At 46.1% G+C, this 144179-nt stretch overlaps 1 protein-coding gene across 1 annotated transcript; it reads right to left on the reverse strand.

Annotated features, from left to right (window-relative positions):
• Positions 1 to 3932: 3932 nt before the first annotated feature.
• Positions 3933 to 91267, reverse strand: LOC136612845 (zinc finger protein 585A-like). The gene is made up of 10 exons (XM_066593599.1): positions 91182 to 91267; positions 87839 to 87991; positions 62079 to 62258; positions 61872 to 61977; positions 45859 to 47281; positions 29938 to 30074; positions 27852 to 28003; positions 15014 to 15193; positions 14807 to 14930; positions 3933 to 5708 (listed from the first exon to the last, which is right to left on the reverse strand). The coding sequence occupies exons 2-10, from the start codon at positions 87914 to 87916 to the stop codon at positions 4600 to 4602; spliced, it is 3489 nt and encodes a 1162-aa protein (XP_066449696.1). The 5' UTR covers positions 87917 to 87991; positions 91182 to 91267; the 3' UTR covers positions 3933 to 4599.
• Between the last annotated feature and the right edge of the window lie 52912 nt (positions 91268 to 144179).

The following is a 144179-nucleotide window of genomic DNA, read 5'->3' on the forward strand; positions in this document are numbered from 1 at the left end:
CCCGGGTGGTAAAGCGACAGAGTGGTACAGGTCTCCAAGGATCTCTCCCCAGTTTTTCCCCGAGGATTATAAAAATATTGTTTTATGTTAATGTTATTTGTTAATAAATATGGCTGCTGTGGCCAAAATTATCCAAAAATTAAAATGGTGTCAGTGGTTACTTTAGGTAAGTGGGGCGAGAGAGGTTTTGAAGGAGGCATGGCTACAGCGGAAGCGGAGACTACTCCATTATACCCGGTTCAAAAGAGACAATACCCCTCCTGACCCACCATACTACAGGTTATATCACTGATTACTTCAGAAGGGTCGGTGATCCGGGGTTTATTCTGATTGCCATATCAGAGACAGTAGAGAATTTTTTCCTTTCAATGCAGTGTTTTGAATTCCTCTGGATCAACAACTGGGGTGGGGTAATAGGCTGAACTGGATGGACATGTTTTTTTGGCCTAACCTACTATGTTACTAGCACTTCATTTGCTTTCAGTGCAGAGATACCAGAGTGGCTCTCTGTTAGGTATTTCTGTCAGCCCCCCACTGAAATGAATGGAGGACTGACGGTACATGCTTGGCCAGTGCTTCCTTCATGCTTTATTTAAACGAACGTTTTAACGTGGCCACAATAAAACGCTGGTTGAAAATCGCAACCATCTGATGCATTGGATTCCATTGCATCAATTCAGATGGGCGGTTTTCCAGTGTGTAAAAACAACCGAACGGAAAAGAAAAGTGCATACAGTGCGCATTCCAGCTGCCCATTTTTACGCTGGCCAGAAAAGATAAGTCAGGACTAGAGATGAGCAAACATACTCGCTAAGGGCAATTACTTGAGCAAGCATTGCCCTTAGCGACTACCTGCCTGCTTGGAAAAAAAGATTAGGCTGCCGGCGGCGGGCTGGGAGCGGCGGGGGAGAGCGGGAAGGAACAGAGGGGAGATCTCTCTCTCCCTCTCCCCCCCCCCCCCCGCTAACCCCTGCTCACCGCCGCAACTCACCTGTCACCCGTGCCGGCAGCCGAACCTTTTATTCTGATCGGGGAGATACTCGCTAAGGACAATGCTTGCTTGAGCAATTGTCCTTAGCGAGAATGCTCGCTCATCTCTAGTCAGGAGCCATCTTCTGGCCAATCCCATATACTCCTATGAGAGGTGCCAGAAAAGGGAAGTGGAAGGGAATTTAGCAGCGGCTCTGCTAAACTCCCTCCCCCTTTCTGGCCTTTGCTAGCTGTTGGCAAAGAGACAACAGTATCTCTTAGCCCCGTCTCCTCCCGTTACAGGTAGACAGCGGGAGTTTAGCACACTAGCTTTCCCCATATCCTTTGCCAATAGCTACCCAAGGGTATCCCAAGCTGCTGTGTATATACGCTGCAGGCCGGCCATCTGAACAGGTAATAAAACGGGAGATGCAGACGTGACTTGGTCACGGCTGCCTCTCATGCATGAGATTTTCGGCAGCGCTGCCATGGCGCAATCGGCTGAAAACCACAGCACCCATGTGAAGGAGACCTCAGTGCGCTGAATAACAAATGGTTGTTATAATTAGGAGGATGTAGTGGAGAGAAAAAACAGTTGTGACAACACGGGGGTTAAATAGCACGCCAAACAGTCACTGTTACTTCTTTCCTTTTCTCATTTATTCACACATAAGCTTTATCAGAAACATAAACGACTGGGTCTCCAGAATAATAACCTTTACAGCACAAAGTCCTTCTTAAAGTCCCCTCACAGTCCTTTCAAAGTCCCTTCAATATAATCCTCCACAGGGTTGAGGGAAACAGCAATAAGTCCAGTGGTATTCACAGACCTGTGGTTGTCCAGAGCACAGCTGGTCCTTAGGTCCTTAGTATCTCCGGACCCCATTCCGAGGGCAGGCGTTCCCCAAGGGTCCTGCTGGAACCACGTAGCTCCTTGAGTCCACAGCGTATCTCTCTCTCTGCATACAACCGGAGTTCCTTTTCAGCTTCAATCTGGCTCTCCCAGATACACACACGCCTCTCCCGGGTGTTGAGGTTAGGGGGGGGGGGGGGGGTGTCACCCTATCAACCTCTGGCCTTCTTGGTCTGCACCAGACCCTGGGCTAGCAGCCCTCCCAGCTCCACTGAGCTGTCTCTCTCTGGCTCTCTCTCATCCACACACTCTCCCTGCAGCAGGAACACGCCCTTTTTATCTTGCTGACCTTATTGGTTAGAAATAGTGATTTACAGTCGGGGGTGATAATAAGACTTTCTTTATTGATACCAGCAAATAGTACATCTACTGTTTACATTACAATGTATAAGTCTACAAGAAGAAGAGACACATGATGGGAAAATGAAAAGCATACAAAGAATATTTGAAGCAAACCTCTGGACCAAAAGGGTGTACAATACCTGCTGTTCTTCTCTGCCACTGTCTCTACTATCCACTGGTCCAGGGTCTTCTTTTCAGTCATCCAAGATTTTTGCCCTGATTTTCTAGCCACCTAATGCACACTGTACATTTGTCCCTGATTGGCAAGCACTGATCACGTGAGCATTGCTGGCCAGTCAGACAGCAGGTATAGTACATTGGTAGTCTAACTCTACAACTCCCCTGTGGCATATTAGGTAGGGTGAAGATTGGTAGACATTTATAAAGGTTTTATCAGTTTTCTGGAGTAGAAAAGTCGCATAAGCATGTGCAAGGACACATAAATTTAGAAACTATTCAGCCCTTTCTGTCAGCCCGCCACTTTTTTGAAAATAGGGTGGGGCTTGTTGGGAGGTGCTGAGGCTCCAAACCAACAAGTTTGTGTAATTTATGCCAAAAACTGGCATACATTTTGCCAGAAATGTGCACCTGGTTGGGACCAGGCATACATCAATGTGAATGAGTACAGAGCTGCACTTAATGCATTAAGGTTTGCGCTTCTTTATTGGATGGTGTATTAGGTACACCGTCCACTGGGGGAAAGCCTGGTATCACTGTCCCCCCATGCGGGTGTGGTCAGGGGGGGCCATCACATATGACAGTCGGTCCTCCTAGTAGTGGTAGAAGGGACAATGACAGCTCAGCGATATGTTCAGGACATCCTGCAGACACATGTGTTCCTCTCATGGCGGTTCCCAGAAGGTATTTTCTATCAGGATGATCCTTGGCCGCTCACACAAGTGGGGCACAGGAATCTCTGCACAACATTGTCACACTTCCGTGTTAATGACAAACCAGAATCGTTCATTTCTCATTTAGTTTCAGCCGGCAAAAAAATCAACGCCGACTCGTTAACTCTTCATGCAGTTTAAACACGGATCACTCAGTGTGTCACATAGGAATTACGTGTCACATAGGAAGGTGAAACACTGAACTATAAGAGCACAAGAACTGAGAATGAGAATCCTGCAGTCTAAACAGGCTGCATGAGAGAGAACAATCGGGTGATGACATCACCAGCTCATTCTCTCGGGACAAACGAGAATTGTGCATTTTTCACTTTGTCTAAAAGGATCTTTATACCCACAATAATTCTATACAAAGAAAACAACCTCCTACCGGCTGTGCAATGTCTGTGAATAACCGGATGTATTCAAATTTTTTTAAACCATTTCAAATAGGAATACTGACTTTTTTTCTGTGAAATCTCTCATATGAGTTTTCAAAATTTGATTCTTTTAACTCCTTAAGTGGCATTCCCGAAAAATTTCTGTGACTAGCTCCACTGCCCATAGTGACATAGCCCGGAAGATTTCCAGGCTATGATTCACTATGGGACGGTGCAGAGGACAATGCCATAAGCTGTGGCATTGTATTCTGCACACACACCGCCTGCACAGTCCCACAAAAAAACAGTGCAGGACTTTAAAAAAAGAAGCAGGAAGATATAACAGATTTGCCGGCAACTTTCCACTTCTTTTTTTAGAGCTCTGGCAATGTAAAAATAAAATTAATACAGCTCTTGGAATGTGGCGATACAAGTTTTAAGTTTTAAATGTACAAAAATAGCAAAACATAAAAAAACTGTATAAACTTGATATCGCCGGAATCGTGTGGACATGCTGTAAAAATGAAATAAGAAAAACAAATGGCAATGGCAGAATTTCTATTTTTCCCAAAGCTCCCAACTAATTTTTTTACAAAAGTTATACAATACATTATATATACCCAAAAATGATGCCATTAAACAAATACAACTTGTCCCACAAAAAAACAAGCCCTCATATGGCTGTGTCAATGGAAAAAGAAAAGTCTTGGAACGCGACTGGAAAATTAGTTGAAATTAAATGATTGCCCATTTAGGAAACCTGCCCTGGTAGGTCTGACAGGGTGGTAAGAAACCCGCCATTGAAGGGCTTAAAACGGTTTTTACATAAAGATCAAATGGCTCCTCCAATTTGTGACATTTATGATGAGCCCAATTATTAGTAAAATATTTCCTGTGGTTTGAGCATTAACCCTTTGCAATCCAATTTTGAATTCAGGGATTCCTAGAGGGTTTTCTCTTTCTGCCTTATACAATGGTGCCATCTACTGGCCAGAGCTAGTACTATGGTATGGGACATGCTGGAGAGGCCCCCCGATAACAGAGCGGCCAGTAATATACAATAAGAATACCCTGCTGGACATCTTCCAACATTGGAGTTGTACAGCCTTCAATCACAATGTCTGAAGATGTCAGACAGTTGATTGGAAAGGGCTAAAGGGAAGAGGGTCTTCTCTCTAATGTGAGTTCTCTGATGTGAAGCAAGATGTGGTTTTATTGTAAAACATTTCCCACATTCTGAACATGAAAAGGGCCTCTCTCCTCTGTGAGTTCTCTCATGTCCAAGAAGATTTACTTTATTTGTAAAACGCTTCCCACATTCTGAACATGAAAATGGCTTCTCTCCTGTGTGAATTCTTTCATGTCTAACAAGTTTTGATTTTTTTGCAAAACATTTTCCACATTCTGAACACGAATATGGTTTATCTCCTGTGTGAATTCTCTGATGTCTAACAAAATATGATTTATGGGTAAAACCTTTCCCACATTCAGAACATACAAGTGACTCCCCTGTGTGAATTCTCTGATGTCTAACAAGAGCAGTTTTCAGCTTAAAACCTTTCCCACATTCTGAACATGAATAGGGCTTCTCTCCTGTGTGAATTCTCTCGTGTCCAAGAAGATTTACTTTATTTGTAAAACCCTTCCCGCATTTTGAACATGAAAATGGCTTCTCCCCTGTGTGAGTTCTTTGATGTCTAACAAGATCTGATTTATCGGTAAAACATTTCCCACATTCAGAACATGAAAATGACTCCCCTGTGTGAATTCTCTGATGTCTTCCAAGAGCGGTTTTCAGCTTAAAACATTTTCCACATTCTGAACATGAAAACGGCTTCTCTGCTGTGTGAGTTATTTCATGTCTAACAAGTTTAGATTTTTTGGGAAAAGATTTCCCACATTCTGAACATGAATATGGCTTCTCATCTGTGCAAGTTTTTTTGTGTGTAAAAAGACCCGAGCTTTTCGCAAACCGTTTACCATATTGAAGACCGTTACCCCCGGTCGGACCTGTACTTGTAGCTAAATTCTGAGATTGATCAGGAGAAGGTTCCTCGTGATCAGGGGGATTATATGATGGATCCGTATTGTTATATACTGGCTGAACATTAAGGGTAATGAGGTTTTCTCCTGGAGAGTGCTGCACAATATCTTCATCTTCTGCTTTACACTTTAGCGATGACATGAAGTTTCCATCAAAGTCCTCAATGGGATTTTCTGTTAGGATTAAATTTGAATTTAGTGATTTTTTTTTCCAACTGAAAAAAGTAGCCAAATATATAAAATTCTTATTAGGCTGGAAAAACACCTGCGGTTTTTGATACAGTAATTCAAGTGAAAGCCAGAATTAGACCCAGGAAGAACAAGATACAAAAGGAGTACTTTATATATTTCTCATTTTCCTTCTTTTTTATTTTAGTAAAAAATTACATTAAAAATTGCCCCCAAAACTGCATGTGTGTTTCCAGCCCTATAATGCTTTGCTCAACCCCATTAAATACATCAATAACAAACATAATTCAGGTCATGGGATCGCAGGTTCAAGTCCCATACAGGGAAATTAAAAGAAAAAAATTAAACTTTTGCATTCTGTCTCTTTGTTTAAATTGTTTTCATGTTATGTCACAGAATTACAAGTTCAAATCCCCTACACGGACATAAAAAAAAATATGTAATTAAAATGGTAAAAAAAAAAAAAAAGACTTGTGCACGCTCTCCTCTTGGTATTATTATTTTTTTTATGAAAAAAGACACATTTGCTATTGTTGCATCTATAACAGCATGTGGAGTAAATTAAAACACACCTTATCCTGCACAGCAAATGCTATATAAAAAAAAACACTGTTAAAAAGAGCCAAGATGAATTTTTTGTTCATTTCACTTCCCCACTCCCCAAAAACAAACATGCAGAAAAGTGATTAAAAAAAACCTTATGTAACCCAAAATGGTACTAGTCTAGCAAAAAACATCTGCTAACTGTTCTCCCTCCATTTCCCATAGTCCTGTGACCGCCCATGAAGAGTTTGGGCTGTACAACGGGAAAGTTGGTCCTATCAAAGACTACAATTGTGTACCCAATGTAGTGGCCCCTGAGTGCAGCTACAAGATATCTGTAAGTACAATAATGAAGTGGAAATGTGCACAAAACCATGGTAACACACATATGGGGCTTAAAATGCATGTTGACAGCAATTAAAAAGCTGCAACACAACATGAGAAAAACCTCATGAAAATCCAGCCGGCGATGATCCTCCTGAGTGTGTGATTGCACCAATCTTTGCTCAGTGTAAACGAGAAACTGAACAACAAAGATTCAAAGGTTCATTTTCATTAACACCTTAAGGTCGCGGGCTTTTTTTATTCTTAATTCTCCTCTTCACTTTCAAAATATAACTTTTAAATTTTTCTGTTTAGATAGCTACATGGAGGCGTGTTTTTGAAATTGAAAAAAAAACTTCCGTCATCTTTGTGTGTGCGGGGGGGGGGGGCTTTCACATTATGCCAACAATGACATAACATTTGTGGGACAGTAGGATTATGATGATACAAAATTTATATAGGCTTTACTTTTCCCCTTACTACTTTAAAAAAATTTCTGCCGCCATCCTCTGGCAGCCATAACCTTTTTATTTTTCTGTTGATATAGTTGTGCAAGGGCTAATTTTCTTATGTTTTTTTTTTTTTTGGACCATTTTGAAGTCTGTGTGACTTTTTGATCGCTTTTTACTACACTTTTTCATGATTAATTGTGGAGTTAAAAGGGGTTGTCCCGCGCAAGCAAGTGGGGTTAAGCACTTCTGTATGGCCATATAAATGCACTTTGTAATATACATCGTGCATTAAATATTGGCCATACAGAAGTTATACACTTACCTGCTCCGTTGCTGGCGTCCCCGTCTCCATGGCTCCGTCTAATTTCGGTGTCTTCTTGCTTTTTTAGACGTGCTTGCACAGATGGGTCTTCTCCCTTCGGCTCGGCACCATCGGCGTTTTGGCTCCGCCCCCTTGTACGCGTCATCGCGTAGCTCCGCCCCCGTCACACGTGCCGATTCCAGCCTCCTGATTGGCTGGAATCGGCACGTGACGAAATTAGACGGAGCCATGGAGACGGGGAAGCCAGCAACGGAGCAGGTAAGTGAATAACTTCTGTATGGCTCATAATTAATGCACGATGTATATTACCAAGTGCATTAATATGGCCATATAGAAGTACTTAACCCCACTTGCTTTCGCGAGACAACCCCTTTAATATGGGAAAAGGTATTTTTATACTTTATTTTCTTTTTCCAATAATTAAAGGAACTTTGGACTTATTTTTATTTAGTCCCCATAGGGGGCTTAAACTTGTGATAATTTCAGCACTCATACAGTATAATGTAATACCACAGTATTACATTGTACTGCATTTTTACAAGCAGACAATTCTGACAGCAGCATTTAACCGCTCTGTGACCAAGCCTGTTTGCGCCTTAATGACCAGAACAAATGTTGGAAATCTGACAAGTGTCACTTTAAACATAGAATAACTCCGTAAAGGTTTTGCATATCCAAGAGATTCAGACATTGTTCTTTCACCACAAGTTGTACGTCATTTAGGTGGCAAAATAGACCGAAATAATTTCTGTATATTTATTAAAAGCGCCGAAATTAGGAAAATTTTGAAAAAAAAAATGTCATTTTTTCACATTTTCAATTGCAATATCTCAAATATGTGCATACTGTACACATTTTTAACTTCATTGATTCTTACTGAGGCAAAGGCATTTCACAAAATATATTATCACTTATACATCTTTTTCATGTATGATGCAAATGAAAACTTTATATTTACATAGATGTAAATTAGCCCCGTTTGGCCCCTTATCTCTAAAACTTTTAAAGTAAGCATAAACTAGGAAATAACAGGGCGAGGATGAAAAGAAAGAGGGGGTGGTAAATATTATAAAGGGAAAGAAGGAAATACGAACTGGATGGGGGAGGGGGGTGGGAGAGTAAGGTCATAGAATGGTAGAGTTGGAAGGGACCTCTAGGATCATCTGGTACAACCCCCTGCTCACTGCAGGATTCACTAAATCATCCCAGACAGATAGTTGTCCAGCCTTTGTTTGAACAGAGAAAGCGGCACCCTACATTGGCTGGGAATTACCAGCCAATGTACTTATGAACCTCTCCAACAAAGAGAACATAGCATGCCAAAGAAGTTGTATTTTTAGGCATCCCCAAAAAATGTGAAGGAGGGAAGCTCTCAAGTTGCAGCCTCTCCAACATAGGTCAGAGGTATCAGGAAAGAAATCTGCGAGCCTAGCCGGTGAGAGATACCAACAGGTTACCACTTTGCGATGAACTTCAACAAGATTTGCACACATTGAGTGTAAGTCAGTGAAAGGTTTTCCCAGTTCTTTTTGCCAGTTCAAAATATGCGTTTTTTGGGTGAAATATCTAATCCTTCACTTTCCCTACAGAAAGTTTCATGTATGAATTTTAGACTGAGGTTGAAGGGGGAGGAGAAAAAGAGGACGACCATATATTTCTGATTTTGAGAATATCTACAGAATTCACTACTAGGAAGGCCAAATTCAGACTGTCAGGTCTGAAATTATTTCATCTTAGAGTTGCATGATAGGTCTTCTAAAAGCTGCACCCCTCTGTTCTTCCAGTTTCTCATATACAAGTGGTCTGTCCAGAATTCTAGTATCTCTACAGGGAGGGACACCATCTTTCTGGAGGTGTGGTCTTTCTAGATCTGCAATATCTGGAGCCATGCGTAGATGGAGGCCTTAACAGTGTGGCATTCTGAGACTGCCAACCCAGGGTCTACTGCTACATCCAATAAGAGGTTGTGTAGCGATTTCCCCCCAATAAAATGTTGTTCCATTGTAGGTGACCCTATTCCCTACTTTTTCACACACCATTACCTTAGTTGCTTTAATAAATTTGCTTTGTAGTAGGCTGCTATTTTTGAGACTCCCATTCCCTCTTTTCTACTGGGGCTATACATAATAGAAGAGGCAACTCTAGGTTTCTTGTTGCCCCCAATAAAGGAAAACAATAGATCCTCTAAACCTTTTAATCAATCTTGTGGGGCACTAGATAGGGATTAAACGTAGTTTGTATAGAACCTGAGGAAGGATCAGCATGTTATATAGAACAATTTTGCCTAACCAGGAGAATTCAACCTTGGCATACTTTTGCATACTGATTTGTATTTTATTAATTAGAGAGGAGATGTTAGTGCTTGCTATATTGGCAACCAAGGAGGACAGCTTTATACCCAAGTATTCAACTCCTGAAGTATCCCACGTGAATAGGAACTGTCGTTTGATCTGGTTCTGCAGTCTGGGGAGGAAATTGAAAGTATTTTGGACTTGGTCAGGTTAATTTTATAGTATGAAATTTCAGCAAAATGTGGCAATAAGGCGAGATGCTGCCCTCAGATATTGGAGGGGAGAGGACATTATCAGTACTACATCATCAGCAAAAAGCCCAAACGTATGTTGCCTGAAGGTTAGTGGAATACCCCTGATGGTCCCATCCATCCTGACAGCCTCTACCAGGGGTTCCATCGTCAAGATGAACAGGGTCGAGGACAGAGGGCACCCCTGTTGGGTACCATTCAATATGTTGAAGGATTTAGATGTGACTCCATTAATTAATACTCTTGCCAATGGGGTTCTCTATAATGCCTGGATGACTGCCATAATCAAACCCTAGCTTCTCAAGGGCGTACCCCATATGTATTCTGTTAAACGCCTTCTGCGCATCTAATGTGAGGAGCAGAGAAGGCGCTCGAGAGCCCTCCACTCCCCTCATCCAGTCAAGCACCGTTCTTGTTGCATCCGATGTCTGTCTCTCCCTCACAAATCCCTCTTGGTCACTATGAATTTTTGTTTGACCTTTTTTGTTTCATCCGGTTAGCGATAAGACGGGTATATCTCTTATTAGCCACATAATATTTGGCTCCCAGTGACCTTAGATTTTTCTCATGCTTGTCTAAGAGAATATTTCTGGCCTTTAGTTTAGTATCTAGGAGTTCTTTATGTAGGTAGTCTGAGGGGTTTCTATGCATTCTTTTTTCAATATTTCCTAGTTCCAACATGGTATCTTGTAGTTTCTTACTTTTTCCCCTTTTATATCTAGAGCTTTGTTGAATCATGATTCCTCTGATTACTCTGGTTTGTGGGCATTCCATAGTAGAAAGTAACACATCTCAGAGGAATCATTTAATCGGAAATATTCCTCTAGCGCCTCTTGAAATTTCTCCTGATAATTTGGAAGCTTCATCAAGAAAGTGTTATTCCTCTAGCTTCTAAGGGTAGATGATTGGGGCACTATTTATAAAGTGATCTGACCAAGAGGCCAAACCAATTGTTGCACCTTAGTGAGTAAGTGAAAATCTATCAAAAACATATCTATTCTCGAGAATGATTTGTGGCATGTCGAATAGAAAAAGAGTACTCCCTCAAACTCACATGTACACACCTAAAGGACTCAAATAACCCCTCTTTGAGCAACCATGGGGTCAGGGATGGCAAATTTCTTCTACTTTTACTACTGGAATCTAGTCCCCCGTCGACTACCATATTGAAATCCCCACATACAATTAAGTACCCCTGTTGAATCTTTTTCACTTTTCTCATGACCTTGCCCAAGAACCGGAGCTGTAATGAGTAGGGTGCATATATATTGACCAAGGTCATGAGAAATCCGTTCACCCTACAAATCAAAATCAGATATCTTTCCCCTTCAACTGTTTCCATATTCAATAGATGAAAGTCCACATTGTCTCTTATTGCCACCAACACGCCGGCTTTCTCTTTTCTGCATTGGTCATGAACACTCTAGGAAATTTGGAGTAGGATATAACTGGGCATCCATTCCTTGCAGGGTGCATTTCCTGCACACAAAGGATATCTGCTTCTGCTGTAAGGGGCTCCTTCTATATTGCTGTTCTTTTAAAAAAATGAGTTATGTCCTCTAGTCTAGAGATTAGCTTTATATCGATTGTGGACTGTGGGGTAACAATAAACTTGCTGCGATCATCTTTATAACATTTGGTTGGTTAGTTATCTTCTGGTTGGTCATTCCTTTTTGGTAACCAATGCCTTGGTTATGGATATTTCCTTATGAATTAAAACTGCAGAGTGGAAAACAATTTGGGATGAACATCCCTTTAACTTTAAAGCTTGAGAACTTTAACTGGGGTATAGGAAACAAATAATGACCTTCCAAATCTGGTGGGTAATTGTATGCCCGACTTATGAAGGTCAAGAATTGGGGTAGGTACAGTTCAGCCGTCATAGGAAAACGTGTCACTTCCTTTGTTTTGAGGACCTCTGAATCTCGTATAAATGTCTCACTTGTGCAGCATATTAGCGTTTGGCCACTCCTTTTCTATGTGGCCTGGGAACAGGTTTCTACGACCATTCTCTGGTCACACGGGTCAGAGTGGTATGTTTTGGTTGTTGGATACCCCATTTATTCAGGAGTGTGAAGCCCTCTGCAAGGTTTGTGGGGATGTATGCTGTTGATCCTTCTTTATTAATGTATAATTTGGTCGGAAATCCCCACCTATACAGAATTTTGTTTTCTCTGAGTAAGGAAGTGATTAGGGAGAGCCTTTTCCACACTAGCAGTGCGGTTTGTGAGAATAGCTAGATCTTTTCAAAGGGAGTGGGAAACACGTGTAGATATTTTATAAGGCGTTGTGCATGATTGCGAAGATCTTCTGTTCGTATTGTTTCAGTAATGCCCCTTACCTTGGCATTATTGCACCTATTGCGGTCTTCCAGATCGGCCATTTTGTTTTTGACTGCCTCCAATTTATAATGCGCATCAATAAGCTCATTATGCGAACTTGTTGTTTCGCTTGTGTTTGACTATAAATGATCAACTCTTTCACCTAACTGTGATATAGCAGACTTAACTGTGCTATTCATCACTGAAAGGTCTCTTTTTAGGGATCCCCTTAGAGCCATTATCATGTCTCTGATGAAGAATTCCGAGGCAGTTTGGCTGGAACATTGGGTCTCTCTCCACCCCTTCCTCCATCTGCTCTTGCCATGTTGTAGTGTGCTGCGCTGCTTCCTCCCTCTTTGGTCTCCTCTTCTCGGGACTTTTATCATGAGAGGACATTTCCTCTCCCTCCTCTTCACTCTCCCTGCTTCATCCTGCATTTTGGAGAGGTAATTTATGTCAGCTCTCCCCCTCTGGGCTGTCTCCCACCTCCTCTCCGTCTGAACGGTGTCAGTGCAGGGCTCGGCTGCTGCTGCTGTTTCTGTGCCTGGGATTTACTAGAGATGGGAGCAGGGGGTAGTCCTCTTACCGGTGACATGTGGCTGAGAGTCCCTCTGGCCTGTCATTCCCCCTCCTGACTATCTTCTCCCTCTTGTCCGACTCTGAGGCTTGCTCCTCTCGCTCCCCCTTGGCATCTCATGCAGGGAAAAAGTCTGTGAGGCGCTTGGGTCCTGGCCTTGCTGGTCTCTTCCTTGTCATCCTCTCACTCTCCTCTTCAAACAACTGCTGCTGCTTGCTTCAAAGGGTCCTCTGGTGTTGCAAAAAGCAACCTTCTGCGGAAGGCTAAGAATGGAGCTCACAAACTAGCATCGGACATCTTAGCCATCTTGGCCAGGCCCCCCTACTGTACACATTTTTATAAGATATTTCCATCTGCCCAGGGGAAGAAAGCTATACAGCCAGTGAACAGTGCTAACAACAGGGGCAACTTCACTGCACCCAAGGAAAGGGTATTGTGCACAGCTCTGCCCAGGGGCAGAAAGCTATACAGCCAGTGGATAGTGCTGATAACTGCAGATACTTCACCCAACACATAGTATGGTATCTGTGAAATGCTGTTCTGGAGTGGAAATATTTACATACTATTTAGCGATGAGAGTGAGCCCTCTGCCTAAGGCACTGCACACATAGGACGGTATAGCTACAATGATCTGGAGTGGCTCAGGAAATATTTGCATACTACTTAGCGATGAGACTGAGAATGCTATAGCTGTAATGCTCTGCAGAGGGATATGTTTTTAAAAAAACTAAATTGGTGCACTACTGCTCCCAGCCAGCCACAACAGTAATGCACACGATGAGGAGTAGCCCTAAGAAGGACCGTTGGCATTTCTTGAAGACAGGATCTTACTCAAACACTTTCCCTGTATAAGCCTCAGCACTTTCCATTACCACTGCCAGCATGCGTCTGAGGCGAGCCGCGGGTGGGACCAGTTTAAGTACTCAGCGGTCACCTGATCGGCCCAGCCACTCACTACTGTGGGGGGGGGCTGGCACGTCACAGGAGGAAGTGGTAATGCCTTCCCCGCATGTTTATTGGCTAGAAAATGGAGCTAGACATGCGGGGAAGGAAATGCAATTGACTCAAGTACCGCCTGGTGTTCGTCTCGAGTAACGAACATCTCGAGTACCCTAATACTCGATCGAGCACCAAGCTCGGACAAGTGTGCTCGCTCATCTCTAGTTTTGATTCCCGGCGGCTGCGGGTTCGCACACAGAATCTGTTCGCCTGCACTAGAAGCTGCATTGTAATAAGGAAGCGCCATAGGAACTTCATGTTGGAAAAGGCAAACGCCACATTATGTGCCAACACAGAGGAGAACAGAAACAAGATCCGAAGTACAAAACTAATTCCACCAGCTGCCGGCAGTGATGTATATCCTATAACAAACAATACATTGGCACAAAACACAAGTACCGCTGCAGCATCAGCACACAGGAAATGTTACTGGAGTACCAGAAAACACAAGGGCCACTCCTAGTCCAGAATTTACTGAGTACCCACACAACTATTTCTTTCTAATGTTACAAGAATTTAGTGTCACAGTCTGCAAAAATATAAATATAGAAAAGGTTACATCCTTTTTTCCATTTTTATTACAGATGAATTATTGCAGCATATGGTCGCCAGTTCTTTTCCCCAAATCCAATGTTCTGCTATTCTATACAATGGACCCCACAAATTGTGGGGAACTTAAAAAAAAAGAAAAATGGGACTCAACACGGGGTTAGTGAAGGTCCTCAATTAAGTGATATTGGACAGCGTGTCCTACACCTACCGCACGTGTATTCCCTGCTGTGTCTATCACTTATTTGACATCCATCAGCTGATGGAGCCATATGGATATGCTTGACATCTATAGCAAAGATAGGGCTCTAAAGTGACACGAAAAAGCCTAAATTGGTAAGATCCTAAATTAAATGTCATACTGCTCACATGGAAATGTACTGCACAAGATGGTATCAAAGTGCCCATAGTATTGGTGAACAAGACTTTGAAAATTTTGTATGTCTCTTCATACCTTGTGATATCGGGGTCTGGTGGTCCTCCATCTTGATGTTATTGCATTGATCTTTGTGTCCTTCTAAATACTCCCACTCCTCCATGGAGAAATAGACAGCGACATCCTCACACCTTATAGGAACCTGACAACACAATGATACCGTCATTACCCAGACTCCTCTAGTGTTGTTACTGTATAATTACCCAGCATTCCCAGCAGTGTCACCTCTCCAGTCAGCAGCTCAGTGATCTTGTTATTGAGTTCTAAGATCTTCTGTTCATGTATCGGTAAGTGAGGAGGAGCCTCTGTGATGGGGCTCTGGCTCCTGCTCCATCCTCCTGACTCCTGGAGATGGCTGGTGGGAGTCGTACCGTCACTCGATGTCTTCTTTACCATTGTGTAATCCTATATATAGAGACAGACACTATCAGAGCCAGTACCATAACCCCTTATGTTCACCCAAGCTACAGACTACATGTAAACAGTCAGAAAGATAAGCTGCCATCTTCTTTATTATAACTATGAAGTAGGAGCCTCAAATTCATCAGCAGTAGGAGGAGTTCCTATTCCCCGTGAAGAGCCTGTGTGGTACAGTCCAAGTAATTCCATAATTCAGGAATACGGAAAGACCCAAGTCTGTTCTTTGGAGGAGTCACAGGGAGACAAGTAATTCCCAGGTGGTTACAATGACCCAATTGAAGAGAGCAATGTTCAGAAAGGAATAATTAAAGCAGGTTTTACTAGTTACATAATGAATGAAAGAAAAAAAAAAATCACCGGAGTTGCCCTTTGGGCCTTTTTCACACAGGCGACAGCCATATCGCTGCAAGAAAATCGCAGTGATATCTGTATTCTGTGCGATATCACTGTGTTTTTTCGTGGCAATATCACAATTTTGTGTTACTACAAAGTCATGCTACGTTGTAGTGCTCTTTTGCCGGGATGTTTGTGTGTGGGGGCTGGGGGACTTGAAATATAAGTCCTACCCTGAAAATAAGCCCTGCATGAAAAACAAAACAAAAACACAATACATCACCTAAGAGTCGCTGTCCACTTTACCGTACGGCTCCTCTGTAGGTCTGGCACTTGTTTGTAATCTTTAGGGCGTGCTTTCTGGTCAGGGGTTTCAAAAACCTGCCTCCAAGAAGCGCTGCCTCGGCTCAGCCAATCAGAGCTAGCGCTCTATGAACCAGTCACAGCCATTCAGTGCAAAAGGCTGTGATTGGCTGAACCGCAGTGCTTGAGAGCTTTTAAAACCCCTGACCAGGAAACGCTCCCTGAAGACTACAAACAAGTGTTGGAGCTGCAGAGGAGAAGTGCGGGAAAGCTGGAGAGCGCCACTTAGGGGATGTATTGTGTGTTATTCATGCAGCTAGGGAAGATTTTAGGGGAAATAGTAGGATTTCCTACTGTAAAAGTTGCATCGCACCACACAAAAACCATGTTTTCATGCCATGCAACACAAAAGGTAGGCTCCATAGAAAACATACGCTACAAAACATAGCAAATCATGGCAATTTTCAGCAACCTGCAATTTATTTTTCTTGCATTGTAGCAGCCTACAAAACATCACTAATGTGAAGCATGGGCATCACCATACATGCGATTGTAGCATCGTGAGAAAATCGCACAATTTTATCGTCTGTGTGAAACCGACCTTAAGCATACCTACTGTAGCAATGTCTGCGTGATGGAGGGGGTTTGGGAGGGGGGCGTCAGCAAACTCAAAGGTTCACCCAAGTCTAACGTGCAGCAAATCCACAGTAGTTGCAGTCACTTCCAGGCTCTGATCAGGACTGCAAGTCCTTTATGTCCCAGTAATCAGCTCAGTATTTTTAGCTGAGCTCACTGGGACCCACAAAAAAGTCCTGGACTGGATCCCTACCTCACCCAGGCCAAGTGTTTGGGTGAGGTATACATCTCATTCAGCAGCCTCCCATTTACTTGTCCATATATCCCTCCCCCCCCCCCCGTCTTCTACAGACCGGAGGGCTGGGCACCTATAACCATCAGTGTACCCATGACAAGGCATCAGCTTTAGGCCTCGTTCACACAGGCGATAAAGTCGCACAACTTTTTCACTTTGTGACAAATCGCACGTATGTGGGTTCTGTCACATTTGCGATGTTTTGTAGCATGGGACATCCCAACTCAAAAACCACGACTCGTGAGGTTTTGTAGCCCATGTTTCCCTATGAAGCCTTCCTCTTTGATGCATTGCACGAAAACACGATTTATGTGTGGTGTGATGGAACTTTTACACTAGGGAATCCTACTGTCAAAGCCGTAACCCATGCCCTAGCTGCAGGGAAAAATAAAAAAGACAGTATACATCAACTTAGAAGCGCTTTCCGGCTCCGCTGCATCTTCTTCCCGGTCCCCAGCACTGTTCTCCTTCATCTCTTCTGGTCGAGGATTGAAAAATTCAAGCCTCCTTGAAGTGCTGCCTCTGATTGGCTGACATTTAGCCAATCACAGCCAGCGCTTGATGAACCAACTACAGCCATTCATCGAGCGCTGGCTCTGATTGGCTAAGCGTGAGCCAATCACAGCCAGCTCTTCCAGGAGATGGGGATTTTTCAATCCCCGGTAATAAGAGATTAAAAAGAATATTGCTGGGGAACAAGGAGAAGCTGCAGCAGCACCGGACAGCATTTCTAAGGTGATGTACACTGTCTTTTTTCTACAGCTGTAGCTTATTTTCGGGCACTCATATTACACAGCCCTTCACCACCCTCCCCGACGTGCACCCAGACCTGCATCCAAAGCATCTGTTAGCACAACAAATTCTTTTGTAAAGTATGGGGTGATTAATACTCGTTGCTGACATAAAGCAGACTTCAGGCTCTGAAAAGCCTTCTTTGCTTCAGGAGTTCATGTCACCATTAGAGATGAGCGAGCATACTCGCTAAGGACAATTACTCGAGAGAGCATTGTCCTTAGCGAGTACCTGCCCGCTCGGAAAAAAAGATTCGGGTGCCAGCGGGGGGCGGGGGAGAACGGAGGGGAGATCTCTCTCTCCCTCTCTCCCCCCTGCTCACTCCCACAACTCACTGCTCACCCGCGCCGGCACCCGAATCTTTTCTTCCGCGCGGGCAGGTACTCGCTAAGGACAATGCTCGCTCATCTCTAGTCACCATTACTGAACTCCGACGTTTAGTTAAGTCAGTCAACTGTGCTGCTATGGAGGCAAAATTTGGCAAAAATCTGCGGTAAGACCCTGTGATGCCCAGGAATGCCCTGATTTGTCACTTGGTTAAAGGTCTAAGCCAACTCTGTATAGCCTCCACCTTATTAACTTGAGGCTTGATTACACCTCTGCCAATAACGTAGGCAAGGTATTTGGCTTTGTGCATTTAAGATATGCCATGGAATAGCCATGACGTGGCCTCAGAATTTAGTCCATCATCCTTTGAAAGGTAGACGGTGCCCCATGTAAACCAAACGGCATGTTTTTATATTGAAACAATCCCTCTGGTAGTTTTCTCTTTTGCTCTGTCAGTTAAAGCTATTTGTCAATATCCATTTAAAAGATCAAGAGTGGTACTGTATCTGGCTTTACCCAGTCTCTCAATCAGCTTATCGACTTTTGGAATGGGATATGCATCGAACTTGGCTGCGTATGTGCTTGATTGTAAAGAGATGGCACAGCTCTTTCCTAATCTTGAACATGGCGCCATTGGCGGACTACTCATGTTCCTTCTATGTATGAATGGCAGCAAGAGAGGTCACACCTGTGTCATATGGAGGAGTTGTGTGCGGAGAATGCGAGGAAAACTGATAAATTCCTGTCAGTATGGCGGCCATGGATAGAATTTGAGTCCTTCACAGAGTTCTAAGACTTGCTCTCTTAGGTATGATGAATGCAGGACCCATCTGTGGGCCATCAGAATGGCAGGGTTAACAATATTAAGCCTACCTGCTTTCCCCTCTCCCTTCTCTCTCTTATTTTACGTCTTCATTCCCGCCCCCCAACACACCTCTCTTCTCTTTCTTCTTTTATTATAAGGATAGGAGTTACTTTTATGGTCGGGCCAAGTACTACCTGAGGTAGTAAATCTATATCCTCATCCGAGGATATTAGATATCATAAAAGTTAAGGGTGAGACGTAGTAGTTGTTGGCCCGAATTATTCCATTTTGTATTATTACATAATATGTTAATTTTCACAAGATCCTGCGTGACCTTCTTGATATGTTTATTTCATCTGAAAAATCTCAATAAAACTGATTGAACAATAATCTTGAACATGAACGGTGCCCCCTGGTCACTAAGGATTTCCTTAGGAATCTCGGTCCTGGAAGACATAAGGGACAACTCCCATGCAATACTTTTGGTGGTGGTATTTTTTAAAGGAACAGCTTTCAGATAACACATAGCATAATCCAGTACAACTAGGATATACTGATGTTCTTCTGCTGACTTGACTATGGGCCCCACTAGAACCATCCCAATCTTTTCAAAAGGTACCTCGATAATAGGGAGAGCCACTAACGGGCTACGAAAGTGTGATACAAGAGTGGACAGCTGACACACATGGGGCAAGATTCACAATATTTTTTTATTTCTCCATAAATTCCAAGCCAGAAAAACCTCTGCAGGACTGTCTTCCATCTCCTCAGTCCCCAAGTGCATGATTACATGCCATGTCCAGAGCCTTAAGTCTATATAGTCTAGGGACAATGAACTGCTCAACAGTTTCTCCATTATTTTTAGTTTTTTTATATAACAGATGGAAAAATCTCATGGAAAAATTGGGATATTGTTGGTCAGCAGCAGGGCCTGCAGTACGCCATTTATGAGCACAACATTCTTTCGTGCATTTAAGAAAGTGGGATCTCTCAACTGTGCGGTACCAAAGTTTTCATGTGAGCGCTCCAAATCAGTCACCCCCCGCAGAGAATAAGGATTTTCACCCTCTTTTCTCAACAAAACCTGCAAAGGAAAATTAGGACATCCTGCATTTTGTCCCAGAATAGAGTGAAATCACGTCCTAATATCATACAGTGCATCAAATTCTTAACTACGCCTACTTCATAGGACACAGTTCCCGACAATGTCTCTATGGAATCAAAATGTACAGGATACACCTTTGTATCACCGTGGATACACATCACACTCGGGTGTTTCCCTGGTGAATAGCCTTCAATTACCAGGCTGGCATGGACCAAAGTAACTAAACGTAACACACCTGTGGCTCAGACTCTAGGCCTGGTGAGGCAGTACAAACTGGCTCTGCAAACAAGGAGCGGTGCCAAGGTCTGTCACATTCCATTGGCTTGGTTGTTAAGGGGTAATGGGCCAAGACATGACTCTACTCCTGGCACCTTCAGCACCTCAACAGTTTGGGTCTCCTTGGCACAGAGTTCTTTCTAGGACTGTCAAACCTCAGTCCAGCTGGTGCCACCACAGGGGTCGTAGCCTTTTTTTCGACATGACTCAACCCTTTTTTCTTTGAATGGAAGTTTCTTACTCGTAGTAGGCCAGGTACTCTTAGGGGAGGTAGGGGCACCCAAGGTGTCACGGAGATAGTCCTTGGTGGCAATGTATCTTTTAACGAGGTCAACCAGCTGCTTGGCGTCTTTGGGGTCTCCATAGTAGTATAGTATGTTAGGCTGAAGGGAGACAATGTCCATCTACTTCAGCCTGTTACCACCTCAACTTGTTGATCCAGAGGAAGGCAAAATAAAAACCCAATGAGGCAGAAGCCAATTAGCCCATTTGGGAGAAAAAAATCCTCCCCGGGTCGATAATGGCAGTCAGAATAATCCCTGGATCAACGTTTTGATAGTTCGTACCTGACTCCAAGACCCGGATCAATAACCCCACTGGTTATTTAATATCTATATCCTGTATTCATAGCACTCTAGAAATGCATCTAGTCCCCTCTTAAACTGTTCTATCGATTTTGCTATTACCATGTCCTCAACCCAGAGTTCCAAAATCTCACTGGTCTTACAGTAAAGAACCCGCTTCTATGTTGGTAATGAAAAATTCGTTCCTCTAGACATAGAATATGCCCTCTTGTTACCATCGCAGTCCTGGGAATAGACAGATCATGGGAAAGATCCTTGTATTGTCAAATAATATATTTATGCAAAGTTATTTGGTCGCCTCTTCGCAGTCTTTTCCCCAGGGTGAATAATCCCAATTTTGATAGCATCTCTGGGTATTCCAGTCCTCCCATACCATTAATAATTTAATTGCCCTTCTTTGAACCCCTCAAGGACCTCAATGTCTTTCCTGTGCACCGGTGTCCAGAACTGTACACAGTATTCCATGGGAGGCCTGACGAGTGCCTTATAAAGTGGAAGAATAATGTTCTCGTCCCTCGCCCCTATACCTCTTTTACTGCACTCCAAGACTTCATTTGCTTTTGCAGCAGCTGATTGGCATTAATTTCTCTAGTTAAGTCTTCTAATACCCCCTGGTCTTTTTCCATCTCTCTTTTCCCTAGCAGTACCCCATTTAGTGTATATTGGTGACATCCGTTTCTCCTGCCCATGTGCATAACCTTACAGTTATCAATATTGAACTTCATTTGCATTTTTCTGCCCAAGCCCCCAGCTTATCTCGGTCCAGTTGCAGCTGTACAATGACCTCCAGCTGTACAATGACCTCCGTTGTATTAATTATCTTGTATAATTTTGTTTCGTCTGCAAATATCGATATTTTACTGTCCAGTCCCTCTATCAGGTCGTTGATAAATATATTGAAGAGAATGGGGCCCAATCAAAAAGCAAACCATTTATTACCTCCCTCTGCTTACTATCTCCGAGCCAGTTCTTTACCCAGTGTAGCAGTGCATTACACAGAATGACCTGCAGAGTGTGCTAGTCAGGCATTCTAATACCTGCAAGAGGGAAAGAAAGGGTTAATACCCTAGTTGTAGCAAGAGTTGGCTACAAAAGAGGCAGCTGTGCAGGAAGCAGCAGAGAGGACCAGTGCAGCAGAGGGAGGAGCTGCAGGCTGGTGGCCTAGCAGAGGCAAGAGTCCGACAGGGGCGACAACCCTGGACTCACACCCAACTGGGGTGCATATGGACCTTATATATTGACGTTGGATGATATTGCTGTGTTTTGGTGATTGCGGTGATGACAAATAAATGCTGGCAGGAGCCAGATAAAGAAATCCACATCTCCTGAGCAGTTTCTACACGTGTGGTGTGCCATTTTCAAGTGCAAGAGGTCGGCGATCCGCAGGCAAGTGCACCCCACTTGCTACAACAGCTACACACGTTTTTGCCCAGACGGAGCTGTCTCATTTTACATCTTAACTAGAGATGAGCGAACGTACTCGTCCGAGCTTGATGCTCGGGCGAATATTAGGGTGTTCGGGATGTTCGTTATTCGTAACGAACACCACACGATGTTCGGATGTTCGTCTATATGCGCTCAATGGGGCCGGCGGCAGCAGCGCCAACCCCATTGAGAACATATAGAAGACAAATCCTTCTTCTCTGCCACAGCTGTAACAGCTGTGACAGAGAAGAACGATGTTTGCCCATTGAATTCAATGGAACCGGCAATACAGCCGACTCCACTGAATGCAATGGGCTGCCGGCGATCGCGGGATGAATTGTCGGAAAGGGGTTAAATATATAAGCCCTTTCCTGCAATTCATCCAGAAATGTGTAAAAATAAAAAATATATATATACTCACCTGGTGCCGACAGACGGAGTTCAGCGCGGCAGGCTGCAGTTCTCCTGAACTGCTCTGAACAGCTGTGAGTAGTATTCAGCAGCCGGGGATTTAAAATCCCCGCCTGCTGAATAAGATGCCTCTGAATGGTCACAGCCTGACCAATCAGAGGCCAGCCCTCACTCACACCCATTCATGAATTCATGAATGGGTGAGTGAGGGCTGCCTCTGATTGGCTCAGGGGCAGCTCTCCTGCCCCTCCTGCTCTCCTGCCCCTGAGCCAATCAGAGGCAGCCCTCACTCACCCATTCATGAATTCATGAATGGGTGTGAGTGAGGGCTGGCCTCTGATTGGTCAGGCTGTGACCATTCAGAGGCATCTTATTCAGCAGGCGGGGATTTTAAATCCCCGGCTGCTGAATACTACTAACAGCTGTTCAGAGCAGTTCAGGAGAACTGCAGCCTGCCGCGCTGAACTCCGTCTGTCGGCACCAGGTGAGTATATATATATTTTTTATTTTTACACATTTCTGGATGAATTGCAGGAAAGGGCTTATATAGTTAACCCCTTTCCGACAATTCATCCCGCGATCGCCGGCAGCCCATTGCATTCAGTGGAGTCGGCTGTATTGACGGCTCCATTGAATTCAATGGGCTAACATCGTTCTTCTCTGCCACAGCTGTTACAGCTGTGGCAGAGGAGAACTTGCTGTGTCGTTCCCATCATTTTCTTGAATTGCCAAGATTTTCACACATGAAAACCTTAGCGAGCATCTGCGAAATACAAAAATGTTCCGGTCGCCCATTGACTTCAATGGGGTTCGTTATTCGAAACGAACACCCGAACATCGCGGGAAGTTCGTTTCGAATAACGCGAACCCGAACATTTTGGTGTTCGCTCATCTTTAATCTTAACATAATATGGGGCACGGTGTCAAATGCTTTAGAAATATCCAGATATATGAGATCAATAAACTCTCCTTGCTCCAGCCTAGAATTTACTTCATTGTAGAACTGATCACAGAAGTCTGACATGATCGACCCCTCATGAACCCACGCTGATGAGGAGTTATCCTGTTTTCCTTGAGGTATTTCAGGATGACATCTCTCAGAAACCCCTGAAATATTTTTCCATTTATTGAAGTGAGACTTACCGGCCTGTCGTTACCAGGCTCCCTTCTTGACCCCTTTTTGTATATTGCAACCACGCTGGCAATGTACCAATCCAGTGGTACAACCCCAGTGTTCTTAAATGTAAGAAATAGCGGTCTATCTATCACATCACTTAGTTTCCTTAGAACCCTTGGGTGTATTCCATTTGGGCCAGGCGATTTGTTGATTCTAGTCTTTTTTAACCGACTTTGCACTTCCTCCTGAAAAGTCAGGTGATATTTTGCAGGGGGTCCGTTTTATCCCCTTGCATCTCATGTGACATTTCTTTTTCCTTTGTTAATACACTTGAGAAAAAACTATTTAATAGATTCACCTTCCCATCAACTTCTATGATTTCTCCTGCATTATTTGTTAAAGGGGTTGTCCCGCGGCAGCAAGTGGGTCTATACACTTCTGTATGGCCATATTAATGCACTTTGTAATATACATTGTGCATTAATTATGAGCCATACAGAAGTTATAAAAAGTTTTTCACTTACCTGTTCTGTTGCTGGCGTCCCCGTCTCCATGGTTGCCGTCTAATTTTCGCCGTCTAATGGCCAAATTAGACGCGCTTGCGCAGTCCGGGTCTTCTGCTGTTCTCTATGGGGCTCCGTGTAGCTCCGCCCCGTCACGTGCCAATTCCAGCCAATCAGGAGGCTGGAATCGGCAATGGACCGCACAGAAGAGCTGCGGTCCACGGAGGGAGCAGACCCCGGCGACCATCTTCAACCGGTAAGTATAGAAGTCACCGGAGCGCGGGGATTCAGGTAAGCGCTGTGCTGTTTTTTTTTTTAAGTCCCTGCATCGGGGTTGTCTCGCGCTTTAGTGCTTCTTAACTGCACTCTTGTTTTAATCATTTAAACACTTTCTTTTTGCTTACAACCCCCCCTTACAGTCTTGTCGAGCCACATTGGTTTCCTTCTACTTGTAGTTCTTTTATTTTTAAAGGGTATGAACTGCTCACATGAGGTAATTAGGATGTCTTTAAACTTCTCCCATTTGTCGCCTGTACTATTCTTTTTAGGACGCTGTCCCAATTAATGTTGCAGATAGTAGTTTTTTGTCGCTCCCTGATAAGGCTTCTTATTGAATGACAGCTGGAAATTAATTATATTGTGGTCAATATTTCCCAAAAGTCCCTCTATCTGAACCCCCATGATTCTGTCCGGTTTGTTAATTTGTAAATCCAGAATGGCCCTCTTTCTACTTGTCTAGCGTACAAGTTGCATAAGGTAATTATCTTTAATTATTCCTAGAAACCTATCGCCCTTGTGAGATTCGCAGGTTTCATCTTCCTATATAACATTTGGATAATTAAAGTCTCCCATAATAATTACTTCATTGCGATTTGACACTTCTTCTATTGATCTTATTAACACGTTTCAGTTTCTTCTTTTATTTTTGGTGGCCTATAGAAAATCCCTATCAGAATTTTGTTTTATTTTCCCTCTCTTAGTGTTTCTACCCACAAAGATTCAACGTGTTCATCTCCTACACCCGTATCTTCTTGTAGCCTTAGCATTAAGTAGGATTTAACATACAGACATACCCCTTCCCTTTTCTGGTTCCTACGGTCTCTTCTGAAGAGATTGTAACCCTGTAAATTCACCCCCCAATCGCATTTTTCATCATGCTATGCTTCCGTTATTCTTTCTATGTCGTAATTTTCTTCTGACATTCTTGCTTCAAGCTCACCCACTTTACTGATCAGACTTCTTGCATTTGTTGCCATACAATTTATCTTGTTGTTATTCTTTATACTCATTATGCTACTTATGGTACTATTAGCTGTTCTATCAATTGTATCTGCACTAACCCCACCCTGGCTCGACCCCCATTCCCAATACTTGGTCCCAGGACACTGTCTACACTGCCCCCCCCCCCCCCCTATTACTCTTTTTGCCCTACCCCTGGTCCCTAGTTTAAATGCTTTTCCAAACTTCCAGCCATCCTCTCCCTCAGCACAGCTGCACCTTCCCCATTGAGATTCAGCCCATCCCTACTGTAGAGCCTGTAGCTGAAATGTCAGCCCAGTTCTCCAGGAACCCAAAACTAATCTTTCTACACCAATTTTGGAGATACTTGTTTACCTCCCTAAGCTCCTGCTGCCTTTCTAGTGTGACTCATTATTTTTGAGAAAATTACCTTGGAAGTCCTCACCCTAAACTTAGATGCTAGGTCCATGAAATGGTTTTTAGGGTCCTCCGTTGATCACTAACTTTGTCATTGGTGCCAATGTGCACCATGATTGCTGGATCCTCATCAGCCCCTCCCAGTAATCTGTGAACCCGATCCATGATGTGTCAAACTCGAGCACCAGGAAGACAGCACACTGTTCGATGATCCCAGTCTTTCTGGCAGATAGCCCTGTCTATCTCCCTTATAATTGAGTCCCCCACCAATAGGATCTGCCTAGCCAGCCCTGCGCTCCCCTTCCCCTTCTTACTGGAACAGTCATCTCCCTGGCGTTCTGAGGGCATATTGTGCTGCAGCGGTGCTGGCTCTGTAATGGAAGTGTCCTCATCTGCCAACTTTGCAGACTTATTGGGTTGTACCAGTTCAAGACTAGCCTCCCTGGTTCTCTTCCCTCTACCCCTTCTAACTGTCACCCAGTTAGTTGCCTGCTTGTTCTGCTCTTCTGAACTACCGTCCTTTCCCGCATGTACCCCAGGAGTGCCTGGTCAATCAGCAGCAAATTCCTTTACCTTTTCCATGACCAAGTCAGCGTTGCAGCTCCACAAAGAGGGCATGGATATTATTATCGACCATCACCTTTGGACTGGAGTACAGACCTCAGGTTTCAGCCATTTCTTTGCCAGGTGAACCAGGTCAAACATTTAGGACATAGCAAGTCGGTCAATCCTATGAATCCAATTGTGTAACCTTTGAGCAAAAACAACCACTGTGACCACCAGAAGAGCAAGTATCTCAGCATTGAGTCTTGCATACTCCTTTACCTTATGCTTGCTGAGGTCATGGTATGCTTCTTGAGGTTTAGCAATAAGGTATAGTGGGAGAACCTCCACCCATTCAGCTTTGGGGAGTTTTTCTCTCTTTGCAGCCCTCTCAAACACGATCAGATAGGCCTCAACATTATCATCTGTGGTCATATTTTGCAGGGACCGTTGCACAGCCTCTCTTGGACTAACTGCTGCAGGGGCCCCTTCCTCTCTTCTCTCAGGGGGGCCAGAAGTGCTTCTTTTAGCAGGGTAATCTGTTCCTGCTGCTGGGTGTTTGTCTGGCATTGATCAAATGCTTGTTGCTACTGAATGCTTGCTTGCACCAACTGTTTGATGAGCTTCGCCATAGCAGGGGATGGTGATTGTATGAAAAGAGTAGGTTTCACCCAAAACATCAGCAGGCATGTAGTCTTTAATAATCAAACATTGTCATGCCATTTCCCCTAACAACCCGGGTGGCCCGCATCAGACCCGCACATGTAGCAATGTCTGCATAGGGAAGTAAGGTCAAAGAAATCAGAGAGAGTCACTTAATCTAGATAATAGTTCAAGTTACTTTATATTTTTCTTAATTTCAGCAATAACAAGGTGACCCAAGGAAAAACTACGACCACTGGCGGCACATGAGCTTATTAAAAAAACAAAACAAAATTAACCATGATAGAGTAAGGTTCTTCTCGCACAAGCATAATTTGCAGCAAATGTTGATCTACCCACAGTAGTTGCACTGACTTCCAGGCTCTGTCTCTAACTCCCTGGCTTTGCAGTCTTTTATGTTCCAGTAATTAGATCAGTGTTTTCAGCTAAGCTCACTGGGACCCACAAGAAGGTCCTGGACTAGATCCCTACCTCAACCAGGCTAAGCGTCTGGGTAAGATATACACCCCGTCCAGCAGCCTCCCATTTACCTGTCAGCAATAAGATAAACATACATCAATCCCAAGGGATAAATAAAAGGGAAAGTAATATAATTGCAGACTAGATGGACCATATCTTCAGGTCAAACTCAGTCCATGTGATCCTGCTGGTTCCTGGCTGGCCTTTCCTCCCTATTACAAGAAGTCTACTTACCATTCTTACTGCTCCTACAACATTACTATTAGCTCATTGGTTCCCACCATACAGAACTGACCATATTGGTGGCCGATCTTCACATTTTCTGCTGTTCAGTTCTTTAGTTCTCCCTCACTTGGAAGGTCTGGAAGCCGTTATACAGGACACTGGATTGTTCCTATTACTTCCTACAATGGATTTTCTCTTCCCTTAGTCTGACTTGTTACATAATACAAAAATATAGAATAACTTACCTCTCCGGTCAGCAGGTAGATGATCTCCAAGGAGATATTTAATATTTTTTTAGTAACTTCATTCCCACACTTGCTCATCCTTGGTGGCTCGTTCATTGGAAGGACCAATTTGGATGAAAAATTGGATCGCCTAGAGGGGTCCAGTACTGCACCTTAAAAAAGAAAAAAAAATGAGAGGCTCTAAATCCTACAGGAAACCTCATCATGTGTAAAATACAGACCCTCACTTATCGATCACTGAGAGAAACAGGTTCCCGGAGCCTTCATAATATGGATTTGCCATAAATATCTAGGTTGCTGCCCAAGCTGTTTCCATAACTCCCATGGATGTGAACAGAGAGCTGTACATGTGTGGCCGCCTCTTCAATCATTGTCCTCTTGGATGTACCTGCTGTGGACCCCTGGCTGCACATATAGTGGGTGCGTGTCAGAGGACGAACCCACATTATCATTTATGGCATATTCTGTGGAAATGTAGCAAAAAAACTCGGCACTCCTATATTAAACAAAAAAATTTAGTTCCCATCTGCTCCTATCGACTTCTACCTTCTGCCACTACCTCCAATTCTTAATCTACAATTCCTGTTATCTGTATTATCATGGTTACCTGGATTACCACCAGATCCATTTCAGTTTCATTTTTTACAACTAAAGAGCCACAGTCACTATTGTTTTTAGTTTTTTATTTCCTCTTCCCTTCTTTCTGCTGAATGTCTGAGGAACAATGTTGTCTAAATGCTGGAGATACTATATTCCTTCACTACTGGTCAAACGTTTTTGAACAACTCACTTTTTCCAGTTCCTTTTGACATTAACACAATTCAAGTTGAGCAAATAACGTGAAATGGTTCAAAAGTAAAAACATAAAATTATAATGAAATTTAAACCTTAAATGCAACAATAGTCAGAATTTATGATTTTAACCAAACTGATTTTTTTCAGAAAACACATCAAGGACAGAAGCTCTGAAGCATAGTAAGCAAATTATGGTTTGAAATTGGGTGTAAACTATTCCTACAGGTGTCTCAACTTTTGTAAATTACTTTCGAACCCTCTGATTCTATATAACCAGTGTTGGAACAGACTGCATTGCAACACTATGTAGGGTAGGATTTGGACAGTTTTCCTCTTCAGGACAAAGCACATTGCTATCATGTTGGCAAAAAGGCAATTAATTGAAGACAACAGACAATTATAAGCATTACAAATGTAGGTCTGTCCTACAGGGAAATTGCCAAGAAATCCAAGATGGCAGTCAGTACAGTTTCCTATTCCATCAAAAGGCACTTGGAAACTGACAGGATGATGTCTGCCAGATAGAAGGCCACTACAAAATCAGATGACAGGGTTGTGTGACAGGCAGTTTGTGTGATCTGCGCCTCACAGCACAAAATCTTGAAGTACAGCAGCAAAAATTAAACAAATCTGAAATGTCATTTGTGAAGAGAAGACTTCTATCCACAGGCTTTAGAGAGACAATATCAGTAAGAAAGCCACTAAGATAACAAAAAAGAGACGTGCAGAGGTGGGAATATAATGTTCTTTCTGTCAACAAGTGGCTCATGTAGAAGGTTTGGATCACCAGGTTTGCGGTCAGATCTTGGAGGCCAATTCCTTTCCTCCCAATGTTTCTCACGAGTTCTGCTGTCCACATGCACAGATAGCTGGGGTACTTGGTGTATCCGCATTGCTGACCAAGATGGAAGCATACCATTTCAAGGTCAACACAGATGATCCAATTGTGTTTATAATATTGTAACAACTCAATGACTCTTTTTATGCCTCCACATTCTTCAAAGAGAAACTGAATGGCCAATTGGGACTGCACCAAATAAATGGCCATTGTGGAGGAGGACACAGTTCAAGCTCTGCTTTAAGCCATCGATGAACAGTCGCCATTCAGTTGAGTTATAGAATGGATTTCCCAATTCCTCCATTAAGCTATGTATGTTATGGCAAAGCCACTGTCACTTCCAAAGTATTACAGAAATACAATTTCTCTTGATCAAAAGTACCTTCACTCATTGCTCAATCATGCAGTCTAGATGCTAGCAGGTATACCAAATGGCAACTTATCACGTGTTACCTTCGTCCACATCTGTAAACTCTCGACACACTGCTTGCATACCTTGTGAGGCCCAAGACTTATCTTCATCACCAAGTTTAACTTTGAAAAATGCAAAATAGGCCTGCTTGAAAAATGTGCCAATGTTCGCTCTTTGACTGAAACCCAGACGTAGCAAAAGGAATTAAGGCTATGTAATTGTTATATTTCTCTGGGCATTTTCTATTTTTATTTTTTTTCATATGGCAAGGTGGAATTAACAATATTATGTCACTTTGGGGGCCGCCTATCCATCCATCTTAACACTATTGTCTTGCGAGCCATAAAGAATACTGAGGAAATCCACATCGTTATCCCACAGCTATTAGGTTCTATTGAACCTAATATCTTTCTGCTTTTCAATGTTCACGCTGTGGAATTCTACTGTGGAATTCTACTGTGGAATTCTGCAGCATGAAAGAAATCGCGGCATGTTCTAATTGCTGCAGAAAAACGTGCAGCTGGCTTCCATTGTACTCAATGGAAGCAGTCGGTCACGCAATACTTTTGCTGTCAGCACAGCGGAACTATCGCGTGATTACGCGTCACCGAACCAATGCCGCCGCATCATGCACTGTACTGCAGGATTCACGTGGTGGATCCAGATAGGCGAGTATAGAGTCTTTGGCAGGGCACTGTGTCGGACTCTGCTGCAATATTATGCTGGCGGAGTTCGACACGGCCATGGGCATGAGGCCTAGGGGGTTGTGCTGGCTGGGATCTATTGTACCATATAGATTTCTAGCAGCACAGCCCCACAGGTGTGGAATGATTGAGCTGGCTGGGTGTGGTGTTCTCCTGCTAGCCAATCACCACTGGTCTGTTTGCAGATAAATATCCGCCCTCTGCAAGAGGAAGCTGGTATCCCTCCACTATATGGTTCGGGTTCCCTGGTGAGCAGTCATGTTTCCTTTGCAGATATCTTATCTGTGTCCTGTTTTCCTCTCTGTCCTGAGTCTGTTTACTGACCTCCTGTTTCTATGAGGTTTCCTGCAAATCTGCATTTGCTCTTATCTTTATTTTTAGTTAGTTTCATGTCAGTTTGCCCTCGCTCTGTCCTGCAGTTGCCTGTGCAGCTTGCTGTGTGTTTGGTGTCTAGTTTCCTTGTCCGTGCAGCTTGCTGTGTGATTTGTGTTCTTTGTGCCAGTCTGTTCTGGTTCCATGTATTAACCCTTCATGGATAGTCAGGACCGGGGTTCCAGCACGGGACCGCCTTTATTGAGGCAATCGCTGCGCTTATAGGTAAGGTCCTATCATTCTCCCTGCAGCTTGGGGTCAGTTGTCTTGCTAGTGTAGGGACCCGCTAAACAACGAGGAGCCTTGTAGTGGCTTGTGGGCTTTAGTTACTTGGTCAATCCACAAACCAATACCTCATACTTTCATAGCATTTCCATCTGTTATGTGTGCTGGTATGCAATGTGAGTTTTTGGGTCCTATTGGCAGTTTCTATCTCCAGTAATGTTTGCGAGGGCCTGGTGTTCACTTGCTCACACAAACATAACATTTAAATTGGGAAGTAACCTGTAAATTGTGAATATCTCCTCCATCTGCCAGCCCTCGAGTCTCAGAGGCATAAAAGACGACTTCTGCCACTTAATGTGTAAGCCTAAAAAACTTCCCAAACCCATCTATGAGGGAAATAGCCAGCGACAAGGTGTTACTAGCATCTGACATATATAGTATTAAATTGTCTGCATACAAATCTATTCTATCCTCTCTAGATCCAATCCCAACACTCCTGTATGATACATGTTGTCGAGCCAAAGGCTCTATGGCAATAGCAAGTAGGAGGAGGGAGAGGGGACAACCCCAGCCACGTGCCCCTGTGTAGTGAAAAGAAGGTGGAAGTCAGGCTGTTTACCACAACAATGGCTACTAGAGATCTAGAGAAGATAGAGATCCACTTAATGAGTCTCAAAATCCAAATTTCCTGGAGTACCTCTATCAAGCATGGCCATTCGACAGAGTCAAACACTTTAGCTGCATCCAACAAAGCCAAGGCCTAATCTGACCCCCACCTCTAGCCCACCTGAGTGACTACCTGTGTCATTCTAATATTATCTGATGTAGACATCCCCGGAATAAACCGGCTTGGTCAGGGTGTATGATTTCTTTTATAGTTTGATTCAGGCAATAGGCCAATATTTTAGCAAACAATCTTATAAACTATATTTAACCCTCTCCAATCCAATTTGTAACCTGGTTTTCCTAGGGGGCTTACTCTTTTTCTGCCGTTATACAATGGTGCTATTTGCTGGCTAAAACCAGTACTGCATGACGTGACACGTTGGATAGGCTCTGACAGCAGAGAGGCTGGCAATATACAGTAAGAGAACCCCGACGGACGTCTTCCAACATCAGAGCTGTACAACCTTAAATCATAATGTCTTTAGACGTCAGACAGTGGATTGGAAAGGGTTAATAGAAAAATGGGCCCATATGAGCCATATTCCTCTGGGTTTTCGTCAGACTTTAAAATTAGCACTATGCTAGCTCCTGACATAGATTCCGGGAGATGGTACGATTTCCCCTTTGTACTGTAGATAGACCTTCAACGGCAGACAATCTGGTCCTGGGGTGTAATAGGAGGGTCTATTAAGGATTTATTGAGAATCTTGTAGTTGAGTGAATACTATGTCTGCTAAATAGCTATTTAGTTCAGTAGAGGAATAGTCAACCTGAGACTGATACAGAACACTATAGAATTCTTGAAATCTATCCAGAATATCTATTGGGTCTGAAAGTGTGACTCCCACAGCTGACTTAATCCTCAGTATCAAGAGGGGGGCTGATTCCTGATGGGCTATGAAGGCCAGTAACTTACTTGACCAGCTCGAAAAAGGACTGTTGGGTAAAAAAGAGATTCCTTTGGGCTTTCTCCCTTAAATATAGCAAATAGTCCCTGCCAAACAGTAACTACTTGTTCCTATTAACGTCAAAAGGGTTAGTTATAAATTCATTTTGCCAGTAGTTTTCACTCTCAGGCCGCAGCTATTTTAAAAGCTGAAATTGAGGTTCTAAAGCAGCCTCTGAGGTCGGGCTTGAACGCTTCCCATATCAGAATAACATCATGGCATGCCACATGCACTTCATAGTATACATGGGTATCAGCCGGTATACCATCATTAGGGCCAAGCAGTGAATGGCAGAATGGGTGTATTTTCCACTTCATAGGGGCATTTAGACCAAGGTTTTTCAGAACCATTTGAATCGGCGAGTGATCCGATACTCCTCTAGGGAGGAATTCTATGGAGCTTATTTTCGGGAATAAGGAAGGGGATCCAAATATATAATCAATACAGCAGCTAAGGGCGTGATTGTGGGCAGCATAGCAGGAAACTTCTTATTGCCTGGGGTGAAATACATGCCACAGATCTAGCCACCCCGTCACCGAGATTATAGAGGCCAACCGGGTCATGCCCGCAATCTGCTTCCCCCCCCGAGCCTCTCCCCCAAATCTGTCCAGGGACGGGTCCATTATCATGTTCATATCTCCCATACAGAGAATTGTGGCTTCTGACGAGAAGGAGGCAAATGCAATATCATCAGCCAATAGGGCCGTTGATGTGTTTAGTGGCTTATAAAAACATAAGAACGTTAGGGTAATTATTAATTTTAGCCCGCACAAAAATAAATCTGTCCTCCGGGTCTTTTTTCAGCTGTTCTACCTCCCATCTAAGGGGCCTTCCTATTAACAGGGACCCCCCCCCCCCACAGAAATATGACGTGTGGTGGGAGTAAGCAGACCACTGAACTCATGGTGTCCGCAGAGCTCTTAAAGTGTAGGGTGTAAGGTGGGTTTCTTGAAAGCTTACCACGTGCGGCCTCCATGAGCGCAGGAGTGAAAAAACCATAGACAGTTTTCTGGTCGGTCCCATGCCCCTGACACTTCAGGACACAAAGATTACCTCTGCCATAAGGGGATGCAGATAAGTATAGTTAGGAAAGGGCCACATGAAGTATGCCAATGTTCCTCATTGTGTTTTACAATAACATAATTATAGTGTACCATATAGTAATACCTCCGTGCATCCTTAACCCTTTGCAATCCAATTTTGGATTCAGGGTTTCCTAGGGGGCTCTCTCTTTCTGCCATTATACAATTGTGCCGTCTGCTGGCTAGAGCCAGTACTGCGGTATGGGACATGCTGGAGAGGCCCCCAATAACATAGCGGCCAGTAATATACAGTAAGAATACCCTGCCGGACGTCTTCCGACATTAGAGTTGCACAGCCTTCAATCAGAATGTCTTCAGACGTCAGACAGTGGATTGGAAAGGGTTAAAATAATAAAACATTTGACGTATGCAAGTTAGCAACATTAAAACAATAATTTAAAACTAAAAAGCTAATTAACGGTTATAGAACAAACAGCAAATAGTCCTAGTAGTATTAAATCATTGCACATGGCAATCTAATATTAGCGGAAACCTACAAAGTGCAGCTTAACCCTTTCCAATCCACTGTCTGACGTCTAAAAACATTCTGATTGAGGGCTGTACAGCTCTGATGTTGGAAGACGTCCGGCAGGGTATTCTTACTGTAGATTACTGGCCGCTCTGTTGTCGAAGGCCTCTCCGGCATGTCACATACTGCAGTACTGGCTCTATTCAGCAGATGGTGCCATTGTATAATGGCATAAAGAGAAAGCCCCCCTAGGAAACCAAAATTGGATTGCAAAGGGTTAAATTCAGCTATACGTGCGGTAGTAGATATTTTGGATTACAGGAGCAACAAGACCAACGTTAACCTGCAAAAAAGTAACCACGGAATCCTCTGAGATTTCTTTGTGGATGTTTTCGATTTTTTTCTTTGAAGTGGGCGGCTAGCTCTCTGGCACTGAGATCCATCAGGGGTCCTGTTCTTTGGGGCTGAGGGAGTGGAAGGTGTGAAAGTCGTTTGGGGTTGTGGGATAGTGAGGATTTGAGGGAGGTGAAATAAACTTGTTTGGCCTGGGAAGGGCAGGCTTGTAGGTTTTGAGCATACATTTGAAGTGGGTGAAGTCTGCAACCTGTTTAGATTTGTGCCACAGACATTCAGCACACCTAGAGCACCGCCGGATGGAGCGAGTGTATGGCATGAGCCGAGGTTGTCGTGGTCTGCGGTGGACAGCTCGGGTCATAGGGAGTGCCACTTCATCCAAGGCACATTTGTGGTGCGATTAGTTCGGCGCTTTGGATGCCGTGCTAATCAGGGTAAAAAGCAGCTGGTGGGAGAGCCAGCCTTCTAATTGTCTGCTAATAGACGTAATCCCTCTCATGCGATGTTGGACCACAAGGAGGCCGATCACTTCTACTGCATAGATGCTGATGGGAGGTAATCTCAGCCCCATGTAGCAATAAATGTTCAAAAATACAGTTGTAATTACATGCTGATCTGAATAATCCGCTTCATGCCACGGTGGTCTGCAAGGAAATCTGTCACTTATGTTCCATAAGTGCTAATACGAGATAACCCTAGTTTTGTTCAGTGCTAAGGAATTGGAGGACTGGCCCCCACAACAATTTACGGGCCCCCTTGCTTCAATTCACCATTGCCCCCTTCACTCTGTATGTATTTCCTTCCCACTCAGCCAGTTACCCTCTCACGCAACTCTACCTTATTCCACTGTTACGTGTTTATTTTTTATTTACGGAGTTAGTGAATCCACTGAACCAACCCACCAAGAGTGAAGACAGTCCTGGAGTGGTTGGTTGTTGACTCCTCAGATAGGTTAACTATAGACCGGAATACAGACAGAACTCAGAAACGGAGACTGACCCTTGGCTACAGGGAAGATGGCAGGGCCCTACCTATAAGCGGAGCGATCGCCTCAATAAAGTCGGCCCTGTGCTGGAACCTTGGACCTGACTATCCCTGAAGGGGTAATGCACAGAACCAGATGGGGATGGCAACAGACAGATGCAGGATAGAAAGTGAATGTAAGAACAGATGCAGATTTGCAGGAAGTCTCATGCAGAACAGAAGGTCAGAAATGGACCCAGGGCAGAGAGGCAGACAGGACTCAGACAAGACTTAAGTCAGACTGCAAGACAGAATCCAGAGAACGGGCGAGCAGAGCTGACACAGACAGAATGACCAGTGAGACTGATTGTCAGGGAGTGACAAACAACCATTCAAAGACCACCTGGAAGTGCATCAGCTCACCTTAAATAGGGGAGTAATGCCAAATTAACTCCACAGGTGAACTGAAAGGCTCAGCAATGGTTAACCCTATCAGTGCTGGACAGAAGCAGAAAGGAAGGGCAGAGACCTTGCACAGATATACAAATGATGAGAGTTGTGGTGTGATTAGATGAATGGTCTTGCCACCCGAGGCCCTAAAACTAGTTCCACCCTTGGCCTATAAAAAGGCTCTCAAAGACTACTTGTGTGTAGTGACCTCTTATTCCACTTGAGTAGAGCTTGTTGACCACTAGACGCCTCTACGACGCAGAGAAGAGATTTCACCCCGTTACCAGAATCTGAGAGGGGCGCATTATTGGGATGTGAGAAGCTGGATGGTCATATTGATGAATTGCCTATCACAAGGGCGTTAGCAGGTGTTGGTACCAATGTATGTGTGAGGGCACACAAGGAGATCGGGCTCAGGACGTCCCCTACAGACCACCACTGTAGAGGATTGTTTGATCGCCAGACAAGTATAAGAAGCTCCAACTGTTTAGTTGTTCACCAGCCAGATACAGGGGGCGCCAGCGTTACAGGCTCTAGTGTCTATCAGACCCATTTCCAGGTGCTTAATTGAAGGACGTTTGGTAACACACTCCTCATTGTGTATTCTGCCTTTCTCACCCACCGTTGCCTCCATTTGTAGTGATGTTGTGAACGATGATAATGGATGCTATGGAGTGGAACCGGGTTGTCATCAGTGACGAATACAGGTTTAGTTTGGGCATAGACGACAGCTGTATTCATATCTGAAGACCTAGGGGTGAGCTCCTCAATTCTGCCCCCACTTCTGGTTCTGAGAGGCCATTGCATATGACAGTCGGTCACCCCTAGTAGTGGTACGAAGGACAATGACAGCTCAGCGATATGTTCAGGACATCCTGCAGACACGTGTTCCTCTTATGGCGGCTACCAAGAGCCATTTTCCAGCAGGATAATTCTCAGCCGCAAACACAAGGGGGGGGGGGGGTCACAGGAATGTCTCCATCACATTGCAACACATTTGTAGCTTCCCGGTCGCCAAATCTATCAGCAATAGAACATGTATGGCACCATTTGGGACACCAATTCCAACAGCCTATGAGTTTGCACAATCTAGGAGCGATATGCCACAGGATACCATATGGAACCTGTATGCCTCCATGCCTGCCTGCATCACATCTTGAATTCAAGCTACAGGTGGTACAACAGGGTACTAGAGCCTCCATGCCTGCCTGCATCACATCTTGAATTCAAGCTACAGGCGGTACAACAGGGTACTAGAGCCTCCATGCCCCCCATATCTCATCTAGTATCCGAGCTAATGGCAGTAAAACAAAGTACTACAGCTTCCATGCCCGCAACGGATTACATCTTGCATCCAAGCTATAGGCAGTACAACAGGGTACTAGAGCCTCCATGCCCACCTGTATCACATCTTGTATCCAAGCTAGAGATGGTACAACAGGGTAGTAGAGCCTCTATATCCCCATATCACATCTTGTATCCAAGCTAGAGGAGGTACAACAGGGTACTAGAGCCTCCCTCCAATGGGTCAGTTTTCCACAATAAATTCTCCTTTTGCTCACTGAACCAATTACAGCGCTTCAATGAATGGTTGTAATTGGTTCATCGAGTGCTGGATCTGATTAGCTGAGTCGTGGCGCTTGAGAACCAGTCAGAGGCAGCACATACTGGAGGCGTGTTTATCCAAACCCCTGACCAGGAAGCATTAACTGAAGACAAGTGGTGGGAGCTGCAGGGAGAACGTGCGGCGGAGCGGACAGCGACTGTTGGGTGATGTAGGTGTTTTTAATCGCATCTCAAAAAAAAAATTTGCATGATTTGATTGCCTGTGTGAAAACGGCCTTGGGGAATTTTCATGCAGGATGGAATTAGTCACACAGATATTTCTGCCTCACATTGTTATCTCTATGGGGCCGGAATTCCGCGTCCGTTAGAATCCGCACGTCTTTACTAGAAAACCGCGAGATTAAACTGCGCAGCGGAGGAGCTTCCTGCTGGTGATTACGGCGTCTTGTGGGATTGTTGGGGGGATTTCTATCATCCAGGAGACGGAATTCACAACTAAAGGCTGCGGGGAAATGCAGAAAATTCTACAAGGAATTCCGCAAATAAAAATCCTCTTCTGCGCCGCATCCTGCAGACAATACACACCCCGCCCCCCTGTGTGAGCGCTCCCATATACATCCCCCCCTCCACTGGAGGATAACCTCCCCCGCACCCCTGTGTGAGCGCTCTCATATACATCCCCCCCTCCACTGGAGGATAACCTCCCCCACACCCCTGTAGTAATAACCACATGGACCGTGTCTGACCTCCCCACAAGACCCTCCGCCACCTCTTACCTCTATACAAGTCTCTGAAGAATGCTGGCTGATAGCAGAGAGAACAGCAGCGACCACAACCTGCTCTGTGTGTGATACACTGCAATAGGACCTGTGATGATGTCACCGTGATGTGATCAGTAGGGGCGGAGCTCAGCAGTGAGGAGAAGTGGTGACTGAAGGACCTGTGATGATGTCACCATCATGTGATCAGTAAGGGCGGAGCTCAGCAGTGAGGAGGATAAATAGACATGAGGCAGAGAGATGGGAGCGGTCAGTGACAGTCGGCTGATCAGACGGCGCCTAAATTTTCTGTGGCTCCAACATCTCATTCTCCGCCATAAATACATATTAGTGACCTTTCACACAGGACCGAATTACACCGCAGGACGCCGCCAAATCCCCGGCTGTGCCATTCCACACCATCTGCAGGTTGCTGGTGGCTTGTGGCGCAGCCTATTCCACCCACTGTGAGCGGCCAGGGGAGGAAATGCCGGGTTATGTTGTGAATGGGCGGAGGTGTGTCTGGAGTGTGATCTAGTCAATGTTCACTACTTCCGTAAGTAAATTGTAGACCCTCATTAGGATGAGCTCCATGCCTGACATTGCCGTCCAGTGTGCTACTTGTGCAATGTATGCGGTCCTTGATCAGCCGATCGAGGGTGCATACTGTTGTGCAAGATGCGTGCTTGTTGAACATTTGTAAGCCCAAATCCGGGATCACAATGAGCGACTGGCAACACTGAGACCCATTGACAACATGATAAGGAGTCTGCTTAGCAGACACTCGCTGGGGTTAAGTCGGGTGTGGATGGTAGTTCGGGAGAGCAGGATGAGCAGGCAGCTACCTGGATGACAGATAGGAGGGGTAGAGCGAAGAGAACCAGGGAGGCTAGTCCTGAACTGGCACAACCTAACAAGTTTGCAAAGTTGACAGATGAGTGGGATGCTATTATAGAGCCAGTACCGCTACAGCACGACTGCTCCAGTGAGAAGGGGAAAAGGAGTGCAGGGCAGATTAGACAGGTCCTAGTGGTGGGGGATTTAATTATAAAGGGGACATATAGGGCAATTTGCCATAAAGACCGGGATCATCGAACAGTGTGTTGTCTTCCTGGCGCTTGAGTTCGACAAATTATGGATCAGATTGACAGATTTCTGGGAGGGGCTAGTGAGGATCTAGCGGTCATGGTACACATTGGCACCAATAAGGGGCCCTCAAAAATGATTTCAGAGACCTAGGATCCAAGCTCAGGGCGAGGACCTCCAAGGTAGTTTTCTCGGAAATACTACCTGTAGCACAAGTCACATTAGAAAGGCCGGATCTTAGGGAGGTAAAGTGGCTCCGGAGTTGGTGTAAGAAGGACGGGTTCGGGTTCCTGGAGAACTGAGCTGACTTTGCTGTCTGCTACAGACTCTACTGTATGGACGGGCTGCATCTAAATGGGAAGGGTGCAGTTTTGCTGGGGAAGAAGATGGATAGAAGGTTGGAGGAGTGTTTAAACTAGGGACTGGGGAGAGGGCAAAAAGAGAAACAGGGGGTAGACCGTGTAGATAGCGACCTGGGATGAAGAAGTGTAAAGGAGGGGGGGGGGGGGGGAGTCGAGGAGGGGGTGGAATTAGTACAGCTAGAACTGATAGAACAGCCAATAGTACCATTAGTAGCAAAATGAATTTAAAGAACAACCAGCACCATATAAATTGTATGGCAATGAATGCAAGACGTCTAATCGGTAAGGTGGGTGAGCTTGAGAATTACGAAATAGTAGGAATAATGGAAACGTGGCTTGAAGATAAGTACGATTCAGCGGTGAATTTACAGGACTACAATCTCTTCATAAGAGACCGTGGAAACCAGAAAGGAGAAATATATCTGTATGTTAAATCGTACTTAATGCCAAAGCTACAAGAAGATATAGGTGCAGGATTTGAACACGTGGAATCTCTGCAGGTAGAAATACAGGGAGAAAAAAAATAAAATCCTGATAGGGGTTTTCTATAGGCCACCAAAAGCAACAGAAGAAATCTTATTATTAAGGCAAATAGAAGAGGTGTCAAACCGCAACGATGTAATTATTATGGGGGCTTTAATTATCCAGATATAATATGGGAAGGCGAAACCTGCAAATCTCACAAGGGTGGTAAGTTCTTGAGAACAATTAAAGATAACTACCTTACCCAACTTGTGCAGGAGCCAACCAGAGGGAGGACCACTCTGGACTCACTATTAACTAACAAACTGGACAGAATCTCGGGGGTACAGGTTGAGGAACACTTGGGAAATAGTGACCACAATATAATTAATTTCCAGCTGTCATTTAACAAGAAGCCTTACCAGGGAGCGACAAAGAAAACTTAACTTTAGTAAAGCAAAATTTGATCGGCTCAGAACTACTATCGGTAACATTAATTGGGATAATGTCCTCATAAATAACAGTACAGACGACAAATGGGAGAAGTTTAAAATTTCCAAATGACCTCATGTGAGCAGTTTAGACCGCTTAAAAACAAAAGAACTACAAGTAGAAGGAAACCAATGTGGCTTGACAAGACTATAAAGGGGGCAATAAACAAAAAAGAAAGCGTCTAAACCACTAAAACCAGAAGACAGCAGAGAAGCGCTAAAATCATACAGGGGAAAAAACAAATCGTGTAAGAAAAGTTAAAAATTGCTAAGGAGGAGGCAGAGAGACTGATCGTCAAAGAAAGCAAAAATATTCCTAAACTATTCTTCAATTATATAAACAGCAAAAGGATTTGCACTGAAAGCACTTACCCTTCAACAAATAATACAGGAGAAATCATAGAAGACGATCGGGGGGGGAGGCAAATCTATTAAATTGTTTTTTTTCTAGTGTATTCACGAATGAAAATAAAATGCCACATGAGATGCAGTGGAATAACACGAACCTCCCACTAAACATTGCATACCTAATACAAGAGGAAGTGCAGAGTCTGTTAAAGAAGATCAAAATGGGGTGCCACAGGGTTCAGTACTAGGCCCCATTCTGTTCAACATATTTATCAATGATCTGATAGAGGGACTGCACAGTAAAATATCAATATTTGAAGATACAAAGTTATACAAGATAATTAATACAACGAAGGACAATGTGCAGCTACAAACGGACCTAGATAAGCTGGGGGAATGGGCAGAAAAATGGCAAATGAAGTTCAATGTTGATAAATGTAAGGTTATGCACATGGGCAAGAGAAACGGATGTCCCCAATATACACTGAATGGGATATTGCTAGGGAAAAGTGATATGGAAAAAGACCATGAGGTATTAGTTGACTGTAGACTTAACTGGGCCAGTCAGCTACTGCAAAAGCTAATAAAGTCTTGGGGCGCATTAAAAGAGGCATAGGGGCGAGGGACGAGAACATCATTCTTCCACTATACAATACTGTGTACATTTCTGGACACCACTGCTCAGGAAATATGCTGTAGTGCTTGAGGGGGTCCAAAGAGGGGCAACTAAATTAATAAACGGAACGGGAGGACTGGAATACCCAGAGAGGCTATCAAAATTGGGATCATTTACCCTGGAAAAAAAAACGCTTATGGGGCGACCAAATAACTATGTATAAATACATTAGGGGACAATACAAGGATCTCTCCATTGATCTGTTTATACCCAGGACTGCGACGGTAACAAAGGGGCATCCTCTACGTCTAGAAGAAAGCAGTTTTCATCATCAACACAGAAGGGGGTTCTTTACTGTAAGAGCAGTGAGACTGTGGAACTCTCTGCCTGAGGATGTGGTGATGGCAAAATCCATAGGAGTATAAGAGGGAACTAGATGTCTTCCTAGAGCACTATGATATTACAGGATATAGACATTAGGTGTCCAGCGGGGTTGTTGATCTCAAACGTTGATCCAGGGATTACTCTGGCTGCCATTATGGAGTCAGGAAGAAAAATATTTTCCTCCGTAGGAGCTAATTGGCTTGCAGGATTTTTTTTTTGCCTTCCCCTGGACCAATAAGGACATTGTCTTCATTCAGCCCAACATACTATGTTACTATGTTGGGTATTCCTAGCAGATTATGTCCCTTTTTCTTGGAAATCCTGCGAATGGCGCCCCATTCGTGGACTGTAAGTGATGTCACGTTACACATCCGCGCCCAATGATGCAGCATTCCAGGCGCTCGCTAAGTTCGTGGAGAGATTTGGGGCAGTTTGTGATTATTGCTGCAGAATATTTACTCCCCCAGGAGTGGTTTGTATTTAACAAGAAATAATAATTATTGAAAATGGGGACTAAAAGTGTCCCCGGAAGCTGCCGTCCGTCGCACACAGGCGGATTGTTATTGCACACAATGCCATAAGCCCAGCCATTAGTATGGGGGCGCTCACAGCTAAGGTTTGAGTTTCGCAGCATGTTGTATCTTGGAGTGCATTACATGTACATACAACCAGGATAGCGCTGGGGATTGGTGGCACACAGCAAGTACACGGCATTACATACCAGCTGCCTGCCCACACGCCAGAGACACGCAGACAGTTGTGTGAGCCGGTAAGTCTTACTGCTATTGTGGGTAACATGAAGGGTTTCTAAGAGACGCCATCCTGGAGGACCTCAAGGAAAATAGTCAGATAACTCCGTATCAGCCGGTTTATGAGAGATCGCTGCTGTCACACACAGTATAGGAGGGGTCACCATTACTAGTTGGGTAACACAAGGGGAATTATAGGAGGGTCACATTACAAGTGGGGAACCACAGGGGGCAGTATAGAAGGGGTCACCGTTACTAGTGGGGTACAACAGATGGCAGTATAGGAGGGGTCACCGATACTAGTGGGATACCACAGGGGACAGTATAGGAGGGGTCACTGTTACCAGTGAGGTACCACTGGGGGCAGTATAGGAGGGATCACCGTTACTAGTGGGGTAACACAGTGAGCAGTAAAGGGCCATATTCCCTTTAATATATGTATTAATGACCTGGTAGAAGGATTGTGCAGTACAATATTAATATGATACAAAACTATGTTAAGTAATTACCACCAGAGAGGACAGAAGGAGATTGCAAGAGGATCTGGATAAGTTGTTTGTTTTTTTATCAGAAAAGTGGCAAATGAGGTTTAACACTGATAAATGTGTGGTTCTGCACTCCTTGGGCTGTAGCCACTTCTTCACCAGGTGGATAAGGTCATGCATCTGGCACCGAGACGGTAAGGTTTCCACAAAAGTCCAGGTGTGAACCAGACCTGCACGGTAACCCCCAGATGAGCCAGGATCTCCGGTTTCAGCTTGGTGTAGTTACGGGAGTTTACCGCGCTCAGGTCATAATAGGCCTTTTGGGGTTCTGACCTGTCAGGAAAGGCACCACGACATCCACCCACTGGTCCATAGGTAGCCTTTCCCACTCAGCAACTCTCTCAAAGATACTGAGATACGCTTCCACATCATCTGTAGGAGTCGTCTTTTGCAGCGCAGCTTGCACTGTGGCCCTCACTGATGGTTGCACACCACGGGCCCCTTGCAGGGTTGCAGTCACAGTCCGTTGTATATAGTCACGACCACTCGCAGTGCAGCCACTTGCTCCATCAGTAGATGATTTGTTTCTTGCTGCTGCAGATTGGCCTGCATGATCTGTCTGACCACGTCCTCCACAGTAGCAGTTCTCTTATGCAGGTCACCGGCCGCTTTCACCCAGGACATGCAGTGTCAGCACAATATGACAGTCCTTTTCTGGGTGTGTCTCTTTAAGACTGCGTTTGCTCACTGCTTGCTCTGAAGCACCATATGTGGGAGAATTAGCTCATGTAGAGCATGGGATCACAATGTGAGCGGCAGTCAGAGACCACAACAGCATATAAAGTCCATACAGGCTTGGCCTGTGTTTATTAGAAAAGCATAAAAATAAACAATATACAGCCTTAACTTCAGGCATAAAACAAAACCTGCTCATTCAGCACTTTCTATACAGAGTCTGTCCCTGACTATACGGATGGCTTGTGCAGCAACGTACGAAAACCACACGCTTGTACCAAAGTCCAGTTTGTCCCTTGGTAAGGGGTAAGGCGTCTCATGAGACCAGCAGCTCCCAGCACCCAGCTGCACCCGGCCTCCCCCGTCTGCATGGCTGCAGGCTTTATGGACTGGGTTAACTACCCAGCCTCTACACCTGGGGAGCTTGCCTCCCCCTAATAAGACCTGGAGTGGAGGGGGTGGAATGGACAGCCCCATTACCAAGCCTACCATCCTTTCAAAAAAAAAAAAAAAAAACAGGCCAAAACATGTTTGACACAAACATCTCCAGCAACTAACTTTGCTGGAGATCACGTCACCCCTGTTTTTTCCTGTGTCTCACATAGTGAGATACGAACTCTCTTCATGCCCACTGGGCGAAACATCTGACCCGAGGTGGAACATACCGACCATCCATTATTGTTTCCTTCAGTGTCTCACACTACATACTGCACACTGTGCATTGGTCCCTGATTGGCCAGCACTGATCACGTGAGCATTGCTGACCAGTCAGAGAGCAGGTATAGTGCATTAGTAATCTAACTCTACCAATCCACTGTGGCAGATTACGTAGTCTGAAAATTGGGGGACATTTATAAAGGTTTTACACCAGTTTTCTGGAGTAGAAAAGTCGCATAAGCATGTGCAAGGACCTCTTGCACAAAAAAATTAGGAAACTATTCCACCCTCTCTGTCAGCCCCGCCACTCTTTAAAAAATTGGATGGGGCTTATTGGGAGGGGCCTAGGCTCCAAATCAACAAATTTGTGTAATTAATGCCAAACACTTGCAGAAATTTTGCCAGCAATGCACACCTAGTTAAGACCAGGCATACATTGCAGTGAATGAGCACGGAGCTACACTTTATGCATTAAGGTCTGCACTTCTTCATGCATTAAGTGAACAAGAACTGCACAATTCCCAATGAGAATTGTGCAGTCTAAACAAGCTGCATGAGAGCGAACAATCGGGTGATGACATCACCAGCTCATTCTCCCGGGGCAAACGAGAATCATACATTTTTCATTTTGTCTAAAAGGAGCTTTATGCCCACATTAATTCTATACTTAAAAAACAACCTCCTGCTTGCTGTACAATGTCTGTGTATTTAATTTTTTTTAACCAATTCAAATTGGTATAGTGACTTATCTCTATGAAATCTGTCATATGAGTTTTCAAAATTTCATTCTTTTAAAAACTGTTTTCACATAAAGATCAAAATGGCTCCTCCGCTTTGTAACATCTATGATGAGCCCCATTATTAGTAAAACATTTCTCGTGTTTTGAGTATTAAAAGGAGATGGCCTTCTCTCTAATGTGAGTTCTCTGATGTGAAACAAGAATTGGTTTTTGTGTAAAACATTTTCCACATTCTGAACATGAAAAGGGCTTCTCTCCTGTGTGAATTCTCTCATGTACAAGAAGATTTACTTTATTTGTAAAACCTTCCCATATTTTGAACACGAAAATGGCTTCTCTCCTGTGTGAGTTCTCTGATGTCTAACAAGATCTGATTTATCAGTAAAACATTTCCCACATTCTGAACATAAAAATGGCTTCTCTCCTGTGTGAATTCTTTCATGTCTGACAAGTCTTGATTTTTTTGGAAAATATTTCCCACATTCTGAACATGAATATGGCTTATCTCCTGTGTGAATTCTCTGATGTCTAACAAAATAAGATTCATGGGTAAAACATTTCCCACATTCAGAACATGCAAATGACTCCCCTGTGTGAATTCTCTGATGACTAACAAGAGCGGTTTTCCGCTTAAACCACTTTCCACATTCTGAACATGAAAATGGCTTCTCTCCTGTGTGATTTCTCTCATGTCTAACAAGAACTGATTTTTCAGTAAAACATTTCCCACATTCTGAACATGAAAATGGCTTCTCTCCTGTGTGAATTCTTCTATGTCTAACAAGATCTGATTTATTGTTAAAACATTTCCCACATTCTGAACATGAATATGGCTTATCTCCTGTGTGAATTCTCTGATGTCTAACAAAATAAGATTCATGGGTAAAACATTTCCCACGTTCAGAACATGCAAATGACTCCCCTGTGTGACTTCTCTGATGACTAACAAGAGCGGTTTTCAGCTTAAAACACTTTCCACATTCTGAACATGAAAAGGAATTTTCTCCTGTGTGAATTCTCTCATGTCCAAGAAGATCTGATTTATCAGTAAAACATTTCCCACATTCTGAACATGAAAATGGCTTCTCTCCTGTGTGAATTCTTTCATGTCTGACAAGTTTTGATTTTTTTGGAAAACATTTCCCACATTCTGAACATGAAAATGACTTCTTCCCTATGTGAGTTCTCTCATGTCTAACAAGATCTGATTTATTGGTAAAATATTTCCAACATTCAAAACATGTAAATGAATCCCCTGTGTGAATTCTCTGATGTCTAACAAGAGCAGTTTTCAGCTTAAACCATTTCCCACATTCTGAACATGAAAACAGCTTCTCCCCTGTGTGAATTTTCTCATGGCTAACCAAGTTTGATTTTTTGTTAAAGCATTTCCCACATTCTGAACATGAATATGACTTCTCAACTGTGCAAGTTCTTTTCTGTATAAATAGACCTGAGCTTTGTGCAAACTGTTTTCCACATTGCAGACTGTTACCCCCGGTGTGACCTGTACTTGTAGTAAAATGCAGAGACTGATCAGGAGAAGGTTCCTCGTGATTAGGGTGATTATATGATAGATCCGTATTGTTATATACTGGCTGAACATTAAGGGTAATGAGGTTTTCTCCTGGAGAGTGCTGCATAGCATCTTGATCTTCTGCTTTATAATTTAGCGATGACATGAAGTTTCCATCAAAGTTCTCAATGGGATTTTCTGTTGGGATTAAATTTTGATTTAGTGCAAAAAAATAGCCAACTGTATAAAATTCTTATTAGGAAGGGAAAACACCTGCAGTTTTTGATACAGTAATTCAAATCAAAACCAGGATTAGACCCAGGAAGAAGGAGAGATATATATCCTTCTTATATATTTCTCATACCTTTGAATCCAATTTCTGCTTTAAAAAAAAACAAAACAAAACAAAAAAAAAACCACTACAAAAATTGCCCTTAAAACTGCAAGAGTGTTTCCAGACTTAGGACTTGTTCACACGAGCGTGTTTTCTATTTGCGTCCTCAATAGGATTTTCTGTTAGGATTTCATTTGGATTTAGTGATTTTTTTTTCAGCTGAAAAAAGTAGCCAAATATATAAAATTCTTAATAGGAAGGGAAAAGCCCTGCAGTTTTTGATACAGTAATGCAAGTTAAAGCCAGAATTAGACCCAGGAAGAAGAAGATATAAAAGGAGTATTTTATATATTTCTCATTATCTTTGAATGCACTTCTAGCTTTTTTTTAAATTTTAAGTATATAAAAATTATATGAGGAACGGTTAAAGGATCTGGGAATGTTTAGCTTGCAAAAAAGAAGGCTGAGAGGAGACTTAATAGCGGTCTACAAATATCTGAAGGGCTGTCACAATGCAGAGGGATCAGCCCTATTCTCATCTGCACAAGAAAAGACTAGAAGCAATGGGATGAAACTGAAAGGGAGGAGACACAGATTAGATATTAGAAAAAACTTTCTGACAGTGAGGGTGATCAATGATTGGACCCGATGACCCAAGAGGTTCCTTCCAACTCTACCATTCTATGATTAAAAATTGCCCCCAAAACTGCATTTGTGTTTCCAGCCTTATAATGCTCTGACCAAGACCATTAACCCCTTGAGTGGCACGCCCGGAAAATTTCCGGGACGAGCTCCACTGCTCATAGCAACATAGCCCAGAAGATTTCCGGGCTATGTATCACTATGGGAGCGGCAGAGCACAATGCCACAAGCTGTGACAGTGTGCTCTGCCTGCACAGACCCACAGAGAACAAAGCAAGGGATTTGAAAAACCAGCAGAAGATATTGCCGATATGTCGGCAATCTCCTGCTTTGTTTACAGGTTGCCATAGAGACCATCGGCTTGTCAGAAGCAAGCCGATGGTCTCTGTGGCAGGGAGAGCTTGGTGCTTGGCTGTGAGAGGACAGCTAGGTACCAGCTCTTACAGCAGAGATCAGAGAAAACCTCCGATCTCTGCTGTGTTAACCCCTTACATGCTGCAGTCTATGTGACTGCAGCATGTAAAGGGCTGTCACTGCAGCATGTAAAGGGCTGTCACCATCGGACCCCCGGAATGTGATCAGGGGTCCTGATCGGTCCCTGTGGAAGTCCCCTAAAGGGACAAAAAAAATAAAAAATAAATAAAAAAAAGTTTAAAAAATTATAATAAAAATAAAAAACACTTGTCTCCCTTTACTTTGTAAAAAAATCAAAAATACAATCACACATGTGGTATCCATGCGTCGTAATGACCCAGAGAAGGAAGTTAATGCATTATTTAACCCCTTAATGACATGGCCCCTTTTTTTCTTTTTTCCCCATTTCTTTTTTTCCTCCCCCCTGTTTAAAAAAATCACAACTTGTCCCGCAAAAAACAAGCCCTCATATGGCCATGTCAATGGAAAAATGAAAAAGTTATGGCTCTTGAGACGCAACTGCAAAATTAGTTGAAATTCAATGATTAGACCATTTTAAAAAACCTGCCCTGGTGGGCACGACAGGGTGGTAGGAAACCCGCCACTCAAGGGGTTAAATGCATCAATGGCAACAAACAGATTTCAGGTCATAGGATCTCAAGTCCCCTACAGGGAAATAAAAAAAAAGAAAAGTAAAAAAAAAAGGAACAGCAGAAAAAATTAAACTTTTGTGCATTCTTTGTTTAAATTGTTTTCAGGTCAGAGGATTGCAAGTTCAAAGCCCCTACATGGACATAAAAAAGTAACACCTTAAAAAAACAAACAAACAAAAAAAACTTTGCGCACGCTCTGCTTTGTTTAATTTTTTAAAAATCTAAAACCTCACATTTGCTAATGTTGCATCTATAGCAGCAATAAATGCAAATGCACAGCACAAAAAAAACGGAAAACACTTTTAAAACAGAGCCAAAAACAAACACGCAGAAAAGTGATAAAAAAAAACCCTTATGCAACCCAAAATGGTACTACAGCTCATCATGCAAAAAACATCCACTAACTGATCTCCCACGAAGAGTTCGGGCTGTATAACGGGAAAGAGGGTCCTATCAAGGACTACAATTGCGTACCCAATGAAGTGGCCTCTGAGTGCAGCTACAAGATATCAGTAAGTACAATAATGAAGTGGAAATGTGAAATCCACCTATTCAGCTGGAATAGGTAAAAGGCCCCAAAACCGTCGCACAAAACCATGGAAACACATACGGGGCTTAAAATGCATTTTGACAGCAATTAAAAAGCTGCAACACATTATGAGAAAAACCCTCATGAAAATCCAGCCTTATACGAGGCGATGATCCTCCTGAGTGTGTGATTGCACCAATCTTTGGTCAGTGTAAACAAGCAATCAAACAACAAACATTCAAGGGCTTTTTTTATTTTCCCCTTCACTTTAAAAATATAACTTTTTTATTTTTCCATTTAGATAGCTTGTTTTGGAAATAGAAAAACAACGCAATTCCGTCATCTTTGTGTGTGGAATGGGATAAGTCTTGTTTTTACAGCGTGCCAATAATGGCAAAAATGACACAACGTTCGTGGGACAGCAGGATTACGATGATGCCAAATCTATATGGCTTTAGTTTTTTTCTGTACTTTTAAAAGATAAAATATCTTTGGAAAAAAAAATTTCTGCGCCATCTTCTGACAGCCAGAACCTTTTTATTTTTCTGTTGATATAGTTGTGCGAGGGCTCATTTTCTTATGTCGTTTTTTTGCACCATTTTTGAGTTTGTGCTACTTTTTGATTGTTTTTTTTACTCGATCGATAATGCTTAATTCTGGATTTTTTCTGATGACGTTCACCATCCTGGACAAATAACGTGTTACTTTGGAAGATTGGACTTTTATGGACACGTAGATATAAAAACACTTTTCTTTTTTCTATATTTTTCTTTTATTATTAATATAGGAATAGGTTTTTTTAAAACTTTGTTTTAACTTTTCCAATAATACGAGGGGGTGCTGATAAGTCTTTGGCTTTGTGTTCTTTTTTTGTTTCTATGGTAACGAATGTTACATCACATAAAAGCCTTATGTGTCTAATATATGTTTTCACAATGTTGTGTTTGTAGCTTATGGCAACAGTGATCTAGACACGCGGAAAAACAAAATGGCGGAGTCTAAGGCGATATTCACAGCAAATGGGAGCAGAGGAGTGATAAAATTCTTGTTACTGCAAGGAAAGTCCGCGAAGGATATTCATGGTGATATGTGGCAGACATTGGGGGATCAATGCCCTTCATATTCTACAGTTAAGAACTGGGTTGCCAAATTTAAACGGGCCTCTTCAGCACCAATGATGAGGAACGTCCTGGACAACCGATAGAGGTTGTTCTGGAGATCGTCGATGCTGTGCACAACCACATGCTGGAGAATCAACGAATTTCAGCTAAAGGAATAGCAGACATCATGGGGATTTCTCGTGAACGTGTTTGTGTTATTGTCCATGAACATTTGAACATGAAGAAGCTATCTGCAAAATGGGACCCCAAATGTTTGACAACAGATCAGAAACACATGCGAGCGAAAACTTCCCGGTCCATTTGTCAGCGTTTCCGGACTGATAAGAACTTCCTGGATCGACTGTTCACTATGGATGAGACCTAGATTTATTTGTATGACCCTGAAACCAAGGAGTAGTCAAAAGAGTGGAGGCACAGTGGTTCTCCTTGTCCAAAGAAGTTCAGATACCAAGGTGATGGCGTCTGTGTTCTGGGATAAGGAGGGCGTGCTGCTAGTGGACTACCTTCAAAATGGTTCTACCATCAATGCAAGGGATTACATTGAACTTTTGGACCAATTGAAGGCAATTTTGAAGGCCAAAAGGCGTAGCAAGCTGTCCAAAGGAATCTTGTTCCTGCAAGGCAACGCCTCCGCTCACACTGCACAAGCGACCACGGCAAAACTGGTGGAGCTAGGCTTCCAGCTGGTTGACCACCCACCTTATTCATCAGATCTAGCTCCCTCCGACTATCATCTGTTTCCAAACCTGAAGAAACACCTCAAGGGGACCAAATTTCACACCATTTCTGTAGTCATGGCTGCTACAGATGACTGGTTTGAGGCACAACCGAAATCCTTCATTTTGCAAGGCTTACAGAACTTGGAATACCGATGTAAGAAGTGTGTTGACATCAGTGGAGAGTATGTGGAATAAATGTAAAGTTTCATCTTCCTATCTCGTTTCTTTCTGGGTAAAGCAGCCCGTCGTAATTTTTTGAAGTCCCCATAGTGGGTTTAAATTAATCATTTGAGCACTCATATAGTATAATGTAATACCACAGTATTACATTGTACTGTATTTTTACAGGCAGACAATTCTGACAGCAGCATTTAACCCCTTAGTGACCAAGCCTTTGTGCCTTAATGACCAGACCAAATTCTGAAAATCTAACGTGTCACTTTTAACAGAGAATAACTCAGTAAAGGTTTTGCATATCCAAGTGAGGGCGGACACCCACTGGCGTTTTTTTCTCCACTGCGCTGCGAGAGTAAATGAAAAGTCTAGCAGCACAGTGCGAGAAAAAAAAACGGCATCCCGCCGGGATATCGCCAGCTTTCTCAATGGGGCCAGCGGCAGCAGCGCTAGCCCCATTGAAAAGATATTGAGAATGCCACTGACTTCTGCCACAGCTGTCACAGGTGCTTCATTTAGGTGGTAAAAATAGATCAATAGAATTTGTGTATATTTATTAAAAGCATCAAAATTGGGAAATTTTTGAAAAATTGTCATTTCTTTTCCATATTATTGGGGGACACAGCCAGACCTTGGGATATAGCTCCTGCCACTAGGAGGCGACACTAAGCAGAAAGTGTTAACTCCTCCCACCAGGCTATATCCCCCCTTCAGGCACCACGCTAATCAGTTTTTAGCTTAGTGTCTGCAGGAGGCAGACCTGTGTTAGCCTAGGTCTGGAAGTGTCGTACGGGAATACGGGGAGACTGGGGCTTTTCCCTGACCTCCCTGTCCTCCCAGGGGAGGGCGCAGGGCACGGTGTCTCCGCCGTTCGACCGTCGCCCGACCCACAGAAGAAAAGGTGGCACGATCCTGCCCCTGTGCATGGTATAGTTGCCCGCCAGCCAAAGGGTTCCCCACCCTGGAGCAGCTCCCCTCATGTTAGCGGTGAGCATGGTGGGGAACACTGCTGGAGTCCAGGCTACAGGGGGAGAAGCAGGGATTATTCCTCCCCCCAAGTCTGCGTGAGGACCGGCGGTTACCAGAGAGATAGGTACTGCTGCGTTTCCCCCCCCCCTCTTAAGTGGCAGCGGCAAGGCGGTTTACTGGGGGTCTCATCGCTCAAGCATGCAGGCAGCCTCCAGGATCAGGAGGGATGGCGGAGGGCTATCCCACGGCATCAGGACTGGCAGCGGCATCTGGAGGCAGGAGGTCTGCGGTGGCAGAGAATGCAAGGGGCGTGGCAGGGCGCCGCCATGATACCTGGAAGTCCGGCATCCCCGTCAGGGCTTCGGAGGGAGGAGCCGAGCAGGAGGTGGTGGTGGTAGCCGCGGCGTCCCGCAGTGCCAGTGGGCGGTGCCAGGACTGCGGCGTCTCCAGACATGCTGGTCCGAGCTTTCCCTGGCCGGGAGTCAGGAGGGGGACGCCCACCTGAACCTGCGCAGAAATCGGCTATTTGAAGGAGGAGTGACTATTCTCCCCTCCGCGTTCGCCTCAGAGCCTCCGGTGGAACGCTTATTCCTACCAGCGTGGAAACCTGATGTGCCTGGAAGTGGAAGTCCCCCCTGGCGACCCAGGAGCTCCAGCAGGGACACAACAGCCTTGGGACAGGGTAAGCTCTGCCTGAGGCAGCTTTTCCCTAGGCCCCCCCCCCCCAGGCCAGGGGGCTCCGGGCAGGCTACGGGTAGAGCTAAGTTTTATGCTTGCTCTCTATGTATTGTAAAGTTCCCGTGCGGTCAGGCGGAATCCCGCTGTGCAAACTGTGTCCCAACTCGGCAGGCCCCAGTGTCGCCTGTGCCCCCCGCCGCCCCTGTGGAGCAGGCAGCCGAACCCGAATGTGCACGGTCCCTTGCCGCAGCAGTCTCGGGGCTAGCTAGCACGTCTGCGGCGATATTACGCAGGCTAAATTCGGACGTGGAGATTTCTTCTCCAGAGCGGTCACGGGCTAGGTCACGTAAAAGACACAGATCCCGCAGCCACGAGAAAGCTTCGCGTAGGTCTCATCACTCCAGGGGGGTCTGTCGCTCGAGGGAATCCTTTTATAGGTCTCACAGTTCCAGGGAGTCCACCCATAGATCTCACCATTCCAGGGAGTCCTCCCATAGGTCCCGCCGCTCCGGGAGGTCCTCCCGGTCGCAGGCTGCTCCTTCACATTCATGTGGTTCGTCAGCATCCCAATCCACGTCTCAGATGCTGCGACCATCTTTCACGGCGTAGGATAGCAGCGTTTCGGAAGGGGAGCATTCCCTTTCATCGTCCCCTTCGGATTTGGACAAAGAGCAGGCATCAAAGCTGACCGATTTAATGGACAGCCTGGTTGTGGTGGTAAAGGATACGCTTCGCGTGGCGGAGGAACCGGTGGCGGTTCCGCCGGCGGCTGTATCATTTAAAACGCATAAACATTCATGCCAATTTTTTCCTCCTCATCAGGACTTCGTGGAAGTTCTGGAGAGAGAATGGGAAACTCCAGATAGGTGCTTTAAGGTACCGAGTAAGACTTGGGACATTACTTATGCCTTCCCGGAGGATCTTGTTAGGAGGTAGTCTGTACCCTCTGTGGTGGACACCCCTGTGTCATGGTTGGCAAAACACACCGCTCACCCTACGGCCGACATCGCATCACTTTCAGATCCTCAGGATAGGAAGCTGGACTCGCTGGCGAAGTCTTCTTTTCAGGCAGTAGGCACCGCATTACGTCCACCTTCGCATCAGCATGGGTCAGCAAGGCTTCCGTCGCGTGGGCAAAGCAGTTGCGCAAGGACATTCTTGCAGGAACCCCAGCTAATGAACTACTGGACACCACGGAAAATATTATTCAGGTCGGGAAGTTCGTCTGTGCAGCAAACTTAGACTCGGCGAAATGTCTTGCCAGGGCCCCGTCAGCCTCTGTGGCGTCGCGCCGGATGCTGTGGCTGAAAAACTGGACAGCTGACGCATCGTTTAAAGGGGCGCTTACCAAGCTACCATTTGAGGGCAACATGCTTTTTGGAGCCAGGCTGGATGAGCTGATCAGGGACGCGATGGGCGGGAAGAGCACATCCGTTCCTCAAGGTACGGGTAAAGGAGAAAGGGCTCCGCAGAGGGAGAGATCCTATTTCCAGCCCTTTTGCCATTTCGACCCACAGGACGCAGCAGGGCAATGGCCTCAGGCCAGGAAGAATCCGCAGGAGCAGAGGAGGGGTCCATCCCTCAGGAATAAGTCTACGTGGCGGCCTCGCTCCCATGCGCCAAAGGCCACAGGGGAAAAGATCTCGGCATGAAGGCCAGCCCCCACCCATTCTCGACAGGGTGGGCGGTAGGCTCGCACTTTTCAGGAACACATGGTTGGCACACGTATCTGATTCCTAGGTGCGGGAGGTTGTTTCTTTCAGCTATGCCATACAGTTCACATTTTTCCCGCAGGTTCGTTTTTGCCGGTCAAGATTACCAGAGGCTCCAGAGAAGGTGGCGCAGTTGCGCGTGGTCACAAGGGTGCTTGCGGCAGTGATGGTGTTGCTTCGCACCAGGAAGATGGTCGCGGAAAGTCACCTGTTGTTCATGCCCCAGCCCAAGGGTGAGTAGCTGGACAGGAGCATTTGGTCCTTACTTCTTCAGAGGCCGGTATTTCACTCCAGGATACTCCAACAATTCATCCTGCCTCGCTGGGACAGGTCTGCGTACTCACTGGATCAGCGCCTCTTGGTGTCGTTCAGGACCAGATTCTCACTACGGGGGTGGTTGGCCCCCGGAAGGATTTACGGGGGGTCCCACTGCTCCCAAGTCAGTAGACAGTTCTGATGATGGAGGCCAGCCTCCTCGGCGGGGGAAGGAACCTTGAGAGCCTGTCCACCCAGGGACACCTTCTGTTCACTTTTCCACAATTCCCTCTTATGCTGAGGGTGGTCAGGAAGATCGGGAAGGAAGGGCACCCAGGGATACTAGTAGCACCAGATGAGCCAGGGCGAGCATAGTATGCGAGCCTCGTAGACACTCTAGCCGGCGTACCGTGGTATCTACCAGAACAAGAGGATCGGCTTCTACAAGGTCTCCTCTTCCACCTGAGTTTACGGTCCCTTCCTTTAACGGTGTGGTTGTTGAAACCGCGATATTAAGGAAACGAGATTTTACGGAGGAGGTCATTCAGACAATGATGCAAGCAAAAAAGCCGTCCCCATCAAAGATTTATCATCGTGTCTGGAGACGTTTTTTTGGTTGGTGCGAAGAGCATCGCTTTTGTCCAATGCGGTTCTCACTGGCTAATATCCTGTCTTTCTTACAAGCAGGGTTGAACATGGGCTTGAAACTGAGCTCCCAGAAAGGCCAGGTCTCGGCTCTCTCGGTCCTCTTTCAGAGGCCAATAGCCGCCAGGTTGGCAGTCCGCACATTTTTTCAAGGGGTTTCCCATATTGCTCCGCTGTTCCGGTCACCCACACCTGCGTGGGATCTCAATCTGGTATTGGACGCATTACAGTCTCATCCCTTCGAGCTGCTGAAGGAAGTACCGCTGCGTCTTTTATGTTGGAAGGTGGTCTTCCTAGTAGCTGTCACATAGATTCGCAGAGTGTCGGAGTTGGCTGCCTTGTCAGTTGAGCCCCCCTTTCTGTTTTTCCACCAGGATAAGGTGGTACTGCGGCCGGTTCTGCAGTTCCTACCAAAGGTGGTGTCACCTTTCCACCTTAATGAAGATATTGTCCTTCCATCATTTTGTCCCGCCCGGTACACCCGAGGGAACAGACGGTGCATAGGCTGGATCTTGTACGGGTGTTGCAGATCTAGGTCGCCAGGACCAAGGACTTCCGGCGGACAGAGTCCCTATTTTTAATTCCGGAAGGCCCACAGAAAGGTTCTGCGGCTTCTAAAGTGACCATTGCCAGGTGCCAAAGGACGGTCGCCCCCGTTTCGCGTGACGGCTCACTTAACACGGGTGGTGGGGGCCTCATGGGCGGTACACCATGGGGCTTCAGCCCTTCAAGTATGCAAGGCGGCAATCTGGGCCTCATTACATACTTTTTATACAAGTCTTATAGGGTTCATACCTTCGCATCAGCGGACGCCTCCCTAGGTCGGAAAATCCTACAGGCGGCCGTTCCCTGACTGCTCGGGACTGGTTGTAAGTAACCCACCCCTTTTTTATTTCCGGGACTGATCTCGGACATCCCAAGGTCTGGCTGTGTCCCCCAAAGATACGGATGCGAAACGGGAATTTTTGGTATAACTTACCGTAAAATCTCTTTCTCGTCACGTTCATTGGGGGACACAGCACCCATCCTTTTTTTGATGTAGCATTGTGCTGAAACCTTTCTGTTCTGTGGTCGCATATGGCGTTTATAATTGTACCAGAGCATTTATGTGAGGTCTTATGATTAAATGTTATTGTATTTTGTTCCCACTGGCTGTTCCTACTGCTTGCATACAAAACGGATTAGTGTGGTGCCTGCAGGGGGGATATAGCCTGGTGGGAGGAGTTAACACTTTCTGCTTAGTGTCGCCTCCTAGTGGCAGGAGCTATATCCCAAGGTCTGGCTTTGTCCCCCAATGAACGTGACGAGAAAGAGATTTTACCATAAATTATACCAAAAATTCCCGTTTTTTCACATTTTCAACTGCAATATCTCAAACATGTGCATACTGTACATGTTTTTGATAAGATATATATTTTGATCTGTTTACTTTATTCTGGAAGCACATTGGAAAAACTTAAGGTTTTTTAACCATTTAGGAGACGTACAAATTTAACATTAACATTTTGTTTTCCTACACACAAAATGACCCCATTTAAATATATTCATTGAGGAGTGTCATGGGTATTTTGACCCCACAGTTTTTTCAGGACCTAATGCAATTTAGAGAAGAAAAAATAAAATTTCAGATTTTTGCAAACATGTCATTTTAAAGACAGTTTTCTTTTATAGTGCACATGAAAATGAGCATTTGAACCCGAAAATGGATAGCAGTTTGTCCTTTGTTCAGAAACATACCCCTTGTAGCCCTAATCTTATGTCTGTATGCACAACAGGGCCCAAAACGATGGGAGGAGCCGGTGGACTTCAGAACATAAGTTTTTCTTATGGTGTTGAAGGGCCCCAATGCACACTTGTAGAGCACTTGAGCTGCCAATAGAGAACCCCTACAGATGACCCCAATTTGAAAACTAGACCCCTTAATGGATTGATCTATGGGTGTACTGCGTATTTTGACCAAACAGTATTTGAATGAATCTAAGCAAAAATTATTATTTTTTGGGGTAGTGTGTCAATTTTTAAAACCAGTTTTTTTGTATAGCACACATAAGAATGAAGACTTGCACCCCAAAATGGATACCTCTTATTTGCTTACTGGACACATGGCTAGGCCTTCAATGGAGGAAACTGCCTTTGATTTTCAGGGCACAACTAAATAAATTCCAGACCCCATTGCTCACTTGTGCAGAAAAAAAATTGACTACTGGGGGACTTCTTGTAAATTACATGGGCATTACAGCTAGTGATCTGAATAATGCCGGGCTATGTGTGAAGACTCACAGTGGATCCAAGCCATTACTCTTTGATTTTTTTCCCCATTTTTATTACAGACTAGCTTACCCATCGTGTGTTGCTGCGAAGACAGACATACATACATACATTTTTAAATATCTAGATAACCAATCACAGCACAGCTTTCAAGTTACCTCAGCGGTATAATATATAACAACCAATCGCAGCGCAGCTTTCATGTAACCTCAGTAGTATAAGCAGTAGCAACCAGTCACAGCACAGCCTTCATGTTTCCTCAGCAGTATAAGAAATAGCAACCAATCACAGCAAAGCTTTAATTTACCTCAGCATTCTCAATATGCAGCAATTTTCAAGCGAAACGTTCGGCGGATGCATCATTTTGTAGTTGAACACGCTTGCTTGTAATGCCTTTTGCTTTCGTGCTTGAGATGGAAATCAAACGATCTTTGTCTGGGGGGCATAACTGTCGACGATGCTCGCACGCGCGCCACCTATCATAGGATAGTTGTGCTATGCCAGTAATCTTCCCAGAAGTGTACTCAACAACTTCCCAAAGTTTCATGGTGATTGGATGAATGGTGTAGTAATGCATAACGGACAGACAGACATACATTCATTTATATATACATAGATGACATCAGGAAGTGAGAGAATTAGATTCCGTACGTAAAATTTGGATGCTAATTCTTTGGCGCTTAGAATTGAACAATCGAGTTGGGACCCATTAACGACATAATCAATGCTCGTGCCAAATTTCAAGTTTCTACGATATCGGGAAGTGAGAGAATTAGATTCCGTACGTAAAATTTGGACGCTAATTCTTTTGCGCTTACAATTGAATATTCGAGTTGGGACCCATTAACTTTTCCTATTTATGACATAATCAATGCTCGTGCCAAATTTCAAGTTTCTATGACATTGGAAAGTGAGAGAATTAGATTCCGTACGTAAAATTTGGACGTTAATTCCTTTGCGCTTAAAATTGAATAATCGAGTTGGGACCCATTAACTTTTCCTATTTATGACATAATCAATGCTAGTGCCAAATTTCAAGTTTCTATGATATTGGGAAGCGAGAAAATTAGATTCCGTACGTAAAATTTGGATGCTAATTCTTTTGCGCATAGAATTGAATAATCGAGTTGGGACCCATTAGCTTTTCCTATTTATGACATATTCAATGCTCGTGCCAAATTTCAAGTTTCTATGACATTGGAAAGTGAGAGAATTAGATTCCGTACGTAAAATTTGGACGCTAATTCTTTGGCGCTTAGAATTGAATAATCGAGTTGGGACCCATTAACTTTTCCTATTTATGACATAATCAATGCCCGTGCCAAATTTCATGTTTCTACGACATCGGGAAGTGAGAGAATTATTGGCAATGACGGAAATTGAACGATCTACGTGGGGGGGGGGGCGTAACTGTCGATGATGCTCGCACGCGCGCCATTTATCATAGGATAGTTGTACTATGCCTATAATCTTCCAGGAGTGTACTTAACAACTTCCCAAAGTTTCATGGCGATCAGATGAATGGTGTAGTAGCGCATAAAGGACAAACAGACAGACAGACACGCATACATTCAATTTTATATATATAATTGAATTATTGCAGCATGTGGTCGCCAGTTCTTTTTCCCAAATCCAATGTTCTACTATTCTATACAATGGACCCCACAAATTGTGGTGAACTTAAAAAAATTAAATAAAAATGGGACTCAACATGGGGTCAGTGAAAGTCCTCAACAAGGTGATATTGGACATCGTGTACTACACGTACTGCACCTGTATTTCGTGCTGTGGCTGGCACATCTTTGCCATCCATCAGCTGATGGAGCGATATGGATATGTTTGACATACACTACCGTTCAAAAGTTTGGGGTCACCCAAACAATTTTGTGTTTTCCATGAAAAGTCACACTTATTCACCACCATGCGTTGTGAAATGAATAGAAAATAGAGCCAAGACATTGACAAGGTTAGAAATAATGATCTGTATTTGAAATAACATTGTTTTTACATCAAACTTTGCTTTCGTCAAAGAATCCTCCTTTTGCAGCAATTACAGCATTGCACACCTTTGATATTCTAGCTGTTAATTTGTTGAGGTAAGCTTGTGAAATTGCACCCCACGCTTCTAGAAGCATCTCCCACAAGTTGGATTGGTTGGATGGGCACTTCTGGCGTACCATACGGTCAAGCTGCTCCCACAACAGCTCAATGGGGTTCAGATCTGGTGACTGCGCTGGCCACTCCATTACCGATAGAATACCAGCTGCCTGCTTCTGCTGTAAATAGTTCTTGCACAATTTGGAGGTGTGTTTAGGGTCATTGTCCTGTTGTAGGATGAAATTGGTTCCAATCAAGCGCTGTCCACTGGGTATGGCATGGCGTTGCAAAATGGAGTGATAGCCTTCCTTATTCAGAATCCCTTTTACCCTGTACAAATCTCCCACCTTACCAGCACCAAAGCAACCCCAGACCATCACATTACATCCACCATGCTTAACAGATGGCGTCAGGCATTCTTCCAGCATCTTTTCATTTGTTCTGCATCTCACAAACGTTCTTCTTTGTGATCCAAACACCTCAAACTTGGATTCATCCGTCCACAACACTTTTTTCCAGTCTTCCTCTGTCCAATGTCTGTGTTCTTTTGCCCATCTTAATCTTTTTCTTTTATTGGCCAGTCTCAGATATGGCTTTTTCTTTGCCACTCTGCCCTGAAGCCCAAATTCCCGCAGCCGCCTCTACACTGTAGATGTTGACACTGGTGTTTTGCGGGTACTATTTAATGAAGATGCCAGTTGGGTACCTGTGAGGCGTCTGTTTCTCAAACTAGAGACTCTAATGTGCTTATCTTCTTGCTTAGTTGTGCAACGCGGCCTCCCACTTCTTTTTCTACTCTGGTTAGAGCCTGTTTGTGCTGTCCTCTGAAGGGAGTAGTACACACCGTTGTAGGAAATCTTCAATTTCTTAGCAATTTCTCGCATGGAATAGCCTTCATTTCTAAGAACAAGAATAGACTGTCGAGTTTCAGATGAAAGTTCTCTTTTTCTGGCCATTTTGAGCGTTTAATTGACCCCAGAAATGTGATGCTCCAGAAACTCAATCTGCTCACAGGAAGGTCAGTTTTGTAGCTTCTGTAACGAGCTAGACTGGTTTCAGATGTGTGAACATGATTGCACAAGGGTTTTCTAATCATCAATTAGCCTTCTGAGCCAATGAGCAAACACATTGTACCATTAGAACACTGGAGTGAAAGTTGCTGGAAATGGGCCTCTATTCACCTTTGTAGATTTTGCACAAAAAAACAGGCATTTGCAGCTAGAATAGTCATTTACCACATTAGCAATGTATAGAGTGCATTTGTTTAAAGTTAGGACTAGTTTAAAGTTATCTTCATTGAAAAGTACAGTGCTTTTCCTTCAAAAATAAGGACATTTCAATGTGACCCCAAACTTTTGAACGGTAGTGTATATAGCGAGTCTAAAGTGTCACGAAAGAGCCTAGTTTGGTGAGATCCTAAATTAAATGTCATACTGCTCACATGGAAATGCACTGCACAAGATGGTATCAGGGCCTCAAGACAGCTACCAGTGCCCATAGTATTGGGGAACAAGACTTTGAAAAATATAAATATAAATAGTATTATATATATACTGTATTTTGTATGTCTCTTCTTACCTTGTGATATCGGAGGCTGGTGGTCCTCTATCTTGACGTCCTTGTACAGATCCTTGTGTCCTTCTAAATACTCCCACTCCTCCATGGAGAAATAGACAGCGACATCCTGACACCTTATAGGAACCTGACAACACAATGATACCATCATTACCCAGACTCCTCTAGTGCTGTTACTGTATAATTTCTCAGCATTCCCAGCAGTGTCACCTCTCCAGTCAGCAGCTCAGTGATCTTGTTGGTGAGTTCTAGGATCTCCTGCTCATGTTTCGGTAAGTGAGGAGGAGCCTCTGTGATGGGGCTCTGGCTCCTGCTCCATCCTCCTGACTCATGGAGATGGCTGTTGGGAGGCGCACCATCACCCGATGTTTTCTTCACTACTGTGTAATCCTGCATATGGAGAGAGACACATAGGGAACTGAACCCAGTATTCATCCCTCAGTAGAAAGCGAGAGATTGTGATGCTGCTGTATAGTGGTTTGGTGAGACCACATCTAGAATACTGTGAACAAGTGTAAAGATGGACTATGAAAATTGTGGAAAATCTCATAAAACTGATCAGAAAGAAAAAAAATCTTAACCCCTTAGTGACCACCCCCATCGCTTTTTTAGGTCCTGCTTTGCTGGGCTTTAATCCCTAGGAACATAAAAGCATGTTTCCCCTGGGGTTTACGCCCTGCAGACTCTGCATGTGACAGCTCCATGCTGTTGGTTCCTGGAGGTAGCCGACAACCTGGAGCTGTCAAGGGGGGGCCGCGAGAAACCCACGTTACCCCAGTAATGCGATCGGTGCCATCCAATGGATAGTGCCTATCACATGAATGTAAATAAAAAAATTTTTTAAAGTTAAAGTTTTAGATGACCTTTATCCACGGACCTTACCCTGGCTTCGGCGCATGCGCCCATTGGCAAAACGGTGGGGAAATGAACAAAAGTCGAGGATTGCCTAGGAAATTTTAAATCTCCCTGCTCCTGGCAACCAAAAAGTGGCCAAAATCATGGAGATTTCACAGGGGGCCGCGGTGAGCGGTCCCTGGTCAAGTCATCGCATCTATCCAATGGATAATGGTGATCACGTAAAAGCAATTTTAAAAAAAGTTGAAGTTTCATCTCCCCTCACTGATACCATCAGTGAAAGGAGATGAAACTTCTTACCAGAGGCCTCTGCATTTGAACCCAAACGCGATCCTCCTCCATGTACCCCCCCCCGGCTTCTGCGCATGCGCCCGCCAGCAGAATGCCATACAGGGCTGGGCAACTTTAACCATTAAACAGTGTATGCTTGACAAGGCATCAGCATTACCCTGAGACTTGCCTGGTTGATATTGGAGGGCAAAATTGAAGTTGTGAAGTGACAAGAACCATCTTGTCACTCTAGCATTGTTTTCCTTATTGTATTTCATCCATGGCAAGGGGGCATGGACCAATACCAGCTTAAACTCTCTTCCACGGAGATAATATTTTACGACTTCCAGACTTCCACTTCACTGCTAAACATTCTCTTTCTACAATGGCCCCATTTATCATTTGTGAAAATACTGCACCCAGACCTGCATCCAAAGCATCAGGGCTGACTAATATTGGCTGCTGACATAAAGCAGGTTCTTAAAAAAAAGGCCTTCTTTGCTTCAGGAGTCCATTTCACCATTACTGGCTTCCGACCTTCTCTCAAGTCATTCAATGGTGCTGCTATTGATATAGAGTAGCCAATGGATGCGACAGCATACAAAGCGCAGCTTAAAATATTTTTACTATTCCTCCAAAAGTTAAAAGGTTTACAACGTTTCGACTCCTCAGAGTCTTTATCAAGTATAAAACCAAGACACACATGTATACATTTATATAACAAAATGAACAGACAAATCACCGCATGGTATGCTGGCGGAACATCCCCGCCTCCTGTGGTTAAACCCACCTGGGTTTGGAGTTGTCATGGCGAAAAAGACTTGAAACGTTGTATACCTTTTAACGTTTGGGGGAATAAACGTAGTATTTTAAGCTGCACCTTGTCTGCCGTCACATCCATTGGCTACTCTATATCAAGATGTGGGTCATTCTTGGATCAGACCTATTATGGTGACTTTGCATATACCTGTCCAGCTATATTTAGCCTTAGGTTGTGCTGTTGGCATCTCTTTTTATTCTGGTGCTGCTACAGAGGCGCAATTTGGCGAAAACTTGCGGTAGTACCCCGCGATGTCCAGGAAAGTCCTGATTTGCCTCTTGGTTAAAGGTCAAAGCCAACTCTGTATGGCCTCCACCTTATTAACTTGAGGCTTGATTACACATCTGCCAATAATGTAGCCAAGGTATTTGGCGTCTGCCAAGTCTATTGTTCACTTCTCAGGGTTTATGGCTAGGTCCGCATCCCTGATGGCATCCACGACAGCCTGTACCTTTCCAGGGTGACTTTCCAAATCTGAGCTGTAAATAAGCACATCATCCAGATATGTGATGGAATGGCCACAAAGCGGCCTCAAAATTCGGTCCATCATCCTTTGAAAGGTAGCCGCTGACCCATGTAAACCAAGCGGCATGTTTTTCCATTGAAACAATCCATCTGGGGTGGAGAAAGCAGTTTTCTCTTTTGCTCGGTCAGGTAAAGCCATTTGCCAATATCCTTTTTGTGAGATCAAGAGTGGTAATGTGTCTAGCATAACCCAGTCTCTCAATCAGCTTATCGGACTTTTGGCATGGGGTACGCATCGAACTTGGAGATTTCGTTTAACCTTAAAGGGGTTGTCCCGCGCCGAAACGGGGTTTTTTTTTTTTTCAACAGCCCCCCCGTTCGGCGCGAGACAAACCCGATGCAGGGGTTAAAAAAGAAAACCGGACAGTGCTTACCTGAATCCCCGCGCTCCGGTGACTTCTTACTTACCTGGTGAAGATGGCCGCCGGGATCTTCTCCCTCGGTGGACCGCAGGGCTTCTGTGCGGTCCATTGCCGATTCCAGCCTCCTGATTGGCTGGAATCGGCACGTGACGAGGCGGAGCTACCAGGAGCCGCTCTCTGGCACGAGCGGCCCCATTCAGAAAAGAAGAAGACCGGACTGCGCAAGCGCGTCTAATCCGGCGATTAGACGCTGAAAATTAGACGGCACCATGGAGACGAGGACGCTAGCAACGGAACAGGTAAGTGAATAACTTCTGTATGGCTCATAATTAATGCACAATGTACATTACAAAGTGCATTAATATGGCCATACAGAAGTGTATAACCCCACTTGCTTTCGCGGGACAACCCCTTTAAGTCTTTACAGAATCTGCAAGTGCAATTTTGTTTAGGAATCAAACCAACTGGGCCTGACCACTCACTTTTTGACTCCTCTATTACTCATAGCTTCATCTTACATTTAACCTCGATAGAATCTGCATCTCTACATGCTTCCAGTATCCTGTACGGTTTGAGATTCACCTTTACCCCGGGTTCGATTGCCCAACGATAATTTTGTTTTGGGCTCAAAATTAGCATATCTTTATGTATTTCCATCTGCTGAATTCAAAAATCACAATAAAAATGACCGCTTTGCTTTGGAGATACAGTGACACCTCTCGAGTGACATAACACAACATTCTCTATAGGTTTGTAACATAATAACATAGTGTGTTAGGCTGAATAGAGACAATGTCCATCTGGTTTAGCCTGTAGGTTATAAACATAATAAATGTTGCTATGACTAAGTTTCATATTGTTTCTGTTTTCCTTTTTTATTTAGAATTTCTGGTTTTGGAGTGCTTTTGAAGGGTAACATTTCCTATATCAAAATGCCACGAAAATCTGTAAATTTTTGTTACATTTGTGGTGAAATAACATTTTTGTCACAGAAATGCAATCTGATGCCTCTTATGAAGACTGCCTATCATCATTATTTTGGTATGAAGGTAGGGGACCAGGATAAGTCATGGGCTCCACATATATGTTGCAAATCTTGTTCAGTCAAACTATGAGAATGGCTGAAAAATAAAAAACGATCTATGGCTCTTGCTGTGCTCATGGTTTGGCGGGAGCCTACAAACCATACAGATGACTGCTATTTCTGCTTGACTCCATCTATAAAGGCAGGATTGTCAATGAAGAAAACAGGAATGTCAGAGAACTGGGGTCCGGGTAACTGGAAGTCCCTGAAGCTACCCGCAACCCCTGTCCCCTGCCTACTTACCCCCCTAGGCTAATTCCTAGGGTGACAACTGGGCGACAGTCCCTAGGTTCACTAGGGATACGGGGCAGGAGTCAGACTCACAGGCAAATACAAGGAGACACACAAACACAAGGGCAGGTCAGGCAATCAGGGTCGGCAACAGGAGAAGGCGAGGTACAAGGGGTCAGGCGAAGCCAAGGTCAGGTCCAAGGCAAGCGGGTCAAAGCAGGGCATCAATCCAAGGTAACGCGGGTGTAGCTGGAGACCAAACATACACTGGCAAAGTTCTGCAGAAACTGAGCAGCTTAAATGCTGCCAGAACTCCCGCCCCAGCAGCTGATTGAGGCGGGGAGCCTGTCAGCAGCAGGACACAATCACCAGACGCTGGGAGAAACAGCCCCCAGCACCTGCTAAATACAGAAAGAGACCCAGACATCAAAAGAGATCCAGACATCAGCAGTGAGTCCAGAGCAGAGACCCAGACATCAAACAGCAAGGGCAGAGCAGAGATCCAGACATCCAGCAGCGAGTGCAGAGCAAGTGTACCCGGGTGTCATAGCAATGGGAACACGGCACAGGACGGTACCTACCATGTTCCCAGCAACCCGGCTAACTAGGCGCACGCTCCCTGCACACGGGAGCGCATGCCCGGAGCCGGCGTACCAGATCACGGCGGCCAGGTGAGGTCACCAAGACCGGACTCCTCTGTGCCGCACCCCCGCAGCCTGGGTAATAGTGCGGGCATGGAGACCCCAGAGCCGCTGGACCTGACATGGAACAGTTCAATACCCAAATCTTTCATCTGTTATTAGAACTATTCCACATTCAGATGGTTTACCAGTTCCTACTTCACTCCAACATTATGAGCTTGAAGTAGAACATGAAGAAAGTGTGGGGGAAAAAAAAGAACACAACAAGCCTTCCACATCCCATGACCCTGACTTTGAGGTAAAAGATGTTACACCGCACAGACTGAGTCAAGTGGAATTGAGTGATCTCATTCGAGACCTTGACTTGTCAAAAGAGAAGGCGGAACTTCTAGAGTAAAGACTACAGCAATGGAATCTTCTCTAACGTGATGTCAGGGTCTCACAGTAGAGGGAACGTCAGAGGGATCTGCTTTGTTTTTTTGAGAAGAAAACCAATCCAGTTGTTTGCTGCTAAGTTAATGGCTTGATGAAATATTTGAATTTGAACCATGATCCAACTGAATGGAGGCTATTCATAGACTCCTCCAAGCTTAGTTTGAGAGCTGTATTACTTCACAACGGCAACAGTTGTCTTTCTATTCCTGCTGGTCATGCAGTTCACATGAAGGAGACTTAAGCAAACATGACAGCCCTCCTCGACTCAATCAAATATGCTGAACACAAGTGAAATATCTGTGGCGATCTAAAAGTCATCACTGTACTCTTAGGAATGCAACTGGGGTACACTAAATACTGTTGCTTTTTATGTATGTGGGACAGTAGGGATAGGAAATCACATTACATTCAAGCGGACTGGCCTGCAAGAAATCTTGACTCTACCGAGAAAAATGTTGTTGCCAACCGTGGACCCAAAAGATGATGTTCTTCCACCCCTTCATATAAAGCTGGGTTTAATAAAAAAATGTTGTCAAAGGTATGAACCAGGAAGGACAGGCATTTAAGTACTTAAGAGAGACAAATTTCCTAGACTGAGTGATGCAAAAGGGTTAAGGAAGGTGTTTTTGTTGGGCCACAAATTCGACAATTTGTAAAGGATCCTTTTGGCGTTTGACCAAGTTTTGGAGGGAAAAGCAAAGGAAGCTTGGCAAGCCTTAAAGGGAGTTAGTTATTCATGGATTCTTTGGCAAGAAAAGAGATGATACCTACACTCAGTTGGTGACAGTACTTCTGGAAAAATACCATCAACTCGTATGCAACATGTCCCTTAAAATCCATTTTCTACACTTCGACCTAGACTTATTCCCTTCTACTTGTGGAGCTGTCAGTATTGAACACGGAAAAAGATTCTACCAGGATATTTCTTTAATGGAACAAAGATATCAGGGCTGTTGGAATGAAGCAATGCTTACGGATTACTGCTGGCCTGTGTGTAGGGATGCTCCGGAACTCACTTACAAGAGGCAAGCAAAAAGAAAACAATCTCATGAAGTCACCACATGATTCGTTTCACACTGAACCACCGGCCAGGAATTCTTCTATCAATTTAGAACTCTTAGAATGTAACGGTCATCATAAAATGCACTTTCAATGTTGTTAGCATATGTAATTAAAATGTATCATTTTCTCTTAATTCATTAAAATAACATACTTCCACCTATTGTATATCACAGAAACTAGAGCTAATAAGACTATTTGTCATATTCGTTTTTTTCAACCCCAAATTGGTAAGATTTGACTCATGAAGTTAAGGAAACATTCCAAAATATCTTTTTTTGTTGGCCAGTGTGGGCTACGATCCAGTAGGTCAGAGAACTTGCTTTTGTTTCTGAAGCCTGTTGCTGTTGGCATACTGAGAGTGTATCGCCTATTCTGACCATGGGAATGGGTGGCTGCGGCTTTACCTTCCTAGCCCTCAAGGCCCCTAAAAATTCTCCATTAGGGATGAGCGAGTATACTCGCTAAGGCACTGCTTGCTCGAGTAATGTGCCTTAGCCGAGTATCTCCCCGCTCGTCCTGAAAGATTCGGGTGCTGCCACGGGGCGGGGAGCTGCGGGGGAGAGCAGGGAGGAACGGAGGGGAGATCTCTCTCTCCAGCCCGCTCTCCCATGCTCCCCGCCGCAACTCACCTGTCAGCTGCGGCGGCCCCCGAATCTTCAGGGACGAGCGGGGAGATACTCGGCTAAGGCACATTACTCGAGCGGGTAGTACCTTAGCGAGTATACTCGCTCATCCCTATTCTCCATCTTTCCAAGGCTTAATTCCATTGACATGGTAATTTTGGTATGTCTTTTGCCCAGCTGGTGTACATTCTAAATTTACGTACCCAACCTTCTCTATGAACTCTTTCTTGGCAGAAAGATTATATATGTGCTTTTTGTGCCATCTGCAGGTGTTCTCTAACAATAGGCATTATCGTCACAATGCGGTCCTGCATTTGTTTCACATGCTCAATAATACTTTTGTAGGGAGTCAACTCCGTTTCCCATGTTTCCTTGGCTATGTCTAGTAGCCCCCTTGGGTGACGACCATAGACCAATTCAAAGGGCAAGAATCCTGTAGAAGCCTGTGACACTTCTCTAATGGAAAACATCAGGTACTGTAAGACAATCCCAGTCATGCTCATCTTTTTCTACCACCTTTTTAAAGATCTGCTTAAGGCCTCCTCCACACAGGTAACACGGTATCGCCGCGAGAAAAATCGCAGCGATATCTCATCAGTGGTCCATACGATATTGCTGTGTCTTCTCACGGCAATACCGCAATTTTGTAGCGCTACAAAGTCGCATGAGATGCTGCAATGTCGCACAACTTTGTAGCATCACATGCGAGGATTTTCAGAGGGGGCTTGAAATATAAGCCCTACTCCAAAAATAAGCTGTAGCTGAAGAAAAAAAAAAAGTATACATCACCTCTACCGCGCTGTCCGGGGCATCGCCGCAGCTTCTCCCCGGTTCCCCCAACGGTTTCTCCTCTTCATCTTCTGGCCGGGGATTGAAAAATCACCACCCCCTGGAAACACTGGCTGCGATTGGCTGACGCTTAGCCAAATCACAGCCAGTTTGAGCCAATCACAGCTATTCATTGAGCACTGGCTGTGATTGGCTAAGCGTCAGCCAATCACAGCCAGCGCTTCCAGGAGGTGGAGATTTTTCAATCCCCGGCCAGAGGATGAAGAGAAACAGTGCCGGGACCCGGGGAAAAGTCGAGGCAACAGCGGAGAGCGCTTCTAAGTTTTTTTATTGTTTTCTGCAGCTAGGGCTTAGATTTGGCTTTTTTACAGTAGGAGTTCCTACTGTCAAAGTTGCATCGCACCGCATGAAAATCACATTTTCGTGCGATGCGATGCAACACAGAGAAAGGCTCCATAGGGAAACATGGGCTACAAAACCTCACGAGTCAAGGGCAAATCGCCAGACCTGAGAGGTTTTTGTATCGGGTTGTTGCATGCTACAAAACATCACGTGTGAAGGAACCTATTGGAAAGCATGGGCTTCACATACACACGATATGTTGTATTGTACCAATGTGACAAAATCGTGTGACTTTGTCGCCCATGTGAAGGGGGCCTTAGGGTCTTATTAAACCTCTCCACTAATCCATATGTCTCAGGGTGGTACACAGAGGTGCATACGTGTTTGATTTTAAAGAGGTGGCACAGCTATTTTATAATCTTGGACATGAACGGTGCCCCCTGGTCAGTAAGGATTTCCTTTAGGAATATCTGTCCTGGGAGACATAAGGGACAACTCCCATGCAATACTTTTAGTGGTAGTGTTTTTTAAAAGGAACAGCTTCCTGGTAACGCGTAGAATAATCCAGTGCAACTAGGATATACTGATGTCCTCCTGACAACCTGACTATGGGCCCCACTAGATCCATTCTTTCAAAAAGGTACCTCGATAATAGGGAGAGGCATTAACGGGCTATGAGTGTGTGATACAGGAGCGGACAGCTGACACATGGGGCAAGATTCACAGCATTTTTTCTTTTCTCATAAATTCCAGGCCAGAAGAACCTCTGCAGGACTCGGTCTTGCATCTCCTCAGTCCCCAAGTGCATCATTACGTGCCATGTCCAGAACCTTATGTCTATATGGTTTTCGTACAACCAGCTGCCCCATTATGTTTAGTTATTCGTTATTCTACATAACAGATTATTACTCATGGAAAAAAGGTGAAATTGTTGGTCAGCAGCGGGTCCTGCAGTAAGCCATTTATGACCACAACACTCTTTTGTGCATTTAAGAAAGTGGGATCTCTCAACTGTGCGGTACCAAAGTTTTCACGTGAGCCCTCCAAATCAGCCACTTCCTGCAGAGGATAAGGATCTTCACCCGCTACCAACAAAAGCTGCAAAGGAAAATTAGTACATCCTGCATTTTGTCACTGGGGGGTTACACCAGACTCTTTAGCAGGAGATGTTGCTCTTCCCCACAAGTCCCAGAACAGAGTGAAATCACGTCCTAATATCATACAGTGCATCAAATTCTTCACTACGCCTACTTCATAGGACACCGTTCCAGACATTGTCTCTATAGAAGCAAAAGCTGCAGGATACGCCTGACATGACCTTTGTGCTGAAACCTTAGCCCAGGTGGTGTCACCACAGGAGTCGTAGCCCGTTTTTCGATGTGCCTCACCCTTTTCCCTATGAATGGAAGTTTCTTACTCTTGGTAGGCCAGGTACTCTTAAGGGAGGTAGGGGCATTTGGGGTGTCATAGAAATAGTCCTCATTGGCAAGTTATTTATTGACAATGTTAACCAGCTAGTTGGCTTCTTTGGGGTCTCCATAGTAATTAGAGATGAGCGAGCACCAAAATGCTCGGGTGCTCGTTACTCGGAACGAACTTTTCGCGATGCTCGAGGGTTCGTTTCGAATAACGAACCCCATTGAAGTCAATGGGCGACCCGAGCATTTTTGTATTTCGCCGATGCTCGCTAAGGTTTCCTTGTGTGAAAATCTGGGCAATTCAAGAAAGTGATGGGAACGACACAGCAATGGACAGGGCAGGCGAGGGGTTACATGTTGGGCTGCATCTCAAGTTCACAGGTCCCACTATTAAGCCACAATAGCGGCAAGAGTGGGCCCCCCCCCCTCCCAAAAACTTTTACTTCTGAAAAGCCCTCATTAGCAATGCATACCTTAGCTAAGCACCACACTACCTCCAACAAAGCACAATCACTGCCTGCATGACACTCCACTGCCACTTCTCCTGGCTTACATGCTGCCCAACCGCCCCCCCTCCCCCCCACAGCGCACACCAAAGTGTCCCTGCGCAGACTTCAGCTGCCCTCATGCCACGCCACACTCATGTCTATTTAGAAGTGCGTCTGCCATGAGGAGGAACCGCAGGCACACACTGCAGAGGGTTGGCACAGCTAGGCAGCGACCCTCTTTAAAAGGGGCGGGGCGATAGCCCACAATGCTGTACAGAAGCAATGAGAAATAGAATCCTGTGCCACCGCCATCAGGAGCTGCACACATGGGCATAGCAATGGGGAACCTATGTGCCACACACTATTCATTCTGTCAAGGTGTCTCTGCATGCCCCAGTCAGACCGCGGTTTTTAATTCATAGACACAGGCAGGTACAACTCCCTATTGTGAAGTCCCTGTGGACCGACAGCATGGGTGGCTCCCTGGAACCCACCGGCGGAACATAAAAATATCCCATTGCATTGCCCATCACAGCTGAGGTAGTAATGTCATGTTTAATGCAGGTGGGCTTCGGCCCACACTGCATGCCCCAGTCAGACTGGGGTTCTTTACAAGTGGACACATGTAGGTTAAACTCCGTGTGCACCTACAGCATGGGTGGCTCCCTGGAACCCACCGGCGGTACATAAAAATATCCCATTGCATTGCCCAACACAGCTGAGGTAGTAATGTCGTGCTTAATGCAGGTGGGCTTCGGCCCACACTGCATGCCCCAGTCTGACTGGGGTTCTTTACAAGTGGAAACAGATGCATTTATAATTCCCTGTGTGGACCCACAGCATGGGTGGGTGCCAGGAAGCCACCGGCGGTACATAGAAATATCCCATTGCATTGCCCAACACAGCTGAGGTAGTAATGTCGTGCTTAATACAGGTGGGCTTCGGCCCACACTGCATGCCCCAGTCAGACTGGGGTTCTTTACAAGTGGACAGATGTAGGTTAAACTCCGTGTGCACCTACAGCATGGGTGGCTCCCTGGAACCCACCGGCGGTACATAAAAATATCCCATTGCATTGCCCAACACAGCGGATGTAACGTCAGCTGTAATGCAGGTGGGCTAAAAATTCATTTGATTACACTGTAGGCGAGGGCCCACAAAAATTGCTGTATCAACAGTACTAATGTACATCCAAAAAATTGGCCATGGCCAACCAAGAGGGCAGGTGAAACCCATTAATCGCTTTGGTTAATGTGGCTTAAGTGGTAACTAGGCCTGGAGGCAGCCCAGTTTAACGAAAAATTGGTTCAAGTTAAAGTTTCAACGCTTTTAAGAGCATTGAAACATATAAAAATTGTTTAGAAAAATTATATGAGTGAGCCTTGTGGCCCTAAGAAAAATTGCCCGTTCAGCGTGATTACGTGAGGTTTCAGGAGGAGGAGCAGGAGGAGGAGGAGGAATATTAGACACAGATTGATGAAGCAGAAATGTCCCCGTTTTGGATGGTGAGAGAGAACGTAGCTTCCATCCGCGGGTGCAGCCTACGTATTGCTTAGGTATCGCTGCTGTCCGCTGGTGGAGAAGAGAAGTCTGGGGAAATCCAGGCTTTGTTCATCTTGATGAGTGTAAGCCTGTCGGCACTGTCGGTTGACAGGTGGGTACGCTTATCTGTGATGATTCCCCCAGCCGCACTAAACACCCTTTCCGACAAGACGCTAGCCGCAGGACAAGCAAGCACCTCCAGGGCATACAGCGCTAGTTCAGGCCACGTGTCCAGCTTCGACACCCAGTAGTTGTAGGGGGCAGAGGCGTCACGGAGGACGGTCGTGCGATCGGCTACGTACTCCCTCACCATCCTTTTACAGTGCTCCCGCCGACTCAGCCTTGACTGGGGAGCGGTGACACAGTCTTGCTGGGGAGCCATAATGCTGGCAAAGGCCTTGGAGAATGTTCCCCTGCCTGCGCTGTACATGCTGCCTGATCTCTGCGCCTCCCCTGCTACCTGGCCCTCGGAACTGCGCCTTCGGCCACTAGCGCTGTCGGATGGGAAGTTTACCATCAGTTTGTCCACCAGCGCCCTGTGGTATAGCATCACTCTCGAACCCCTTTCCTCTTCGGGAATCAGAGTGGAAAAGTTCTCCTTATACCGTGGGTCGAGCAATGTGTACACCCAGTAATCTGTAGTGGCCAGAATGCGTGTAACGCGAGGGTCACGAGAAAGGCATCCTAACATGAAGTCCGCCATGTGTGCCAGAGTACCTGTACGCAACACATGGCTGTCCTCACTAGGAAGATCACTTTCAGGATCCTCCTCCTCCTCCTCAGGCCATACACGCTGAAAGGATGACAGCCCAGCAGCATCTGTACCCTCAGCAGTGGGCCAAGCTGTCTCTTCCCCCTCCTCCTCATGCTCCTCCTCCTCCTCCTCAACGCGCTGAGATATAGACAGGAGGGTGCTCTGACTATCCAGCGACATACTGTCTTCCCCCGGCTCTGTTTCCGAGCGCAAAGCGTCTGCCTTTATGCTTTGCAGGGAACTTCTCAAGATGCATAGCAGAGGAATGGTGACGCTAATGATTGCAGCATCGCCGCTCACCACCTGGGTAGACTCCTCAAATGTTCCAAGGACCTGACAGATGGCTGCCAACCAGGGCCACTCTTCTGTAAATAATTGAGGAGGCTGTCTCCCACTGCGCCGCGCAAGTTGGAGTTGGTATTCCACTATAGCTCTACGCTGCTCATAGAGCCTGGCCAACATGTGGAGCGTAGAGTTCCACCGTGTGGGCACGTCGCACAGCAGTCGGTGCACTGGCAGATTAAACCTATGTTGCAGTGTCCGCAGGGTGGCAGCGTGCGTGTGGGATTTGCGGAAATGTGCGCAGAGCTGGCGCACCTTTCCGAGCAGGTATGACAAGTGGGGGTAGCTTTTCAGAAAGCGCTGAACCACCAAATTAAAGACATGGGCCAGGCATGGCACGTGCGTGAGGCTGCCGAGCTGCAGAGCCGCCACCAGCTTATGGCCGTTGTCACACACGACCATGCCCGGTTGGAGGCTCAGCGGCGCAAGCCAGCGGTCGGTCTGCTCTGTCAGACCCTGCAGCAGTTCGTGGGCCGTGTGCCTCTTCTCTCCTAAGCTGAGTAGTTTCAGCACGGCCTGCTGACGCTTGCCCACCGCTGTGCTGCCACGCCGCGTGACACCGACTGCTGGCGACGTACTGCTGACACATCTTGATTGCGAGACAGAGGTTGCGTTGGAGGAGGAGGAGGAGGAAGGTGCTTTAGTGGAGGAAGCATACACCGCCGCAGATACCACCACCGAGCTGTGGCCCGCAATTCTGGGGGTGGGTAGGACGTGAGCGGTCCCAGGCTCTGACTCTGTCCCAGCCTCCACTAAATTCACCCAATGTGCCGTCAGGGAGATATAGTGGCACTGCCCGCCTGTGCTTGTCCACGTGTCCGTTGTTAAGTGGACCTTGGCAGTAACCGCGTTGGTGAGGGCGCGTACAATGTTGCGGGAGACGTGGTCGTGCAGGGCTGGGACGGCACATCGGGAAAAGTAGTGGCGACTGGGAACCGAGTAGCGCGGGGCAGCCGCCGCCATCATGCTTTTGAAAGCCTCCGTTTCCACAAGCCTATACGGCAGCATCTGTAGGCTGATCAATTTTGCAAGGTGCACGTTTAACGCTTGAGCGTGCGGGTGCGTGGCGTCGTACTTGCGCTCAAACTGTGGCACTAGCGACGTCTGGACGCTGCGCTGAGAGCCATTGCTGGATGGGGCCGAGGACAGCGGAGGTGATGGTGTGGGTGCAGGCCAGGAGACGGTAGTGCCTGTGTCCTCAGAGGGGGGTTGGATCTCAGTGGCAGGTTGGGGCACAGAGGGAGAGGCAGTGGTGCAAACCGGAGGCAGTGAACGGGCATCGTCCCACCTTGTGGGGTGCTTGGCCATCATATGCCTGCGCATGCTGTTGGTGGTGCCTCCCCAGCTGATCTTGGCGCGACAAAGGTTGCACACCACTGTTCGTCGGTCGTCAGGCGTCTCTGTGAAAAACTGCCACACCGTAGAGCACCTTGACCTGTGCAGGGTGGCATGGCGCGAGGGGGCGCTTTGGGAAACAGTTGGTGGATTATTCGGTCTGGCCCTGCCTCTACCCCTGGCCACCGCACTGGCTCGGCCTGTGCCCACACCCTCACTTGGCCCTCCGCGTCCTCGGCCGCGTCCACATCCTCTAGGCCTACCCCTACCCCTCAGCATGCTGTATTACCAGTGATTTGATTTCCCAGGCAGGAAAGAAATTGGCGCAAGGCTGCACTCAACCGTAGCTGGTTGCGTCTGATTTTTGTACGTTCTCCACGCAGCACACACGTACACGGAGACCTTAGGACTGACACAGGCAGGCCAAATACAATTTCTTTTCCTTTTTTGCAAAGGGAGGGCCCCACTGCGTATATTCAATGAACAAGAAGTTTAATATCTGTGGTGTGGCCCTCAAAAAGTGTCACACAACTATAGTGTAGCAGAGTTATTAACTCTAGCAGAGCAGGTATTTGCCAGTCAGGAAAGACAATGGCGCAAGCCTGCAGTAAACCGTAGCTGGTTGCGTCTGATTTTTGTACGTTGTCCACGCAGCACACACGTACACGGAGACCTTAGGACTGACACAGGCAGGCCAAATACAATTTCTTTTCCTTTTTTGCAAAGGGAGGGCCCCACTGCGTATATTCAATGAACAATAACTGTGTTGTGGCCCTGCCTACACAATTCTGTCCCTGTAGTATCAATGGAGGGTGCAATGCTCTGCACAGACGATTTTTAGAAAAAAAAAAATATGCAACACTGCTAACAGCAGCCAGCACAGTACTGCACACGGTTAAATTTGGCCCTAGAAAGGACGTTGAGGTTCTTGAAGGCTACACTCACTCCTAACACTCTCCCTGCCTAAGCACCACTTCTGTCCCTAATACCGGGTGCAATGCTCTGCACTGCCGATTTTGAGAAAAAAAAAAAAAAAAAAAAAACACTGCTAGCAGCAGCCTGCACACAGGTAGATGTGGCCCTAAGAAGGACCTTTGGGGTTCTTGAAGCCTACACTGACTCCTAACGCTCTCCCTACAGCAGCACCAGCACGATAGTACTTTCCCTCAGCTAACTCACAAGGCATCTGAGCCGAGCCGCGGGAGGGGCCGACTTTTATACTCGGGTGACATCTGATCGCCCCAGCCACTCACAGCAGGGGGGTGGTATAGGGCTTGAACGTCACAGGGGGAAGTTGTAATGCCTTCCCTGTCTTTCAATTGGCCAGAAAAGCGCGCTAACGTCTCAGAGAGGAAAGTGAAAGTAACCGGAACACCGCGTGGTACTCGTTACGAGTAACGAGCATCCCGAACACCCCAATATTCGCACGAATATCAAGCTCGGACGAGTACGTTCGCTCATCTCTAATAGTAATATAGTATGTTAGGCTGAAGGAAGACAATGTCCATCTATCTCAGCCTGTTGCCACCCCACCTTGTTGATCCAGAGAAGAAAAAAAAAACTATGAGGCGGAAGCCAATTAGCCCATTTGGGGGGAAAAAAAATCCTTCCCGACTCCATAATGGCAGTCAGAATAATCCCTGGATCAACATTTTGATAGTTCCTACCTGACTCCAAGTGAATAATAAAGACAACAGCAGCACTCACATGGATTCACTCCAGACCAGTCCCAGTTGTTCTACTGCAAAAATGCAGTGAGGAGCAGGTAGATGCAGCAGCCTAGCTTGGTCAGGATCACGACCCAATAATCAGTAGAAATATACAGCAAAGACCAGGCAGCATCAGATGGATCTTCAAGACAATTTCCCAATCTTTATTCCTCCAACAAAGGTAAAACCTGCGACGTTTCGGTCACTATCGTGACCTTTCTCAAGCATGGTTAACCAGTACAAACTGACACATATAAATACATAAACTATACTTTAACAAACACAATTCAGGTGTAGGCAAACCAACCCACCATTTAACCCCATAGATGCATATACATACCTCACAGTGTTGTGGACTACTCCAAGTCCATGTGGAGACATCATAGAGCCATGCATAGGTTAAAAAGGGGTTGAAACATACAAAAGATACCTCGTATCAGGCATCAGGTGATATATAAATTAGTCTCCTCTATAATGAAAAAGCACCCTTCCATACTCCAGCAACTTGGCTATTATTTTAAAGCCATTCATATTATAGCGGAAGTTATATATGTATACCAACGCCATTCAGTTATTGGGCAAGTTACTATTGATCTCCCGTAACGTCATTATCACGCGCAACATAGCGCTCACATAGTGACGTAGGTGTGCATACTCGGGTCAAAACAACCCGGTCATGTGATAAACAACCCGATCATGTGACAGTCAACGTAGTCACATGTCCGGCGTAATACACGTCACCACGTAGCGGGCCCCACACTCGCAACGGCCGCTCATAAAGAGCTAGCACATAGCGGAATACCTCCATCCACAGTCAGACTAATCAACAACTCACGTGACACGGCGTCATCACTTGCACGTCACCATAGGAGTTAAAGGGGTTGTCTCGCAAAACCAAGTGGGGTTATACACTTCTGTATGGCCATATTAATGCACTTTGTAATATACATCGTGCATTAAATATGAGCCATACAGAAGTTATTCACTTACCTGCTCCGTTGCTAGCGTCCTCGTCTCCATGGTTCAGTCTAAATTCGCTGGCAGCTTGCTTTTTTAGACGCGCTTGCGCAGTCCGTTCTTCTCCTTTCAGCACGAGCCGCTTCAGTGTGCTCGCCGCTACAGCTCTTCTGCGCATGCGCAGACGAGCTGTCACTGCTCGGGAGCGCGCTGGAGCGGCCATTCTGTACCATCCTCTGTTAGAGGAAGGTGCAGAGCCGCCCAGCTGTCCCGAGAAGCCGCCCAGCTGTCCCGCCGTCCTGGTAAGTGATGGGCCAGGGGGGCTGCCGCTGCGCCGGGGGGGGCTGCCGCTACGATGGGGGGGCTGTCGCTGCGATGGGGGGGGGGGCTGTCGCTGCGATGGGGGGGGGGGGCTGTCGCTGCGATGGGGGGGCTGCCGCTGCGATGGGGCGGCTGCCGCTGCGATGGGGCGGCTGCCGCTGCGATGGGGCGGCTGCCGCTGCGATGGGGCGGCTGCCGCTGCGATGGGGCGGCTGCCGCTGTGATGGGGCGGCTGCCGCTGTGATGGGGCGGCTGCCGCTGTGCCGGGGGGGGGGGGGGGGGGCTGCGCCAGTTACCTGCTGCTTGGCGGTGGGTGACTGGTCGGCCGTGTTCACTCCAGGGGTCCGGTCGGCGGCTGCGGGGCGTCTGGTTGTCAGGGAGACACAGCTGGTAGCGTCTCGGGAGCGCGCACGTCGGGCTGCAGCAAGCGACAGGAAAAGAGCTGGCGGCCATCTTGGGAAAATTTTTATAAGTTGCTGAAACGCTGGAACGGTAAGTACAAACCAGCTAGAAAAGTCATTTACAGGGGGGCTTAGTAATGTATGCTTAATTAGGGGGACTGGGCAATAAAAAAAAATCCACTCCTGCCTCGAGACAACCCCTTTAACATGTACCGAACTCTATTTCTATCCTTATTGTACCGGATTACTCTAATCAAAGTAAGGGGATGTGATCACGTAAGTCACACTGTAGAACAAGTGACCCACATAATCACATCCACCACATGACAATTGATGGTGTACATTATTAAGCTCCTTGGTATATATTAATATCCATATTGATAATATTTAATTTAGAACTAAACCATTTTGAAGTATTACATCTTATTTGTAGAATCATATAGTTAAAGGGGTTGTCCGGCCATAAACATTAGGTCTCATTACTTCTGTTTGCCCAATACAATGCACTTTGTAATATACATTGTGCATTGTAAATTAGGCAAACAGAAGTTATTCACTTACCTTTAGGGTTGCCCCCCCCTGTGTTGCTCCTCGGTTGCCATGGTTCCTGGTTCCGACAAGTTTCTTCTCCTCTTCTTGTCGGAACGACCGGGGACGCGCCTCTCCAGCACAGCTCTGCGCATGTGCAGAAAAACTTCAGCCTGGGAAGCTGCCTGCAGGGGAGGCGTGGCTGCTGGCTCTTCAACTCCTAGGTAAGAATGAGAGGAGGGGCGGGCTCTCGGGGGGGGGGGGGGAGGAGGGAGGGGGGAGGATGGATGTGTGCAGGGGGGGGTGCAGTGATGTGTGTGTGTGTGCACGGACCGGCTGACAGAAGTCCCGGGGGAAGGGGGGGTGTGTGGAGAGGGAGAGATCGATGGATGGATGGATGGATGTGTGCAGGGGGGGGTGCAGTGATGTGTGTGTGTGTGTGCACGGACCGGCTGACAGAAGTCCCGGGGGAGGGGGGGGTGTGGAGAGAGAGAGATCGATGGATGGATGGATGGATGGATGTGTGCAGGGGGGGGGGGTGCAGTGATGTGTATGTGCATGGACCCGGCTGACAGAAGTGGGGGGGGGGGTCATTGTGAGAGGGGCACTATGAGGGCATGTGTGTGTGGGGAAATGTTTTACTTTACTTTAGCAGGGGGCGGGGCCTGGGCGGGGAGAGACTGTAGAGCAGTTCAATAGAGGTGGGCGTGTCGTGGGCGGGGCTAGGACGTGAGCTGAGGGAAATCCTGCCTTTTCATGTCTCTTACTACCATCGGGAGCGCGCACACAGAGGAGGGAGAGCGCAGGGCATGTGAGAAGGCAGCACAGAGGCGCCATCTTTGAAAGCTGCAATGAACATCAGAGTCTAAGGTAAGAAACTGACATTGCAGCTGATCTACTGGCTGGTTTGAGCCCCTGTATGCTGTCTGTTACTATCCTTACTGAAAGGAAAGCAGCAGCATTATAAAAATTTTTACCCTGTGTGGCCGGACAACTCCTTTAACTATTTCCTCAAAAGGTACAACAAAATCAAGGTATCAATCCAGATCAATTGTCAAGTTATACATGTAATAACAGCGCATATTGATTATATTACTTATATCTAACCAGGCACAGATGGTTGATTGATATAGTAATCACACCCAGATAATAAAGTTGGGGTATATGATAGTTCAAATCTAAATTAGAGTATACTAACTTCAATTCAGTTTTATGCAACAATAACCCGAACATCAGTATCTGATTTTTGGAGGACACAAGAAGATGTACCAGATAGCGCCTCAAGGTTGTCACTCAGTGGAAACCGACACTATTTTGATCCTCCAATGCAGAAAATTTTGTTTGCTGATAGCTCTTTTGATTTTTGGAGGAGGGGGGGAAAGTCACATAAGTGCACTCTACGCCAATAGAGGGCAAAAACCCTCATTGATATAGATCAATCTAGATGATCATTCAAAGGTAATATCATCCCCTATTCCCAAAAAAAATAATAAAAAAAATGGAGTCATCAACAAAGGGCTGCCAAGTATCTAATCTTTATTAATTGTTACAACTTTACATTAACTCAATCACCCATGCAATAAAAGAGAAAGAATCTTTCAAGAAAAACAAGCAGGCTCCTTGTAGATGTCACCACATGGAACCAGGTATTTATATGTGTCAGTTTGTACTGGTTAACCATGCTTGAGAAAGGTCACGATAGTGACCGAAACGTCGCAGGTTTTACCTTTGTTGGAGGAATAAAGATTGGGAAATTGTCTTGAAGATCCATCTGATGCTGCCTAGTCTTTGCTGTATATTCCTACCTGACTCCAAGACCCGGATCAACAACCCCACTGGTTATTTAATGTCTGTAATATCATAGTGCTCTAGAAAGACATCTAGTCCCCTCTTAAACTGCTCTATCAATTTTGCCATCACCATGTATTCAGACAGAGTTTCAGTGTCTCACTGATCTTACAGTAAAGAACTCCCTTCTGTGTTGGTGATGAAAATGTTGTTCCTCTAGATATAGAGGATGCCCTCTTGTTACCGTCGCTGTCTTTGGGTATAAACAGATCATGAGAGAGATCCCTGTATTGTCCCCTCATGTATTTATACATAGTTATTTGGTCGCACCCTAGCCGTCTTTTTCAGGGTGAATAATACCGGCTCTGGGTATTCCAGTACTCTCACACAATTAATTTAGTTGCCCCTCTTTGGACACCTTCAAGCACTGCAGCATCTTTCCTCAGCAATGGTGTCCAGAACTGTACGCAGTACACCTGACAGGTGCCTTATCTAGTGGAAGAATAATCTTCTCGTCCCTCGCCCCTATACCTCTTTTAATGCACTCCAAGACGTTATTTGCTTTTGCAGCAGCTGACTGGCAATGATTTTTCCAATTAAGTCTACAGTCCACTAGTACCCCCAGGTCGTTTTCCATATCACTCTTCCCTAGCAGAACCCCATTTAGTGTATATTGGTGAAATCCGTTTCTCCTGCCCATGTGTATAACCCTACATTTATCAATATTGAACTTTGTTTACCATTTTCTACCCAAGCCCCCAGGTTATCTAAGTACATTTACAGCCCTACATTGTCCTCTGTTTTATTAATTACCTTGTACAATTTTGTGTCATCTGCAAATATCGATATTTTACTGTGCAGCCCCTCTATCAGGTCATTGATAAACATATTGAACAGAATGGGGCTTAATACTGAACCCTGTGGCATCCCACTAGTGACTGAGGCCCAATCAGAGTACAAATCATTTATTACCACCCTCTGCTTTCTATCTCTGCGCCAGTTCTTTACCCAGATACACACATTTTTGCCCAGACCAACCTGTTTCATGTTACATCTTAACATAATACGCAGCACGGTGTCAAATGCTTTAGAAAAATCCATATATATGAGATCAATAGACTCTCCCAGGTCCAGCCTAGAACTTACTTCATTGTAGAAGCTGATCAAATTGGTCTGACATGATCAACCCCTCATGAACCCACGCTGATGATGAGTTATCCCATTGTTTTCCTTGAGGTATTCCAGGATGGTATCTCTCAGAAATCCCTCGAATATTTTTCAAATTACTAAAGTAAGACTTACCGGCCTGTAGTTACCAGGCTCTCCTTCTTGACCCTTTTTTGTATATTGCAACCATGTTAACAATATGCCAATTCAGTGGTATAAACCCGGTTTTCATAGTGTTCCTAAATATAAGAAATAGCAGTCTATCACATCACTTAGTTCACTTAGAACCCTTGAGTGTATTCCATCTGGGCCAGGCGATTTTAATCTTGTTTAACCGACTCTGCACTTCCTTCTGAGAAGGCAGGTGATATTTTGAAGGGGGTTCGTTTTAGATCTTTGCATCTTATGTGACATTTCTTTTTCCTTTGTAAATACACTTGCGAAAAGATTTTTCTTAATCGATTCGCCTTCCCATCATCTTCTATGATTTCTCCTGCAATTTTTGTTTAAAGGGGTTGTCCAGCGCCGAAACGGGTTTTTTTTTTTTTCAACCCCCCCCCCCCCCCGTTCGGCGCGAGGCAACCCCGATGCAGGGACTTAAAAAAAAAAACCGCACAGCGCTTACCTGAATCCCCGCGCTCCGGTGACTTCTTACTTACCGGTTGAAGATGGCCGCCGGGATCTTCTCCCTTGGTGGACCGCAGGACTTCTGTGCGGTCCATTGCCGATTCCAGCCTCCTGATTGGCTGGAATCGGCACGTGACGGGGCGGAGCTACACGGAGCCGGCATCCTGCACGAGCGGCCCCATTAAGAAAAGAAGAAGACCCGGACTGCGCAAGCGCGGCTAATTTGGCCATTAGATGCCGAAAATTAGGCGGCTCCATGGAGACGAGGACGCTAGCAACGGAGCAGGTAAGTGAAAAACTTCTTATAACTTCTGTATGGCTCATAATTAATGCACGATGTACATTACAAAGTGCATTAATATGGCCATACAGACGTGTATAGACCCACTTGCTGCCGCGGGACAACCCCTTTAAGGGACAGTATTTTCAGTGCAAATACTTTCATCAGTTTATATAAATGAAGGATAGTTTAGGGCTATTTTGCTCTCTTTGGCATTCAGTCTCCATGCTTCCTCCTTTGCAGTTTTTATCTTTTCCTTTTGTTTTTTTTTTTTTTACTGCATGTTTTAGTGCTTCTTCACTGCCCTTTTGTTTTAATCATTTAAACACTTTCTTCTTTTTGCTTATAGCCCCCTTTACAGTCTTGTTGAACCACATTGTAAAAATAAAAGAACTACAAGTAGAAGGAAACCAATGGTATGAACTGCTCACATGTGATAATTAGGATGTTTTCAAACTTCTCCCATTTGTCGTCTGTACTATTTTTTTTTAGGACACTGTCCCAATTAACGTTGCAAACAGTAGTTCTGAGCTGATTAAACTTTGCTCTACTAAAGTTTAGTTTTTTTTGTCGCTCCCTGATAAGGCTTCCTACTGAATGACAGCTGGAAATTCATTAAATTGTGGTCAGTATTTCCCAAATGTCCCTCAACCTGTACCCCGGTGATTCTGTCCAGTTTGATAGTTAATACAGATGAGCGAACCTACTCGTTTTGAGTAATTACTCGATCGAGCACCGCAATTTTCGAGTACTTCCGTACTCGGGTGAAAAGATTCGGGAGGCGTGGCTGAGTGGGGGGTAGCAGCGGGGAACAGGGGGGAGCCCTCTCTCTCCCTCTCCCCCCCCCCTCTCCCCGCTACAACCCCCCACTCACCCACGGCGCCCCCTGAATCTTTTCGCCCGAGTACGGAAGTACTCGAAAATCGCGGCGCTGGGGGGAAAAAGGGGCGTGGCCGAGTACGCTCGCTCATCTCTAATAGTTAATAATAAATTCAGGACGGCTCTCCATCTAGTTGGCTTCCATACAAGTTGGGTCAGGTAGTTATCTTTTTATTGTCAAGAACTTTTCACCCTTGTGAGATTCACAGGTTTTGTCTTCCTATATTACATTCGGATAAAGTCTCCCATAATAATTACTTCATTGCAGTTTGACACCTCTTCTATTTACCTTAATAAGTTTTCCACTTCTTCTTTTAATTTTTGGTGGCCTATAGAAAACCCCTATCAGAATTTTTTTATTTTTCCCTCTGTATTTCCACCAACAGAGATTCCACGTGTTCATCTCCTACACATATATCTTCTCGTAGCCTTAGCATTAAGTAGGATTTAACATACAGACATACCCCTTCCCTTTTCTGGTTCCCACGGTCTCTTCTGAAAAGATTGAAACCCTGTAAATGCACCGCCCAATTGCATATATAATCAAGCCAAGTTTCCGTTATTCTTACTGTGTCCTAATTTTCTTCAGACATACTTGCTTCAAGCTCACTCACTTTACTGATCAGACTTCTTGCATTCGTTGCCATACAATTTATCTGGTTGTTATTCTTTATATTCATTATGTTACTTATGGTCCTATTAGCTGTTCTATTAGTTCTATCTACACTAACCTAACTCCACGCTTGACCTCCATTCCCAATACTTGGTCCCAGGTCACTGTCTACACGGTCTTCCCCCCTATTACTCTTTTTGCCCTTCCCCACTCCCTAGTTCTCTTCCAACCTTCTAGACATCTTTTCCCCCAGCACAACTGCACCCTCCCAATTGAGATGCAGCCCGTCCCTACTGTAGAGCTTGTAGCGGATAAAAAAGTCTGCCCAGTTCTCCAGGAACTCGAAGCCTCTTTCTTACCTCTCTAAGCTCCAGCTGCCTTTCTGGTGTGACTCGTGCTACAGGTAGTATTTCTGAGAAAACTACCTTGGAAGTCCTTGCCCTGAACTTAGATCCTAGGTCTCTGAAAGGGTTTTCGAGGGTCCTCCATTGACCACTAACTTTGTAATTGGTGCCAATGTGTACCATGACTGCTGGATCTTCATCAGCCACTCCCAGTAATCTGTGAACCCAATCCGTGATGTGTCAAACTGGAGCGCCAGGAAGACAACACACTGTTCAACGATCCCACAGATTACCCTGTCTGTCCCCCTTATAAATTGAGTCTCCCACCACTAAGACCTGTCTAGCCTGCCCTGCACTTCCCATCCCCTTCTTACTGGAGCAGTCATCTCCCTGGCATTCAGAGGACATGTTGTGCCGCAGCGGTGCTGGCTCTGTAATGTCAGCCCCCTCATCTGCCAACTTTGCAAACTTGTTGGGTTGTACCAGTTCAGGACTAGCCTCTCTGGTTCTCTTCCCTCTATCCCTTTTGTCACCCAACTAGCTGCCTGCTTGTCCTGTATTTCCAAACTACTGTCCTCCACGCACCTACCCCAGTGAGTGCCTGGTTATTGAGCAGCAAACTCCTTACCTTTTCTATGACCGACCCAGCTCTGCAGCTCCTCAGAGAGAGCACGGATGAAACAATTGACCACCACCTTTGGACTGGAATACAGACCTCAGGTTTCAGCCATTTCTTTGCTAGGTTGAACAGGTCAAACATTTAGGACATAGCAGGTCGGTCAATCCTGTGGCTCCAGTTGTGTATCCTTTGCGCACAAACAGCCACAGTGACCCCCAGACAAGCAAGTATCTCAGGATTGAGTCTTGCATACTCCTTTACCTCATGCTTGCTGAGGTCATGGTATGCTTTTTGAGGTTCAGCAATAAGGTATAGTGTGACAACCTCCACCCATTCAGCTTCGGGGAGTTTTTCTCTCTTTGCAGCCCTCTCAAACACGATCAGATAGGCCTCGACATCATCCTCAGTGGTCATCTTTTGCAGGGACCGTTGCACAGCCTCTCTTGGACTAACTGCTGCGGGGCCCCTTCCTCTCTTCTCTCAGGGGGGCCAGAAGTGCTTCTTTTAGCAGGGTAATCTGTTCCTGCTGCTGGCTGTTTGTCTGGCATTGATCAAATGCTTGTTGCTGCTGAATACTTGCTCGCACCAACTGTTTGATAAGTTTCACCATAACAGGGGATGATGACTGTATGAAAATAGTAGGTTTCACCCAAAACATCAGCAGGCTTGTAGACTTTATTAATCAAGCATTGACATGCTTTTTTCCCTAGCAACCCAGATTGCCTGAATCCGACCACCATATGTAGCAATGTCTGCATGGGGAAGTGAGGTCGAAGAAGTCACACAAGTTCATTTAATCCAGATAATAGTTCAAGTTTCTTTTTATTCTTCTTACTTTCAGCAATAACAAGGTGACCCAAGGAAAAACTACGATCACTGGCGGCACATGAGCTTATTAAAAAAACAGAACACAATATCAACCATGACGCAGTAAGTCTGCCTGTCCACGGGCAATGATTTATCACCGGCGGATCACGCTGTGTGAAGCTTTCCATAGTGTTGCTATTGAAAGCGCAGCACCAGCATCTACGAGCAGAGAATAATAGCGATTCTCCGCTCGCGAGATTTAAATCGCGGCATGCCGTGATGTAACGCGATTGTCAACAGTGAGCTTGTCAGATAGACTCATGGAGCAGACTGTCAGTTCTCCATCCTCATCCTCCGTGGTGGAATATCGCTAGCGATATTCCGCCTCGGCCGTGGACAGGAGGCCTAAGGTTCTTCACGCCCAAGCCTAATTTGCACCAAATCTTGAGCAGGAACTCACAGTAGTTGCACTCACTTCCGGGCTCTGACTATAACTTCATGGCCTTACATTTTTTTATGTTCCAGTAGTCAGCTCAGTGTTTTCAGTTGAGCTCACTGGCACCCACAAGAAAGTCATGGACTGGATCCCTACCTCACCCAGGCCAAGTGTCTGGGTGAGATATACACCCCATCCAGCACCCTCCCATTTACCTGTCAGCAATAAGATAAACATACATCTATCCTAAGGGATAAGTAAAAGAGAAGTAAAATAATTGCAGACTAGATGGAGCAAATCTCCGGGTCAAACTCAGTCCATGTGATCCTGCTGGCTCCTGGCTGTCGGTTGGTTCCTCCTCATTACAAGGAGCCTACTTACCATTTTCATTGCTCCTACAACATTACTATTAGCTCATTGGTTCCCACCATACAGAACTGACCATATTGGTGGCCGATCTTCACATTATCTGCTGTTCAGTTGTTTAGTTCTCCCTCACTTGGAATAGATTTGCTGTTCCCTTCATTTGACTTGTTACATAATGCAAACATATCATAGGAATATTGAAAAGCTTACCTCTCCGGTCAGCAGGTAGATGATCTCCAGGGTAAAGTTTAATATTCTTTTGGTAACTTCATTCCCATCCTTCCTCATCCTTGGTGGCTTATTCAGGAGAAGGACCAATTTGGATGAAAAAATTGGATTGCCCGGAGGAATCTAGTACTGCACCTTTTAGTTAAAAAAAAACAGAGAGGCTCTAAATCCTACAGGAAACCTCATCATGTGTGACATAGACATCCTCACTTATTGATCACTGAGAGAATCAGGTTCTTCACTATATGGATTCTGGGGGTTTGCCATAAATATCTAGGTTGCTGCCCAAGCTGTTTCCATAACTCCCATAGATGTGAACAGAGAGCTGTACATCCTATCTTACACAAACACAAAATATTAGTTTAATTACCATCTGCTCCTATCAATTTTTACCTTCTTAGTCTGTGGTTCCTCCTCTGTATTATCATGGTTACCTGGATTACTATCAGCTCTCATTCAGTTTTATATTTTATCGCTGAAGTGCCAGTCACTATTGTTTTTATTTTCGTATGCAAGCTAGTGGTGGTACAACAGGGTACTAGAGCCTCCATGCCCCCTGGAGCACATCTTGTATCCAAGCTAGAGGCAGTACAACAGGGTACTAGAGCCTCCATACCCACCTATATCACATCTTGTATCCAAGCTAGAGGTGGTACAACAGGGTACTAGAGCCTCCATACCCCCTGGAGCACATCTTGTATCCAAGCTAGAGGCAGTACAACAGGGTACTAGAGCCTCCATGCCTGCCCATATCACATCTTGTATCCAAGCTAGAGGTGGTACAACAGGGCACTAGAGCCTCCATGCCCACCATTATCACTTCTTGTATCCAAGCTAGAGGTGGTACAACAGGGTACTAGAGCCTCCATGCCCGCCCGTATAACATCCTGTATCCAAGCTAGAGGCGGTACAACAGGGTACTAGAGCCTCCATGCCTCCCAGTATAACATCCTGTATCCAAGCTAGAGGCGGTACAACAGGGTACTAGAGCCTCCATGCCCCCCAGTATAACATCCTGTATCCAAGCTAGAAGTGGTACAACAGGGTACTTAATCCTCCATGCCCCCTGTATCACTTCTTGTATCCAAGCTAGAGGTGGTACAACAGGGTACTAGAGCCTCCATACCCACCTATATCACATCTTGTATCCAAGCTAGAGGTGGTACAACAGGGCACTAGAGCCTGCATGCCCGCCATTATCACTTCTTGTATCCAAGCTAGAGGTGGTACAACAGGGTACTAGAGCCTCCATGCACGCCCGTATAACATCCTGTATCCAAGCTAGAGGCGGTACAACAGGGTACTAGAGCCTCCATGCCCACCTGTATCACATCTTGTATCCAAGCTAGAGGCGGTACAACAGGGTACTAGAGCCTCCATGCCCGCCCGTATCACATCTTGTATCCAAGCTAGAGGTGGTACAACAGGGTACTAGAGCCTCCATGCCCACTTGTATCACATCTTGTATCCAAGCTAGAGGTGGTACAACAGGGTACTAGAGCCTCACTACAAGGGGTCAGTTTTCCACAATAAATTCTGCTTTTGCTTGTTAAACCAATCACAGCACTTCAATGAATGGCTGTGATTGGTTAATCAAGTGCTGGATCTGATTGATTGTTTCTCGAGTGTCGCGGCGCAGTCAGAGGCAGCACATACTGGAGGCGTGTTTATTCAAACCCTGACCAGGAAGCATTAACTGAAGACAAGTGCCGGGAGCTGCAGAGAAGACGTGCGGCGGAGCGGACAGCGAGTGTAAGGTGATGTAGGTGTTTTTTTTGTCACATTGCAAACAAATTGCGCACTTGTGTCACGAGTGGGAAACTAGCCTTTAGGGAACTTTCCCGCGGGACGGAATTAGTCGCGCGGATATTTCTGCCTCACAATGGTATCTCTATGGGGCTGGAATTCCGCGTCCGTTAGAATCCGCACGTCTTTACTACAAAACCGCAAGATTAAACTGCGCAGCGGAGGAGCTTCCTGCTGGTGATTACGGCGTCTTGTGGGATTGTTGGGGGGATTTCTATCATCCAGGAGACGGAATTCACAACTAAAGGCTGCGGGAAAACAGGAGAAGTTCTGCACTGATTGCCAATATCGGCCTCTGCGCCGCGTCCTGCGGACAATCCGCCCGTGTGAGCGATCTCATATACATTCCCCCCTCCACTGGAGGATAACCTCCCCCGCACCCCTGTGTGAGCGCTCTCATATACATCCCCCCTCCACTGGAGGATAACCTCCCCCGCCCCCCTGTGTGAGCGCTCTCATATACATCCCCCCCTCCACTGGAGGATAACCTCCCCCGCACCCCTGTGTGAGCGCTCTCATATACATCCCCCCTCCACTGGAGGATACCCTCCCCCGCACCCCTGTGTGAGCGCTCCCATATACATCCCCCCCTCCACTGGAGGATAACCTCCCCCGCCCCCCTGTGTGAGCGCTCTCATATACATCCCCCCTCCACTGGAGGATAACCTCCCCCGCACCCCGTGTGAGCGCTCTCATATACATCCCCCCCTCCACTGGAGGATAACCTCCCCCGCCCCCCTGTGTGAGCGCTCTCATATACATCCCCCCTCCACTGGAGGATAACCTCCCCCGCACCCCTGTGTGAGCGCTCTCATATACATCCCCCCTCCACTGGAGGATACCCTCCCCCGCCCCCCTGTGTGAGCGCTCTCATATACATCCCCCCCTCCACTGGAGGATAACCTCCCCCGCCCCCCTGTGTGAGCGCTCTCATATACATCCCCCCCTCCACTGGAGGATAACCTCCCCCGCACCCCTGTGTGAGCGCTCTCATATACATTCCCCCCCTCCACTGGAGGATAACCTCCCCCGCACCCCTGTGTGAGCGCTCTCATATACATTCCCCCCCTCCACTGGAGGATAACCTCCCCCGCACCCCTGTGTGAGCGCTCTCATATACATCCCCCCCTCCACTGGAGGATAACCTCCCCCGCACCCCTGTGTGAGCGCTCTCATATACATCCCCCCCTCCACTGGAGGATACCCTCCCCCGCCCCCCTGTATGAGCGCTCTCATATACATTCCCCCCTCCACTGGAGGATAACCTCCCCGCACCCCTGTGTGAGCGCTCTCATATACATTCCCCCCTCCACTGGAGGATAACCTCCCCCGCCCCCCTGTGTGAGCGCTCTCATATACATCCCCCCCTCCACTGGAGGATAACCTCCCCCGCACCCCTGTGTGAGCGCTCTCATATACATTCCCCCCTCCACTGGAGGATAACCTCCCCCGCACCCCTGTAGTAATAACCACATGGAACATGTCTGACCTCCCCCCAAGACCCTCCGCCGCCTCTTACCTCTATACAAGTCTCTGAAGAATGCTGGCTGATAACAGAGAGAACAGCAGTGACCACCACCTGCTCTGTATCTGCTACACTGCAATAGGACCTGTGATGATGTCACCGTCATGTGATCAGTAGGGGCGGAGCTCAGCAGTGAGGAGGATAAATAAACGTGAGGCAGAGAAATGAGAGCTGTCAGTGATAGTCGGCTGATCGGATGGGGACTGAATTTTCTGACGCGCCAACATTTCATTGTTCTTTCTCTTTACAAGTCCCTGGTCAGACCACACATGGAATATTGTATACAGTTTTGGGCATCGGTACTCAAGGACATATCAGAGCTTGAGCGGGTACAAAGGAGGGCAACTAAAATAATAAACAGAATGGGCGGACTACAATACCCAGACAGGTCATCAAAATTGGGGTTATTTTGTTTAGAAAACAAGACAGCTGAGGGGCGACCTAATAACTACATACATATATCAGGGGACAATACAGAGATCTCTCCCATCATCTATTTGTACCCAGGACTGTGACTGTAACAAGGGGGCGCCCTCTACATCTAGAGGAAAGAAGGTTTCTACACAACACAGAAGGGGATCTTTACTGTAAGAGCAGTGAGACTATGGAACTCTCTGCCTGCGGACGTGGTGATGGTGAACAATAGAGATGAGCGAGCACCAAAATGCTCGGGTGCTCATCACTCGAGTCGAACTTTTCGCGATGCTCGAGGGTTCGTTTCGAGTAACGAACCCCATTGAAGTCAATGGGCGACCCGAGCATTTTTGTATTTCGCCGATGCTCGCTAAGGTTTTCATTTGTGAAAATCTGCAAAACCCAAGAAAGTGATGGGAATGACACAGCAACGGATAGGGCAGGCGAGGGGCTACATGCTGGGCTGCATTTCAGGTTCCCCGGTCCCACTATTCAGCCACAATAGCGGCAAGAGTGAGACCCCCCCCTTCTCCCAACAACTTTTACTTCTGAAAAGCCCTCATTAGCATGGCATACCTTAGCTAAGCACCACACTACCTCCAAAAAAGCACAATCACTGCCTGCATGACACTCCGCTGCCACTTCTCCTGGGTTGCATGCTGACCAACCCCCCCCCCCCCCTGCACGACCCAGTGTCCACAGCGCACACCAAAGTGTCCCTGCGCAGCCTTCAGCTGCCCTCATGCCACACCACCCTCATGTCTATTTATAAGTGCGTCTGCCATGAGGAGGAACCGCAGGCACACATTGCAGAGGGTTGGCAGGGCCAGGCAGCGACCCTCTTTAAAAGGGGCGGGGCGATAGCCCACAATGCTGTACAGAAGCAATGAGAACTCCAATCCTGTGCCACCTCTGTCAGGAGCTGCAAACGTGGGCATAGCAATGGGGAACCTATGTGCCACACACTATTCATTCTGTCAAGGTGTCGCATAGCTCAATCCACACTGCAAGGGGAAAGCCGTCAGCACTCTGCCCCCTACCCAAGTCAGTCAGTGTCTTTGTGCCAGACAGGTCAAACACCGCGATGGGAACTAAGTTTGCACCAACAGCATAGGGGGTCCTAGGAAGCCCAAGACATGAACCAAAAATTGATCTGAGCGGCCAAACATGGCAGACTTGCACTGCGCCCACGACATAGGCCTCGGCCCACAGATTCAGCAATCCTAGGCTGGAAGCGGACTTTCACTGCACCCAAGACATAGGCCTCTGCACAAACCCTCAGCAATCGCGGGCCTACAGCGGACTCCTATGCTAGCGTAGCTGTGCACGTCTCATTAGCACTGTATTGCTCCTGTAGTTTGTCCCAATGCAGTGCCACGGATAGTAGAGCTAACGTCAGATGAAATACAGGTGGGCTTCGGCCCACACTGCATTCCCCAGTCAGACCGGGGTTTTTAATACATAGACACAGGCAGGTACAACTCACTAATGTGAAGTCCGTGTGGACCGACAGCATGGGAGGGTCCCTGGAACCCACCGGCGGTACATAAATACATCCTATTGCATTGCCCATCACAGCTGAGGTAATGTCAGGTTTAATGCAGGTGGGCTTCGGCCCACACTGCATGCCCCAGTCAGACTGGGGTTCTTTAGAAGTGGACACATGGAGTTACAACTCCGTGTGGACCGACAGCATGGGTGGGTGCCAGGAAGCCACCGGCAGTACATAAATATATCCCATTGCATTGCCCATCACAGCTGAGGTAACGTCAGGTTTAATGCAGGTGGGCTTCGGCCCACACTGCATGCCCCAGTCTGACTGGGGTTCTTTAGAAGTGGACACATGGAGTTACAACTCCGTGTGGACCGACAGCATGGGTGGGTGCCAGGAAGCCACCGGCAGTACATAAATATATCCCATTGCATTGCCCAACACAGCTGATGTTACGTCCGATTAAATGCAGGTGGGCTTCGGCCCACACTGCATGCCCCAGTCTGACTGGGGTTTTTAATACATAGACACTGGCAGGTACAAATCCCTAATGTGAAGTCCCTTTGGACCCACAGCATGGGTGGCTCCCTGGAACCCACCGGCGGTACATAAATAAATCCCATTGCAGTGCCCTACTCAGCAGAGCTAACGTCAGATACAATACAGGTGTGCTTCGGCCCACAGCGCATGCCCCAGTCAGACTGGTAATATGTACCTTAACAGTAACCGCGTTGGTGGTAATGTGGTGGTGACTGCGGACCTGGTAGCGCGGTTTTATTTAGTTGGTTTTCGGAATGTGGCCAGGATTAAGTGGGCCGTGGCGGGGGGATGGTGGGGGGGCTCTCTTGTTGTGTCGGTAAAGGTGAAATTCTTGGACTGCCACCAGACGGACCAATGCAAAGGTATTTGCCAAGAATGTTTTCATTGTTGGAGGAGGAGGGGGATGTTTTTGAGGCACTACGTGTCCTCTCCACGTGTCCGTGGTTATATGCACCTTAACAGTAACCGCGTTGGTGGGAAATGGCCTCGCCGCCATCATGTCTTTGGGAAGCCTCCATTTCCACATCGCAGTGACATAGCATTAACAGCGGTATAGTCAGAGCCCAGAATTAGTAACATTGCAGCGGTAGCATTAGGGACAGGCCCCAGTAACATATCACTAGCAGCAGTATAGGGGGGAGCACAGTCTTAGTTCAATTTCAGTAGTAGTAGCAGTCAAGACAGGCCACAGTAACATTCCCATTGCAGCAGTTTAGGGAGATAATAGTCTCTTTCACATTTCAGTAGTTGCAGTATAGACAAGGCCCCAGTTACATTTATGTAGCAAAATTGTAGGCCAACCGCACACACCTTGCTGTAGCATGAGTGCAGGCGAAGCCCATAAAAATTACTAGGATTACACTGTAGGTGATGGCCCAAAAAAATTGGTGTACCAACAGTACTAATATACCTCAGAAAAATTGCCCATGCCCAACCAAGAGGGCAGGTGAAACCCATTAATCGCTTTGGTTAATGTGGCTTAATTGGTAACTAGGCCTGGAGGCAGCCCAGTTAAAATAAAAATTGGTTCAGGTGCAAGTTTCAACGCTTTAATGAGAATTGAAACGTATAAACATTGTTTACAAAAGTCATATGACTGAGCCTTGTGGGCCTAAGAAAAATTGCCCATTCGGCGTAATTACGTGAGGTTTCAGTAGGAGGAGCAGGAGGAGAAGGATGAATATAATACACAGATTGATGAAGCTAAAAGGTCCCCGTTTTTTATGGTGATAGAGAACGATGCTTCCATCCGCGGGTGCAGCCTACGTATTGCTTAGGTATCGCTGCTGTCCGCTGGTGGAGAAGAGAAGTCTGGGGAAATCCAGGCTTTGTTCATCTTGATGAGTGTAAGCCTGTCGGCACTGTCGGTTGACAGGCGGGTACACTTATCCGTGATGATTCCCCCAGCCGCACTAAACACCCTCTCTGACAAGACGCTAGCCGCAGGACAAGCAAGCACCTCCAGGGCATACAACGTGAGTTCAGGCCACGTGTCCAGCTTCGACACCCAGTAGTTGTAGGGAGCAGAGGCGTCATGGAGGACGGTCGTGCAATCAGCTACGTACTCCCTCACCATCCTTTTACAGTGCTCCCGCCGACTCAGCCTTGACTGGGGAGCGGTGACACAGTCTTGCTGGGGAGCCATAAAGCTGGCAAAGGCCTTGGAGAGTGTTCCCCTGCCTGCGCTGTACATGCTGCCTGATCTCCGCGCCTCCCCTGCTACCTGGCCCTCGGAACTGCGCCTTCTGCCACTAGCGCTGTCAGATGGGAATTTTACCATCAGTTTATCCGCCAGGGTCCTATGGTATAGCATCACTCTCGAACCCCTTTCCTCTTCGGGTATGAGAGTGGAAAGGTTCTCCTTATACCGTGGGTTGGGCAGTGTGTACACCCAGTAATCCGTAGTGGCCAGAATGCGTGTAACGCGAGGGTCACGAGAAAGGCATCCTAACATGAAGTCCGCCATGTGTGCCAGGGTACCTGTACGCAACACATGGCTGTCCTCACTAGGAAGATCACTTTCAGGATCCTCCTCCTCCTCAGGCCATACACGCTGAAAGGATGACAGGCAAGCAGCATCGGTACCCTCAGCAGTGGGCCAAGCTGTCTCTTCCCCCTCCTCATGCTCCTCCCCCTCCTCCTCAACACGCTGAGATATAGACAGGAGGGTGCTCTGACTATCCAGCGACATACTGTCTTCCCCCGCCTCCGTTTCCGAGCGCAAAGCGTCTGCCTTTATGCTTTGCAGGGAACTTCTCAAGAGGCATAGCAGAGGAATGGTGACGCTAATGATTGCAGCATCGCCGCTCACCATCTGGGTAGACTCCTCAAAGTTTCCAAAGACCTGGCAGATGTCTGCCAACCAGGCCCACTCTTCTGTAAAGAATTGAGGAGGCTGACTTCCACTACGCCGCCCATGTTGGAGTTGGTATTCCACTATAGCTCTAGGCTGCTCATAGAGCCTGGCCAACATGTGGAGCGTAAAGTTCCACCGTGTGGGCACATCGCACAGCAGTCGGTGCACTGGCAGATGAAACCGATGTTGCAGGGTCCGCAGGGTGGCAGCGTCCGTGTTGGACTTGCGGAAATGTGCGCTGAGCCGGCGCACTTTTCCGAGCAGGTCTGACAAGCGCGGGTAGCTTTGCAGAAACCGCTGAGCCACCAAATTAAAGACGTGGGCCAGGCATGGCACGTGCATGAGGCTGCCGAGTTGCAGAGCTGCCACCAGGTTACGGCCGTTGTCACACACGACCATGCCCGGTTGGAGGCTCAGCGGCGAAAGCCAGCGGTCGGTCTCCTCTGTCAGACCCTGCAGCAGTTCATGGGCCATGTGCCTCTTCTCTCCTAAGCTGAGTAGTTTCAGCACGGGGGGTGGTTTAGTGGAGGAAGCATACACAGCCGCAGATACCAGCACCGAGCTGGGGCCCGCAATTCCGGGGGTGGGTAGGACGTGAGCGGTCCCAAGCTCTGACTCGGTCCCAGCCTCCACTAAATTCACCCAATGTGCCATCAGGGAGATATAGTGGCCCTGCCCGCCTGTGCTTGTCCACGTGTCCGTTGTTAAGTGGACCTTGGCAGTAACCGCGTTGGTGAGGGCGCGTACAATGTTGCGGGAGACGTGGTCGTGCAGGGCTGGGACGGCACATCGGGAAAAGTAGTGGCGACTGGGAACCGAGTAGCGCTTGGCCGCCCCCATCATGTTTTTGAAAGCCTCCGTTTCCACAAGCCTATAGGGCAGCATCTCCAGGCTGATCAATTTGGCTATGTGCACGTTTAACGCTTGAGTGTGCGGGTGCGTGGCGCTCAAACAGTTGCGCTAGCGACGGCTGGACGCTGCGCTGAGAGACATTGCTGGATGGGGCCAAGGACAGCGGAGGTGAGCGTGTGGGTGCAGGCCGGGAGACGGTCGTGCCTGTGTCCTGAGGGGGGTTGGATCTCAGTGGCAGGTTGGGGCACAGGGGGAGAGTCAGTAGTACAAACTGGAGGCGGTGAACGGCCTTCGTCCCACCTTGTGGGGTGCTTGGCCATCATATGCCTCTGCATGCTGGTGGTGGTGGTGAGGCTGGTGGTGGTGGCTCCCCGGCTGATCTTGGCGCGACAAACCTTGCACACCACTGTTCGTCGGTCATCTGCACTCTCAGTGAAAAACTGCCAGACCTTTGAGCACCTCGACCTCTGTGGGGTGGCATGGCGCGAGGGGGCGCTTTGGGAAACAGTTGGTGGATTATTCGGTCTGGCCCTGCCTCTACCCCTGGCCACCGCACTACCTCTTCCAACCTGCCCTGCTGCTGCACTTGCCTCCCCCTCTGAAGACCTGTCCTCAGTAGGCTTAGCAAACCAGGTGGGGTCAGTCACCTCATCGTCCAGCTGCTCTTCCTCCGAATCCTCTGTGCACTCCTCCCTCGGACTTACTGCCCTTATTACTACCTCACTGATAGACAACTGGGTCTCATCGTCATCGTCCTCCTCACCCACTGAAAGCTCTTGAGACAGTTGCCGGAAGTCCCCAGCCTCATCCCCCGGACCCCGGGAACTTTCCAAAGGTTGGGCATCGGTTACAATAAACTCCTCTGGTGGGAGAGGAACCATTGCTGCCCAATCTGGGCAGGGGCCCGAGAACAGTTTCTGGGAGTCTGCCTGCTCCTCAGAATGTGTCATTTTCATGGAGTGAGGAAGCTGGGAGGAAGGAGGAGCAGCAGCCAGAGGATTCAGAGTTGCAGCTGTGGACGGCGTAGAAGACTGGGTGGTCGATAGATTGCTGGATGCACTTTCTGCCATCCACGACAGGACCTGCTCACACTGCTCATTTTCTAATAAAGGTCTACCGCGTGGACCCATTAAATGTGAGATGAATGTGGGGACGCCAGAAACGTGCCTCTCTCCTAATCCCGCAGCAGTCGGCTGCGATACACCTGGATCAGGAGCTCGGCCTGTGCCCACACCCTGACTTGGGCCTCCGCGTCCTCGCCCGCCTCCACGTCCTCTAGGCCTACCCCTACCCCTCAGCATGGTGTATTACCAGTAGTGCAGAAACAGAACGCTGTAATTAAATGTGCCGCTTATTGGCCTGTGGTTGGAGGCTGACTTCGCTTACGGAACGCACAGCAGAGCCAGGAAAGAATTTTGCGCAAGCCTGCTGTAACACTTAGCTGGCTGCGTATGAATTTGTAGAACTACCCATTGTAGCCCCAATTTTCTTAGAGGGTGCATGGCTAGGCCTATAGTGTATGGAGCACCCGTTTGATTTTAGGGCGCAACTGAATAATTTACAGGCCCCGTTGCACACTAGTAGAGATAATAAACTGCCAAAATAATAAAATGCCCCTCACAAGTGACCCAGTTTTGACATCAAGACCCCTTAGCTAATTTATCTAGGGGTGTACTGGGCATTCTGACGCTACATTTTTATTTTTTAAAATAATTATAATGCGAGTGAAATATAAATGTGATTTCATTTTTTTCACCAAATTTGACACTTTTAGGAAAGTTTTTTTTTTGTTTCCAGCAGGAAAAACTGGGGAGACGGACTAATAAAAGTAAAACTGATTCCCTAAAAAGACCCCAACCCCCCCCCCCCCCCCACACCTCCTTTTGGCGTTTTTTATATGTGAAATAAAATTAATAATGTAAAACTGTATGGTAAATTTCAAAGCAGGGGTAATTACAAAGGCCAGGGTGGGATGGGCACGTGGGACAATAAAAACGTGTATCTCTCCTCCTCCCTTGCTAAGTGCAGATATAACACTTTTTGGGGGGTATTTTTTGCTCGCAGTCTCGGGGATGGGATTCATAAAATGACGCTCCGTTAGCCTCCGCACCTCCTCCGATTGCAATGTGTCCTGTGGTGCGGTGGTCTCAAATAAAAGATTTTCTACGAGCTCCTCCTGAAACTTGAGGAAGCTCAGTGTGCCCCCAGACGATTTAAAAATTACGTGAGCGTTATACGTAGCCATCTGTATAAGGTAGATTGCTACCTTCTTGTACGAAGTTCGCGTTTTACGCTTCACAAGGTAGGGCTGTATAGCTTGGTCTGACAGATCAACGCCCCCCATGAATTTATTATAATCTGTGACGCAGACCGGTTTAATTTTCTCCGCTGCAGCCCCCCTCTCCCTAACTGTAACGGAGGTGTCTGCGTGTACAGGGGACAGCATAAAGATGTCCTTTCTGTCACGCCATTTTACTGCCAGCAAGGGGTCATAGGCCAGTGCGTAAGACGCGCCTTTGTCGACACGCCTGGAAACAAGGGGCTGTGGGAATCCTACCCTATTTTTACGGATAGTTCAGCAGGCCCCTGTAGCTGCGGCGTGTAACGCTTTAAAAAGGGGGACGCTCGTATAATAGTTGTCAGTATATATGTGGTACCCCTTATTTAAAAAAGGGCCCACGAGCTCCCACACAATTTTCCCGTTGACGCCAATGTCTTCTGGACAGTTGGGGGGGGGGGGGGGGTTAATTGGGGATCCCTGCCCTCATAAATAAAAAAGTCGCAAGTATAACCTGTGGCGCTCTCACAGATTTTGTACAGTTTTACGCCGTATCTTGCGCGCTTTGAGGGAATAAACTGGCGGAAAGATAAACGCCCTTTGAAACTCATCAGCGATTCATCCACCGCCAGATTTTTTGGGGGGGTATAAATGTTTTTAAAGGCGTCCCTTAATAACGATATAAGGGGCCTTAATTTGCCCAGTCTATCGTATGCTGGGTCACTTCTCGGGGGGATTTGCGTATTATTCGCAAAATGAAGAAAACGCAGAATGTTTTCGTATCTGCGTCGGGGCATTATCGACGCAAATACGGGCGTCACGTGAATGGCGCTCGTGGACCAATAGGACCGTATGGATGACCTTTTTACGAGTCCTATTAGTAAAATAAGTCCCCAAAGTTTTTTTAGCTCAGGGACATCTACGGCGGTCCACATCACGGAATAAACAGACGTGGGGTGCGTGCTCACGTATTGTCCAGCGTATATATTTGTCTGCTGGACAATTAACTACAGCACATCGTCGGTAATGAATAAATGAAAAAAATTATACGGGGTGAAATTTGCGACGTCCAGATTAACGCCTGGAACCGCTAAAAATTCTGGGATGCGGGGCGCAAACAAACTTGCGGCACTCCACACAGTGGCGGGCGCCGCATAACTTGGCCCCGCTGCCCCAACGACTTCCTCTACCTCCATAGCGCTGGAGGCAGAGTCGTCACTCTCAAAAAAAACCTCCTCCTCCTCCGACTCGCCGGTAGCATCGCTACCGGAGCTTGACGCAGGGAGCAGCGCGTACGCTTGCTCGGCGGTGTACCGCCTATGCTCCATTTTATTTAAAAAAATTTTAATGGGGGTAAAAAAAAAATAGCCCCCAAAAAAGTGGACAGGGATAAAATGGGGTAATTGGGGTATGAGCGAAGGTGAAGGCGGGTAATAACGTTTTTTTTTTTCTTTTTTTAACTCGCTATATGGCACACGATTTTTCTCAGCTCTCTCTCTCCTGTCACAAATCGCTTTGAGTGACAGGGGAGAGATACCAGGACTCATCGTGTGCCATATTTATTAAACAAATGACATGGGTGGCTGTGATAGGTTTATCACAGCCACCCATGTCAGCAGGGACCAATTACTTTTGTCCCTGCAAGTTACTATGCCTAAGGCAACTTCTGCCTTAGGCTGTACTGCGCATGCGCCGCCATTTTGTTTGGCGCATGCGCAGTAGAAGGTAATGCCCTGTGTTTTGGGGGGGGCTTTTGGGGACCTTGGGGGGAGCATTTTCATCTCCTCCCATGGATCGGATCCATGAGGGGAGATGAAACTACAACTTTTTTAGACTTTTTAAAACTTTTTTTTGATCGGCGATCGCGTGCCCGGGAACCGCACTCAGCGGTCCCCGGTGACATCTTCTGTCTCCCGGCTACTGAAGGTAGCCGGGAGACAGGGGATTTTCAAAGTTCGCGGCGCTTCTGCGCATGCGCCATTTTCCCCTTGGCGCGCATGCGCAGAAGCCCGTGGTGGCTCCGGATCACCGGAGACATCGTGGAGGATGGAGGTGAGTATTTTCAGCTGCCCTCATGGATCCAATCCATGAGGGCAGCTGAAACATTTACTTTTTAAAAAATGTTTTGCCCTTTTTCGCGATCGCCATTATCCATTGGATAATGGCTAATGGCGATCGCGATACCGGGGACCGCTCACCGCGGTCCCCGCTGACATCTCCTGCCTCCCGGCTACCTACAGGAGCTGGGAGCCAGGAGATTTTAAATTTCCCGCGCCGCCAGGCCTTCTGCGCACGCGGCTGACGTAATGCCGCCTGGCGCGCATGCGCAGAAGGACGGCTATAGGGCCCGGAGCATCGGGACAGCGGGGAGCAGTGCGGCGGACCTCGGTAAGTAGTTTCAGCTACCCCGATGGATTCAATCCATCAGGGCAGCTGAATATGTCACTTTTTTTGCAGTTTTGTTTACTTTTTTGCGATCCCGATTGCAATGCCGGGGGGGTCCGAACAGCCCGAGATGACAGCTCCATGCTGTCAGCTATCTGCGGACACCGACAGCATGGAGCTGTCATGTCCACAGCCCGAGGGGCTTTATTCTCTGCAGGAGACATGTTTTTCCGTCCTCAGAGAATAAAGCCCACTTCGGGAGGACGTAAAAACACTATGGGCTGGTCGTTAACGGGTTAATAAAGGTTTTGCACCAGTTTCCTGGAGTAGAAAAGTTGCAAATGCATGTGCAAGGGGCGCTTACACAGAAATTTTGAAACTATTCAGCCCTCTGTCAGCCCGCCGCTTTTTTGAAAATGGGATAGGGATTGTTGGGAGGGGCCGAGGCTCCAAACCAACAAATTTGTGTAATTTTTGCCAAAAATTGGCAGAAATTTTGCTAGAAATGTACACCTGGTTGGGATCTGGCACACATTAATGTGAATGATCGCGGAGCTGCACTTAATGCATTAAGGTGTATGCTGCTTCATGTATCAAGTACACCCTCCACTGGGGGAAAGCCTGGTGTCACTACCCTCACTGTTGGTGTGATGGTCTCGGGAGCCATCACATACAGTCAGTCACCCTAGTAGTGGAATGAGGGACAATGACAGCTCAGCGATATGTTCAGGACATCCTGCAGCCACATGTGTTCCGCTCATGGCGGCATTCAAGAGGCATTTTCTATCAGGATGGCATATTAGCTTTTTACACCGCACTTCCACACCATTCGGAATCTGATTGGTTATTTGAGTTGGAAGGATTCACGGTGATTGGTTATTTGAGTTGGCGGATTCACAGCGATTGGTTGTTTAGGTTGGCTGATTCACGGTAATTGGTTGTTTAGGTTGGCTCGAGTAGAGGTGGTATTGAATAGGGATATATGCATCAGGGTGATCCTCGGCCGCACACACCAGGGGGTCACAGCAATTTCTGCACAACATTGTCACACTTCCATGTAAACGACAAACCAGAATCGTTCATTTCTCATTCAGGTTCAGCCTGCAAAAAAATAAATCATCGCCGACTCATTCACTCTTCGCGCAGTTTAACCCTTTCTAATCCACTGTCTGACGTCTGAAGACATTCTGATTGAAAGCTGTACAGCTCCGATGTTGGAAGACGTCCAGCAGGGTATTCTTACTGCATATTACTGGCTGCTGTGTTGTCAGGGGCCTCTCCAGCATGTCCCATACCACAATACTGGCTCCGGCCAGCAGATGGCGCCACTGTATCATGGCAGAAAGAGAAAGCCCCCTAGAAAACCCCGAATCCAAAATTGGATTGCAAAAGGGTTAAACACGAATCACTCAGGTGTTGAATAGAATCTCACAGATTGCGTTATATGATAGATTACATGCCATAAGGTCAGACTCACTAGAAAATTTCGGGCAGGTTTGGGGACCCTGGATAGAGACGATACATATCCCGGGATTCAGGCGTCCTCCAGTCGACCTAAAAGTAACCAAATATCCTACCCATAGTAGCATTACGCAAAGTGGAGTAAGCCGAGTAATACATGAGAGGGGGGGGGGGGGGGGAAAGAGACGACAACATGTGACCATAGTTTAAGTTTTATTGTTCCAAATGTTTAACACCTAAATCACTAGATAAGATAAGCAAAACAGAAACGAATAAAGAAGGTGATTACAAGAGAATAAGTATATTTAAGCTACATGTATATAAGCTTCCTGTTATTGAAATTTATACAATTTTATACCTTATACCCCCTGCGAGGGGATATTTTGCCGTTAAGAAAACATACTTATCCTGATATGCTTCTTTAAGAAAAGTTATTTGAAACTAAAAAAAAATCTTACTGGCTGTGCAATGTCTGTGAATAACCTGAAATATTCAATTTGTTTTTTCTTTTTTTAAACCATTTCAAATAGGAATATTGACTTTTCTGCATGGAATCTGTCATATGAGTTTTCAACATTTGATTTCTTTAAAACGGTTTTCAAATAAAGATCAAAACGGCTCCTCCACTTTGTGACATCTAAGATGAGCCCCATTATTAGTAAAACATATCTCATGTTTTGAGCATTAAAGGGAAATGGACTTCTCTCTACTGTGAGTTCTCTGATGTGAAACAAGTTTTGTTTTTTGTGTAAAACATTTCCCACATTCCGAACATGAAAAGGGTTTCTCTCCTGTGTGAGTTCTCTGATGTGAAACAAGTTTTGGTTTTTGTGTAAAACATTTACCACATTCAGAACATGCAAATGACTCCCCTGTGTGAATTTTCCGATGACTCGCAAGAGCACATTTCAGCTTAAAACATTTCCCACATTTGGAACATGAATATGGTTTCTCTCCTGTATGAATTCTCTCATGTCCAAGAAGATTTACTTTACTTGTAAAACCCTTCCCACATTTTGAACATGAAAATGGCTTCTCTCCTGTGTGAGTTCTCTCATGTCTAACAAGACCTGATCTATTGGTAAAAAATTTCCAACAGTCAGAGCATGCAAATGGTTTTACCCCTGTGTGAATTCTCTGATGTCTAACAAGATTGGTTTTCATCTTAAAACATTTCCCACATTCTGAACATGAAAATGGCTTCTCACCTGTGTGAGTTCTCTCATGTCCAAGAAATCCTACTTTATTTGTAAAACTCTTCCCACATTCTGAACATGAAAATGGCTTCTCTCCTGTGTAAGTTCTCTCATGGCTAACAAGGTTTGATTTTTTTGAAAAGCATTTCCCACATTCTGAACATGAATAAGACTTCTCATCTGTGCAAGTTCTTTTGTGCGTAGAAAGACCACAGCTTTTTGCAAACAGTTTTCCACATTGCAAACTTTTACCCCCGGTGTGACCTGTACTTGTAGGAAAATGCGGAGATTGATCAGGAGAAGGTTCCTCGTGATTAGGGGGATTATATGATAGATCTGTACTGTTACATACTGGCTGAACATTAAGGGTAATGAGGTTTTCTCCCGGAGAGTGCTGCACAATATCTCCATCTTCTGCTTTATAATTTAGCGATGACATGAAGTTTTCATCAAAGTCCTCAATGGGATTTTCTGTTAGGATTAAATTTTGATTTAGTGATTTTTTTCAAGCTGCAAAAAGTAGCCAAATATATAAAATTCTTACTAGCCTGGAAAAACACCTGCATTTTTTGATACAGTAATTCAAGTGAAAGCCAGAATTAGACTCAGGAAGAAGAAGGATTTTATATATTTCTCATTCTCTTTGAATCCACTTCTGGCTCTTTTGTTTTTTTTTTGGTAAAAATTTATATTAAAAATTGCCCCCAAAACTGCATGTGAGTTTCCTGCCTTATAATGCTTTGACCAACACCATTAAATGCATCAGTGACAACAAACATAATTCAGGTCATAGGATCGCAGGTTCAAGTCCCCTTCAGGAAAAAAAAAGAAAAGAAAAGAAAAAAAAAGGGGACACAAGAAAAAATTTTTACTTTTGCGTACTGTCTTTGTTTTCATGTCATAGGATTACAAGTTCAAATTCCCAACACGAACGTAGAAAATAAAGGTAAACTAATGTAGTAAAAAACACCAAAACAAAGAAAACACACCTTAAAAATTGTGCACGCTCTCCTCTTTGTTTAATTTCTTTTTTTATATAAAAAAACCCACATTTGCTATTGTTGCATCTATAGCAGCCTGTGCAATAAATTAAAACACACCTTTTATCCTGCACAGCAAACGCTATTAAAAAAGAAACAAACAAAAAAACCTTTTAAACAGAGCCAAGATGATTTTTTTGTTGATTTCACTCCCCCGTCCCCCAAAAACAAATCCAGAAAAGTGATAAAAAAAAACAAACCCTTATGTAACCCAAAATACAGCATGTCATGCAAAAAACATCCGCTAACTGATCTCCCTCCATTTTCAACAGCCCTGTGTCCCCCACTAAGAGTTTGGACTGTGTAATGGGAAAGGCGGTCCTATCAAAAACTAAAATTGTTGCCCAATGAAGCGGCTTCTGAACGCAGGTACAAGATATTTGTAAGTACAATAATAAGGGCTCAGTCAGACAAGCGTTTTTTTGCACCTGCAAAAGATAGTACATTCGTGCGTCGGGAAGGTACATGCTACTTGGAAAGATTTCCCCGGGGAGTCCCCTCATCACTGCAGGGACTCAGTGACAAGGGGACTCCCTGTGGGGATGAAGGCATTCGCTGCCACAGCTGTCACAGAAAAGGACTGTGTTGCCATCCCATTGCTTTCAATGTGGCCGTCGCTACAGCCGCTGGCCCCATTGAAGGCAATGGGTTGCAGGCAACCCCAGCAGTGAATTTCAGGGAAGGGCTTGAGATATAAGCCCTTCCCTGAAAATCATCACTAGCTGCTGTAAAAAGTGAAATCAATGAATCGCTGGGCGCTGCTTGTGATTGGCTGAGTGCTCAGTAAATCAGACACAGCCCCTTCAGGAGGTGGGGATTTTTAAATCCCTGCCTGCTGAAAGAGCTTCAGAACATAGAGACAAGATGTGTTGAAGCCCCGACAGCGGCAGAGAGGTAAGTGTGTGTATTGTAAAATATATAATTTATTTATTTATTTTTTTTTCATACCAGCTAGGGATGATTTTCAGGAAAGGGCTTATATTTTAAGTCTTTTCCCGAAAATCCCTGCGGGGGTTGCCTTCATCCCATTGCTTTCCATGGGGCAGCAGCAACACCGGCCCCACTGAAATCAATGGGAGAGCTTCGCGATCAGTGGGACAGTGCTGTCATAGTGTTGAGTGATGAGGGGACCTTCGTAGAGCAGCTGCTCCAGTGAATGGGCCAAGTTTAACGCGCAAACTTTGCCGTTCACGTGTTTTCTGCATAAGGGAGGAGCGCTTTTTTTTTTTGCACACATAAGCACGCAATATAACACGCTCGTCTGAACGAGACCTAAAGTGGAAATGTGAAATCAACCTATTCAGCTAGAACAGCTAAAGGGCCCCAAAACCGTAGCACAAAACCATGGTAACGCACGTACGGGGCTTAAAATGTATTTTTTTTTAAACTCGTTTTATTGAAAACATTATATTGTACAATAACTGAATAATAAAAAAAAAATTTTGATTACATCATTAGCTCGTTACATGCATGTCAAGTATTTTAGTACAGTCAATTGACATATTTATTTGTTACATTTTTCCCTGATGTTGTGTTTTCTTTGTGGTGCCGGTGAAGGGTGTGTTTCTTTTTTGGCTTTACAAATTGTTTCTAGGCGTTGTTATTCTCATCAAATTATGGAATTGGTCCCGTGTATGCACCGTACCCGTTGTCCCACACCATCTTTCCCACACTTTATTAAACTTTTCAGGGCATTTTCTGTTTTTGTATACGATTTTTTCGTATGGCAGAGCGGCGTTAATAATGTTCTGCCACTTTGTGAGTGTCGGAGGGCGTCTATCCATCCAGCGTAGGGCTATTGCTTTCCGGGCGTAGAATAGTACCCTTGTAAGAAATATCCTGTCATGGTACTGCCATTGTTCTTCGTCTAAGAGCCCCAACAGGCATACTGCGGGATCGTGTGGTACTGGTATTCCCAGTATTTGTGTTAGAAATTCTATGATCTCTTTCCAGTATGCCTGTATATCTACACAGTTCCATATTAGATGATTAAAGTTTGCATTAGGTATTCCACACCGGTGGCAGCAGTTGGTGGTTATCCGATTCATTTTATAAAGTCTAGTCGGAGTTAGATAGCACTGATGTAAGATATATAGTTGTGTTAGTTTGTTGTTTGCCGCCGGTGATACTGTGGTGTATATGGACATTGCCGTTTCCCAATCCTCACTAGTGAGGCTGGGAATAAGTTCTCTCCATCTCTGCATTACTGACATTGGTGTGTCGGGAATTTTAGCTTGCAGTAGATGGGTGTACAGCACTGAAATCAGGCCTTTAGGTCCTTGTGTTCGCAGTATGCCTATTAATGGATACTGGGAGAATGTTTGTCTAGGTCCTGGAAATTGTGCGGTCAGTGCGTGTCGGAGTTGCAGGTATCTAAAGAAACTCGCCCTTGGAATCTGGTACAGTTCTTGCATTTGTTCAAAGGAAGCCAGCGTTTGGTCGCTGTATACATGTTCTAGTGTAGTGACTCCTGAGTTTATCCAGAATTGTTTGCCTGGCAGATTCATCAAGTGTGGTAGCGCCCTATTGTCCCACAGGGGAGTCTCCAGAGGGATGTTCTCCTGTCTAGTCAATGATTTACTTGTCCGCCACACGTTCACTGCCAGTCGGTGGATCGGTAGCATTTGTTTGGTCACCCACCCTGGTTTTTCCAGAAGGATCCAAAGCGATGTTTCCTCAAGGAAGTACAAGAGGTGGTGCTCGGAGTTAGGGAGAGGCGCGCCCGACAACCAATGGCGGAGATATCTAACCTGACCCGCCAAATAGTATAATTTAAAATCTGGCAGCGCCATTCCCGCAGTCTCTTTAGGGCGCTGCAGGGTATCCAGACGTAATTTGGCTCTTGAGTTTCCCCATATAAATGATGTTATTAATGAGTTAGTTTTTTTAAAGAATTTTTGTGGTATAGATGTTTCTGTGTGCTCTAGGCTATATAGGTATTTGGGGAGAATGATCATTTTTATGAGGTTTATCCTGCCTGCCACCGATAGTGGTAGGGTACTCCAGCTTTTCAACTTCTGCTGCAGAGTTGTCAGTAAGGGAGTGATATTTAACTCGAGGCTCTGGGTGTGTTCTCTGGTGATATGTATACCCAGATACTTAAATCTGGAGGTGATTTGTAATTTACAGAATACGTCTCCCGTCAACCATCCCTCTGGTCTTAGAGGCATAAAGGCGGACTTTTGCCAGTTGATACATAGGCCTGAGAAGACTCCAAACTTGTCTATTAGGGATATGGCCAGCGGCAGGGTGTTTCTAGGATCTGACATATATAATATTATGTCGTCCGCATACAAGCCTATTCTATCCTCTCTGGGCCCTATCTGGACGCCTTTGTATAAGTTATGTTGTCGAATTCTCAGGGCTAGAGGTTCTATCGCAATTGCAAATAGAAGGGGGGAAAGCGGGCACCCCTGTCGGGTCCCCCTGTGTAGTGGGAAAGAGGCAGAGGCCATGCCGTTTACCGTTACCCTGGCGGTCGGCTCTTTATACAGGATAGAGATCCATTTTATAAATGTATCTCCAAACCCGAATTTACGTAGTACCTCTATCAGATACCCCCATTCGACAGAGTCGAACGCTTTAGCTGCATCCAATGAGGCCAAGGCCCAGTCGGATCTCCATCTCCACCCCACCTGTGTGATCACCTGTGTTCTTCTAATGTTGTCCGATGTCGATTTACCCGGGATAAAACCGGATTGGTCCGGGTGTATAATTTTCCCTATAATTTGGTTTAGTCGGATGGCTAGTATTTTAGTGAGGATTTTGTAGTCCGTATTTAATAGGGAAATAGGCCTGTACGAGCCACATTCCTCCGGGTTTTTGTCTGGCTTAAGAATAAGGACTATGTTGGCCTCCAACATCGACTCCGGGAGGTGGCTCTTGTCAAGGATGTATTCGTAAAGGGTAAGTAGGTGTGGGATTATTTCCTTTTTGTAGTGTTGGTAGATTTCCACTGGTAGCCCATCCACTCCCGGAGTTTTGTTCTTTGCCATCTCATTTATTGCTTCTTCAATCTCTTCCACTGTAATAGGAGAGTCAAGTAAGGACTTATGGTCCTCTTGTATTTCTGGGAATATTATGTCGTTTAAGTAGGTCTCTAGTTCTGCGGGTGTGTAGTTAACTCGTGATTGGTATAAGTCATCGTAGAATTGTTGAAATCTACCCATAATTTCTTTCGGGTCTGTAAGCATTTCTTCCTCAATTGATTTAACTCTCAGTATGGTTGGGGGGGCAGTTTCCTGTCTCGCCATATAGGCAAGTAGTTTACTGGATTGATTTCCTTGTTCAAAAAAGGACTGTCGGGTAAAGAAGAGGTTCCTCTGAGCTTTCTCTTTCAGGTATAGTAAGTAGTCTCTTCCTATCTGAAGCTATTTATCTCTTTTAGTGTCTGTGGGGTCAGCTACAAATTCTCTTTCTAATTGTTGGCATTGTTCTGCTAACAGTTCACCCTCCCGTGCCGTGGCTTTTTTGACAAATGAGATTGAGGACCTTAAACAGCCTCTAAGGTATGCTTTAAATGCCTCCCATACTAAATTTATATCTACGTGTGCCTCGTGCGCTTCATAATATATTTGGATCTGGTCCGGTATGCGGTCATTAGGTCCAAATAACGAAAGCCAGAATGGATGTACTCGTGGTCTCTTGATTGTGATTGGACCTGGGTTTTTAAGGGTCATGCGTATTGGTGAGTGGTCTGAGACACCCCGTGGTAAGAACTCTATTGTGTCTATTTTAGGGAATAGTGAAGGGGATCCGAATATATAGTCTATACGGCTGAGAGCGTGGTTGTGGGCTGCATGACAGGTGTATTCTTTTTGTTGCGGGTGAAATATTCGCCATAGATCTAGCCATCCCGTTACCGAGATAATAGAAGCCAGACGAGTCCTGCCTGCGTCTCCCTCCCTCCGAGCACCACCCCCAAATCTATCCATGGTGGGATCCATAACCATGTTCATGTCTCCCATGCAGACAACTGTTGCGTCTGGAGAGAATGATGCAAATTGTATGCCCTCTGCTAGGATGGTTGTTGTCGCCGGTGGCGGATTATAATAACACAAGAGGACATACGAGTCATTGTTGATTTTAGCCCTTACAAAAATGTATCTACCCTCTGTGTCTCTCCTAATCTGTTCTACTTCCCATCTAAGTGTTCTTCTTATTAGTAGAGACACCCCCCTGGAGTATGATGTGTGGCATGTATGAGCGGACCATTGTACCCATGGTTTCATCAGGACTTTTGTGGTTTCGGGCGTGAGGTGGGTCTCCTGCAGGCACAGGACATGTGGTCGCCAGGAGCGTATTGATGTGTTTATTGCTGTTCGCTTTCTGGCAGATCCCATGCCCCTGACGTTCCAGGATCCAAAGATTATCTCCGCCATGGGCTAAGAGATGTTAATCTGATCCGGATACGCTTTCCCATGTCATTCTGCCTGTCAGGTGTCCCTCCCCGGCACTTAATTACATTCTTATCATATATCATGTAACAGTTTTTCAGCATATTTTCAATATCATCATGGAGCACTTGATGTATACAACTTATAAACATTTTGATAAACTACTATCAACTTTAACTCTCAATCAACTTGTAATTAAACAGGTTTTAAAGTTATCCACTCTGTCAAGATCGTATTCGTGGCAATCCTGTATTAGGGGGTATCTACAAAGTATAGCTTATTTCAAGACTATACTTGTGGTATTGTTGTGTCGTTGGGTCAGTTGTGTGGACCGGCATTTGTTTGACCGTCACTTTCTGGGTGGGTCCCCTTAAGGATAAGGAGAATAAGGGGAGGGGGGGGGGGGCCCTCAACACGTGGGTCCTAAATCACCCTGCAAGGCAGCGGCAAGGGGGGTCGGTAGAGGAAGGAGAAGGAGGGGACTAGAGAGTTCCGCCAGTGCCGCAAGAAAGGAGGGCTTGTCACTCTCTCCTGAGAGTCGCGGTCTACTTGTCTGCCACAGATAAGGAAAGTCTCAGTTCTGTGCTTTTTAGCTAGGGTGTTCTTGTGGCATGTTTAGGGAATAGTCTCTAGTGTGCAGTTAGGAGCTATGAGGGGAATGTTCATCTTTGTGTAGTGGTCTCGGCACCTAGAGAAGGGGAAAAACAAGTGGTTATGTATACATTACGGCCCTTCTGGTCGTCGTCTGGTGTTCAGCCAATTTCCTGCTTCGGTTGGTGTGGAGAAGAAGCGAGTGCGGTCCCCATCGACCACTCGCAATTGGGCCGGGTACACCATCGAGTACGGGAGCTGCAGTTCTCTTAATTGTTTCTTGACTCCGAAGAATGTTGCTCGCTGCTTTTGGAGATCCGCCGAGAAATCCGGAAAAATGGACACAGTGGCGTTGTCGTGTCGCAGAGGTCCTCCCTTTCTGGCGGCTTGTAGAATTATATCCCTATCACGGGAGTTGAGCAGCTTTGCTAGTAGGGGTCTGGGTGGGGCTCCTGGTATTGGTGGCTTCATGGGCACTCGATGCGCACGTTCAATAACAAAAACTTGCGATAATCCAGCATTGGGGAAAAGCTCTCGGAGCCAACGTTCTATAAATTCCTCCGGTCTTTGCCCCTCAGCCCGTTCTGGTAGTCCCACTATGCGTAAATTATTTCTTCGTGACCGGTTTTCTAAATCGTCCGCTTTTTGTCTCCAATATTCAGCTTTTTGCGTAAGATCTCGTATTGCATCTGTCATTGGGGCGACAGTATCATCTATGGTAGAAATTCTGTTCTCTGTGCTGGCAACACGTTCTCTTAGGTTTTGGAGATCTTGCCTCAACAGGCTTACATCCATTTTAACTTCATCAATTTTGCTGGTAAGCGTGGCTGTAGAGGTTTGTATTGCGGTCAGAAGCTGTTCAGACAATTGTTGCAGTGTTTGCACTGTTCCCTCAGTTGGGTCTGGGTTGTTGTGCTTTGTCGCTGCGGCTCCCTCCGCGGCGGGCGCTGCGGGGTCAGGGCCGGGCTCTTTTCGGGTGTCTCCTCTTGCGAAGGCTTTAAGTTTGTCTACGGATGAGCTTTGTCTCGTGGGGCCCATTTTGCAGCTGTTTGGTTTTCCGCTATAGAGGTTAAGTTCCTTATAGGGGTTCTGTATTTTGACTTCTGTGTGTGGTTTTCACGTCAGTTAGCTTTCTGCGCTGGGGTTTCCCTTACTCTTCTCCCCTAGTTCTCTGGACTGTGTGTTGTTCAATCCTCTTGTGGGTAGGGAGGAGGGGGGGAACCCTCTCTGTGACCCCCTTAACGTACCTTTTCAGCGCTTTGTCCGCCAGCAGCGCTTGTACGCCAGCGGTCACTTCGCCGCTGGTCTGGCGGTATCGTTCACCCCGCTGTGTGTGCCTCCGGTATATCTCTGGTGGCTCTGCCCTCTCTCTTCTCCTCTCAGTGGTTCTGTGTTGGGTCCGGGGGCAGCTTTCAGTTCTGCTCTGGGGCCTGTATGTTAATGTTGCCACTCACAAGATGGCCGCCGCGGTCGCAATTTCGCGGGCTTTTCCCGCCGGCAGCACTTTCTGTGCCAGTGCCTCGGCTGCACCACCTGGAGTTCGGCCTCCTCTCCTCTCTCTCCGTGCAGCTCTGCGTTGCACCCGGTAGCAGCTCTCCTCAGCGTTCCGAGCCCTGCACCCCGGCCGATGCCTCTCGCAAGATGGCCGCCGCGGCCGCGGTTTCGCGGGCTTTCCCTCCCGCCGGCAGTGCCCGTTATGTCCGCGCTGTGGATGTTCCTCCGGAGGGTTTATCCACCTCCTCTCTCCCCTCCGCTCAGCGCTGTGCCCGACCCGGAGTCCCCGCCGACAGCCTGTGCCCTCCGCTGTATGGCCGCAGCGGTCGCCTGTCTCCGCACTCACCGCTGCCGGTATCTCTCTCGCGGCCGTTCGGGAGCGCTGTCAGGGGACTCGGTCCGCTCCACCCCCCCCTCCGCTGGTGTTTTTCTGGGTCAGGGGACCCTCAGGATGTCTGCAGGATAGCGGTTTTGCCGGTAAGCGGAGGAGCTCTCCTCACATGCGACCGGACAGTTCGGCTGCTTGGCCACGCCCCGCTTAAAATGTATTTTAACAAGAAAAAGCGCATCAAAAACACTGCAACACAAATGGGAAACCCCACATGGGCATCTAGCGTTATATGAGGCGATGATCCCCCTGAGCGGGCTTTTTTTTTTTTTTTTTTACAATTTTCCTCTGCACTTTCAAAATATTATTTTTTTTATTTCTCCATTTAGATCGTTACACGGGGTTTGTTTTTGAAATTGAAAAAAAATGCTATTATGTCATTTTTGTGTGTGCGGGGGGGGGGGGGGGGTGGGGGGAAAGGTAGATTTTACAGCGAACACATTGCCATGATAACGATCGTGTGACAGCAGGATTATGATGATACCAAATTTATATAGTTTTAGTTTTTCCTGTACTACTTTAAAAAAATTTAATATCTTTGGTAAAAAAAAAATTTCTGCCGCCATTGTCTGGCAGACATAACCTTTTTATTTTTCTGTCAATATAGTTGTGCGAGGGCTAATCCTGCCATGTAGTTTTTTTTTTTTGACCATTTTGAAGTCTGTGTGACACTTTTACATTACCATTAGAGATGAGCGAACGTACTCGTTTAGGGCGATTTCGCAATCGAGCACCGCTTTTTTCGAGTAACTGACTACTCGGGCGAAAAGATTCGGGGGGCGGCATGGTGGAGTGGGGGGCAGCAGTGGGGAACAGGGGGGAGCTCTCTCTCTCTCCCCCCCCCCATTCCCCTCTGTAACCCCCCGCTCACCCCCCAAATCTTTTCGCCCGAGTATTCAGTTACTCGAGTACGCTCGCTCATCTCTGATTACCAAAAATGCTTAATTCTAGAGTTAAGAATTTTTTCTGACGACAAATAATGTGTTACTTAGGTAGATCGAACCTTTATGTACGCGGCGATACAAATATGCTTTTACTTTTTCTTTATTTTTTTTCTTTTATTATTCATATAGGTAAAGGGTTTTTTTTTTAAACTTTCTTTTATTTTTCCAATAAATTAAAGAAACTTTGTCCCTTTTTTTTTAAAGTCCCCATAGTGGGCATAACCCCTTAACGCCACAAGATGTAGATGTATGCCCTGGCACCGGGATACTTAACGCAACAGGAGCTACACTTATATCCTGGGGATAGCGTGAGAACAGAAGAGATCCCGCACTATCCGGCAGCAGGAGCCGGCTGTCACAGATAGCCAGCGTCCCCCTGCAACAGCGGAGGTACATCGGGACAGCGACACTCGCTGTTAACCCCTTTTCCTGCCGCGATCTATGTAGATCATGGTATGTACAGGGCTCACAGAGGGAGGGCCATGGAAGAAGAAGATGCAACAGGATTCTAGAGGTGAACCAATGGTTATGTCGATGGTGCCGTCAGCAAAGATTTGGATTTCTAGACCATAGAGTGAATTACCTGTAAAATGGACTGCTTCCTAGAGACAGGTTTCACCTTACAAAAAAAAGATAAGCATGTATTTAGTGTGCGCCTTGCTCCACTCATTAGGAGAGCTTTAAACTAGACCAATATAGGAAGGTAAGTGAAAGACCAGGTAAAAGTATACAGCTAATTAATACATTTAAGAACCCTGCTATTAGAAGTGGAAAGGAAGAACAAAGACAAAGAATCAGGAGGAAAGTAGAGGAGCAAGAGACACCGATCACAAACTAAAAAGTTTTTACCCAAATGCACAGAGCATGGGAAACAAACTAGGAGAATTGGAGTTCCTAACACAGGAAGAGAAATATGATGTCATATCCATCACGAAAACTTGGTGGAATGATACACATAAATGGAATACAAGGCTTAAAGGATACAACTTATTTAGAAACAGACCTAAAAAAAGGGGAGGAGGTATTGCTTTGTATGTAAGGAAAACATTCATCTCCACCGAGATTCAAGCTTCAGAGCATGGGAGTTCTGTACAAACTGTTTGGGTAAGAATACAAGGAGAGAACAACAGGAAGGACACCATTGTAGGCATTTACTATAGGCCACCTGCAGAAGCAGAAGATATTGATGAACTCTTTCTATATCAGATGGCCAAGCTCTCAAGTTTAACTCTCCAGACATTTGTTAGGAATCTCTCTCCGGTAAAAGTAATGGATCCAACAAATTCTTATCCACTCTTGCTGACAACTTTATTTTCCAAAAGGTAGAAGAGAAAATCTTGGACCCAATTCTTACTAGAAAATGGTTGAGGAAGTACGGGTGTCTGAGACCTTAGGAGGCAGTGATCATGCTATCCTTGAATTTTGGATAAAAAGGGGAGGAAGACCTGAGAAAACTTAGACCTCAAGGTTGGATTTCAGAAAGACAGATTTTAATGAACTCAGAAAAAGGGTAGGAAGAATCCAATGGCTGGATGGTCTTAAGGACAGAAATGTCCAAGAAGGTTGGGAAATATTGCGAAATGAGATTCTCAAAGCACAATCGTTAACAATCCCTAAAAGAAGGAAGAATGGGAAGTATTTAAAGATACCAGGATGGATGAACACAGAACTTGTACACCTGTTAAAAACGAAGAAAGATATGTTTATCAAATGGAAAGAGCGGGGAATATCTAAAGAAGAATATAATGTGGTCTGCAGAAACTGTAGGGCAAGTGCCAGAAAAGTAAAAAAGGAATTGAGGCTTGCGACAGACTCACACACAGGACGCTCACTAAAGATGGGGGTTTTCAAAAAAAGTCATCCATTGTTAGTTAAATAACCGTACCTTGCCCCAGAATGGTGACACACAGGGATAATAAATTGATGACCCTAGAAATTCTTTTTTTTTTCTAATCATATCAATTTGAAATCCGAGATGATTTTCTATCTATTGTCACAAACAGTGGATATAACGGTTCTAACGGTAGAGGTTCAACATGTTTCTGCTATAATATCATAACCTCATCAGGAACAACTGACCCTATCGGTTTAGACAATTAAAAAGAAATTTTTCTAAGTTTCTGTAAGAAAATCACTTTAAATATTCAAATAGCGTAGGGGAGTATTACAATAACTAAGGCTGGATTCACCCTAGCCAAAGGTTCACGAAAAATAGCACCTAACCTACAATCCCCCACATAAAGAACACAAAATAACAAACAGCTTCACCAACCTTGGTGATAGGCTATTTTCATCCCCAGCCTACCATCAAGGCTAGTGATGCGGTTTGTTATTGTGTTCTTTATGTGGGGGATTGTAGGTTAGGTGCTATTTTTCCTAGGGTGAATCCAGCCTTAGTTATTATAGTACTACCCTATACTATTTGAATATTTAAAGTGATTTAAATCACTTATGTGCATAAAAATGGTATCAATAAAAACTACAGTCCATCTTGCAAAAAATAAGCCCTCATAGAGCTCCGTCCAAGGAAAACTAAAAACAATTATAGGACTGTGAATGCAGCGATTTGGAAAAAAAATAATAATCTCCAAAACAAGGGTTTTCAGTGGAAAAACCTAAAAAAATAGAAGAATTTTGCTATCGTAATCGTACTGACCCGCAGAAAAGGAGTGAATTTCTTACCGAAAATTCCTTTTTTCCGAGTCATCCTGACGGCAGACATGGAGGTTGCACCTTGACCTCGTAGGGACAGGAAGCAAGAGATTTCAAAAGGCTCCTCCCGCCTCCCATTCACCAGTGTCTTCTAAATTACTTACATGGACATGTCGTGGTTAACCAAGGAAGGTATTTATTTGCTCCGAAAAAAATAACATGGTTAGTTCCATTTGAACATAAACAAGAAGAGGGTAGCTTACCCGGACCTAAACACAAGATAATATGCACAAATTTACTGCATAAAAGGAAATGTCCAACATAGGAGTCTCTGGGCTACAGATCCGTGCCCGCATAAACGTGTGAATTTTTGGGAGGGAAATACGTGCCATCAGGATGACTCGGAAAAAAGGAATTTTCGGTAAGAAATTCACTCCTTTTCCCCGGCGTCATTCTGACGGCAGACATAGAGTATACCAGATTAACTCTTTAGGGAGGGACCACTGCTTGCAAGACCTTTCTCCCGAATGAGAGATCGGAGGAGAGGTCTACATTCAGCCTGTAATGTTTTGCGAATGTGTGCAGGTTGGACCATGTGGCTGCCTTACAAATTTGGTCCGGCGTCGCCATAGCCCTCTCTGCCCAGGAGCAGGATACTGCCCTGGTTGAATGGGCCTTGAGTCCTTCCGGGATAGTTCTGTTGCAGGACGAGTAGGCCTGCTGGATGGTGGATTTTATCTAGCGGCTAATGGATCTCCTAGAAGCCGCTCTTCCTCTGCCCGGCCTATGGAATTGAACAAAAAGACAGTCAGCCTTCCTAAAGGATGATGTCTGTTCTAGGTAGCATAGAATGGCCCTCCTTGCATCCAGGCTATGGTAGTCTCTTTCCCTATCGTTTTGGGGATTTTGACAGAAGGATGGGAAAATACTTTCTCACTGTCTGTGGAATTTTGAGGCTACCTTTGGAAGAAAAAAGGGGGTCTGTTTTTAGTATGACCTTATCGTCCTGGACTAATAGGTAAGGTGTTTTACAAGATAGGGCCTGGAGCTGGCTTACGCGCCTCGCTGTTGTGATAGCTACCAGGAACACAGATTTAAACGTGAGGAACCAAATTGGAATCTGATCGATAGGTTCGAAGGGGTCTTTGCAGAGGCTTTGGAGAACTAGGTTCAGGTCCCATGGGGGGGACCGTACTACGGCTAACTGGCCTCATTCTTTCTGCCGCTTTCATGAACCTGCGGATCAGTCTATGATTCGCCAAAGGTTGGTCTAGAATGGCCGAGAGCGCTGATACCTGTACTTTCAGGGTTCCTGGTCTCAGGTTTTTATCTAGACCCTCCTGGAGGAAGTCCAAAATCTCCGCCACTGAAGTGTCAAGATTGGAGACTTCCAGCCCCCTCCAGGAGGAGAATTTTTTCCAGATCTTAATATAAATAGCTGAGGTTACAGGTTTTCGGGACTGGCGTAGAGTCGCGATAACTCTGGAGGACAGACCTTGTCTTAATAGCGTCTGTTCCTCAATATCCACACCGCGAGGTTCAGTCTCTCTAGGTTGGGGCAAAGAACTTGGCCCTGCGCTAGAAGGTCCTTCCTGGATGGAAGGCGGATTGGTTCAGAGATGGCGAGCTTTAGGAGCACTGGAAACCATGCCCTTTTTTCCCCAGTGTGGGGCGGTCAGGATCAGCGTGATGTTGCTCTGCTGGACCATCTGAAGAACTCTCGGGATCAGGGGTATGGTGGGGGAAGGCGTATGCCAGACTGAAATCCCAACTCTGGGAAAAAGCGTCTAACCTCTCGGGCCTTGTCCCTCGGATCTAGGCAAAAATAGGAGGGGCATTTTGAATTTTTGCTGCTCGCAAACAGGTCCACCTGTGGACTGCCCCAGGTTTCTGTAATGAGACGAAATTCCTCTTGATTCAGAGACCATTCCCCAGGGTCTAGGCGTCTTCGACTGAGAAAGTCGGCTGTCAGGTTCTGGGATCCTTTGAGATGGACCGCTGTCAGGGACTGTACCGTGGACTCGGGCCATCAGAAGATCCGGGCTGTTAATTTCAGCAGGTGAAAGTTTCTGGTGCCTCCCTGGTGGCGAATAAGTGAAACGGCGGTCACGTTATCAGAGAAGATCTTAACATGTCTCTTCTTCAGGATATCCTGAGCTCTGTGAAGCGCCTCCCAGATGGCCCTAAGCTCTCTGAAAAATGAGGTCTGAACACGCAATGTCGGACCCCATTTGCCCTGGAGCAAACGCTGCCCCACTTGCGCTCCCCAGCCAGACTGGCTTGTGTCGGTGAATATGAGGATGAAGGGCTCTGTCACCCATGGGGACTCCGCCTCTAGGTTGCCAGTTGACCGCCACCAGCGGAGGGATCTTATGACCAATAATGACACGGGCATTCTGCTGTCCAGAGAGGTTGTTGCCCCATCCCAGTTGCCCAGGGTGGATCTCTGTAGCGTCCTTGAGTACACCTGGGCCCAAGTAATAATGCCGATACAGGAGGTCATGAGGCCCAGGAGCCTCATTGCATCCCTAATCGTTATTTGCTTCTTCTGGCCACATTTCTGTGTTGCCGGCCTAAGGTTTTCCTGCCTGGGTGGAGGCAAAGACAAGGTCTGAGACACTGAGTCTATCTGTACCCCCAGGAAGGTCTTTTGCGTCTCGGGGAGAGGACTAGATTTAGGGAAGTTAACTATCCACCCCAGTCTCTGAAATAGGGAGATGACTCGGCTGGTATCCTCTTTGAGGATCTTCGGCGAGGATGCAATTACCAGGAAATTGTCCAGGTATGGGACAATGTTTATGCCTGCCACATGGAGATGCACCACCATCTCTGCCACTATTTTGGAGAATATCCTGGGTGCCGTTGAAATTCCGAAGGGTAGGCACTGGAATTGAAAATGGTGTACACGGCTGCCCATCCTGATGGCAAACCGCAGGTACTTGTGATGTTCCGGCAGGACTGGGACGTGGTAGTACGTGTCCTTTAGATCGACGGTACTCATAAAGTCCCCTCTTTTGATCAGAGTTACTGCAGACCTGACGGTTTCCATCTTAAACCTTTTGTAGGTAATAAACCTGTTCAGGCCCTTCAGATTAAGGATCATCCGAAAACTGCCGTTCGGTTTTTTGATCAGAAATAGGGGTGAGTAGAACCCCAAGCCCTGTTCTACTGCGGGGACCCGGACTACCACCCCCATCTGTAGCAGCTTAGAAATTTCATTTTTAAAGATATCTTGCAGGGCGGGGGATTGCGTGGCGGTTACTCTGAAATTACTGGGGGGCCGGGTGAAGAATTCTATTCTCTACCCTTGGGCTATGAGCTGCAGGACCCACGGGTTGTCTGTAATCCCCTGCCATTCCCGGGAAAAGCCCAATAGTCTGCCCCCTACCTGGTACTCGCCTACAGGGGAACGGGTTGTTTCTGTCTTACCCCTGCCTACTTTGGGGTAGGACCAGCGCCCCGTCTTTCCTTTGCCTCGGTATGGCTTGAAGGATGGCTGACGTTTGTGGGGAAATCCCATTCTTGCTTGGTCCGGAAAACAGTGGGTCTTGTCGGTAGCTCTTTTTAGGATCTCCTCCAAGTCCGCGCCAAAGATGTGCTGGCCATGAAACGGGATGTTACACAGCCTTCCTTTGGAAGACGTATCTGCTTTCCATGTTTTCAGCCAGACCGCCTGCCTAGCCATGTTAGACAATGCGGCACTTCTGGCCGCCAGCCTCATAGATTCGGCAGACACGTCTGCCAGGAAGCCTGTTGCTGATCTAAGTAGAGGCATGCATTCCAGTAACGCATTTCTAGGAGCCTTCTGTTTAATCTGGTCGTCGAGTTCCCCCAACCAGAGGAACATCGACCTCGCCACAGAAGTCGCTGCGATATTGGACTCCAGCGTATAGGCCGTTGTTTGCCAGGCCCGTTTCATCAAGGCGTCAACCCTGTTGTCCATCGGGTCTTTAGGATGAGAGGAGTCCTTGAATGGCAGGGCTGTCTTTTTGGCCATTCTGGCCACCTGTGCGTCCACCTTGGGGACCTCCTCGTAGATGCTCACGTCTTTCTCCGCAAAGCGGAGTCTCTCTTTATATTCACGGGACAAATAGAGGTGTTTGTCCGCGCAAGCCCACTCATCCGTGATTACTTTCTTCAGGGTATCATTAACCGGAAACACTATGCAGTTCCTTGGTCTGAGCCCGCCGAACATGTCGTCCTGTACGGACCTTGGCTTGACCACATCCTCGACCTTCATCGTATCGCCGACTGCTTTGATCAGGTCATCCAGGTCCCCAGATGAGAAATAGTACTTTTTATTCTCATCCCTGGCGTCAGAGGGACGGTCAAAGAGTTCGCCACCTGACAAGGCGCCCAGGGATTGCTCAGACTCTGAGCTCGTTAGCGGTATGTGGCTCACCCTTTTAGCGGCCCTTCTTTCCCGCTGAGCTGGGGGGAGACTGGAAATCGATGCCCGGACCTCCTCTCTAACCAGGGATCTAATATCTTCCCTGAATGCGGCCTGTTCATCCATAAGAATCTTGGAAGTACAATCAGGGCATAGCGGTTTTTATACGCCTCGTCCAGTTTTTTAAGACACAGGGCGCATTTCCTGTGTTTTTTGTTTTTTTTTAAAGGTCCTGTTTAGACCGGGTGGATTCCCTGTCCTGCAAAGATATATGCATGCACATAAGGGAAAAACCCCCACACAATGCTAAATCCCTGAGCATAACATCCCTGCAACAAGTTACACTTACAGTTTGCAGGGCTTCCATCTCTGGTTTCTTTGTAGTCATGAAGCAGAAAATGCAGACAGAACCAGATTAGACAGATAAATCCTTCTCTGAAGGTGTGCTGTCAGTGGAAGCTTGCCGGGTGGTCTCCATTTTTAAATCTCCCGCTGTCCGGGTCAGCTGACGGCATCTGACGTCACCACGTCACGCCGCGTCATTGGCTCCGCCCCCGACGCCGTGCCGGCATGCCTGGAGGAGAGAGGCATCTGAGCCTATGGCCCGCCGCTCTCTCCGGCTGAAAACAACTGCGCCGAGCTGTGGAAGAGGAAGGAGGGGACTCAAGGACCTCTGGTCCGCCGCTCCGACCGCTGCGGTGGTGAACCCCGGGCGGTCAGACCTGTGGCCCGCCATGCTCCCGGACCGCGCTGACACCCCGAAGGGAGATGAGAAGGGAAGCAGCCCCGTGGACCGTCAATTCCTACAGTCAGCTTTGGAAGAAAAGGTGAGGGGGGAAACAGCCCTGTGGACCGTTCCCCCAGCTGTCATCCTGCAGCTCCCTGGAGGGAGCTCCTCTTGCATGTCCCTGTAGGGACAGAAAGCACTGGTGAATGGGAGGCGGGAGGAGCCTTTTGAAGTCTCTTGCTTCCTGTCCCTACGAGGTCAAGGTGCCACCTCCATGTCTGCCGTCAGGATGACGCCGGGGAAAAAAATGTATTGTGTCTTTTATGCTGCTTTATACCCAAAAACGGGACCAATAAAATCTAGTTTGCCACGCAAAAAAACAAGCCCTTATACTGCGATGTCCATGGAAAAATAAAAAAGTTATGGCCTTTCAAAAATGGAGATGAAAATCCGCCAAAAATCTTTGTTTCCTTATGCCGAAAATAGGCCATGTCCTTAAGGGGTTAAACTTGTAATCATTTGAGCACTCACACAGTATAATGCAATTGTTACGGCACTCTGACCCCCCCGAGCGCCAAGTGGGGTGCCCTGAACTTCCCGCACCCCACTGTCCCTGCCTACTTGCCTCGACCCTGGCTAACCCCAGGCGGACAACTGGACGGCAGTCCCTACCCTGCCTAGGGACCGGTCGACTGCAAAGATGAAACTAACTGACGGGGTACAGAGTGCCGACAGAGAAGGCAGATAGAATGAGCAAACAGGAAAAGACTGAGCTACAGGCAAACTGGAAAGGATGCTGACTAGCAACTAGGACTGACTGAGACAGGCTGCAGACAGAACTGACTAGCGGCTGACAGAACCAATAACTGGCAGTGAGCTCAGGTCACTGCCAGCCTTATAACTACAAGACTCCGCCTAGGGTGGAGAGTGGGAGGAACCAACTCCCCCACTGCTGCATAAGAAAGGTGGAGGAGTGCGGGCGGCACCCTATGGGCGGACACGCCCATGCCGCCGCACACCGGCCGCCCCATGTCGCCGGGCGAGCCCCGACCCCAGAGCTCCAGGACGCCGGAGGGGCGTGTGCCGACCGCGGGACCCTGCGCCGCCCTGCATTGTAACAGCAATACTACAGTATTACATTGTACTGCATTTTTACAGGCAGACAATTCTGACAGCAGCATTTAATCCCTTAGTGACGAAACCTGTTTGCGCCTTAAGGACCAGGCCTAATTTTGGAAATCTGTCATGTGTCATTTTAACATAGAATAACTCCGTAAAGGTTTTGCATATCCAAGTAATTCTGACATTCTTTTTTCGCCACATATTGTTCTTCATTTAAGTGGTAAAAATAGACCTCTAGAATTTGTGTATATTAATTAAAAGTTACAAAATTGGGGAAATTTTGGAAAAAAAATCATTTTTTCACATTTACAACTGCAATATCTCAAATATATGCATACTGTACACATTTTTATAAGATCTATATTTCTATCAGTTTACTTTATTCTGGAAGCACATTGGAAAAACTTTTTGAACCATTTAAGAGACATACAACTTTAACATTAATTATTAACATTTTGAGGAACATTTTTGCTTGTTTATACTTCCCGCACCATCCCTTAGCATAATTGTGTATGGGCTATATCTGCGACCATAGAGCACAATGGGCTCTATGTCGCCGATATCTGCAGTAAAATAGAACATGCTGCATTCAGTTTTCTGTGATTATATAATTCCCGTTAATGTTAGCAGAATTGTGTAATCCAATGTACTTGATTGATACGCATGCGGAATCTGCAATTCCTATCTGGCCGTATAAGACCAGCTGAAGGTAGATCGCTACTAGAGATGAGCGAACGTGTTCGTCCGAACTTGATATCCGTGCGGATATTAGGGTGTTCGGGATGTTCGTTATTCGGGTTGTTCGGGTTACTTTCACTTCCTTCCCTGAGACGTTAGCGCGCTTTTCTGGCCAATTGAAAGACAGGGAAGGCATTACAACTTCCCCCTGCGTCGTTCAAGCCCTATACCACCCCCCTGCTGTGAGTGGCTGGGGTGATCAGGTGTCCGCCTAATATAAAAGTCGCCCCTCCCGCGGCTCGCCTCAGATGCCTTGTGAGTTAGTGAGGGACAGTGCTGTTTGTACCGGAGCTGCTGTAGGGAAAGAATTGGTAGTTAGTGTAGGCTTCAATACCCCCAAAGGTCCTTATTAGGGCCACTGATAGCTGTGTGTTGGCTGCTGTTAGCAGTGGCAATTTTTTTTCCCCTCAAAATCGGCTCTGCAGAGCATTGCACCCGGCATTAGGGACAGAAGTGTTGCATAGGCAGGGAGAGTGTTAGGAGTGAGTGTAGCCTTCAAGAACCTCAACGGTCCTTTCTAGGGCCATATTTAACCGTGTGCAGTACTGTGCTGGCTGCTGTTAGCTGTGCTGCATATTTTTTTTCTTCTCAAAATCGCCTCTGCAGAGCATTGCACCCTCCATTGATACTGCAGGGAAAGAATTGTGTAGGCAGGGCCACAACACAGTTATTATTCATTGAATATACGCAGTGCGGCCTTTTGCTTGTAAAACAAGTGAAAATAATTCTATTTGTCCTGCCTCTGTCCGACCTAAGGGCGGTGGACACGTGTCGGCTGCGTGTGCAACGTTTAAAAATCAGACGCACACAGCTACGGTTTACTGCTGGCTTCGCCATTTGCTTTCCTTAATTGGGAAAAAAAATACCTGCTCTGCCAGAGTTAATAACTCTGCTACCCTCAAGTTCTGTGCCACATTAGCAGGGCCACAGCACAGTTATTAAACTTCTCATGTTCATTGAATATACGCAGTGCTGCCTTTTGGTGGAAAAAACCTGAAAATAATTCTATTTGTCCTGCCTCTGTCCGTCCTAAGGGCGGTGGACACGTGTCGGCTGCGTGTGCAACGTTTAAAAATCAGACGCACCCAGCTACGGTTTATTGCTGGCTTCGCCATTTGCTTTCCTTAATTGGGAAAAAAAATACCTGCTCTGCCAGAGTTATAATAACTCTGCTACCCTCACGTTCTGTGACACATTAGCAGGGCCACAGCACAGTTATTAAACTTAGATTATTCATTCACTAGAGGCAGTGGGGCCTTTCGTTTTCAAAAAAGGGAAAAAATTATATTTGGCCTGCAGTCTTGCGCCAATTTATTTCCTGCCTGTGAAATCAAATCACTGGTAATACAGCATGCTGAGGGGTAGGGGTAGGCCTAGAGGACGTGGACGTGGCCGAGGACGCGGAGGGCCAAGTCAGGGTGTGGGCACAGGCCGAGCTCCTGATCCAGGTGTGTCACAGCCGACTGCTGCGCGATTAGGAGAGAGGCACGTTTCTGGCGTCCCCACATTCATCGCCCAATTAATGGGTCCACGCGGGAGACGGTTATTAGAAAATAAGCAGTGTGAGCAGGTCCTGTCCTGGATGGCAGAAAGTGCTTCGAGCAACCTATCGTCAACACGCAGTTCTGCGCCGTCCACTGCTGCAAATCCGAATCCTCTGTCTGCTGCTCCTCCTTCCTCCCAGCCTCCTCACTCCACTACAATGACACCTGCTCAGGAGCGGGAACACTCCCAGGAACTGTTCTCGGGCCCCTGCTTAGATTGGGCAGCAGCGGTTCCTCTCCCACCAGAGGAGTTTATCGTCACTGATGCCCAACTATTCGAAAGTTCCCGGGGTCCGGGGGAAGAGGCTGGGGACTTCCGCCAACTGTCTCAACAACTTTCTGTGGGTGAGGAGGACGATGACGATCAGACACAGTTGTCTTGCAGTGAGGTAGTAGTAAGGGCAGTAAGTCCGAGGGAGCAGCGCACAGAGGATTCGGAGGAAGAGCAGCAGGACGATGAGGTGACTGACCCCACCTGGTGTGCAACGCTTACTCAGGAGGACAGGTCTTCAGAGGGGGAGTCAAGGGCATCAGCAGGGCAGGTTGCAAGAGGCAGTGCGGTGGCCAGGGGTAGAGGCAGGGCCAGACCGAATAATCCACCAACTGTTTCCCAAAGCGCCCCCTCGCGCCATGCCACCCTGCAGAGGCCGAGGTGCTCTAAGGTCTGGCAGTTTTTCACAGAGACGCCTGACGACCGACGAACAGTGGTGTGCAACCTTTGTCGCGCAAAGCTCAGCCGGGGAGCCAACACCAACAGCCTCACCACCACCACCATGCGCAGACATATGATGGCCAAGCACCCCACAAGGTGGGACGAAGGCCGTTCAGCGCCTCCGGTTTGCACCCCTGCCTCTCCCCCTGTGCCCCAACCTGCCACTGAGATCCAACCCCCCTCTCAGGACACGGGCACTACCGCCTCATGGCCTGCACCCACACCCTCATCTCCGCTGTCCTCGGCCCCATCCAGCAGTGTAGTTCAGCGCACCGTCCAGCCGTCGCTTGCGCAACTGTTGGAGCGCAAGCGCAAGTACGCCGCCACGCACCCGCACGCTCAAACGTTAACCGTCCGCATAGCAAAATTCATCAGCCTTGAGATGCTGCCGTATAGGGTTGTGGAAACTGAGTCCTTCAAAAGTATCATGGAGGCGGCGGCCCCGCGCTACTCAGTTCCCAGTCGCCACTACTTTTCCCGATGTGCCGTCCCAGCCCTGCACGACCACGTCTCCCGCAAAATTGTACGCGCCCTCACCAACGCGGTTACTGCCACGGTCCACTTAACAACGGACACGTGGACAAGCACAGGCGGGCAGGGCCACTACATCTCCCTGACGGCACATTGGGTGAATTTAGTGGAGGCTGGGACAGAGTCAGAGCCTGGGACCGCTCACGTCCTACCCACCCCCAGAATTGCGGGCCCCAGCTCGGTGGTGGTATCTGCGGAGGTGTATGCTTCCTCCACTAAAGCACCCTCCTCCTCCTCCTCCTCCTCCTCTGTCTCGCAATCAAGATGTGTTAGCAGCAGCATGTCGCCAGCAGTCGGTGTCACGCGGTGTGGCAGCACAGCGGTGGGCAAGCGTCAGCAGGCTGTGCTGAAACTACTCAGGAGATAAGAGGCACACGGCCCACGAACTGCTGCAGGGTCTGACACAGCAGACCGACCGCTGGCTTGCGCCGCTGAGCCTCCAACCGGGCATGGTCGTGTGTGACAACGGCCGTAACCTGGTGGCGGCTCTGCAGCTCGGCAGCCTCACGCACGTGCCATGCCTGGCCCACGTCTTTAATTTGGTGGTTCAGCGCTTTCTGAAAAGCTACCCACGCTTGTCAGACCTGCTCGTAAAGGCGCGCCGGCTCTGCGCACATTTCCGCAAGTCCCACACGGACGCTGCCACCCTGCGCACCCTGCAACATCACTTTAAGCTGCCAGTGCACCGACTGCTGTGCGACGTGCCCACACGGTGGAACTCTACGCTCCACATGTTGGCCAGGCTCTATGAACAGCGTAGAGCTATAGTCGAATACCAACTCCAACATGGGCGGCGCAGTGGGAGTCAGCCTCCTCAATTCCTTTCAGAAGAGTGGGCCTGGTTGCCAGACATCTGCCATGTCCTTGGTAATTTTGAGGAGTCTACCTAGGTGGTGAGCGGCGATGCTACAATCATTAGCGTCACCATTCCACTGCTATGCATCTTGAGAAATTCCCTGCAAACCATAAAGGCAGCTGCTTTGCGCTCGGAAACGGGGGCGGTGGAAGACAGTATGCCGCTGGATAGTCAGGGCACCCTCCTGTCTATTTCTCAGCGCGTACAGGAGGAGGAGGAGGAGCATGAGGAGGATGAGGAGGAGGGGGAAGAGACAGCTTGGCCCGCTGCTGACGGTACACCGGCTGATTGCCTGTCATCCTTTCAGCGTGTATGGCCTGAGGAGGAGGAGGAGGATCCTGGCAGTGATCTTCGTAGTGAAGACAGCCATGTGTTGCGTACAGGTACCCTGGCACACATGGCTGACTTCATGTTAGGATGCCTTTCTCGTGACCCTCGCGTTGCACGCATTCTGGCCACGACGGATTACTGGGTGTACACACTGCTCGACCCACGCTATAAGGAGAACCTGCCCACTCTCATTCCCGAAGAGGAAAGGGGTTCGAGAGTGTTGCTATACCACAGGACCCTTGCGGACAAGCTGATGGTAAAATTCCCAGCCGACAGCGCTAGTGGCAGAAGGCGCAGTACCGAGGGCAAGGTAGCAGGGGAGGTGCGGAGATCGAGCAGCATGTACATCCCAGGCAGTGCAACAGTCTTTAAGGGCCTGGCCAGCTTTATGGCTCCCCACCAAGACTGTGTCACCGCTCCCCAGTCAAGGCTGAGTCGGCGGGAGCACTGTAAAAGGATGGTGAGGGAGTACGTAGCCGATCGCACGACCATCCTCGGTGACGCCTCTGCCCCCTACAACTACTGGGTGTCGAAGCTGGACACGTGGCCTGAACTAGCGCTGTATGCCCTGGAGGTGCTTGCTTGTCCTGCGGCTAGCGTCTTGTCGGAGAGGGTGTTTAGTGCGGCTGGGGGAATCATCACAGATAAGCGTAGCCGCTTGTCAACCGACAGTGCCGACAGGCTAACACTCATCAAGATGAACAAAGGCTGGATTTCCCCAGACTTCTGTTCTCCACCAGCGGACAGCAGCGATACGTAAGCAATACGTAGGCTGCACCCGCGGATGGAAGCTACGTTCTCTCTCACCATCCAAAACGGGGACATTTCTGCTTCATCAATCTGTGTCTAATATTCCTCCTCCTCCTCCTGCTCCTCCTCCTGAAACCTCACGTAATCACGCTGAACGGGCAATTTTTCTTAGGGCCACAAGGCTCACTCAAATAATTTTTCTGAACAATTTTTATAAGTTTCAATGCGCTTAAAAGCGTTGGAACTTTAACTTGAACCAATTTTTCGTTAACTGGGCTGCCTCCAGGCCTAGTTACCACTTAAGCCACATTAACCAAAGCGATTCACCTGCCATCTTGGTTGGGCATGGCCAATTTTTACTGAGGTACATTAGTACTGTTGGTACACCAATTTTTTGGGGCCCTCACCTACAGTGTAATCATAGCAATTTGTATGTTCTTCGCCTGCACTCATGGTACAGAAAGGTGTGTGGGGTTGGCCTACACTTTAGCTACATAAATGTAACTTGGGCCTTGGCTATACTAAGGCTACTGAAATGGAACTAAGACTGCGCTCCCACTATACTGCTGCTTCAGAATTGTTACTGGGGCCTGTCTTGAGTGCTACTATTGCTGACATGGGACGAAGACTGCGCTCCCGCTATACTGCTGCTTCGGAATTGTTACTGGGGCCTGTCTTGAGTGCTACTATTGCTGACATGGAACGAAGACTGCGCTCCCGCTATACTGCTGCTTCGGAATTGTTACTGGGGCCTGTCTTGAGTGCTACTATTGCTGACATGGAACGAAGACTGCGCTCCCGCTATACTGCTGCTTCGGAATTGTTACTGGGGCCTGTCTTGAGTGCTACTATTGCTGACATGGAACGAAGACTGCGCTCCTCCTATAATGCTGCTACTGATATGTTAGTGGGGCCTGTCCTAATGCTACGGCTGAAATGTTACGAATTCTGGGCTCTGCCTATACCGCTGCTAATGGTATGTCTCTGGGGTGTGGAAACAGAGGCTTCCCAAAGACATGATGGCGGCGAGGCCATTTCCCACCAACGCGGTTACTGTTAAGGTGCATATAACCACGGACACGTGGAGAGGACACGTAGTGCCTCAAAAACATCCCCCTCCTCCTCCAACAGGGAAAACATTCTTGGCAAATGCCTTTGCATTGGTTCGTCTGGTGGCAGTCCAAGAATTTCACCTTTACCGACACAACAAGAGAGCCCCCACACCATCTCCCCGCCACGGCCCACTTAATCCTGGCCGCATTCCGAAAACCAACAAAATACAACCGTGCTACTAGGTCCGCAGTCACCACCACATTACCACCAACGCGGTTACTGTTAAGGTACATATTACCAGTCTGACTGGGGCATGCAGACACCTTGACAGAATGAATAGTGTGTGGCACATAGGTTCCCCATTGCTATGCCCACGTGTGCAGCTCCTGATGGCGGTGGCACAGGATTATATTTCTCATTGCTTCTGTACAGCATTGTGGGCTATCGCCCCACCCCTTTTAAAGAGGGTCGCTGCCTAGCCGTGCCAACCCTCTGCAGTGTGTGCCTACGGTTCCTCCTCATGGCAGACGCACTTCTAAATAGACATGAGGGTGGTGTGGCATGAGGGCAGCTGAAGGCTGCGCAGGGACACTTTGGTGTGCGCTGTGGGGGGGAGGGGGGGCGGTTGGTCAGCATGTAACCCAGGAGAAGTGGCAGCGGAGTGTCATCCAGGCAGTGATTGTGCTTTGTTGTAGCTAGTGTGGTGCTTAGCAAAGGTATGCCATGCTAATGAGGGCTTTTCAGAAGTAAAACTTGTTGGGAGGGGGGGGGGGGGCCCACTCTTGCCGGTATTGTGGCTTAATAGTGGGACCTGTGAACTTGAGATGCAGCCCAACATGTAGCCCCTCGCCTGCCCTATCCGTTTCTGTGTCATTCCCATCACTTTCTTGAATTGCCCAGATTTTCACACATGAAAACCTTAGCGAGCATCGGCGAAATACAAAAATGCTCTGGTCGCCCATTGACTTCAATGGGGTTCGTTATTCGAAACGAACCCTCAAACATCGCGGGAAGTTCGTTTCGAATAACGAACACCCGAACATTTTGGTGTTCGCTCATCTCTAATCGCTACCTTTTTAAATCGTTTGATAACGGCAATCACGTGCCCAGGAATGCTCAAAAGGGCCTCCGATCACCGCTCCGGGATATTGTCTACCTATGGTAGCCAGGAGATTGTAAATTTCCCAGGCCCTCCCCGGCTTCTGAGCTTGCGTGTGCCATTGTGAAGCCGGAGAAGGTCTGTGGAGGACGATCGTGTCGGGGTGCAAACGCGGAGGCCTCTGTTAAGAAGTTTCATCTTCCCTCACGGACTTTATCAGTGAAGGGAAAGTAAACTTTAACTTTTTTAAAAACTTTTACAAGATCAACACTATCCATTGGAAAGGGACCGCTCACCGTGGCTGTCAGTCACTGCTCTAGGCTCAGTTATACCTTTTGTAGCCAGGAACAAGAAGATTTTTAATTTCCTGGACCCGCCCCAGCTTCTGCGCTTGCGTCTGCCATTTTGCCGACAGGAACATGCACAATAGCCGGGAAAAAGTCCATGGATAAAGATGCAGTCGGGGATCAAATCCAGGAGCCTGAGGTAAGTGATTTCATTTTGGATCCATGACGGGAGATGAAACCTTAACTTTTTTTACTTTTATGCAATTGCTGTTATCCATTGGATAACGGTGATCGCGTGACTGGAGGTCGCACACCGCGTTCCCCGATGACAGCTCCAGGCTATCGGCTGCCTCCAGTAGCTGATAGCAAGGAGCCTTCATTCACACAGACCCTGCGGCTTAAGTTTACATGGTCAGGATGTGAAGACACAAAGGGAGTGATCACTAATGGGTTAAATGCTCCAATTGTTGTTCGGGGTCCCAAATGTGATGCGATTTTGACATTCCGTTTGGTTGACATGGCAGCCAGGGTCTTCTGCATAAATGCCTGTTGCACGCCTTCATAATTGGCTCACTACTAGGCTTGGAGGTTTGGCTGAATACAAGGAGTTTTGTGGCTAGGGGGATCAAAGCTAGTGATACCAAAAATAAGTGTTTTAGTTTATGTAGACCGAGATTTCATTTCCAAGTCTGGAATCACGAGATGATCGTGCCACATACAATCTGCAAACACTGATCATAACTGTTAGCCCTATAAATGCCACTGTCAATACTGATAGCAGCATTTAAATGCCACAATCATTGTTTGGGGGACACAAATGGCCCGCCGCTACGTGGCAACCAAGAGCCTTCTGAAGGGTGAGGCAACGGTGTCATAACGTTTTCCATCAAAAATTACTTAACACTTTGTGGGCAGGTGCTTTGTAACGATGGACGAACCGGTCACCTGTTTTCCCACGCAGCGCTGTGTGTTAAGCAATTTTTGATTAAAACCAACAGGACATTCTTGATTCGCCCTCCGATGCCTGTCTGTGCCCATAGTATTGGGGAACAGGAGTTTGAAAAAATAAATATAAATAGTATTATATATACTGTATCTTGTATGGCTCTTCTTACCTTGTGATATCGCAGGCTGGTGGTTCTCCATCATGACGTCCTTGTACAGATCCTTGTGATTGTCCAAATACTCCCACTCCTCCATGGAGAAATAGATTGTGACATCCTGACACCTTATAGGAACCTGACACACACATGATACTGTCATTACCCAGACATCTCTAGTGCTGTTATTGTATAATTTCCCAGCATTCCCAGCAGTGTCACCTCTCCAGTCAGCAGCTCAGTGATCTTGTTGGTGAGTTCTAGGATCTCCTGCTCATGTATCGGTAAGTGAGGAGGAGCCTCTGTGATGGGGCTCTGGCTCCTGCTCCATCCTTCTGACTCATGGAGATGGTTGTTGGGAGTCGTACAGTCACCCGATGTCTTCTTAACTATTGCGTAATCCTGTGTATGGAGAGAGACATGTAGGGAACTGAACCCAGTATTCATCCCTCAGTAGAAAGCGAGAGATTGTGTTCCCTCTATATAGAGGTCTGATGAGACCACATCTGGAATACTGTGTTCAGTTCTGGAGACCTCAACTACAAAATAGAACAAGTCCAAAGATGGACTGTGAAAATTGTGGAAGATCTCTGAAAACTCATCAGGAAAGACATAAAGATCTTAAGGCTCTCTTTTTTCAGATCCTCCAGCACCAACTGCAGGACTTTTTCATCTGGTAAAAATACCAAACTGGTGCAGCAACCAAATACAAAAGTACCACGCCTTTGGATGTTATTCTTAGGGTTTCAACAGGGTTAGCCCACAGTGAGTGGGGGCGCTCTTGTCAGGGCGATGGCTCTACAGATAGGCAAGGAGATCACTGGGCCTTTTATAGCGATAGCATACAATCAGTAGATCGCCTCTAATTTAGACTGATTATTCCTGAAAAATCATCTATATCCATCTGTGCGGTACCACAAACATCAGTTAGAATCAACAAACTGTGATTACTGCAGTAATACCTTCTGTATAACCCCTGACCCCAACACAAACCAATATTCTTTATTATTCTGTGTATATATTGGGGTTAATGTTATTACAGATTTCTAATAAAGCAGTATATTGGTAAAGCGGTATCCTTCTGCAGTGATAAGCACCTTGTTGTTGGTCCTGTCATTATATATCATTATTACAGTGAGAAGGTAAAGGAGAGAACATGATGGAAACCTTCATATATTGTATGTTACAGGAGGGAAGACACTAACCCCATGAACAAGGGGCCCAATCTGACATTAATGGGAGGGAAGATCAAAAGCAACGTCAGAAAATATTATTTTACTGGAAGAGTTGCAGATGTTTTGAGCAAACTTGTAGCGGATGTGGCTGGAAAATCAAAAGTAAGTGAATTTAAGAAGGAGCCCCCTTGCTTGCTTTTTTTTCTCACTCTGGGCATCTGAGATCTACATTGCAATCACTTCCATGCAGTGCAGCCTTTTGTCTGATACTTATCAGCCACCATCTTCATTTTTAGATTTCTCTTCCTCTATGTTGTTATCAGTCACATGATGCATCAGTAGAGCATCACATGACCAGCTACAGCCAGTACCAGCTCTGTCTGCTGAGATGATCATTACCCCTTATATTGACCTAAGCTACAGACTACATGTAAACAGTCAGAAGCGTGAGCTGCCACTTTATTATAACTGTGAAATAGGAGCCTCTAAATCACTAGTAGTAGGATTTCCTATCCCCTGTGAGGAGCCTGTATGGTACAAGACCCAAAACAGTTCTTTGGAGGTTTCACAGGGAGAGAAGTAATTCCCAGGTGGTCACAATGAGATTACATGACCCAACTGAAGAGGGCAATGTCCAGAAAGGAATACCTAAAGCAGGTTATACTATACACTCTTTCACATGGGAGACAGCGATACTGATGCAAGAAAAATCGCAACGATAACGCATCTGTGTTCTGTGTGACATAGCTGAGTTTTCTCGTGGCGATATCGTGACTTTTATAGCGCTCTCTTGCCAGGATTTTTTTTTGGGGGTGGGAGTGGGCTTGAAATATATGCCTTACCTGCATAAAAAAACAACAAAAAAAGAATAATACATCACTTAAGAGGCGCTGTCCGCTTTGCCACACGTCTCCTCTGCAGCTTCGCTCTTTGAAGTCTTCAGGAAGCGCTTACTGGTCAGGGGTTTCAAAAACCCTGCCTCTGTTTGGCTGAGCAGCTGTGCTTGAGAACCAATCACAACCATTCAATGTGAAGACTGTAATTGGCTGAGATGCGGCACTCAAAAGCTTTTGAAACCCCTGACCAGGAAACGCTCCCTGAAGACTACAAACAAGTTTCTGAGCTGCAGAGGATCTGAACAAAGAGTCTTAGGAGATCTATTGTGCTTTTTCCTGCAGCTAGGGCTTATTTTAGGGGAAAAAGTAGTATTTCCTATTGAAAAAGTTGCATCACTCTGCATTAAAACCATGTTTTCGATGTTTTCGTGCAATGCGATCCAACGCAAAGGAAGACTTGATAGGGAAACATGGGCTACAAAGCATAGCAAATCATGGCAATATTCAGCAACTGCGATTTTTTTTTCATGCAACGTAGCAGCCTATAAAACATCACTAATGTGAAGGAAAGCATGGGCATCACATACATGCAAACTGTAGCACGGTCACATCGCGAGAAAAAAAAAGAAAGAAAGATCACACAGTTTTATCGCTAGTGTGAAAGAGGCCTTAAGTGTAACTAATGTAGCATTTTCTGCATTAGGTACAATGTAGGGCTACAAAATTAAAGGTTCACCCAAGTCTAATTTGCAGCATATGTTGATCTTGCACCCACAGTAGTTGCAGTCACTTCCAGGCTCTGATCATGATTGTGAGTCTTTTATGTCCCAGTAATGAGCTCAGAGTTTTCAGCTGAGATCACTGGGACCCACAAAAAAGTCCAGGACTGGATCCCTACCTCAACCAGGCCAAGTGTTTGGGTGAGATATACAACAGCCTCCCATTTACTTGTCTACAAATACCTCCCCCCACCACCACCACCACCACCACCACCTGCTCCAGACCGGAGGGTTGGGCAACTTTAACCATCAGTGTACCCTAGACAAGGCATCAGCATTACCCTGAGACTTACCTGGTTGATATTGGAGGGCAAGATTGAAGTTGTGAAGTGACAAGAACCATCCTGTCACTCTAGCATCTTTCTCCTTATTGCATTTCATCCATGGCAAAGGGCGCATGGACCAATACCAGCTTATACTCTCTTCCGAGGAGATAATATTTTACGACTTCCAGACATCCACTTCACTGCCAAACATTCTCTTTCTACAATGGCACCATTTATCATTTGTGAAAATACTGCACCCAGACCTGCATCCAAAGCATCAGGGGTCAGGGGTGACTAATACTGGCTGCTGTGTTGATCATGTTGTATAATGCACTGCGTCAAAATGCTACGCAAACTGCGAGGTATTTTACGTACGCTTTAAGACAAAAATAGACAGTGTTAAATGTGTACAGTCTTGTTATATAGTGTGGATCGACAGGAAACACACTTGGGCCTATTATGCAAACCAAAAACAAATTAAAAAAATGAAAAATGAGAGGAGTTTTGTTAGCTCCTATATAGTCTGTGTACACCAGTAGCATTATATTGTATAGAACCGGTAACAGTATGCAGTATACAGCCGGGATGCTTGTGAATGCTTTGTGCGCACTACTGGCCCCAGGGAGCCAATCTGATGATGCCCAAAAGTGGAGTTGTTATCCTAAAAAGGACTGTTGGGTTCTTTGAAGATGGATCCCTGCCTAAACGCTCCTTCTAACCTACACTAACGCTCTCCCTCATTCATAGCAGCTCTGTGCCTCAGCTAATCCAGCCTCCGTGTGAGGCGACCATCAGGTGACCTGAGTTTTTATGATCCCAGGTCACCTGATTTGGCCAGCCAATCACTGCTATAGACGTGCACAGGGTTGGCACATCATAGCAGGAGGTGCCAAAGCCTTCCCTGCATGTTCATTGGCTAAAAAAGCCGCTAAACATGTGGGGAGGAGAGGGTGACATTTTCTCAAGCACCGCGTGGTGCTCGCTTGAGTAACGAGTACTTTCAAGTATGCTAATGCTCGAACGAGCATCAAGCTCAGACGAGCGTGCTCACTCATCTCTAGTTACCACTATACAGAATTGACCATATTGGTGGCCGATCTTCACATCCTCCTCTGCTCAGTTCTTTAGTTCTCCATCACTTGGAAGGTCTGGAAGCCGTTATACAGGACACTGGATTGTTCCTATTACTTCCTAGAATGGATTTTCTTAGTCTTGATTTAGACTTGTTACTTATACAAAAATTTTGAAAATATATAGAAAAGCTTACCTCTCCGGTCAGCAGGTAGATGATCTTTAAAGAGATGTTTACTATTCTTTTGGTAACTTCATTCACACACTTGCTCATCCTTAGTGGCTCATTCAGAAGGACCATTTTGGATGAGAAAATTGGATCAACTGGAGGGATCTAGTACTGCACCTTCAAGAAAATAAATAAATAAAAGAGGCTCTAAATCCTACAGGAAACCTCATCATATGTGACATACAGCTCCTCACTTATGGAGCACTGATAGAATCAGGTTCTCAGGTTCTTCACTGTATGGATTCTAGGGATTTGCCATAAATATCTAGGTTGCTGCCCAAGCTGTTTCCATAACTCCCATAGATGTGAACAGAGAGCTGTACATGTGCGGCCGCCTCTTCATTCATTGTCCTCTTGGATGTAGCTGCTGCGGACCCCTGGTTGCACATATAGTGGGTGCGTGTCAGAGGCTGAACCTACATTATCATCTATGGCATATTCTGTGGATATATAGTATGTTAAAAAAAAAACAAAAAAAACACTCCAATCTTACGCAAAAAAAATGGAGCTTAGTTGCCATCTGCTCCTATCGCCTTCTACCTTCTGCCACTACCTCCACTTCCTAGTATGTGACTCCTCCTATCTGTATTATCATGGTTACCTGGATTACCCCCAGCTTCTATTCAGTTTCATTTTTTACCGCTAAAGTGACAGTCACTATAGTTTTTAGTTTTTATTTCCTCTTCTTGAGCCGGTAGTCCAGCCGGCATTCTGTTTCCCCTGTTACCCCCCTGCTCCCATCTCTCATCGTCTTACCTCCAGAGGTTCTGGCTGTCCGGGTCACCGTACTGCATAGAGAGACCAAATACAGTAATAGAAAAATGTCAGAAGCACTCAACAGAAACCCAAATTTAGGCGGTGCAAATCTGATGCATGCCTCAAAGGATCAGACCCAGATCCACAGAAAAGTCCAAACAGTATGTAAGAAGGGAGCATGAGTGAGTGTTGTTTCTACGGAGCACAAAATGCAACAGTAATGACATGATAACTTACTTCTATGGGTCAATACGATACCAAACTTGTATTTATATATATATATATTTTATTTTTTTTTGCTGTGCTTTTATTTTTGTCGAAGACATTTAATTTTTTAAAATTATTTTCTTCTGGTGACGTAGTTGTGCGAGGACCCCCTTTTTAGCGAGACATCCTGTTGTGTACATTGGTACCATTTCTGAATACATATGACTTTTTGATTGCTTTTTATTGCATTTTTTTCTGGGAGACAGTGACCGAAAAAGTGCATCTCGGGCGTTCTTTATATTCTTTTTTGGACAGCGTTCACTGTGCATGGTAAATAATGCGCTACTATGATAGATGAAACTTTTATGCATGCGGAGATACCCAATATGTATTTTTTTCATGAGTTAGATTTCTATTATAGATATGGCAAAAGGGGGATGATTTAAACTTTTATCCTTTTTTTTTTAACAATTAGTAAAACTTTATTGATTTTTTTTTTAGCCCCCTTAGTAGACCACAACTGGTGAGGCTTTGCGATTATATAGCATTACATCATACTGCAATCTGACAGGCAGTTTATCAAGCCACACCACGGGGGGGGGGGGGGGGGGGGGGGAGGGGGAGATATCTCTCTCTCTCTCTCTCTCTCTCTCTCTATATATACACATACACACACACACACACATATTATATATATATGTATATATATGCTATCCATTTATATCTATTTATCTATATCTCTCTTCAGCTATGTATATCTATTTATAGCTATATATCTTTCTGTATTTAATTATATCTATCCCTATCTACTTATATCTATATCTATCTAGCTACATATTTCTATCGATCTGTATCTATCTCTATGTATCTATTTATATTGATCTATATCTATATCTATGTACTTATGTCTAGCTATCTCTATGTATTTATATTTAGCTACATGTATCTATATCTATCTATTTATCTATCTATATCTATGTAGTTATCATAGAATCATAGAATGATCGAGTTGGAAGGGACCTCCAGGGTCACCGGGTCCAACGCCCTGCTCAGTGCAGGATTCACTAAATCATCCCAGACAGATATTTGTCCAGCCTACGTTTGAACACTTCCATTGAAGGAGAACTCACCACTTCCCGTAGTAACCTGTTCCACTCATGGATCACCCTCACTGTCAGAAAGTTTTTTCTAATATCTAATCTGTGTCTCCTCCCTTTCAGCTTCATCCCATTGCTTCTAGTCTTTCCTTGTACAAATGAGAATAGGGCTGATCCCTCTGCAGTGTGACAGCCCTTCAGATATTTGTAGACTGCTTTGAATAGTTATATCTATTCCTCTCTCTGTATCTCTCTCTCTCTCTCTCTCTCTCTCTCTCTGTATCTATCTATCTATCTATCTCTGTCTATTTATAGCTATCTCTCTATCTCATCTCTCTCTCTAATCTCATATCTAGCTGACTCATATCTTGTGATAGACATGATAATTAATTAGTATAAAATGTCTATCGATTTGTATAAACCAAATGTATTTTGCTATTGTAATGACTTTTAGCTCTGAGGAGTTTAATGGACACACACAAACAATCTAATCATGGTATTTGCTCTGAGTACATAGAAATTGCACAAGAAGCCTCTAAGAGTTAAGGGCCATAGTGTTATGTGTATATCTGTGTTCAATACTGAGTGTTTACCTAGGCCCCCTTCCACTCCTCACACAATCTATTTAAACAATGATTTGTCAACTACACAGAATTCCTTAAGGTTGTCTGCATGCTAAAGGAGACAAAGTCCACACTATGGCGGACGTGAGGAAGGGTGGGCAGAGAGGCGGGAGATTCTATATGATCCGACAAATGAGAATCTTATATGTTACTGATGTAACCTGTTGCACGCCCATTCTATGTCTTTACAATAAAAGGCCCTGTCTGGCTGTTTCTGGGCAGAGAGCCATTTTGAGCATGAGACTGATACCTCGTGTTTGACCTGGTCAGTGTGCGCATACTGCTTCTACACAATTAGGAAGCTACAAAATACCCCGAAGCCTGCTGGAGAAACCATAATCCAGATCAATCTATATCTGTCTATTGGTATCTGTCTGTATATACGGTATGTGCGGTTTCAGGCGAGTGTTATTTTCTTCCCTTATGCGGCCACGATTATTACGGCCATATATTGGGACAAAACTAAGCCTAAGATTTCAATAGGATTTCAGTGGTTTCATTTTCACTAGCAGTATTCTCTCCCGTTAATACACGACGGAGAAAAGCTAGGACTTGCCCTATCTTATCCACACATAGTGAATACTACGTGCGGAAAAGAGCGGGCAGCTGCCGTCTTCCCATGTTTTTTTTTTCAAATGCCTGTTCTCTGGTACAGAGTTTGAACGGGCAACGGAAAACTTTGTTTAGGCAGAACTTACTTACAGCCATCTGATACTGTCATATATATGTGTGTGTATATCACATCACACTCACAGACACACTCACATGTTTGCCATGCGTGACATTGATCGGAGTTTCTCAGCCCGATATCGCACTCACTAGTGTAAAATCAGCCAAAGAGAATGAATGTCAAATACTAATGTAACATCACCAAAGACATAAAGGAATACACTGCCTGCTATTGTCAGCGTGTCATTAGCCTGTCCCCCAAGGGGGGGTGTGCCATTAGCCCATTCCCCAAGGGGCGGCAGTGGTGTTTTGAATGATGAAACTGGACACTACGGAGTTGAACCAGGTTGTCTTTAGTGACAGAACCAGGTTAAGGTTGGACACTGACGACAGCTGTGTTCATGTCTGTAGACCTCAGGGGGCATACCTCAATCCTGCCTTTGTTCTGGAGCGGCACACTGCCCCCACTGCTAGTGTGATGGTCTGAGGGGACCATCACATTCGACAATTTGTCACCCTAGTAGTGGTATGAGGGGTAATGACAGCTCAGCAATATGATCAGGAACATCCTTCAGCCACATGTGTTCCTCTCATGGCAGTTTCCAAGAGGCAGCAGGATAATGCTCAACTGCATACACAAGGGGGTCCCAGGAAGCCCCCACAACATTGTCACACTTCCATGACTGCCTGTTCACCAGATTTATTATCAACAGAAGATGTATGGGACCATCTGAGATGCCAACTTCAACAGCCCATGAGTTTGCATGATTTAGAGGCTCAGATACAGCAAACGTGGAGCGGTATGCTGCAGGATGCCATACAGAACCTGTATGCCTCCATGCCTGCCCATATCACATCTTGCATCAAAGCTACAGGCAGTAACAGGGTACTAGAGTCTCCATGCCCACCCATATCACATCTTCTATCCAAGCTAGAGGCAGTAACAGGGTACTAGAGCCTCCATGCCCACCCATATCACATCTTGTGTCCAAGCTAGAGGCGGTACAACAGGGTACTAGAGCCTCCATGCCCACCCATATCACATCTTGTATCCAAGTTAGAGGTGATACAACAGGTTACTAGAGCCTCCATGCCTGAATATATCACATCTTCTATCCAAGCTAGAGGTAGTAACAGGGTACTAGAGCCTCCATGCCCACCCATATCACATCTTGTATCAAAGCTAGAGGCGGTACAACAGGTTTCTAGAGCCTCAATGCCCACCCATATCACATCTTGTATCCAAGTTAGAGGTGATACAACAGGGTACTAGAGCCTCCATGCCTGAATATATCACATCTTGTATCCAAGCTAGAGGCGGTACAACAGGGTACTAGAGCCTCCATGCCCGCATATATCACATCTTGTATCCAAGCTAGAGGTGGTACAACAGGGTACTAAAAACCCCATGTCACATCTTGCATCCAAGCAACAGGACATACATAGATAAATACATACAAGACGACCAGCTTTACACAGATGTAAGCACAATTGCGCACACTGTTGTGCTCTTTTTTGTCTCTCTGAGGACAGCCGCACACGGGGTGTAAGCGCATGCGTGCTCGCTAATGTAGAACGTATATGTGCAATGCAGTGTGTGTATATATATTAATATATGCATCTTGAGATATATATATATATATATGCATAGATAAATTTATGTATACATACAGTCATACAATGCATTGCATGGGTAATATTTAAAGGGGTTTTGTCATTAAAAAATATAATTATCTAAACTCACCTATTCCTTCCCTGTCTGTCTCCTTATCACATCTTCTCCTGGTTGAGCTTCTCCAGTGCCTCAGAACAGCTCACTGCAGGCTGGGCCCAGCTTGTTATGAAGGCTGCTTATCACAAATTCCTTCCAGCTGGGTCAGTGAAGGTCACATCCCTGTGCTGTAGCTTCACTGCCTAGGAAGGAATTGTAATTATTTCAGAGACAGCTCGCATGAGCAATCTCTGAAGATGGGCTGTGAGCTGTGACAGACCATACATTGGCAGACTGCCAACCTAATGTACGTTACCTCACAGGACGGAGCAGAATCAGGCAAGTGGAGGTGAAGTGACCCCCTGGACTGCAGGAAACAGGAGAAGATAAGGGAGGTGAAGATCTGGTAAGTAGACTGATGGGGGAGGAATAGATAAGCATTTTTCTTTTTTAGTGACAGAACCCCTTTAAAGGGGGAAAAAAGACACCGACATGTACTTCCTGTTTTTAACATGCGGAGTGACTACTGTTTAATTATGGCAGGCTTCCTTTCAGGAAGTATTAATACAACCCCAGGGCTCTTGGAAGCCAAGTCAGTGTTCTCTGAAAAAGAGATGGACCTGCAATTTCAAACAACATCTATAAACCAGGCGTTTAAGAATATAACCAAAATATACAAAGAATTCGTTAAATCTTGGTGGGGGGTGCAGGGGCTGACCAACTACTTATCAAATAAAATAGTACCACGTGGTTTACGTGTCCAAATTTTGCCACCTATGAAACTTAGAACACCCACGTTCATGAGCAAGTGGGAAAAGGAGGCAACTGAGAGCTCCCTCCGTCTTATGAACCTTCTGTTAGAGGAAGAAAAACTAACTCTAGGAAAAAAATAGTAAAAATCTGGAAGAAATGATCAAAGAAATACAAAAATACTCTGCTGAAACAGACTTTGAGAAGAAAGAGAATACACTAAAACTTACTATCGAGAAATACACTGGATATTTAAAGGAACGGAAACATTACCAGTATGCCCGAGATCTACGAGATTTCGCGGAAAACAGGATATATGAAAATAGATCATTAACTGAATCAGAGTTAAGTTCCTCAGAAGGAGAATACTCCAATACTGAATTACCAAGAGGAGTGAGCTATAATGATAGATATAAAGGAAAAGGTGGCAATCGGTCCAGAGCCCGTGGTAGGGGTAGAGGAAGAAATAACCCCAATGAGACCCATCATTTTTTAGGTCAGCCAATCTATCAATATCTAACATGGAACCGGGGGATCCGCAATGCACCACAACAACACCAGATCTGAATTAATTAGAAATGCCAAGAGATACCGAGAAATCTTCCTCTATGGAGAATGAGTTTCAAATAATAAATTTATCATCTCGAATACTCTCATTGAATGAACAGGCAGTGATTAAGAAGGGTTTGTCATTCATTCCCACCAATAAGTTTGATTCCTTCAATTGGACAAAAGATGTAGCATTGTTTCTCAGAAAGTTACGCTGGAAAAAACACTTTGTTGCTCAGGATAAAAAGAAATGCAGTGAATTAGGATTGGAGTATAAAGATATTGAGGTAATTAAAATGTTGGAAGAACTTGAACAGGAGGGCAGTAGGGATCCGAGTAAACCAACTTAAACCTAAAAACACCACTTCCCCCCAGTGGGTGATTCAGCCTGTATTGACATCTTCGAAACTATGGTCCATGATGAACTTTCCAAACTTTCTAAAAAGAAAAGATTTAAACATCAAAACATGACCATAGCAGAGAAAAAGGCTCTGATAACCATTGAGAAAGACACCAGCATTGTTATTAAACCATCAGACATGGGGGGGGGGGGAAAGTCGTGATAATGGATCGTGATCTCTACCGAAATATGTGCCTTCGCATACTTCAAGATAAATCAAATTACGAAGTATTGCCATCTGATCCTACGGACATATATAATAATGAGCTAAAAGAAATGCTACAGAAAGCCAAAGAGGAACAACTTATTACTGACAGTGAATTTCGATATCTGTACTCACCCACACCGCAGATCGCTACATTCTACGGCTTGCCAAAAATACATAAAGGCCTAACACCTCTAAAAGGTCGTCCGATAGTCTCGGGTATAGACAATATTAGTCAAGGAATTAGCAAATATCTGGATGTACTCTTGCGACCTTTCGTTGAGGCTCTCCCCGCCTATATAAAAGACACCACAGACGTCCTTAAAAGGCTTGATGGGCTAACACTATCTGCGAATACCAAACTGGCGAGCCTCGATGTTAAGGCCTTGTACAGTTCTATACCCCATCAGGGTGGATTACGGGCTGTGGAGTTCTACCTGAGCCAACGTGAAACACATTTCAGAGCGCATAACATCATGCTGCTCCAATTTCTTTAATTTGTCCTCAATAAAAATTACTTCCTGTTTGAAGGGAAGCACTTCCACCAGCTCAGGGGTACGGCTATGGGGAGCCCTTGTGCCCCCAGCTATGCCAACCTATACCTGGGCTGGTGGGAGGAGACATCTGTTTTCAGTGAGGCAAATGAAGAATGGCTACCGTCCATAGATATGTGGATTCGTTTCATAGACGACGTATTCATTCTTTGGACTGGGGAGATAGAGGACTTCTTTAAGTTCGTCGAGAACTGAACAAAAATGATATGGGCCTGTACTTTACAGCTGAGATACATCCAGAGACCATTGTGTTCCTTGACTTACGAATATCCAAATTGGAGAATGGTAACCTTGAGACAACGATCTTTCGCAAATCCACGGCCACTAACACACCAAGTCATCACCCAGTGTCGTTAAAACGTGGGATCCCTAAGGGACAACAGATTCGAGTACGCAG

Source organism: Eleutherodactylus coqui, chromosome 1 (genome assembly GCF_035609145.1).
Source record: "Eleutherodactylus coqui strain aEleCoq1 chromosome 1, aEleCoq1.hap1, whole genome shotgun sequence".
Lineage (NCBI taxonomy): Eukaryota > Metazoa > Chordata > Amphibia > Anura > Eleutherodactylidae > Eleutherodactylus > Eleutherodactylus coqui.

Coding starts and splice junctions, on each gene's coding strand:
- LOC136612845 (XM_066593599.1), bottom strand. CDS start 87,916: ATGAGGAAGGATGGGAATGAAGTTACCAAAAGAATATTAAACTTTACC. Junction 30,075..45,858: donor GGGAAGGTTTTACAAATAAA/GTAAATCTTCTT, acceptor TCTGGGTTTCAG/TCAAAGAGCGAACATTGGCA. Junction 15,194..27,851: donor TCTACCTGCTGACCGGAGAG/GTAAGTTATTCT, acceptor CTCTATATATAG/GATTACACAATGGTAAAGAA.